This window comes from Pinus tabuliformis, chromosome 7, assembly GCF_031772625.1.
Source record: "Pinus tabuliformis cultivar Carrire ecotype Pingquan chromosome 7, CPIR1, whole genome shotgun sequence".
NCBI lineage: Eukaryota > Viridiplantae > Streptophyta > Pinopsida > Pinales > Pinaceae > Pinus > Pinus tabuliformis.
The window spans coordinates 857,792,869-857,937,047 of NC_142293.1; the positions used below are offsets into that span (position 1 = coordinate 857,792,869).

The 144,179-nt window shown below is 38.5% G+C and overlaps 1 protein-coding gene and 1 pseudogene across 1 annotated transcript; both read left to right on the forward strand.

Moving 5' to 3' along the window:
- The first annotated feature begins 22,004 nt into the window (after positions 1 to 22,004).
- Positions 22,005 to 92,436, forward strand: LOC149250309 (uncharacterized). The gene is made up of 6 exons (XM_089459024.1): positions 22,005 to 22,236; positions 22,655 to 22,847; positions 48,771 to 48,853; positions 88,333 to 88,488; positions 90,150 to 91,630; positions 91,816 to 92,436. The coding sequence occupies exons 2-6, from the start codon at positions 22,712 to 22,714 to the stop codon at positions 92,294 to 92,296; spliced, it is 2,337 nt and encodes a 778-aa protein (XP_089315150.1). The 5' UTR covers positions 22,005 to 22,236; positions 22,655 to 22,711; the 3' UTR covers positions 92,297 to 92,436.
- A 1,777-nt stretch (positions 92,437 to 94,213) lies between these two features.
- Positions 94,214 to 95,039, forward strand: LOC149250310 (uncharacterized; annotated as a pseudogene).
- The last annotated feature ends 49,140 nt before the right edge of the window (positions 95,040 to 144,179 follow it).

Genomic DNA, 144,179 nt, shown 5'->3' on the forward strand with positions numbered 1-144,179 from the left:
ATATCACATCGACCATCAACAACAAGTTCTCCAATTTTTAAAGGATAATGCCACTTTGGTGCAGAATCAAATGAAACAACAGGCAGATCAACATCGCAGTGAAAGAAGTTTTGATGTAGGTGATTGGGTATTTTTACGGCTACATCTCAAGCAAGCTATTTATGAGAAGGAAATGTTGGCAATACTACATGCACTTAAGAAATGGCGACCTTACCTAATGGGAAGACACTTCAAGGTAAAAATGGATCATGATAGTCTTAAATATTTTTTAGAACAAATATTATCTTTAGAAGAACATAAAAAATGGGTCACAAATATGTTGGGTTATGACTTTGAAATCATCTACAAAAAAGGGAAGAAAAATGTTGTTGCAGATGCACTCTCAAGAAAGGATGAGGATGTAGAAGCATTGTTTTGTGCTATTTCTATTATCCAACCAGATTGGATAAAAGAAGCAAGGGATGAAAGGAAGGAGGACGAAGAAGTGTGGCCACTCATTCAAAAGTTGCAGAAGATCCCAGTTCAAACAATATTACCAAAACTTGACAATGAAGGAAAAATCATATTGGAACCTAGAGCAGTCATAGAAACAAGAACTCGACAGCTACGAAATCAATCAATTTCAGAGTATCTCATCAAGTGGAAGAACTTACCCGTTGAAGATTCCACATGGGAGGACAAGAATTTTATACAGAAGCATCAAGAACTACTCAAGCGTTGAGGACAATACTTTTTGAAGGAGAGGGGCATGTTAGGTCCCTATACTACTACTGTAACCCCTTATTGTTATTAGTACAACCCCCTTATTATATTGTTGTGCCCATGTAGTCCCCATATTGTTATTATTGTGCCCTTACATTATTATTGTTATGTCGGCTCTAATTATATTATGACCCCTTAGACTCCTATATATAGAAAGGAGGTCTTGTCATTTGTATCATCCAAGAATTATTCATTTGTGTAATGTAAAGGAGGTTGCCCCCTCGAAGAGGCTGAATTCTAAGGTGTTTATCTTTCTTTTCTATCTTTTTTTGAGCTGGTTTCATAACAATTACTACAACTGCAATTTAAGCTGCCTGTTGTTGTGTGTCGGCCACCAGAACCAGGAATTTCTCTTCGAGGTCGGCCTGATTTACCTCTTGAGCATTCAGATCCACATGTTCACTTGAGCTTACCCTCATGAGGGCTTATTGAACCAAGCCCCCTTTTATCCTTTTTTCTTTTTAAACTACGTGACAATTGGAGTGCAACGAAATCCCCTCTTGAAAATCTTCCATGCACTCCTCTAAGATGTCCTAGGCACTGGTCTACAATCAACCTCGAGGTTGTCTCTAGGAATCTTTCTATGTCTCCTGAAGCACTCGTGCTACAGGTGTCGTTAAAAGCGACAACAGAACACAAAGGTGTCCCAGGTAGCATAACAATTCATCTTAGAGGTGGAAATCTAAAACTTGCTTGCCATCCACTAACATATGGTATGTGGTGGTGAACTCTGGATCATTTTTGTATAGTTGTGGCCATTCATAGGTCTCGTGGCCACAAGAGTTGAGAACAATAGCCATTGTTTAGTTAGGGGCCGACTGAGGGAACCTGCAACATGATTGGTGTTGCTCTTTTTGTATTTAATGTTCAAGGGGAATTGTTGCAGATATGTAGACCACTTTTGATGGCGATCGTTGTGCAACTTCCTTTGTGTCTGTATAAACTGAAGAGGTTGGTGATTTGTATGGATGATTGTCTCCTTCCCCATAATGTAATGTTTCCATTGTCAACAAGCCTGCACGATAGAATAGATCTCTTTATCATAGGTGGGGTACTTCTAAATTGTATCAGAAAGTGTCTCACAATGATAGGCCATCAGATTCCCGTGTTAGGTTTGGACTGCACCAATAGCATAGTCGGAGGCTGTTGTCTTGATTTCAAATGGTTTTTGCATGTCTGGTAATGTGAGTACACGTGCAGAGTAGAGGCAGCGCTTCAGCTCAATGAACACCTTCTGTTGGGAATCATACCAAGAAAACTTTACTTCTACTCTGCCTTTGGTAATTTGACTCAAAGGTCAAGTGATATGGGAGAATCCCAACACTAACCTTCGATAAAAATTTGGCAAGGCCAAAAAAAATGTGAAGCTCTATTAGAGTGGTCGGGGTTGGCCAATCCCGAATGACTTGGATCTTCGGTGGATCCACATGCACGCGTTTCTCATCTATGATGTAACTCAAATATTGGACCTGGCTCATGCCAAAGGTGCATTTCTCCAAGTTGTCACACAATTTGTGTTGCCGCAGGGTTTGAAGGACCTACCGAATGCGTTGCAAGTGCTCTTCCCAACTCTATTGAAGATGAGGATGTTTTCCAGATAAACAACCATGAATGAGGTTGTGAAGGACTGCAATGTGTTATCCATCAACCTCATAAAAGTAGTATGGGAATTCGTCAACCCGGAAGGCATGACCAACCATTCAAAAAGGCCTTCCTTGGATTTGAAGGCGACCTTCCATACATTTGCAGGCTCTATTGGAACCTGGTGATAGCCAGACTTTAAATCGATCTTGATGAAATACTTGACCCCTTTGAGTTGGTCTAAAAGATCATCAGTCCATGGGGTTGGATACTTTTTCCTCACAATGATTTTGTTTAGTGCCTGATAATCAATGCAGAGCCTCCAGGTCCCATCCTTCTTCTGTACAAGCACAATTAGGCTCCCACAAGGTGAGGAACTCAGTTGGATGTGCCCTTTTTACAGCGACTCATGGATCTTATGCTTGATCTCTTCATTTTCTAGAATGGAGTGGTGGTATATCGTCACATTGGGTAGAGGTGCTCCAGGAGTCAAATCGATCAAATGTTTGACCTAATAGTGTAAGGGTACTCTTATGGGTGAGGAGAATATGTCCCTGTATTCTTCCACGGCCTTATCCACCTTCTTCTGCTTCGTGGAGGAACCCTTCCCAGGGGCCATGCATGTGGCCACGATCTTCGCCTTACTTTGAGATCGAATAAGAAAGAAAACAAATTTCCAGGTCTAGGAGATGATCTTATTACTGCTTAGCAGATATCAAAGAGATGGTAGTAGGCGTGGCTACCTTTGATATCCTGTATAACTTATTGCCCAAAGTAATAATAACAGTGTGAGGCCTAGACTCATACATAACATGACGCTTCCACAAATATGGTGGGCCTAATAATACATCACAAACTTCAAGAGGAGTGACATCAAACAACACCTCACTCGTGAAGGGTTTGATGTTGTAGGGAAGGGGGCGTTGTTGGTTGATGCATAGATATCGTTCTTGGTGGAGCCACCCAATGCTACGTGCGTGGTGTGGTTGGTAGGCCTAATCGTTTAACGACTTCTGTTAATATGTGGTTCTTTTAGCTCATATAGTTGTCAATTAACTACAAAGGCGACCCCTTCACCCACATATATGAGTGGAAGAGATGCTCCCCTTCATGTGGGTCTTCAAGCTCAACCTTTTGGACCTTGGTGGTGGAAACGGTGGCATTGGGCTCTGCATCAATAATCTACTTCCGTTTGTCATTCCCCTTGTTGGGATCTGATAACCAGTCAAAACATGCATCTTACTCTGAAGCCTTCATCTCGACCACTAGTGACTGCTTGGCATGACACTCACTTATGTTGTGAGTGGGGCTCTTGGGGAACTCACATCACTTCCTTGTCTTCTTTGTCTTCATGGTTTTGTTCTTTCCTTGCGGCTTCGATGGGTTGTCTTGGGTCACCCCGCCTTGACTTTGTCCTTTGTTCTGTGGTTTGGGGGTGCCTTTTCCTTGCTTCCGATTGGAAAATCCAAAGTCTTTTTTTTTTTAGTTTAATTTTTTGTTCAATGTTGGTAGCATATTGGTATGTTGCACCAAGCAAGGAGATGTCCAGGAACTCGTTTTCTTCCTTAATGTATTTGTGTAGACAATCGTGGTACTTGAGCACCAAATGTCGCTCAAAGTCTTTGATATCCAACTTTGTGTGTAGAGTATGAAAAATATTTTTGAACTTGTGTACATCTTGGTCCCTTTGCTATCATAATGTTGTCCATTGTATGTATTTGTCCTCATAGCTCCCCACTGGGTAATATTGCTCCTTGACAACATTTTGGAAAGAGTTCTAAGTGGGTGTGACTATGAACAACAAGGGTTCCTTGACTCTTTTCTCATAGTAAGTTTCCCACCAGTCCTTGACATGGGGAGCAGCCTTAAGTAGTACAAAAGTAATCTTCTCCCTATGGGAGAAACTATGGATTGAAAAATAACTCTCTAGTAGATTCAACCATCTATCTACAACATTTGCATCTATTTGACCTTTGAATATAGGGATATCGAAGTTCACTTGTACCTTGAAGGGGGCAGGGCCTCCAAAGTGACCGTTGGATGAAGATGCATTGACGGTGGGCGTCCGTCGAAGGATCTAGGGAAATTTGTTCATCATCTCATTCCTTTGCCACTCGAGGGCTTCTTCAAGCAACAGTTTGATAATATCACATGCTCCCTCATCTTTCTTTTCTTCTACCATGGGAGGTTGTCAACGTTGGTGGGGACGATATTGCAAGGGTTCAATGAGTTCATGTCCCAACTCCTTATACTCGAAGTTGTGCTACAATTAAGGAAATTGAAAGAAACAATGGCGGGGGTCCAAGTGGAATAGGTGGGTGGCCACCAATATCCACTTGGATCAAAATCATTGTTGCTTAAGTGTGCACACCCCCTAGAACTTCTACATTTGAATACCTTTTGAATGATGTATGAATCACATCAATTAGAGTTTGAATCAAAAGTTATGCCTCTCAAAAGTTAGCCTATTATGTTAGACCACCATAATTTGAGACGATGCCATGTCAACCCCTCTTACCCATGAAAAATGGGATAGCCATGTGGGCACTATGAAGAAGACTCTAGAAGGGTTGAGTTGTAAATCATATTGAGGATTGAATGGGTCAAATTAAACCCCTACTTACTATCAAGTTGTGTTATAACTAGGCCACTAAGAGGAAAGGGGGTTCAATTATATTCTTTTGCATTTTTTGTTCCATAATAGAGAAGAATAGTTAAGAGTGGATAGAGAGAGGGCATAACAAAAAGGGTTTGTGTTTTCTAGTAGCCCATGGTCATAGGTCTCACTCCTTTGTATTTGTACCATTTACATTCAAAGAAATATAGAGTGAAGAAACCTCACCTTTCAACTAGGTTTCCTCCTAAAAGGATTTCTCATGTCATATCATGGTGTTATTTTGGTTTTATGAGTGATTTTTTCTATTTCTCTATTTTTCATATTTTATATATTGCATGCATAAGTTGGAAAATAATAACTTAATAAATCCAAAAATCTAAGGAAAAGTAACCCTCATAGTATATGTTTTAGATTTCACTGCATCTTTATCAAATATGTTGCAACGATCTATCTAGTAGAATATCCATGATAGTATATAGATCAAGTTTACTTCTTATTTTTCTCCACTTCATTTTAAGACTAGCAATTTCAATTTACCAAGTATCCATAAAAGCATTAATATGTCCAACATTTAAAAATATGGAGTAGACTATCAATGATCACATAGTAGTAGGATGAAGAAGACTATTATTAAGTAAAACATAATGGTCCTCTCCTCATATAAAGGTGTAAGACTCGATCACAACAAATGCTTTCACAATAAAAAGTTTTCATCCTTTGAAAAGGGGTTGTCATCTTGGGAAGATTTGGATCACACCATGAGGAATGGATATCCAGAACTTTTATATGGGAAACATGAACCCTTTATTGGTCTTGAATAGGTGACATACAACTTACCATGGCATCACTCTACCATTAATTATAAACTCCACCCATCATTATGTAACATCCCTGGTGAAAATTCCATGTAATAAAATTTAATAAAGGAAAAAATAATAACCATGGTTGATGGGACACTTATTCCAAGCTTAATGTTGGGCAATACATCCTAGTGTGGGTGCTAATTGGTTTATTATGGCTAAGGAAATTGGCAAAGGCAATGGCTAAGGCTTTGGAAAGGAAAAATGATATTTTTATCACATTTATTTATGAAAATAATGGAAATTAGGAGAAAATAAAGGTGAAAGGTCATGGGTTGCATGTGAGGAGGAAAATAATGGAAAATGAAGAAAATATAGGCCTAATTGATAAAAAGGATTATGAGGATCAGTTGGTACCTTTTGTCAGTTCAGTTTTGGAGCTCTCTCATTATTCTCTCTCTCTCTCTCTCACTCTTGGACACTTAGAGTTTTCTTAGATCACTTTGGCATTGGATCAAGAAAGGCAAAGGAGGTAAGAGGAAGGAAGGAGAAAGCAATGAAGAGTAGGATCAAGCAACTATAGCAGGATTCTTTGTAGGTGTTGATTTTCATGTGTGTTTTCCTTGCTAGATTTGGCATGCATGGTATTGCATGTGGTTCTTTGTTGTTATGGCATGGGTTTTTCTAGGTGTGACAGTGTTTTCAGCCTAACCTTGTCATTTCTGGATAGCCATGGTGTGATGGGGTTCTCATGTTTTAGTTGAGTTGGATTTCCGGATGGATACGACGCTGAGTGAGGTGGGTCTCTAAATAAGAGAACATGTGGCCTAGTAACCCCTGAACCAAACTGTGGGTTGTGGTAAAGCCAACTTTTGTGTTGCCTTGGTGGGCCTAGGAATCCTCGGCCGGTGAATGGCGGGATATATAGTAAAACCTAGAGGTGGGAGCTCTCCATCAAGCCCAGTAATCTTGAGATGGGATATACGGTAAAGCATGGAGAGTGGGTCTCAGTTTAGGGCCAAGTGATCCGGTGTGGATTGCGGTAAATCCTGAGAGACTAGGAGACATGAAAATTCCTCACAGTGTAGGTGGAGAAATCTAGTGGCATCCATACTTTTTTTGGCATAGTGATTTGGTGGAGATCATGGTAAAGACTATTATTACATGTTTATTGTTTGGCCTAGTGATACGAGATGGATTACGGTAAAGCCTGGTTTCTATTGATGAGGGTGAGGTGGTTTAGCCTTGGGATGCCCTGGTTGGTTCTTTTGGTTTGATTCCCACATTCATGCTTGGAATATGGTATGGGGGTGAATGGATGAAGAGAGAATTGGGTCATTCATTCTATGGTCGGGTGGAACGTGGTAGTCCCGTCCCGGGTTGGATTTTGCATCCATTAATAAGAGGTTCTTTCCTTGACATCTTATGTGTAAATGTATTGGTTTATATGTGTATTCTATGGTTGATTTATGGTTGGTTTTTTGTTGTTGTTATTATGCTGGTTATAAGCATGTATTATGACAATGATGATGTATGGCTCTCTACATGTTTTGATTCGTAAATGAATGAACAATGTATCTATGACCTAATAGATGGTAATGAAACTAATGATATAATGGAGCAATGCTTCTTAGCGATTCTCAGACAAGTATGAGACCTCTATGCTCAAATATGTTGTTTAGACCTGTAGATTACATATTTGTGACATGTTTGACAAAATGCTTGTCATGGCTAGTAGGGGTCCAATATAGACCTTGTCATTGTTTTTGCAAATGCATCATTTTTATGTTGTGTAAATTCATTTCCAAAAGTGTCATTGAGTTCTAGGCGGTGACTTGGGCTCTGGGCCTGAAAAAGAGGCACAAATCCCAGAGTCGCAGGCACAGGTCCGAGGATAAAAGTCCCAAATGCATGCATACCCATACTGTGGGAGCGTATTGAGCCTCTTAGATGCATGCTTATCCATATCAAGGGAGCGTCTGGGGGTTTAATGGTCTAAAATTTCAGTTTCTTTGAGGGGTTGGTTACTTGAGTGGTTGGGTTGGCTCTTGGAAGTTTTGTTGTTGATGTGGAAGGTCTGTGTGATGTGTTTCTGTCGATTCCACTTCCTTAAGGTCACCTAGGAGGTTGAATCCCATTATAGTGGCCTCTCGTCACATATTTACCCCGGTTGGCCAGTTACTTGGGTAGATGTGGGATGAGGGTGTTACAGAGTGGTATCAAATCATGGTTCACCCCTCAAACTAGATGGGCGGTGTGTGTTGGTCATGCATTCATGTTGGTTGCACATGTGTTAATCATCCTTGTGGTCTATATGATTGTTGCATATGCATGGTGTCAGTCATGGTTGTAGTGATGTCACCATGTGAAAGATGATGTTGTTGTTGTGAAGTGTGTCGTCATGAGTGTATGATTGGTTACATGTTGTTTATGCTTGCGTATTGTCAGTGTACATTGGTATGGTTATTGTTGTCATGCATGAGTATATGGTATGTGTAGTTGATATGGTCATGCATTGATGACTAGACTCTAGATAGAATGATGGTTATATTGTTATGTGCTTATGTATTATATGTATATATGTTGTTACGATTATGTTATACATCTATTACTCTGATTGGTTGATCTTGCAGATGAGATATCCTCCCCGAATTTTTCTAAGGTAAGTTGGTTTATTGTGATTTGGTTTAGATGACATAGTATGCTTTGCAGGAAAGAGATCACAAATGACTAACAAGATGGTAGACTAGGAAGATTCTCCCTATGAATCAGATGAGTAACGTGGTGTTGGGAACTCTTTTGACTTAGCAGACACATTGAGAAGCTTGAAGGAAGAAATAAGGAGTTGTAAGGTGGACAATGACAAAATCATGCCGACACAACAGAAATAAGCAGATGTTAATGCAACACTCCTTCAGAGTTTGTCCGAATCGTAGCGGTAGGGGCCATTTCAGATCAACCATGGACAGGAGGACAAAACTAATGGCACATAAGGCAGTAGGTCTCATGGTGATCATAGGTCGAATAGAGATGACACAATGAGAGATGGCAGGTTGTTGGATACTCTAGATAGGAGAGGTGATGGACACAGGTACTACTCTAATTTTGGTTCTGATAGGTATTATGATCATCATCGTTATCATCCTTACATGAGGAATGCTTGGATACTTTCGAGATGAGTTTAAGAAAGAAAAGCCACCTACTTTTGATGGAGACTTGAAGAAGTCGAAAGATGCAAAGGCTTGGATGCTTGGGATGAAGAAGTTCTTTGAGTTTCATAATTACACATATAATATGAAGGCCAAAGTAGCTATCTTTAGCCTGAGAGATAAAGCAAATATATGGTGAGAAGATGTGAAGTGAGTCAGAGACATCAGGACAAAGGACTTGGGTTGGCATGAGTTCAAGAGGATTTTCAGGAAGAAGTACTTGTTAGAAAGGTACTACAACAGTAAGGCCAAAAAATTCTATGAACCAACGATGGGATAGATGACAGATGAGGAGTATATGACCAAGTTCCTGGAGCTATTAAGGTATGTACCATATCTTAAATATGAGAAGGTTAAATTTCAGTGATTTGTCAGTGGTTTTCCATTAGCATTTAGAGATTAGATTGAGTATGACGAGCCTCGATCACTTGAGGAAGTTATTGGGAAATTGAAGCATTGCTATGAGCAGTCAAAGCGTAAGAATGAATCTCAACAAGGAGAGAAAGGGGAAGATAAAGTTAAATGGCATCTGAAAAGAACAAGGCCTCAGAACATAGAAGAGAAAGAAAATGTACAACAAAATAAGTTAAATGCAACTAGACAGGGACATGGGGCACAACAACAACATAGAGGTGATGGTACTGGACAGTTGGAGTGTTGGACATGCGACAAGGAACACCTTAAGAGATATTTTCCACATAATCAAGGTGGTAGGCCTTATATCTATAGTGCATAGGAGGCGCATACTGTTGGGGATGTTGGTCATAGCATTCCTCATATCTATGCAGCACTAGATAACAGTCAGGCAGACCATCAAGCATCTATCATTGAGATGGACGGTAAACTTTGTGATCAAGTTGTTTCTATTTTTATTGACCCTGGATCTAATTATAGTTATGTTAGTCCTAAATTGGTGGATAAGTGTGGTTTGAATAAAGAAGTGCATGTAGAATCTTGGTTAGTGTAGTTGGCTACAGGTACAAAGAAGTGAGTTCACCATTGGGTAAGAGCTTGTGTATTTGAGTTGAATGGTATGCCTACCGCAACACATTTGAATGTATTACCTTTGGGATCATGTAGTATGTTGTTGGGCATGGATTGGTTGTACCTTCATAGGACCAAGGTGGATTGTTATGACAAAACTATTGAGTGCTTGGATGATAACTGGGAACCAAGAGTCTTACAGGGAAAGAAGAAAGTCACATCAGTTAGGATGGTGAGTACTGTGTAGGCAAAGCGCAATCGCAGAAAAGGGTGTGTGTTATTTGCAGTGCATATTTCTAGCGACAAAGGTAAGGAAGTTGAGGATGCAGATGTTTTGAGCAGGTACCCAGTTCTACAATAGTTTCAGGATGTGTTTCCCGCAAAGATTTCAGAGTTTCCACCTCACAGGGAAGTATAATTTTCTATTAAGTTAGTGCCAGGGGCAACTCCAACATCAAAAGCACCATACAGGATGAACACACCTGAGTTGGTAGAGTTAAAGTTGCATTTAAAGGAAATGTTTGACAAGGGATACATTAGGCCAAGTGTATCACCTTAGGGCACACCAGTATTGTTTGTGAAGAAGAAGGATGGCACTCTCAAATTATGCATTGACTACAGGTAGTTGAACAAAGTGACCATTAAGAACAGGTATCTGTTGCCAAGGATTGATGACTTTTTTGATCAATTGAAGGGAAAAACAATGTTCTCAAAGATTGATTTGAGATCTGGATATCATCATGTACATACTAAAGAGGAGGACATTTACAATAAAGCTTTTCGAACCAGGAATGGGAATTACGAGTTTTTTGTAGTTCCATTCGGTTTGACTAATGCCCCAACTACATTTATGTGTTTGATGAATAGTGTCTTGAATCCCTATTTGGATAAGTTTGTTATTGTGTTCATTGATGACATATTGGTATATTATAAAAATGAGGAAAAGCATACCGAGCATCTAGAAATAGTGTTGAGGTTGTTGAGAGAGCATTAGTTGTATGCTAAGCTCAACAAGTGCAGTTTCTTTCAGACTGAGGTACATTACTTGGGACATGTTGTCTCCAAGGAGGGCATAACAGTGGATCTAGAAAAGGTAAGAGCTATCATGGAGTGGGCAGCTCCTAGAAATGTAGATGAGGTGAGATCCTTCATGGGGTTAGTAGGTTACTACAGGAGGTTCACCAAGAAATTCTCACATATTTCTTATCATATTACATCATTGCAGAGGAAAGGTAAGAAGTTTGAATGGCCAAAGGAGTGTGAGGCCAGTTTTGAGCAACTTAGGCAGTTGTTGAAACAAGCTATAGTGTTAAAGATCACAGATCTGGACAAATAATTTGTAGTATGTATAGATGCTTGCAAGAGAGGACTTTGTGGAGTCGTTATGCATGATGGTCAGGTGGTATGCTATGAGTCACGGAAACTAAACGAGAACGAGCAAAACTATCTGACGCATGATCTTGAGTTAGCAGTGATCATACATGCATTGAAGATGTGGAGGCACTATCTTCTTGGAAGGAGGTTTGTATTGATGAGTGATCACAGTGGATTGAGGTATCTATTTGACCAACCCAATCTAAGCACCATGCAAGCTAGATGGTTGGCTACGATTAGTTAGTTTGAATTTGAGATCAGATACATCAAAGGAAGGGAGAACAGGGTCACAGATTCTCTTAGCACGCGGATACATGTAAATCATATAACAATTATGAGTTCCTATGGGACAGATCTACAAGATAGGATCTTGCAGGTAGGTCAACAGGATGTCAGGTATATGAATATTGTGCATAGGTTGCAGCAGGGTGCATGTACAGGTACAGGTAGTGGTACAGGTATAGGTGTAGGTGCACAAGATGTGGACTATTGTCTTACAATAGATGGATTGGTCAAGTTTAGGAACAAGATATATGTGCCAGACATCAGTGAGCTCAAGAAGGTGATCTTGAGGGAGTTTCATACGAAACCATATTTAGGTCACCCAGGCTATCAGAAGACATTGACCGCAATGAAGAAGTTTTATTATTGGTTGAATCTGAAGAAGGATGTAGCAGAGTTTGTGGCTAGATGTTTGGATTGTCAATAGGTAAAGGTAGAGTGTAGGCATCTAGGTGGACTGTTACAGCCGATTGTGATTCCATAATGGAAATGGGAGGTTATTTCCATGGACTTTATCACAGTTTTGTCGAGGACAGTGAGACAACATGATTCCATCATGGTTGTTGTGGACAGGTTGACAAAAGTTGCACACTTCATTCCAGTGAAGTCTACATTCTCAGCTAGCGATGTAGCACAAGTATTCATTAGAGATGTGGTCATATTGCATGGATTTCCAAATAAGACTGTGTCAAACAAGGATGCAAAGTTCACTTCCAAGTTTTTGAAGGAGTTGTTTGAAGGTTTAGGCACAAAGTTGGCCTTCAATACAACGTATCATCCGTATAAAGATGGACAGACTGAGATGGTCAATAGGATATTGGAGGACATGTTGAGTATGTATGTGATGCATCAACAATGAAAATGGGAACGATATCTTCCATTGGTAGAGTTCGCTTACAACAATGGGTATCAAGAATCTTTGAAGATGAGTTCGTTTGAGGCATTATATGGGTGGAGTTGCAATACTCCCATTAGTTGGAGTGATCCAGTTAACAGGGTGTTGATTGGACCGAACATGTTGGCAAAAATGGAACAGGAAATGCAGGTAATGAATAAGAATGTGAAAACAACATAGGATAGGAAGAAGAGCTATGCAGATCGAAATAGGCTGTTCAGAGATTTATAGGTTGGGGAACAAGTGTACTTGTGCATCAAACCGAAGAAGAGCTCCTTACAGATTGGATCATGTGCCAAGATGGCACCACAGTTTTGTGGACCTTCCAAGATTATTGAGAGGATTGGGCCAGTAGCCTATCAACTTGTACTGCCTTTGACAGTTTTAGTCCATGATGTTTTCCATGTGTTATTACTTAAGAAATATGTTAAAGATGTTGATGATGTGATTGATTGGTCTATATTACAGGTGGAGCCAGATGGAGAATTCTAGTCAGAACCTCGGTTTATATTGCAGAGAAAGGTTCTCATGCTCTGAAACCGAGAAATCGAGTAGGTTAAAGTGCAGTGGAAGCACTTTGGGCCTGGTGAAGCTACATGGGAGATGGCAGATCAAATGCGGGCTATGTATCCTTCCTTATCCACTGGTTGAGCGGATGTTTTGGTATATGTTTTTGGTACATGTTTTGGTGATGTTTGGTATAGGTACATATATATGTGGATGTAAATATTGCCATAAGCTAAGTTATAAAGCTCCAATAAGTGGTATGGGTGTCATGTCATTATAGTTGTCATGTTGGTTTTCTTTTTAGCAGGGTGATCATTGTAAATATTGCATCGAGCTATGTTATAAATATCCATGGGAAATATGTTTGATTTTCAACGGTTTTGCTAAGGTATAGGTGTGGTTGAACATCGAGGACGCTGTCCCCCAAGGGGGAGTGTTTTATAACAACCCTGGCAAAAATTCTATGTGATAAAAGTTAATAAAGGCTAAAATAATAACCATGTTTGGTGGGACACTTATTCCAAGTTGAATGTTGGGCAAGGCATCCTAGTCTGGGTGTTCATTAGTTTATTATGGCTAGGGAAATTGGCAAAGGCAATGGCTAAGGCTTTGGAAAGGCAAAATGACATTTTTGGCACATTTATCTATGAAAATAACGAAAATTAGGAGAAAAGGAAGGTGAAAGGTCATAGGTTGCATGTGAGGAGGAAAATGAAGGAAAATAATGGAAAATGAAGAAAATAGAGGCCTAATTGATAAAAAGTCTTATGAGGATTAGTTGGTACCTTTTGTCAGTTTAGTTTTGGAGCTCTCTCATTATTCTCTCTCTCTCTCTCTCTCACATACTCTTGGGCACTTAGAGTTTTCTTGGAGCACTTTGGCATTGGATCAATAAGGAAAAGGAGGCAAGAGTAAGGAAGGATCAAGCAAGGAAGAGTAGGATCAAGAAGCTACAACAAGATTCTTTGTAGGTATCGATTTGCATGTGTTTTCCTTGCTAGATTTGGCATGCATGGTATTGCATGTGGTTCTTTGTTGTTATGGCATGGGTTTTTCCAGGTGTGACAATGTTTTCAGCCTAGCCTTGCCATTTCTGGATAACCATGGTGTGATGGGGTTCTTATGTTTTGGTTGAGCCAGATTGCCTAATGGATTCGACGCTGAGTGAGGTGGATCTCCGAATAATAAAACACATGGCCTAGTAACATCTGAACCGAATTGTGGGTTGTGGTAAAGGAAATTTTTGTGTTGCCTCAGTGGGCCTAGGAATCCTTGACCGATGAATGGCGAGATATACAGTAAATCCTAGAGGTGGGTGCTTTCCATCAGGCTTAGTAATCCTGGTATGGGATATGTGGTAAAGCCTGGAGAATGGGTCTCGATTTATGGCCTAGTGATCCAGTGTGGATTGCATGAAAGCCTGGAGAGTGGGTCTCGATTTATGGCCTAGTGATTTAGTGTGGATTGCGGTAAAGTCTAAGAGACTAGGAGACAGGAAAATTCCTCACGGTGTAGGTGGAGAAATCCGGTGGCATCCATGATTGTTTTGGCCTAGTGATCTGGTGGAGATCATGGTAAAGCCTGTTATTACATGTTTATTATTTTTCCTAGTGATCCGGGATGGATTACGGTAAAGCCTGGTTTATATTGATGAGGGTGAGCTGGTTTAGCCTCAGGATTCCCTCGTTGGTTCTTTTGGTTTGAGTCCCACATTCATGCTTGGAATATGGCACGGGGTGAATGGATGAAAAGAGAATTGGATCAACTATTCTATGGTCGGGTGGAACGTGGTAGTCCCATCCCAGGTTGACTTTTGCATCCATTAATAAGAGGTTCTTTCCTTGACATCTTATGTGTAAATGTATTGGTTTATATTTGTATTCTATGGTTGATGTATCCTTGGTATTTCTGTTGTTATTATGTTGGTTATAAGCATGTATTATGACAATGATGATGTATGGCTCTCCTCATGTTTTGATTTGTAAATGAATGAACAATGTATCTATGACCTAATAGATGATAATGCAACTAATGATATAAGGGAACAATGCTTCTTAGCGATTCTTAGATAAGTATGAGACCCTTATGCTCATATATGTTGTTTAGACCTATATATTACATATTTGTGACATGTTTGACAAAATGTCTGTCATGGCTAATAGGGGTCCAATCTAGACCTTGTCATTGTTTTTGCAAATGCATCATTGTTATGTTGTGTAAATTCATTTCCGAAAGTGTCATTGAGTTCTAAGCAGTGACCTGGGCTCTGGGCCTGAAAAAGTGGCACAAATACCAGAGTCACATGCACATGTATGAGGAGAAAATTCCCCAAACGCATGCATTCCCATGTTGTGGGAGCTTTTAGAGTCTCCTGGATGCATACTTGTCTATATCAAGGGAGCGTCTGGGGGTTTAATGGTCTAAACTTCAGTTGGTTTGAGGGGCTAGTTACTTGAGTGGTTGGGTTGGCTCCTAGGAGGTTTTTTGTTGATATGGAAGGTCTGTGTGATGTGTTTCCATCGATTCCACTTCCTTAAGGTCACTTAGGAGGTTGAATCCCATTAGAGTGGCCTCTCATTGCATATTTACCCCGGTTGGCCGGTTACTTAGGTAAATGTGGGATAAGGGTGTTACACATTATTGATGAGTGAGTTTACTATAACGCATGAATGAAATATTGGATGAATGATACATATATCTTTACAGACATTGATATGGAAAAATAATATATATTAGTGAGTGAATCTACTACATTATATGAACAACAAATTGGTTATACATGATCCACATAGCTTCAAAAATATCAAGTTGTATTTGTAGCTCATAGGTTTATATCATGGGAGAGAACTAATAGGTTTACATCATGCAGTGCTAGAGATGAATATACCACAAACTCTAGGCTTGATATGATTTGAATGGGAATAAGTTAAATCTGGAACTTCCTAGGAACATGAGCTCATACTAGATTTGACTTGATTTACACCCTACCATGGCATTAGTCTACCATTGAGTCGAAAGCTGCCCCCCAATTATTCTTGATGAGTGAATTTAATATGATATATAGACAATAATTTGAATGCACATGATGCATACATGGCTTATTACACCAATACACATGTATATTTTGGAATAGGGCTTCCAAAATTTTAATTTAATTATCAATAGTTAGTAGGTGGATGGTAAGGATTTAACCTCCACGAAATATTCTAGAAAATTCTTAGTACTAAACACAAAGCAAAGGTTGAGATTTTTCTCCAAAGTAGTTATGCCTCTTTTGCCTTTTTAACTAGATTGGTTAATTAAAAAAATGTCATATGAACAAATATCATAGGAAGCGAGTTATGATTTTTTGGCATGTGGTATTGATAAGCCATGGTATTGACACATTGTATTGTAGTAACACCTATTTACAGATTAAGAATCTCCATGGTAAAGTGGGGGTAAATCTCCATGGATAATAGTTTTATTTCACACTTTTTCAAATGCATATATGTTTAATTTATAATAATAATAATAATAATAATTTAAAATAAAGTTATAATCTAATTCATTTTTACGATTTTTAATTTTAATTTAATTTTATTAAAATTATAGCAACTTGAGATGTATTATGAAAATCTTATTATGGATTGATGCATATCCCTCGTTTAACAACAATTTAATTTATAGGGTTGCGCTAGAAGATATTGCTATGGAAAAATACCATGTATTAATGAATGAGTCTATTGTGGTATCTGGACAACATATTAGATGCACGTGATCTATATAACTTTGTAGATATCAAGTTGAGAACATATGTTTATAATTGGTCAGTTTTCACGGGACAATCAGTTAATTGTATCATAAACTTTGGGTAGTCAATCTAATATGAGGTGGATAGGGATATGTTATGTTATGCATAAAACCAATTTTGAATATATGTGATCCTTTCCATCTCTTTTATGGCTTTCTCATTAGACTAGGCTTGTGGGATTAATATGAGAGGGCAGGGATGGCTATACTAGAAGTAAACTCTACGCCATATTTATATGGAAAAAAATGGATACAAGTTATAATTAAAGCTGATTTTGAATAAACTTTGACCACAAAGAAGCTATAAATAATGCAATTATGAATCTCATGAAGAGTTTGATCATATCTTAAGATGAACATTGGTGACATACTTCACACATGCAAGTTGGCTAAAGAGTGATGTTTCTATCGTGGTGGATGAGAAATTAATGCATAAAAGAGGCCTTTGGGAGGGGAACAACCACTATAAATGACTGCTAATATTCCATAGGTTGAAGAACAAAAGGTGGAATCCACCTAAGGAGGGGATCACATTTCATTAATTAGTTAGTGATGTAATGGATGACTAAGGTGATGATCAATTATTGGTACCAATGGAATTAAGCATTCATTATAGTAATGAAAACATGTAGACAAATCTACTTGAAACTCTACTCATAATCCCCCTAACATTAATCGTCTTACAAACAACTCTATATTTAAGAAGTGTAATTATAAATACACAAAAAAGAATGATTAAGCATAACATTTTTTCAAAAAACACTTCATTGGTGATTGTTTCATCCTCATTATGCAATGCTCGATCGTTTAACTCTTTCTTTGTTCGGATCATAATCGAACTGGACTTCCCGAGTTTACCCAATCTATTATTCTTTCAATACGAGCCTTTTTCCATTATTATTCATGTTACTAATGAACAATTATTCAATTTATTCCCTATCTATTCTAATTTTAAAGAATAGATTGGAATAGATAGAATGAGAACATATTTACGATTGTAAGGAAATCCATTTTATGGTATTGTGCACCAGAAAAAAATTTCGTCCATGGAATCATTTGCGTAAGGCTGTTTTGGGTACAGAGGGCCATAGGTTCAAATCCTGTCACCTTGATGCGAAACTTAGTCAACCCTAATCATGCGAAACTTAGTCAACCCAAATACGAACATCACTCGGCCGTTATCACCTCATCTTACTATTCACAAGCCGCAGTTTACTCCGACGTTTCCAATTTACCATAGAATCCCCGGGGCTTTCCTAGCCACTATGGTTTCGTTCACTCCCCCTTTTTGCCTAGAAATATGTTTTTTCAGCCTCACTTATGAGAATTCCTACCAACTTGCCTCAGGTTTCTCCGTCAATTTCCCGAAGTTAACTCTAAGCTTAGTCAATCTCACTTCATTAGCGCCGCGCTATCATATGGGTAACGGAGTTCGTCATTCATGGTGGGATTTGGAGTTTCCCCAATCCTCTCCAATATTCCGGATTTCCGATCCCCCTAACATTAATCGTCTTACAAACAACTCTATATTTAAGAAGTGTAATTATAAATACACAAAAAAGAATGATTAAGCATAACATTTTTTCAAAAAACACTTCATTAGTTAATGAATGCATTGTACAATCACCATTGAATATATATCTATGTTCTAATATTAATATTATGAAAAACCTAAAAAATTATAAATACTATAACATATAGAAAAAACACCATTGAATATATATCTATGTTCTAATATTAATATCATGAAAAACCTAAAAAATTATAAATACTATAACATATAGAAAAAAGAAAAACAACTTTATAATAAATAAATATTAAACTCTAACAAAAATAAAATAAAATATTTCATTATATTATTTATATTAAAAATTATGCTTTCATTTGCATTACTCCAAAATAACTTTAAAATTTGCATTACTCCAGAGATAACTTTAAAATATTAAAAATGTGTCTCTTTAAAATACATTTTCCCAATAATCTTCAATTCATTAAGGGTTCACTCCATATATTCTCTTAGCATTATAAAGGCTTATGGATTAGCTCTATCATGAGAATTCATAATTTATTAGTTATATTATGCTAATTTATAATTATTTTATTGTTCATTATTATTTTTATATATATTTATTTTTAATTATATATATATATATATATATTTATTTTTATTAAATAAAATATTCAATTTTAAAAAATAAAAAAATAAAATAATTAATCAACCTAATTTTTTTATGTTATTGAATAATTATTATATCCATTATAATGTTAAACATAAACATATATGTTATAGTATACACGTTCAATCCACCCACCATTATGTTATACACGCACTTTAGATGATAAGTAAACCAAAGCAATGCATTACTAGCTCGTATTAGGGATCATTTATACTAAAAGTTCAAATCCCTATCTCTCAATTTGGTTATTATGGATTTTAAAAATACATATCTTTGAATTTTCAAAATTGGTTCATTATGGATTTTAAAAATATATATCTTTTGAAGTTTACTGAAAATAATATTAGGTAATAATATTTCACAAACATTGTCATTTCCTTTACTCTCCCTTTTTACATGACATAGGAGTCTTGGTTCTTAAGGACATAGCTATAGTTTGAATGACATAGGAGTCTTGGTTCTTAAGGACATAGCTATAGTTTGAGGCTCAAATATGTTCACAACCACATGGAAGGAGGTTGGGAAGCTAGGAATATCGTGTCAACTAGCCACGGAATGGAATGACTATATTATAAAGTTGAAAATAGTAGGTATATATTTGTCGTCTCAAGAGGACAGATTGACAATGCAAAAGAGTGTAAAACTTTTGGACTCCATTAGTCTTAATCTATTTACATATTCATTACATTATTATTATGCTCTATATACATATTAATCACATTATCGTTATGCTCTTTAACCCAGATGGTGTAATCATCATCACATTTATAAGATATAATTTATGTCTACATTATTGAAGCCTTTAGCCATTGTTTTTTTTTTTTCCGAAGGTGGCAAAACCTATCAAACTCAGGTGTCAACCCAACAGTGAGGACAGCCATCTCTGGCTGCTATCCGCGAATGTCGGTTTGACTCATCACTGTTATCAAGGAAAACCACGCCACCTGAAATAACCCGCTGGTGGTCCGTAAGGGAGCAGGCTTTCACTCCTGCCAGATGCCTCTAGCCTTTAGCCATTGTTACAATGATGATGGAGATGCACATAATTTTATTTATTTATTTTTAATATGAGATATCTGAATTTTTTTTCATATGCATGTATATATTATTTGAAAAAAATCTAAATATTTTGTCTAAAAATTGTTTATATAAAATTTGTTTAAATATTTTTTTAGGGTGTAGTTTAATTTAGAGAAGAAATGCCTTTTTTTTTTACGGTTATTTTTGTGGTTAATTTTAATCAAAATGCGACAATTTTTTTTTTTTTTTTTTTTTAAGTTTAAATTGTTTAATTTGCATAATTCCAGTGCTCCATGGGTTTTCAAAGGTGCTGAATTCCTTTATTCATTCAAAAATGTATTTTAATCAATCTTGAAATTGTATTATCGAATTTTGGTGAATTCTGGCAAAATTCGTCTATAAGTTAGACTAAGCCTTTTTTTAGTATAGACAACAATGTAGAGTGATGTAGTGCAACAAGATCTATGACCCTTCTCAAGTTAAAATTTTATGTTTAATTTGAATGCTTTCTACATGCTAAGACTAATATGGAGTCAACTATTCAATTTATGGATTTTATGTGTTTAATAATGGTATTCTTATTAATTTTGCGTGTATATATGTATTTAACTAATAGATAAAATGACTTGTTTTTTGGGCATTTTTTTAAAGTCAATTTTACTCAAAAATATGGTAAATATTTTAAAGAATAATGAGTTTAAATGCTTTAATTTGCAAAATTCAAGTGTCTTGAAGTTTTTTCATCCATTTAAATATTTAAAAATACATTTTAAATATTAAAATTTTTTTTTTTTTTTTTTTTTCATTTATATCTATATCATTATTCAAAACTCATTACTTCAATTTTATTTTAAAATTTAAGATATAATCTTTTAAACTAATAGAAAAACCTTGATTAAAATAAAATAAAAGTTATTAATTCGTTTATAAAACGGAAAAATTTAAAAATATTAGAAAAGGGAAAAAATATAAATTTAAATAAAAAATTTAGCTTATTAAATTATTACTTTTATCTAAATTTACATCAACATTTAATATCTTCCATAAATACTCATTTCTTTCTTGTTATTTTCAATGATGTTTAAATAATACTTATTTTCTCTCAATAGAATTATAAAATTATATTAACTATCAATTATAAAAATATATATATTAAATCCTGACTTAATAATTGAAAAAAGTATTATCAAACAAAGTCCACCAAAAATATATTATTAAACAAAGTGCTTTAAAGCTTAACTTAATAAGTTGGAATGAGACATCACCCACCAAAGTACACCAAAGCCCTTATATGTGCAAGGAAAAATGTTTAACTTTTCAAAGATATCTTTCCTTTAATATAAAGAACTTGACACATTTCCAACTAATCAAAGTAATTTAAATAAATATTAATAAAATAATTTCTCCTTTACATCTATTAATTAAATTATTAATAAAATAATTTCTCCTCTGCATATATCAATCTAAAAAACCCAAAAGCTGAATGTGAAAATTCGAAGAGCCATATATATAATTATATCAACGTACACACTCATAACACCCTTTCTTCTTCGGCGACTCCTATTTTCCCCACAGTTTTTTAATTAATGCCCTTTGACATGGGGCGCGAAAGGGAAATATAACGCGAGATTGTTTTTTTTTCTTCTCCAATTTTTTTTTCGCGTTATATTTCCCTATCGCGCTCTCATGTCAGAGGGCATTAATTAAAAAATTGTGGCGGAAATAGGAATCGCCCTCTCCTTCCATTCTACCAATGCAAGTGGGGTATTGCTATTTTCCACTTCATCGTTGTGGGTTATTCCAATTTGTAATTTTACTATTAAAAAAATAAAAAACTAACTTGTTTAAAAAGATACGCATATGACTTTCTTTATAATAAAAAAAAAAATCCAAGAATGATCAAGTTCCTTATAAAATGGCATTAAGTTTAAAAATGTCGATAGCAACCCGTGAGCAAAGCAGGGCACACAATAGCCACCTAGAGATTAAAGGTGTGGGGCAGGGAAACTTTATTTAACTTTTTTCGGTTATGTTTGAAGCACAAGAGACCTCAAACCTTTGGTTAAAGATCTCTAACCCAGCGCTTTGAGCAAAGGCGATACAGAGATTCTGAATGCCGCGTTATCATGGTCGCAATCCTCAGCTGTTTCGTGACCAGAAGCAGCAGCAGGCCTCCCATCCATGTCAATATGCCTTCCAGCACAACGAGAAGAGCGATTTTCCAAAAATTTTAACAGTTACATTTCTTCAATCCGTATAATTTAATGTTAGAAAGAGTGTTATTTCAGGCTTGTCTGGAATTCATTACATAGCCTAAACTGATGTCGGAAATTCAAAGAAATAGGCGTTTAAAGGATCAAAGGACGTCAGAATCGGATTAGAAAGAGTTCTAATCGAGTTTATTATCGGCATTGCACGCAGAAAACATTTCTTTGTTTAAAGACAGAAGGCAATTGCTCGTCCGGCCTTAATTTCAGCGTCAATTACAAGTTTTGGCGTTAAATTGGGCCTGGCATAGCTGTTAATTGCACTTGTTCTTTTAAGCTTTAATTTCCGTAAAATGAAGCTGTTTGCAGTTGGTACGACACGTATTTAAAGAGAATTTGCGGTGAAATACCACACTTTACCGTGCCAGAGCTTTGTATGTTGAACAGGACACCGAAATACTATTTAGTGAGCATCGGGCGGGAATCTAGGCGTCCGTTGACGTCATGAGGCGTTCGAGAGGCGGGAAGCCGGCGTATGAGGGAATTGATAGGTGCGTCAGGGCCAGGATTGCTTCTGTTTTCCGAGTGTTGCTTGTTTTTCTGCTTTTGGCGACGCCCGGTGCCTGTGAACGAAGAAAAGGTAAAGCGGATTATGTTTTTTAAAATTAAGTTTCTTTTGATTGAATCCTTGATGCAATCGTGTGATAATTTTGGCGAGGAATTTCAGATTTGTTCGTAATATCTTACTTCAAGAATAACGATGCGACTCTCAGTTAGGTGATGGCTCTTACTTTTGCGAAATGGAATTTAATCATGCATATTAGGATTCATAACATCAACTCCTCCATTAAATTCAGTCATCAGGGTTTAAGCCCGAGGCTGACAGTTTCAAGTTTCAACTAACGGAGATTCAAATCAGGGTTTTTAAGTCATATGAAATGAAGATTGTTTGTGTGTTCCGGTGGATTGCTATCTACTTATTGTCTACGGAGACTTGAAATTTAATCACCTGGGATGCTTGGACCATTAAAGAGATTAGGAAATAAGCTCCATGCCAAGTTCGTTAGTTTATTTTGGCTCCAGTTCCCCTGTTCTGGTACAGAGTGTGTAGGTGTTAATGGCAAAAGCATGCTTTTCAAGACTTTGCTGGTGATACGAAGAAACATCTTCCAATGCCTCATGTACTTTTTACGGGTGTGAGCCTGCATTCGTTTTCATTCCATGGGGAACAATTAATATAGTGGATTTCAGGGTAAACATACCAGAAATAAAAGAAAAATGATGATATCAAAAGTAGGGTAACAAATAATTAATTCAAGCAAAAGAGACATGAAGGATAAAAATTTCATATAGAATGTTGTGAATGATCATCTGTAACTCGTTTCCCACCTATGCATTGCAATTTCCTACTACTGCTTTGCTGTATCTCGTGGAGAACCAATTATGGAATGAAGGTGCGACTACTCTGCCTGATCTGATTTTTTTAAGGGCGAACTTGTCAATTTCAATGCTTGATTATTTGCTATTTGGAAGAATTGGGGCCTGCGGTCAATGTTGACCATGCCGCCCACGATATGCCTGTCTAATACGCTGGGGCGAAAAGGCAGATTCAAAAAGCATATATTTTCGCCTGGTCCTGTATATTGATACCACGGTGGATCTTTGTTATGCTAGCCCCTCTTTTGACATAGGTTAATTCAAATGATGGCAATTTCCTATCCTTTATCGTCAACTGTGCACCTTTTTCTGCGGCCATTGCAACATTCCTTGGTTCCAAGCATGTCCAATTTCCTAACTCTTTATGTAGTTGATTGCTGCTCATGTTATCTAGTGCCTTTATTTAAGGTTATTTACTATGAATTCTCGAGTATCCATGGAAAAATGATCTTAAAGCAACCCCATTTCCATCAGTGAAAGGAATGTGCATCTTTCAAGTGTATTGGAGAAACAAAAGTTGAACTAGTAAAGTCCATTCGTTTATGCTACTTTGTCAACATAACTAATGATAAATCAATGCACTTTATGTTGAAAAATGTAACTAGGTTTGGTCTTCATAATTGTATTTGAGTCATAATAAAATGTACTTATGAAAAAGAATGAAAATAAATTTTATTATTATTATTATGACTTATTAAAGCATGGGTTTCATGCTTGGGTCATCATGTTTTAGGTCAAAGTCCCCATTGAGGACTTCTAGGATTTATTCTAAGTCAATAGAGTCATTGTACATTTAAAGAGACCCTTCTTGGGCTTTTGAATCATGTAAAAAGAATTATTTTTGAGTCAAAAATGAATTATGTCACCTCCACACCAAGTCGGCCTCAAGAAAGGTAATTCGACCTCACCAGAAGCCTATATATTGAAGCAGTTCGATTCATTTGGAGGACAATCACTCACACAAGTTCGATCTCCTAGAAGAAGCTGTGAAAAAGTGCAAAGTTGCAGTGGAAGAAGGAGAATTGAAGGATCAAAGGTTTTGGGTTATCTCTCTCTCTCAAACGTGTGATTTTCTGGGCTACAACATCAAGGTCGAAGTTCTGTTACGACATCAAGAAGTTTTGTTACGGCATCAAGGTTGAAGTATGACATCAAGGTCAAAGTGCTGCTCCAAGGTAGAAGTGTTGCTTCAAGGTCGAAGAGCTAAGTGCTTCAAGGTCGAAGTTGTTGCATTAAGATCAAAGTTGCTAGGTCGAAGATACTACTGCATCGAAGTGTTGCTGTTGCTATTGTTGCATCTAGGTTGAAGACAGTACTGGAAAGTGATCATCTGCTGAAAAAGGAAAGGGTTGACTTGGTGTGGAGGAAGTCTGTGTCTATGTCAAGAGTCTTGGATTATCTCAGGAAAACTATTGAAGGAAGAGTTGTTGACTGGGTTTTCCCCAAGATTGGGGTTTTGCCTTGGCTATCTACCTACATCTGGTGTCCTTGATCTTCATGCTATTGTTTTGGTAATTGCTTGATGAACTAAGATAAAAGAAGAACATAAGAAAGTTAATAAGAACACAAGAATCTCACAAGTAATTATCAAGTATAAGAAAATCTTTCTGCCTTTCCAATTTTCTAACATGGTAGTAGAGCTAAGGTGAAGAAGAAAGAAAAAGACAGGTTGAAGATCTATTCAAAGAAGACTAGTGTTAATTTTAGGTATGTTCTATGCTAGAGCAATTTATTTCAATTTTCTCAGTTAGCACAATACCTTTTCCAGATTAGCAATCACATCAGCATTAAAGTAAACTGCAGATAGAACATAAACATAAATCGTAGAAGACAAGCCAAGACAAGAGGACACAAGATGTGGCGCTAGCTAGGGACAAACACCAATGTGGGGAAACCCTTGATCAATTCTTCTTTTATGTTCTTCAAAGTTCAGCAGAGAAAGTGAGAGAGATAGTACAGTTATAATAGAAGTCAACACTTTGAATATCGCATGAGATCAGTTGAAGACACATTGCTTCAACTGATTCTCTAAGGTGACTCCTTCACCTATCATAGTGCTACATCTCGTCCATTTGCCGCACCTTACCGTGTAGTACCATCATGCATCATCATGCTGCTCATGATCTCATCACTATGCTGCCCATACATCATGCTGTCTATGATCTACATTATGCTACCCATACATCATGCTGCTCATACATCATGCTGTACTCCAAGTCACTGCTGCATGTCACCGAGATCCATATACCAGATCTCTAATCCTCTTTTCCATCGCTGCTGAGATCCTCCTCATTTCAGCACCATTGAAGCCATCATTACGGAGATCTTCACTGTTGCTTCATATCAACGTGATCCACTCACTGTGATCTCTATGCTTACATTCATGCACTAAGACAATCATTACATTATGTTAATGAGCTCTTCATTGAAGTCATCATTATGTGGACTGTTGCAATATACCTTTGTCATCACTGTATATTTGTTGAGACAATGATTCTCATTACTGCTTTATTATGTAACCCTTACTGTTATGCTGCTGAGTCTACATCATTCCTTTATCATTTGTACCAAACAATATGATAAATCCTGTAGAGCAGATCTGCTCCAATACTCACACGAAAGAATGTGAGATACCTCCTTCAGATCATAGGTATGCTGAGACTCTTCTTCATTGCGATGACGTTATTCATTGCTCTTGGCATGTGACTGCACCGAAACCCTAGGTGCAGTCAAACCCTACTGTGGCTCCTCTCTATGTGACTGTGGCTTCTTATCTCCATTGCAACGTATTCCATATCTGCGTATATGTTATGTAGAGTTGCTGCGTATGACAACGTATATAGAATCGCTGTGTATGACAGTGTATATGTGTATATAGAATTGCTGTGTATGACAACGTATATGTTATGCGTACATCGTGTATAGAGTTCTGCATATTATATGTCATCATGACTGCGATTTAAATGCTGTGTATATGCATGACAACGTATAGAGGCATGCCAACGTATGGAGGTTGTGCTATAGTCTTCATTATATGTATGACAGCGTATGTGCCATTGCTTCGTATATGCAAGAGTCTCCATTGCTGTGCGTGTATATGCATGAGTCTTCATTATATGTATGACAATGTATGTGCCATTGCTTCGTATATGCAAGAGTCTCCATTGTTGTGCATGTATATGCATGAGTCTCCATTGCTGTGCGTATATAGTGTCTTCATGAACGTGTAGCATCTAGGGCATTAGCTAGGGCATCATCTGCAGCTATTATACACTTAGCCCAACGTATCTTCATTAGTGTCTCTCCTTCACCAAAAACCCAAGACGTGGAGAGGAGGAGATCACGTGAAGAATGTGTGTAAAATGACTTCAAGTCTTCTCTTATTTATACTAAAACGTAGATGATGAATGGACATGACTATTGGGCTTTAGAGCCTACATAAGATGTTGGCCGACTTGACAATTAGTCTTATAATACAAATAAATTCATAACTCCATAAATACTTATTGCAATCGGATGATCTTTAGATCAATCCTACACCTCTCGATGAGAGGGGTGCAATAAAAATATCAGCTGCCATAAATAAGATGACCTACATGGAGTTTGGCCCTAGTTTCCAATTTAACAACTAGGGAATAAAAGAAGGAACATGGATCAAGCAAACTTTGCCAAAGAAGTTTCACCAAAGAAGAACAAGATGGAAGGATCCGAAGTCAAAGACCTATTTGTTAGGGACTCTATCCTTTACGTATCCTGCAAGTTTGGACTAAGAAGGAGCCCTCGCCACTTTCCAAAGATAAGTATCTTACTCCTTGTATTATCTTTTATATTTGGTTTCTCTTATATAAGTTTGTTTATATTAAATACTAATCACATTTCTATTCATATTTTCCTTGTTTAGGAAAGGCTTACTGAATACTCAAGGATTATGAAAGAAGGCCTCACAAGACAAAACATTGGGATTACAAGGTTTGTTAAGAAACAAAGGTATGCCTTAGACCATAAGCTTTGTTCTCTTCATGATAAAGGAATATTCATTATTTTTGGTAATCTGTTATACATTACTAACATTGTTGTGTCTCGCACTCTTGAATCATAAAGATTCTTGATTGGGTGATTCATCATTAGATAAATCTACCCTCCTCACATCTTTGATTATTCTTGTGGAACCCTAAAGAGGTTCTCTATAAAACCCTAACTTAAGGGTATGACCATGATAATGTGTGAAACCCTAGCCTACTTAGGGTTATTGATGAAGTCTAAAGAAAATGTTTGATGCTTTGATGATGTCATTTTTGGGGTTTTGGTATAGTTATGAAAACCCTAACTTGTTAGGGTTGAAAGGTGATATCTGAAATCCCAAACCTTTGAAGTTTTGGTAATTTAGGGTTTGCTATGTTATGTATTGAAACCCTAGATCTTTAGGGTTTATGAGCAAGACCCTTATGACCTAGGAATGAATCCCTAGGTATATGTTTGTTCGTTTAATCAAGTTTTTTATGTCTGACTTTAATGTGTTTGTGTCATTGGGTTTGCCTGACATATGTTATTATGATATGCTTATGCATGATGATGAAATCCTAGATATGCATATGTGCTGACCTAATTATTGATAGTCATAAGTCTTAGGGTTTGGAACTAAGCCCTAGTCGAAGTTTGATATTCTAGGATGATATTGTTTGTGAATTCTAGGGTTTTGTAGCTAAACCTTAGTAGAAGTTAAATTCTCTAGTATATGATTTGACAAATCTGGGATTTATGAAAGGTTGATAAAAACTTGAAATTGTATTGTGATCAGTTTGATTGTTGAGAATTAGTAAATGAAAATCTAGGGTTTACATCAAACCCTAGTAGAAGCTAGTCATGTTGTTGATTGAGCTGTGATTGGTTTTGATTGTTGAATCTCATGTATGAAATCTAGGGTTTGTATGAAATCCTAGTAGGAAGTCTAACATATGAATTCTAAAAGTTGTTAGATGCATTGTTATACTGGTCTCTAGGGTTTGCTATATGTTATAAAAGAGTTTGTCATATCTCTGAAAGAAATATTGAAGCCCTAGATATAATGAGATTGATATCTTGAGTTGTTGATGTGATTTAGGGTTTGTAACAAAACCTGGGCAAGAAGTTGAAGTATAGAAGTAAAGTCTCCTGCTGGTTATGTTTATAAAGTCTAATGCTATATGTTATAAAAGGGTTTGTTGTATCTGTGAAAGAAATATTGAAGCCCTAGATATAATGAGATTGATATCTTGAGTTGTTGATGTGATTTAGGGTTTGTAACAAAACCTGGGCAAGAAGTTGAAGTATAGAAGTAAAGTCTCTTGCTGATTATGTTTATAAAGTCTAATGCTTCCATTATTGTATGATTTTGATGAGGTTAACTTCATGCTTCTATAGATTTGGTTGTACTTGCTATCTAAGTTGTGCAGGTACATAATCTTCAAGATGGTGAAGATGTTCATAAGTAAAGTTGATATGATAAGCATGATGAAGAAAGTTATATGGATGATGATGGTCATGATAACTTTGGTGAGAAGGATGGAAGCCTTGAAAGATTCTCCGATGTCGTAGAAAAGAAATTGATCTCCCTAGGTTAAGAGGGAGCTTGGGTATACTCCTTGTATAGGAATGATTAGGTCCTCCCTGGTTAAAAGGGAGTGATGGATATGGTTCTTTACTTCATGTGTCATGCACTAGAATAGGACTAACAACTATAAGTCTTAGTGAAGGCCATGAGTGAGAGAAGGACACATCACTCTTGTCTTCATGGAAACAAGTCCCTAGTTAAGAGGGAGGGCATATTATAGTCATGATGGACACCTTGAAAGAAGAAAATTGGAGAATGCATTTTGAGGAGCTGCTGAGATAAGAAAAGTAGGATTTGTTTGTAGAATATGTTGCTGCATAAGTAGGAAAGGAAGATGTATGATTAAGGAATCTTCTGTCAAGATTCATTTGGAAGTCCTACTATGATAAATTGAGAAGCAACATCAATTGTTTGGAAGACCCTGGAGGTTTGTGTTTACTTATGTACATTTGAAAGATTGTTACTGATTGGGGTTGTGTTTGTATAGGTAAATCTCTTGAAAGTTTTGATAGCATGTTTTACATGCTTGTTGTTATCGATCATTTTGATTGGGAGAGATTTGTTATTACTGATCTATTTGATCAGGATGGATTTGTGTTAATTTTAGATAACATTGGTATGTTCTATGCTTTAGCACAATTTACTTCAATGTTCCTTTAGCAACTCAATGACAATTTCCAATTATATCCAGTAGCAATCACATTAACTTAAGCATATTGAAAGTAAATGCAGATAGAACATAAAAACATGTGCAGAAGACAAGCCAAGACAAGAGTACACAAGATGTGGAGGATGCCAGGGAAAAACCCCAATGTGGGGAAACCCTTCGATCAAATCTTCTTATTATTCTTCAATAGTTCAGCGCAGAGAGAGAGTACAAATATCATATTAACTTGCCCAAAACAGTCTTGTCAAATTAGCAGTCAACATCAGTCAACTGCAGCCCTAACCAGAAAGTCAATGGTGGTCAAAGCAACTCCAAAATGTCCTCCAAGCAGCTTGGTCAACAACAAAATAATTCAGCCTTCCAAGAGGGTCAAATTCAGCCCAAAACAGTTCGGTCAACCTAGTCAAATGCTACTGTAATTTATGTAGTCAAAAGTTGAAGTCAAACCAGTCAAACTGTTCCAATCACCTCGAAAACCGTGGCAATCAATGTGGCCTTCAAAAATCAGAATTTGCCACAAGAATGAAGTCAAAGTCACCCAAGTCAACACTGTCTTGTTTCCTGAAATTTTTGGCCTCCAAAACAGTGCTAAAATTTGTCCTCCTTTCACACGTGTGAAGTAGAGAAGCCTCCAAGCTGTACGAACCAATCAAGAGAGGAGAGAGAGAGGTATGTGATGAGATGAGTGATGTCCAAACAAGAGAGATGTCACTCCTATTTATACACTTTGTTGAGGGTGAGGAGACACATCCACTGGGCTTCATGAACCTACATTTGATTGAGGCCGACCTTGGCAATTTGTGCATGAGAGAATAAATTCAAAATTCCATTTTTGCTTGTCAGAATGAGATAATTTTTATATCAAAACTGGACCTCTCGAAAAGAGGGATCCAATGCAATAATCAGCTCCATCACATGAGCTGTCCTAAGATGGAATTTGGCCCTAGTTTCCAATTTTAACACTCCTTCTCAACTAGGGAGAATTCCCCCTGCCAATCCATCTGTCATCATCATGCCATCCTCTCATCCTGTACCATCCCTGTCATCATTGCCATGCTCTGCTCTGTTGAACCATGAAGTAATAATGAAGAAGAAGTGATTGAGAGTGATTCATAAGATCATACCACTCTCCACTAACAAAGGTCAGTCCTTGATCCCAGATTAAGTTGTTGAACACCATGCATCCTAGTCATAGGGCGTACGGCAGTATACGATGAGTCCATCGGTAGTGCTATGGTCCCTAACCATCTTTTCACAACTCATTGGCCAGATGAGAGGTACTTCCCATGAGTCCCAGACTCTATGGGTAGGATGTGTGCCAGGGCATCAACAGGACAAGGTGAACCACTCGTCTTGCTCATATGCCATAGGAGAAGTTGAACTTGCATATGTAAGGGGAAGGTGAACTGCTCACCCTACATGCATGTGTTCGGATAAGTGAAGGTGAACCACTCACCCTACACACATGTCAACCATAATGGAGTATCGTAGGGGAAGGTGAACCACTCACCCTCTGTCTAGCGCACCACTAGGGGAAGGTGACCCTAAAGCCCCTAGGAGCTCCCAGAGCTTAGTGTCTAACTCATACAGGACCCTCATAGGAGGGTTGTTCCACGACTCCAAGTCTCTCTCAAAAGTTTAAGAATTTGACCTTCCCTAAAGGCTTCGTGAGAATGTCTGCGAACTACTCATTCGTCTTGATGTGTTGGAGCCTTACTGCTCCCCGTTGTACCATGTCCCAGATAAAGTGGTACTTGATATCAATGTGCTTGGAGCGGTCTTGGAACATGGGATTCTCTGATAGGTGAATCCCACTCTGGTTGTCACAAAAGATCACAGTGGTATCCAACATGTGCTCAAATAGCTCATTGAAGAGATTCCTCAACCAAACTGCTTCACAACAAGCCATACTTGTAGCAATGTATTCGGCCTTGACGGTGCTTAGTGCAACCGATTTCTGCTTCCTTCTCATCGAAGATATTGAAGCAAACCTCAAAGAGAAGCAACACCCAAACGTGCTCTTACAATCTACCACATTGCCAACCCAGTGAGCATCTGAATATCCATTTAGCCTCAAGTTCTCGACAGTGTATCTCAGTCCATAGTGGATTGTGCCCTGGAGATATCTCAAGAGATTCTTAACAACAATCCAATGAATGTGATGAGGCTCGACCATAAACTGACTCAACGTGTTCACAACGAAGCATATGTCAGGACGGGAGTTGACCAAAAACACCTGGGTCCCCACAAGTTGACGATACTCGGAAGGGTTTGCTAATCCGGGTCCAACAACACTTCCACATAGCTTCTTAAAGTTGAGTTCCATCGGAGTAGTCACGGACTTGCAATCCACCATCCCACATCTCTCAAGTAGCTTCACAATGTATTGTCCTTGAGAAAGGAAAATCTCACTTGGCTTTTGCAAGATCTCCAGCCCTAGGAAATAATGCATCAGCCCTAGGTCCTTCATCTCGAACTCAGAAACCAACTCCCTCCTGCATTGACGAATGAGAGGGTCATCACCTATTAGAAAGAGATCATCCACATAAAGGACCAGAATGAGAGGCTTGTCCTTTTCAACCTTGAGAGGCTTGACCATTTTTGGGAGGTGACATTTCTAAATGTACCCATTTCAGAAACTCCGAAATGTTTTGGCGTTTCATGTAACTTAGTGTCCTAACCATCTTTTGCATTTTATAGTATATATTTTTTTTGTTTCTTGCTTATGGCCATGATATGATTTTAACTTTCCTTTTAGCCGCATCAACCTCCGAGACAACATTTCCAAGCTTGACCCAGATATGTGGACAAGGGGTGTGGGTGTGCCAGTGCCTTGTGGACCCAATAGTCACGTGGACTCAGAGAAGGAATATGATGAAATAGGGCTTGTAATGTGTGGAGGGCGATGAAAAATGTGGACCAGGAAATTGGGACTACGCTACCAAAATCGGGGTTTCCCAAGTAGTGCACTTCCTAAATCCATAAGCCAATAGCGGAGATCCCACAAGACTAGGATTGAGGATTAACCCCCCATTAAAGGTGAGGGAACAAAACTACGGTCAAAGTCCTTCCTTCTTCCAAGTCACCCAATAGTCCATGCCTAAGATGCCCAAGGAAAAACATGCATAATCACTTGATTGCACAATGAAAAACATACCTTTTGGGTTGGATTGCCCACCTTCATACATACGCTCTTGACAGATGGGCGAGGGAACATATGATTGATGCAGGGAGTGGAGATCAAATGGCACATTGTATTGGCTATACTAGTGGCTACTGGCTGTCGACTGAAGAGAGATCTAGGTGAAAGTTTCTCCTATCGGGTCACCCACTGTTGGTGGGTAACAAGGCCGATTAGAAAGGTACACTAGCGAACACAAAGAGTAAGAGGGGTGGGCTAGAGAAGGTATATAAGACCACAAAAGAAGAAAGGCTGTAGGGATAGAATTTAGACATAGGAGAATCCAGAGGAGAGATTGGAGATAAAATACAAGCAAAAAAGGAAATGAGACTATGGAGGGGATTCAAACTGGAGATGAAGTCGACAGGGCTGACACCCACCAAAGACTGCTGATGCCTGGAGTATCTCGTCGCAATTTTTCTCAGAGGATCTACTTCAAGATTAATAACATGCATGACAATTTGGATTGGAGGGAAATGACAACTTTTCCTTAGTGCGCCATGGAGCCAGATGCGCTGCGCCGTTGAGTCTTCATTTAGGAAAATAGGAATTTCGAATTAAAAGATGGCAAGAGGGGGGGGCAGAGTGAGGGGACTAGGCTTGGCCGAAGCTCACAAAAGTGGTTGGTCAGTGCCCATAGGACGATTTGCAAGGGCGCCTAGAGCATATGATGACCAAAACTCAAGCCAACCAAGAATGAGCAAGGGATTGAGTAAAAGATTTGGGAGGGTGGTGGTGGCCAACAAGGAATAACAATTAAAATCCACGCGATCCAGGCCAACGATGGCTTGGCGGTTCGAGTTGCAATCAATGTAGATGGCACAAATCATCATAATCCCAAGGCCAATAAAGCTCTTATATGAGGCTCCTCAATGCGACGACATATGAAACATGGTCGCAAGCCTGTCACCCCATCTGAGATTCAAATTTTTAAATATTAAAAAAATTATGTATAGCTATTAACACTTATAGTTACAGTCTAAATATTTTAATAAATTTATTTTTATAGTTATATCATTTAGTAATTCTTAATATATGTTATATATTATAATGGGATATATACATTTATAGAAAATGTATTTGATGTATATACTAATATATATCTTAATTTTGAACGATGCATCTAGTTGTTTGTAGTCCCTCTCAATTGATTCTTGGAACTCTTACCTTTGTGATGGATTACTGGCAAGATATGCCTGTTGCTATAAATACTGCATCCCCTCTTGAAGGTCATATGTAGGTTGCTCATTGTTTTTGATGATGGGGAGCATCCTGACCCCTCTATCGAGCACTGTAGGGATCTTCTCTAGTGTTTCGACAATTCGCCCCAAAAGAAGACACATTTCTTGTGATAGGTTATGGAAAGATAGTATTATCATTCAACTTTGAACAACTTGTATTAGAAGTTGATGAAGACCTTGGTTAAGAGATTTGGTTCAAACTCCAGATGAAAAGGCTTTAACTGTTGAACAACAAAAATTAACATTTGACATGTAACACGGGACAAATGTGAAAAACCATGAAAAACATGTAATCTGGTGCTATTGTCCATGTAATTCGAGTTGACCTTGGGAGAATCCGTAACCTTGCTTGCATATTAGAATATCTCGTAACCCTATTTGCTTACTTCCTGGTTTTTTCGGTTGTGGTCCACAGATGCGCTTCCGATAGGGCATAAAAATCCTCAGGTCATGCAGGTTTCATGTCCCGTTTGGTTTTTGAACTCACGCGATCCACTGAAGCTTGTGCCAAATCTATATAGAGTTCATGCCTCGATTAGAAAATCAAGCATTAAATCCTGTAATTCGAGGGTACTGTAATTTACTCGAACCTTAGACGAATTTGACTTTTCTTTTGAGGTTTGTGGAACTTCGAACTTCCAGGTTCAAGTTCAACAAACCCTATCACATTGCATAAGTAACCCAAACACATAGCATGATAATTATCATGTACTTCATCTTGTTTCATTACCAATCACATCACCGCTTGGAATTTAAATTAACCCACAAAACAATGAAAACAATGACTATATCACATGCAACTTCATCATCCTTTCATAAGAATGAAATTTTAGCATACATGTGGGAGGATGTTGTAGTGAAAATATTGTTACTTAATGGCATTTTGAGTAAACGTAAAAAATTCAAAGGTATATGTTTTTAAAATCCATAGTGACCAAATTAAGAGACAGGGATTTTAACTTTTGGTATAAATGATCCATAATACAAGCTAGTAATGCATTGCTTTGGTTTACTCAATCATCTCTCTAATATAAAAGTATTTGTGTATAACATAATGGTTGGTGGATTGAAGTTGTATCCTATAACATATATTGATTGTTCAACATTATAATGTATATAACAATTATTCAGTAACATAAAAAACAATTTGATAAATTATTTTATTCATTTTATTTAAAACACTTTTTTTTTTGCCTTTCTTCAATATCGTCATCTCTTTTGCAGATGTTGTAGAATTAGAGTTTCATGGAAATTTTCATCTTATTATATTGAAATTTTTATGGCTCTAAAATCTCCTTTGCAAAATTATGACCAAGTATCCATCAAGGAAACTTAGCCGATTATTCCTTGATCTTAAGTCTCCAATAGATTGAAAATAGTAAATCACTCTAATCAAGTTTTCTGCCATTGACCTTGCTCTTTGACTCCATATTCCCTAGATTGATAAAAGAACTAGTCTCTTTCATGTGTCAATCTTTTACAAAAATTAAAACCCATTTTTTTTAAACTTTTGAAGGGTAAGTTAGGGTTAGGTTACAACAAAATATGCATTAAATAACATAAAATATCATATATATCATATTCCTAGGGCTAGGCTTTATTAAATTAAAAAAGAAAAATATCATTTTATATGCAATTTTCAGCCACCTTTTTATGGCTGATGTCTAGAGTTTTGTAGCTTTTTTATGCATTTTTGGCCATTGGAAAATTACTTCAAACAATTTGTTTGTTTACTCATTCAATAGCCTTGCTTATTTATTCTTTATCATTAATTATAGGCTGTTTTGTTATTGTTGTTATGAATTTTGCATGTTGTAAATTACGCTTATTAAAATTAGGTTACAACAAAATATGCATTAAATAACATAAAATATCATATATATCATATTCCTAGTGCTAGGCTTTATTAAATTGAAAAAGAAAAATATCATTTTATATCGAATTTTCGGCCACCTTTTTATGGCTGATGTCTAGAGTTTTGTAGTTTTTTTATGCATTTTTGGCCATTGGAAAATTACTTCAAACTTTTTGTTTGTTTACTCATTCAATAGCCTTGCTTATTTATTGTTTATCATTAATTATAGGCTGTTTTGTTATTGTTGTTATGAATTTTGCATGTTGTAAATTACGCTTATTAAAAACTCTAATTTGTAACAACAATAATTAATTTCAGGATAACATGTGTTTGGGATCTATTTGAGCCTCTCCAAGACTATTTAGTCTCTCTAGATTTAGCCATAGGTCCTTTGAACTTGTCACCTCATCTCACCTAGAGCCATATGTAATTGAATATTACCCTTGGGTGTTTATTTTGCGGAGTCCTTGGGGGATATTTAGCTTGGGAATTCTTGGGTTACCTAATTTGTGAGATTTTCTAGGGAAGCCTCCCTTGGGGGGATAATATCCATCCATAGAACAATAGGGGAACAACTACTACACTGACAATGGTGTCTGATCACATTGTTGCCCTTAACCTAAAGTGTTTAGTGAGGCTTTGCACTAAGGTGCTAGATTTTGCAGTAACAAGCTGCATAATAAATAGGCCAATAATGTAGCACTTTAGCCTTAGCTTTGGGTTTGATTAATCAACAATAAAACATCCTGAACAACTTTGGCATGTTCACACATGTAAAAAGTGAATTATTGAAATATGCCAAATTAGGGCTAAGTCAATAAAAAAATTATATGAAAAGGGACGAAAATGTATCATGTGCCCTCTAGGAGTGGGTCAATGATGGAAAATGGGCATGATATGAAATTTATCTAGGTAAAATGGAAAGGGGATAGCACAATGGATGTTACTTAGGGCAAATGATGAATAGATAATGAAAGGGGAATAACAACTAATAAAACCACAAGGGAATGCATCACCAAGCTAGAGGAAACCACAACTAGGAAAAAGACTTGAACCCAACATGAAACGAACAATAGAAAGTAATGATCGTTAGATAATGAGCACATGTTAAGGAGATAGGAGATTTTTCCATCAATATTGAATAATGGAGTAGCACCTTCAACAAGATGAATACACATAATATGTCGCTGAATTAAGCTCCACCAATGATACAAATTGTCCAATAAATTTTATAAGATGAAGTGAGCAATAGAGCACGAAAATGAAACTATTAAGTCATCTTGTAACAATGTCATTTTCCCCCTTGGTTGGCTAAGGGTAAGATAAACAATGAGGGTAGTGCAAAATAATATGTGCATTAGCAAAATTCTCTAAGATTTGAAATTGGTACATGGAAGGTTGATGGGTGTCATCCTACAAGTATAATGAATTGGTCCTTAGACACCCTGTACAATCTATGGTTTAAAATGCCTATTATGCTCTCGGTGCTCTTGTGGGTTTTTCTTTTCTTAAGGTATCATTCCTTTGTCCTAAAATATCGTTATAGTTTTGAGCATTTCATGCAAATGAGAGATGGCATTCTTGTTAGAGCCATGTATACTCATTAGCTCCAGATCCATAGCCTCATGACTCCTTAGGCCAACTTAAAGTTTGTTCACATCAACTTTGGGTTGAGACAATGTTGAAGAATCTAGGGCAGTTAGAGTTAGAGTGATTCTTCTTAGCATGATAACTATTTGTGAGGTGTTTCAACTTATTCTTCTTGTTCAATCTTCACTTGTTATTATTAGAGTGTGTCTTCTTTAGTTCATCAAATAGCTACCAAAAACAAAGAGACAAGAACACAAGATGTTGGCATTCTGCTAGGGCCAAAACCTCTCCCTCTTGGAGAGGAAAACCCACACTAAATTCTTCTTATAGAGATTCCAATTGACGAATACCAAGACCTTGACCCTTGACCTATTAGGCCACTCTAAGACCAAGACACCAATCCTCTCCTTCGTTACTGCTGAGATCATCATCATCACTGCTGCTTCACCTTCTCTGAGATATTCATTACAATAACGAGATCATTACTGTTGCCTCTTTGTTAGATCTTCACTGTAGTTTTACTGAGATTATTTCTGCATTCTCATCTGTAATTATGTCTTCATCAAACTGAGACCGAGTTCATGACTTCATCCAAATTGTATGTCATGCCAAATCGTGTTACTGTAGGATCTATTCATCGCAATTGGTGAGATCATTGAGATCCTTTTTGCCACCCTTAATCCGAGACTGTAACTGTGATTATATGATATGCCGAGGGTACACTGCAAGATCACTTAGTGACTGCGTTTAGTTTGTCGAGAGAGCACTGTGAGATCATTTAGATTCATGATTGCGTTTAGTACATTGAGAGAGCACTGCGACATCACTTAGATCATCCGTTGTGTTTTTTTCCTGCTCAGAGATCCTTATTGTATTACCCATCGAAGAACTGAGATCTAGAGATTGTACATATGTTGAGGGTGTATTGCTCCATCCACGATTACAGTGACTGTGTTTTATATCACTGTGTTGAAGACTGTGATCATGAGGAGGTCGAGACTGTGATTGCGTTGAGACTGTGATCACAGGAATGCCGAGGCAGTGTATTCTCCTCCTTCACCGAGACAGAGTATCCACCGAGATACTATACTTCGCTGTGCTCACCGAGACTTATAGAGGAGTTCTGTCCTCTTCCGCAGTTGCAGACACTTATCCAAAATTCCTTGTCTCTGTGGTGACTCCAGCTGCGTATTTATAGGTGTTTATCCATGTATGCAAGCCAACATGAACCAGTGAACTGTTGTGACTTCATTTTTGAGCCGACTTGACATCTATATATGCTTTGAGGCCAACATGACTGTCTTTCACATTGTTTAGCTGGCAGACTTCTTCTTGAGCTTGTCTTGGAGGGCTACTTGACATTTCTATGGACTTGTATACATTACACATATGCTCAAGAAGAGCTCTTTACACATGTCTTTGACTCTTTGACTTTCCTAGACCTATTTATTTATTTAATTTTTTACACCCTTAATATTTATTTATATATTCCTTTTTTTTTCATTTATTGATTTAGTTATTTTTTTAACGCCTTCTCTTTTATTTTTATTCCCTTGTTAAAATTAAATAATTGATTAATTAATTACTTAATAAAATAAATTGATTATTATTTTTTAATGAACACCGTCTCTTTTATTTTTATTCCCTCATTAATATATTTTTTTAAAAATAATTTTTACTCTTTATATTTATTTATTTATTCCTTTTATTCATTTATTGATTTAGTTATTTTTATTTTATTATTTAGTTATTATTTTTAATCCTTATTTTTCCAATTCATTACCAAATAAACAATTATTCAATAAAATAAAATAATGCATAAATAAATTAGTTAATCAAGTAAATAAATAATTATACAAATTAGAATTCCCTACCCTAGTCAAATATAGCCGTTTGGTTATTAAAAATAAATAAATTATAATAATAGATAAAAAATTGTTTAAATATATTAATTTCCCTCCTTGGTCAAATTTAATCGTTTTCCTCTAGCCGTTAGGATGACCTATCTTCCTATTTAACCTTCCTCTGAGATCTGTCTCTTCATCTTGTCTTGAAGATGAACCACACTGGCTAGTTCGAAACGCGTCAACCAAATATTGGCAATGTGATTTTTTCCGAAAATCTTCATTAATAATAAGTTATGGATCACAAAAGCTTGAATTCGAAACTCATTCTTATCATTTATAAAAATAATATTTCTTTTTCTTGACAAGTACAAAGATCAAAATTACATTTGTAAATACTGAACCTAGTTACACTTTCTTCAACAGAGAGATCATCACATTATGAAGTCAAAGATGTGTCATGCTTGTCATCTGCTAGACATCAAGTTGGTGGAGCACCTTATCTTCTATTGCCTTAGATATAATGAGATAGGAGGAGCTTCCACTATCTTTACAAAGTTAGGAGAATCCCTTACTATTTTTCTTTTGATTCTTCTAGGAAAGGTGTCTAGCAATCTTCTTAAGGGAAGTACAAAATTTTAGAGGACAGATTCTATGGGTCTACCCAAGAAAAAACTTATTAAGTTGATCCCTTCATTTTTTCTCCTAGTCTTTGGTGGAAGATGACCTTTAAGTGCTGTGTAGAGTCCCATGTGACATCCACTTCTAGATCAATGAAACATCATGTTTCTTTGAGGTCTACAATTAGAAGAACAATTGCCACTAGAGCCTTGAGGAGGCTTCACTCATGATAGTTTAACTATTTGCTCTCCCATCATCTTGACTTCCTAGAGTCTCATCACCAATTTCTCCTCAATGACCTTTAGTGTTAGGAGAATTGTGATAGATGTTTGTAATATCCCTAAGGAAAATTAACAATAAATATGCAAAGCAAACATAGACAAAAACACCATAAAACAGTGACAAAAATCAGATCACAAATTGACACCAAAACTGCGCTACTGAGCTCTTTTTATCAATGAAAATGGGTGTACAATAAGGTGCTGGAATGAGTGCACTCGGGGTTGCTCAAGGCAAGCTAGCAAAGCCCAAATGACAAATAAGACACCCTTCCTTTGATTTGCTGCTATGCTGCTCAAGCTCTGCGTTGAAGATGCCTAGAAATATGTTGCTGGCTGAATGAATCTGCTGCTAGGGCTTTCTCCCATGCTTAGAAAATTTTGGGAAATTAATCCCAACCTCTCCACCAAATACCCAGAATAACCCACGAAGGAATTGGCCTTTGCTTGACTTCGAAAATTTGGCTTTATTTCCCCTCTATGGCTCAACTGTTGGTAATTCGACCCACTGTTGCAAATGACCTCCAAAATGGCTGCAATACTCCTCAAAATGTCCCCCAGGCCTTCACTCAAAGTTTCAGCCAAATTCCCAACTCACTCCATCTCCCGGAGTGCTCCCACAAAACACTGCGCAATCCTTGTGCTGTTGTAGCTGCCCCTCTCCCAAAAGTTCGATCCTCTTGATGGTAGTGCAAAAATGGCAAGGTGAAACTCCCTCCTTGGGCTGGCACTCGAAGTCCACCAAAGCAAGGGCTGAGATCTCTGCTCAGAGACACTCGTGTGCTAAACAACACTTGCAGACTTGGCTTCAGCTCAAGCGTGCTCTTGTCTTAGACAATTTTGTAAATGATAGATGAATGAGCCAAATGAGTGTCTCTTCCTCCTTTTGTCAAGATGCCTCCAAAAATGCCCATGTGGGCCCACATCAAACTCCTCACACCAATTCTGCTCCAATGAGAGCGTACTTCCCATGTGGGCCGAAATTCTCTTGTGGTGGCCCCCACGCTCCACCAAAGCCACAATTTTTCCTCTAGCTCTAATGTTTGAGTGCCTCTTAAGCCAAAAGTCAAATGTGGGTCCTCTAAGCCCACTTTTCCTAAGTGCATCCGTGCAATAAACCAAAAATGAGCAAAAAATGATATTTACTTAGCAAAATACTAAGTGGGAATATCACAATGTTCAATTTCTAGCCATGATCGTCCATCCTAGAGTCCTCATCACATGTTTATATCAGAAATAGAGTATCAGGCAATGCATTGGTCCATTGAAGATTGATGACCTTATTGGGGAGTCCTTTTCATCTTCCTTTCATTTTGCTTCTGCTTCTAGACTTGATGTATTTTGACACCAATATATTTTTGTTCATCAGGGGTTTTGTACTTTTAAAAATTTTTTATCGCTATTATCTATCTCTTTAGCTCGTTTGCTTGTTGTCGAGATTTGTAGCTTGGGAGGTACTCCAAACCTAGGGTACAGGGTTGTGGAGGAATTGGCACCACAAAAGTCATTTGTGGGCTAAGTACCCAAGAGGTGGGTTTTGCACCCAAGCTTGTGGGTGTGAAACCATGCATGGTTTTGATGATTTGACACTTGGAGATTATGGGGCACCCTTAATGGAGCAAGGGGCTGCCAAGAACACCAAGGGAGCATGTGCCAAATGGGAGAAAAAGGTTTTTTTTGTTTATATATATGGGCAAAGTGGCGCAAAGAATAAATTCGGCTTGATCTTAAGGAGGCCCAAGAGAGGGCTAGACGTTGGCACTCATGATCATATAATTATAAGTGATGTGAGGCCTCATTTGGCATCCAATCATCCAAGAGCAACTAATCATAAGGGGAGGAACACATCTAATCTGGCCGCAGACAATTGGAGCACCAACCGAAGTTGAGGAAGGGAAGTATTTGAGTCTTTCTTGTGACAGGTTGGAGGCCGAGTTTGGTAGGAGCAGGCCAAGCTTAAAGGTGGAAGATTCTGTGCACAAGTATAGGTGGAATTCTTTGTTTGATAGGGCCGAAAATTTCTGTGTAGGTGCAGGTGGACAACTCACTGTTTAAGAGGGTCGAGAGGGCCTAAAAGGAGTCTTTCCTAGGCCGCATTCTCACAAGGCACCAACGCAGGGATAGGTGATCTAAAGAGGAGGATAACCGCAGGTTTGGAAGGGTTGTTTGGCAAGAAAAGTGCAGTTATGAAGTTGTCACAAATTGCTCTAACCAGAGGGCTGAAATTCTAGAAGTAGGTACATAGGCCTAGCTACTTTGAAGACAAAAAGGTTGACATCCAAAGGTATGTGATTGTTCTTCCATGGTTGATGTTGTTTTCTAGGTGATGGTGTCCAATTTGGACAGAGTTTGGAGGACATCTTGTGTACTGTTTGGAGGGTAGTTAGAAGGTGTGTTGTGTGCCCTAAGTGCAGACCTATAAAGGAGCATAAGTCTGCTAGGAGAGGCAGATTGGTTAGCGTAATGGTTGATCCCTTGAAGGAAGAAGTGGCAGCCAAAGACAGCTAGTGAACAAGCCCTAGTCTATTGTTGAAGAAGGACATTCTACAGTGAAAGTGGGCAGCCTTCGTGCCCTTGACTTGTCTTCATATAGCAGCAGAGGAAGGCAGAAGTGGGCAGCCAAGGAGCTGTTCACAAACGGAGTTGTGAACAACTACAAGAAGACCCTATGTGCTGATGACTTGATGGACTAAGGAGCAGCTAGAGGGCAAAAGTATTTGCAGCTGTGTTCGGTGACCTAAAGGACTTGTGATCATTGATAGAGGCAGATTGGTGGAGCTGCAGATTGGAAGCAAAAGGACCAACTACTGTGTTCAGGGTACACGGATCGAAAGGAGCCGAGGTCATCTATATTAGCGAGTAAGTCAGTTCTATCTTGTTCAACGTAGATTGGTTGTCAATGACTGACACCAAACCCTAGTTGTATTTATTGTATTAGTGATTGTATGAAGGCCATGATCCCTAGTATGGAAGCCCTAGACAGTTGTATTAAAGATTGATTAATATAACGATGTTGGGTTGAAAATTATAAAAAGTTGTCTATTGTGCACTAGTTGATTTACTGCTGTGTTTATTCCACTGTGCAAAGTAGTCTTGTTGTGGCATTTGAGTTTCTTGTCAGAGATTATAAGACCCTAACTTAGAATTTTGAGTGCTGTGGAAATTCAACATGGTATCAAAGCTACTTTGAAGGGCCATTGAATTAGAAGCTGTCTTTCTTGTGACAGGTTGGAGACCGAGTTTGGTAGGAGTAGGCTGAGCTTAAAGGAGGCAGATTCTGTGCACAAGTATAGGTGGAATTCTCTGTTTCACAGGGCCAAAAATTTCTGTGTAGGTGCAGATAGACGCCTCACTGTTTAGGAGGGCCGAGAGGGCCTAAAAGGAGTCTTTCCTAGGCTGCATTCTCACAAGGCACCAGCGTAGGGATATGTGACCTAAAGAGGAGGATAACCACAGGTCTGGAAGGGTTGTTTGGCAAGAAAAGTGTAGTTCTGAAGCTATCTCAGAATACCCTAACCAGAGGGCTGAAATTCTGGAAGTAGGTGTACAGGCCTAACTACTTTGAGGATAGAAAATTTGACGTCCAAATGTATGTGATTGTCCTTCCATGGTTGATGTTGTTTGCTAGGTGATAGTGTCCAGTTTGGAGGACACCTTGTGTACTGTTTGGAGGGAAGTTAGAAGGTGTGTTGGGTACCCTAAGTGCAGATCTATAAAGGAGCATAAGTCTGCTAGGAGAGGCAGATTGGTAGGCCTAGTGGTTGATCCCTTGAAGGAAGAAGTGACAGCCAAAGAGGGCTACTGAACAAGCCCTAGTCTATGTTGAAGGACATTCTACAGTGAAAGTGGGAAGCGTTCTTACCCTTGATTTGTCTTCATATAGCAGTAGAGGAAGGTAGAAGTGGGCAGCCAAGGAGCTATTCACAAACAAAGTTGTGAACAGCTACAAGAAGACTGTTTGTGAACAGCTACATGAAGACCCTATGTGCTGGTGACTTAATGGACTAAGGAACAACTAGAGGGCAAAAGTATTTGGAGCTGTGTTCAGTGACCTAAAGAACTTGTGATCATTGATAGAGGCAGATTGGTGGAGTTGCAGACTGGAAGCAGAAGGACCAGCGGTTGTGTTCAGGGTATGTGGACAGAAAAGAGTTGAGCCCGACTATATTAGCGAGTAAGTCGGTTGTAACTTGTTCAGGGTACATTGGTTGTCAAAGGACTGACACCAAACCCTAGTTGTATTTATTATATTGCTGATTGTATGAGGGCCATGATCCCTGGTATGGAAGCCCTAGACAATTGTATTAAAGATTGATTAATATAATGAAGTTGGGTTGAAAATTGTAAAAAGTTGTCGACTTTGCACACTAGTTGATTTACTGTTGTATTTATTTTGCTGTGCAAAGTAGTCTTGTTGCATTTGAGTGGGTTGTGTCAGAGATTGTAAGACCCTAACCTAGATTCTTGAGTGTCGTGTGTGAAAAATTTGGAAGACCCAAATTTCTACTGCAACAACTGATTAAGTATCTTCTATTTGTTAAATTACTGAACAAATTATTTACTGCATCCTACAACAAATACCGAAACTAATACACTGCAGCCTTCACCAATTAAATTAAATGCGGAAACAAGAAATTGAGCAAGAAAGAAATACACAACACATGACATTGTTATTTTTGGACAAATGTCCCTGGAAAAACCCAATGTGGGAAAACCGGTGCAACAACTGAGGGTTTTAATTATTATGCAGTAGTAAATCTGAGTACAATTCGTTGGATGCCCAACTGGCTATCCGATACAGAGAGAAACTGGCAAAAAGGTTAGTGAGAGAAATCTCACACTGTTCTGGGAGATTCGATTCTGATCAGGGGCTTGCTGACTGGCCCCACGCTGCCTCTGCGCAGCTTTTGCGTCAACCCTACGCAGAACTGCATCACTGTCGTTGGGCTCTTAAGTAAATCCCTCTGCTGACTAGAAATTTGATCTCCAGGCCTTCCAGTCTCACACCCCGACTTCCTGCACTGAATCTCGTCTCTCCTAGTTGAAATTTGAACTCCCTTTGAAGCTTTGTGCTGTCTTTGCGCTGCCTCGCTGAATTGCTCTTTGCCTTGTCTGCCTTGCACTCCCCAGACCTGGAAACCTTCCTCCTGTCTACTATCCCTACCCCTCACTGTAAGAAATCACCTTGATCGATTCTCTAGCAACTACTGCGCTGCCTTCTCTGAGAAATTCGATCTCTTGATCTCTCTTTGATGTGTTTTCCAAATGCCCATCGAGTTCCTTCTTATAATCCTCTAGTTGAATAATCAACGACCCAAATTAGATTCTAATCAATGGCTTAGATCATTTGGACTCGATCGTCATCTTCTTCTAGAAGTTTCACCCTCAGTTTGATTAATACCCTTTAATTATTTTAATTTCCTAAGTTTAGACTTAGGCATCCATTAAAAATAATTAATTATTTTAATAAAACTGTCTCCGGGTGGAATTTTCCAAAACGAATTCTGGGTATTTTGGAATACATGTGTCCTAGCCTCCCTGCAAATTTTGAGGCTTAGAGCACATCCGATGCCTACTAGAAATCAATAGAAATTCAACACGTGTGTTTGGAGTTATATTTGCAGGCCAACTATGTATTTACAACAAGTTCCATTGACCTACCATTTTTACCAAAAACACCTTGTGGAAAATACCGAGGGATGCTTTCACATAGTTGTCAATAGCATCCCTAGCAAACCTACTAGTGTAGAGTTTAGACTAGTGTGCCACACCCAAAGGTATTCAAACTCGACACCTGCTGGCACAAAATTAGCCAAATGTCCATCAACATTGGTGACAATTGGTTAATCTATTCTTTGGGGTCTTGTTGACCTACTATTGTGGCCATTCATTGGATAGTAATAAAATTGTCTTATCGTCTCTTATCTGCTATTAACCTTTTGCACTTTATTCTTTATTTCCTTCTGTTCAATTTGCTATCATTTTCTGTTGTGTACTGTGCCTCTAATTTCTTTTATACTTGGCTAGTTGGTAAGATTAAGTTTTAGTTTAGGTGCGAATTATGTTAGGGTTTTTCTTATTCATTATTATTGAGGTTAAAAATCCTAGAGGAACCTGGCTTCAAGCATTGTGCTGGGTATGTGTCGCCAATATTTGTTGAATCCATATTTAAACCCAACACATGTCCCACCTTCTGTGGCCCAGGGTATTCCCCCTAATTGGAGTATTTGACAACTTTGGTTTGAGAACTAGTATATGGTAAAACCTTTTGTATTTTGTCAAGAATTCTTGGATATGCATAGTTTATATGGAAATGCTGTAAACACAGAATGAATTGGTTGTTTTTCATATGAAGTATGTCATTCACATGCAATTGTTATCATCCTTCAACTTTCCTTAGATGCACATTATCATGAATTGCATCAGACCAATGTTCCATGGGGATGCATCCCCTAGGGTTGGGTGCACGCACCTCTCGCACCTGGGATGGGAGGATGTCTAGGGAAATGTTTCCCCATGTCCCCCTTTTTGGGAGACACTACTCCCCAAAAAGGGAATTGCATCAGATCAATGTTCCATGGGGATGTGTCCCCTAGGGTTGGGTGCACTCACCCCTTTCACTCCATGCACCTGGGATAGCGGGATGCCTGGGGAAATGTTTCCCCATGTCCCCCTTTTTGGGAGATGCTTCGAATTGCATTAGATCAGTGTTCCATGGCGTCCCTTAGGGTTGGGTGCACGCACCCCTCACACCTACACACCTGGGATAGGGGGACATCTGGGGAAATGTTTCCCCACATCCCCCTTTTTGGGAGATGCTACTCCCCAAAAAGGGTGCTTCTGGGTGTCCCCCTCAGAAAGGGTAGGCGCCCCCCCTTAATTTTGTTTGAAAACAAAAAATTATGAGGAAGCTTAATATTGAACCATAGGCCCCTATACTAATGCTATGTAATTAATGGTAATATTAAATTCTTAAAGTAAAAGTTTCATCCTTTTACTTAAATTTTTAATATTACCATGAAATGACTCAGGATGTTTGAGAGTGGTTCCAACCTCATCACACTTCATATGGAGAAAATAGATATTCATATCCCATTCAAAATTCAGCAGACTTAACAGTTTTTAGGATTTCATGATTGGGGGGATTCCAATGTTTCCATTGGATTCTATCAAGTATGAGGGTCTGGAACTAGCATTTAACAAACCCAAAATCAACCCTTTTGAAGGGGGACATGTCCCCCTCAATTTTGTCTAATAACCCTTGAAATTAAGAAAAAAATTAAATAAAAACAAAATTAAAAAAACCTAAAATTAAAACTAAAAAGAAAAATTCAAAACAAATATCAAAACCTAAACTAATTTGCAATCCCTAACTCACTCATTCGACTTGGCTTACCACACAGTGCTATATGACTTACTAGTTAACTGTTGTCTCTCCTCCCCCGCGATTCTTCTTCAATGCACATTGTCCATTTTTAATTTTTAGTTTTAACTTTTGAGTCTTCATTCTAGATATCGATGACCTTAGATGGGTTCTTTGACTCGTCACTCTTTACTATTTTTGAGTTTTAGTTATATCAATTTACCATTCTAGTCTTCAGACTTTAGCATCTACTATAGTCTATTTTGCTTAGTTCTAATTAGATTCTAGAATGATGAATTTAAATTTTAAGTCAATTTAGAATCTAGAATGATGAATGATGAATTTAATTTTTAAATCAATGTAGATTCTAGAATGATAAATATGGATCAATGTATTTGAATCTCGTGGTATATGGATGAATGATACACACATCAGTATGAATGATGAATATGGGTCATTGTATTTCATTATTTAATTCAATTATGTATGGGTCAATGTATTTATATTTTCATTATTGACTATATATATATATATATATATATATATATATATAAGTTATATACCTTGACGCCCCCCCATCCCCCCTAAATTTCCTTAAAATTTGAGGGTACTCCTACACGTCCCCCCTGTGCATCTCTCCGCACCCGCATCCCCCAGTCCCGGAGTCTTGGTGAAACATTGCATCGGACTTCTGCATAATTGTGCTATTTGGCTAATGTGCTGTACGAAGAAACATCAAATCATACATACCAGTGGAGTAACTAGTGGTGAAAATGGATGTATTGCTTTTAAAATCATAATTCAAAAGTTTGATTGACAGAGGCCAATTTTTTGTTGTTGAAATAATTGCTTAAGATCCCAACTTTAAGCCCTTTCTTTTTGTTTGTTCTTGCCAGGTTTGAGAAAGCACCTGGATAGGTTTTTTTGCTCTGTAGATCAAGATGGTGATGGAGAAATTGAACAACACGAAGCAACAAAGGTGAAATAAGTTTGTTTATTCTGTCTCATTAGGGCATTTGTGTTTCCTTTTATGTTTTTTTCTTTCATGTCTTAAGTTTCTTCGACAATGAACATTTGAGGCAGCTTTGCCTAGAAACTAAAATGATATAATCTTCCAATGAAAAAGGTGAACGATGATTTTGACTTAGGTTTTGTCATCTTATAGCTAGTAAGCCATTATTGGGTATATATATCTCTGTTTGGTTCATTTTACTGTGTCAGCACACATCTAGAAATCTCTATGCTCTATTCAAAGATATAACATATTGGGAAACATGCCGCTGGTTAGTTTTATTCAATTTGTTGGGGAATTATATCTGAATTTTATTGCAAAGTTTGGGGATGGTGTATATTACCTGAATTTAACTATGCATTTGGATGGAGGGAAGCTCATCTGCTGGCCACTTTAGCAATTGGTAGCCCATTGGGAACTTAGCTGGACTTGAACCTTAGCCGAATTAGAACTGGAGACCTGATGGCAAACTTCACCTCAAAGTAGTCTGTTTGAATGCATTGAGAGATAATCTACTGGGCTATCAATTGTCTTAATTATGAAGATATGGTCAGTGGTTTCGTCACTGCTTCATTTGTTGTGATAAATGAGCAAGGTCTACAATTGAGACAAATGAAGGGCAACCCAAAAGGAGAACCATTTCCACACAGGCTCCTGTTGTTGATTGGTTTAGCATTCTTGTACGGGTCCTCACAAGGTGCTAGGTGGTACCACACAGGACAAGTGCTGGGAACCTTGACAGAAGTGCCTACTCTTGAAGTCCAACTCCTACAAAAGGCTGTGGGAGGCTGCCCTACATACACAAGTATCTCCACCAAAAAATTAGTAGACCAGTGCCTTGTATAGGTACCTTGGTGAAAGTAGGAGTTGATTTTTTTTAATTTTACTGATTTGTAAATGGAATTAAATGCAGAAATAATGTAGAACAACAAATAGAATATCACTCTAACCTCAGAAAGTAACTCTTGAAATAGTACAAAGTGGTACTCTTACCAATTGGGGAATGATTTTTCTTGATTCACCTCTTGGTAGTTTGCTTAAAATGGATGATTAGGTCGTTGTTCTGCTCTTTTCAGACATGCAAAGTAGAAAAAACGCAGAAAAAAAACAAGAAAAATGCCCTTTTGGGGCCACCCATAAGTGTGTAAACCCACTAAATTAATGGATTTGTGGGCGGAAGTTCTCAGGAAGCAAGTTAGTAACTATTGACAAAAATTGCATAGCACTAAAGATTTGCAAAGATCTCAGAGTTTTAGGTAATCTGGAAACTACTTGTAGTGATTTGGGGACGAAACCCCCGTGGTCAAAACCTAAAAAATTATTCCAGCAGTCAAATAAATTTTTAATGGCTGGAAATTGTATACTTTTATTCCAGGAACTAATGATAATGTTATAGTATTAGATCTGGAATTAAACAAATGGTTTTAGGTAATAGATACTTGGTTTCTCCCTTTGTTTAAGGATTTTGATGGATTTGCCATAAGTATTTTGTTATATTAAATTGTGGATCTGCAAAATGCTTATAATACTCTTGTGAAAATTGAAATATAAAAAATAATTTTACAGAAAATCAGAGGGTAAACTATCTTGGGTTGATAAAAAAATCTAATATCAAGACACCTAAGATATACTAGCTAGCGAAGTAAAATTTTGAGTAGAAGCTGGGAATTTATTATATTTTTTGTATTTTTATTTTTGTAAACGAAAAAAGAAAGAGGTTTTCTATTTTTTCGAAGAATGGTTGCTGCAATGAAGCTTATTTTGGCCTTGCTTACATTTAAAATATTGGATTGTGATCACAACTCCCTCTAAATTGGCTATGCACCCTGGATTAGAAAATGGGACTGGAATGTAGCAACTATCACACCCAATTATAGTCTAGAACAATTGTATAGGCTCCCAAATCCTACAGGAAAGATTCTCTCCTTCAGAATGTTTCCAACTGTTGGGCTAAATATGGCACCAAGTAGGATCTAAACCTTGTTGAAGGAACACTTAATAAGGGCTTGTCTAACACTTGGATTTGATTACCTATTAGTGCCAACAAAGGGACAGATGAGGTACCCCGATCTCTCCTTCCACATGACTGTTGTCCTTCAATTGACCAACCCAGTCGCCTTGTAGTAATTTGGTGTACCTGTATCTATTCTATGAAGAACTTTTGCCATATAAAACTAAGAAGAGAAAGCATAAGATAAGATAATTTAATAACTGTTCAATAAATGACAACAAAAGTAGGTCCATGGGACAACTGAGCACAATGATGTCAATACAGAGCAAGATTACTAAAATATCTCCTATATAAAGTATAAGAAGCAAAGTAGAAACATGAAGTCTATTAGTGAAAACATGAGAAACCCATAGGATCCAAGTGCAGGCAACCTCAATAGGAGGGAGATGTGTAAAGGGAAAGAATCTAGGGATTGGTTCATGATCCACTAGATCTACCTCTTTTGAGATCTAAAGGCCAAATGAAGAAAACTCAAGATAGGATGATGTCTCAAAGAAGAGCTAGGGGAAACTTTGGACCCTCTATTGTGCTGTTTCCTGGCTGCTATAACTCATTGCTGATGTCTAGGTGATTTGATTTGCTTGCTAGTAAAGGATCTAGTCTATTGGCATCTCTGAGGTCTCGGGGGAGGGGGAATGTCCATCTGGTCTGTACTGTTTTGGAGTTAGTAGCAATGTTGTCATCATCCCATTTCTTAGTGCCTCTAGCTGTTGCGAGTATTGTAAAGAAGGAGGTAATCTGTTGAATAGGATCCAACCTAGGAGGTAGATGGAGAGTGTGGGTATGAAGTTTGAGGGCCTCTTGTATGTAAAGGGATAAACATCTTTGATTTGAGTATTGGAAGAAATTGGAAAGGGTCTGGATCCCCCTGATTAGGCGATAAAATCTCCTATGGATCTCATTATAAATGGGGCAATGGAAGATGAAGTGCTCCTTCTACTCAATTTGTCAAAGATGACATAGCTAGCAGATTTTGTCTAAACGGTGTATTTGGTGGTTTGTTTTAATTTGCAGTCGATGAGATCTAACTTTGAATTGTCCAAAGGGAATTTGAAGGGCATGCATCTAATGGTGAACTGTGTAATGGGGATGAACAATGAGTCCGCCCATCATCACCATGAAGTCCTCAACATAGAAGGCCATCGTCATATGTAACCCACACTCAGGGTTTGTCCAAGTGACATGTACTTGTTGATTTTCTAATAGCAAGATAGACTAGAACAATTTTCTTCTTGATAACTACTTCCAATGATACAATTTTAACTTCTTTAGAGCATTCAAATCATCAAGAAAATTTCAACCATTAAGATCAATAGAGCAGTAGAGATCACAATGAGACAATGAAACAAATGACACCAAAATTACATGGGGAAAACTCCACTCCAAGGGGAAAAACCCAACAACCTTTCCTTATGAGAAATTGTTTTTTTCATACAGTTTGTACATCTAATTTTCTAGTGAAAATGTCAACCTTTGACCACAATAAATGCCAAGTCAAAATCAATTAAAAGAAAGAAAAGTCAATGATTTGGTCATTGGTCAAAGTTTGGTCAAGGGGCTAAATTTTGACGTGTAACTGTTGGCCAAAGGGTCAAAATTCGGTCCTACAACTCTACAGAGAAAGTTTACTCAAACCACAAAGTTTGACTTGTGGTCAAACCTCAGTCAATGCCCCAGAAACAACTTGAAACTTTGGTCGACATAAATTCAAAGATGCTAGGAATATTCAACCTTTAATTTCAGTCGACATCTTGGTCAAATAGCAGGAGAAAAGTCCAAGCCAAATCTGGTCAATGCAGAGAACAAAAAGTCAACTCGCTGGTCAAGATAGTCTTCTTCTTCGCACGTGTGAGTAGATCTTCTCCTGTAGAACAGGTCCGAATTGTTGTGGATGGATTCCCAAGTGGTGTGAATCGAATGCCAATATATAGTAGTCCAAATAGGTGGGTTTTGACCTTGGGTCAAACTGCTTCAGGAGGTGGGGTTGACTTGGAAAGCTAGAAAATTTATTTCTCCTTTGATTTTGATGATGAAAACACCGACCACAACTACAATTTCTCAATAGTACTTATTACCTGTTAGATATCCTCATGAACGATTGTATTCATCTCTTGTTTGGTTGTTAAAAATATCTAACTGGAGGAAGGCGGTCCAAAATAATACAAACTGAAGTAAGGAGATTTGAGACGTCGATTAACAATAGGCTAAGTATGGATATCTTTCACACCACTACGCTGTATCAACAAAGCTCTAAATACAGTGTAGAAGTGAGACAAAATTGAACACTGTCTCAGGTCGGAAGGGGTGAGCACCAAACTCTATAAGGATGATGGGCTGAGGAATTGTTTGTTTGCATCAAATGAAGCGACAAAGGAGGATGGTTTGTACTTTCTCTATTGTGGAGCAATCAGACTCTAGTAAACCAGGACCTTAAACCTTAGATCCATAAAGAATTGGGGCAGACAAGAGTGTCCACGAGCGACATCTAGGAAGAATGTCCTGAAAGTGATGCTGAAAACATTGTCCCTCTAGAAGAGCTAAGGACCCATAGCCCTTGTTGATTTGGGTTGAAGTGCATGCCACAAACTAAAGGAGAACTTGTGAATAATACCCCTAGATAAGTTCATGTGTAGGTGATCTCAATCTCCTCACCTTTGAAAAAGAAGTGGTGATGAATAATCAATCCACACAAAGGTTTGCACTTGGAATAACTTCTATCGAATGGCACATGCTGTGATAGTTCAACGACAACCAATTTGGGATGAGGGTCTAACCTTTTATAAATTTCCTTGTAATTGCTAGTTGGAATCCCTCCTAAAATAATAACAGTTGATTTGTACCCACATGTTGAAGAATAAGTCACGTACATGAGAATATGTTTCTTTTACACGAGAAAATAGTCACCCACTAGAGTGTTGATTTGCTTGACTTAAACAATTATTTGACGCGAAGACTCGAATGTTGGTCGAATATGCTTGCATGAAGAATAGTGGCCCAACAACCTACCCAAGATGCACCAACAACTATATATTGAAAGAGATTCGACTCACATGTGTGAGTGTTTGACCCCACATGTGGCTAAGAGTGCTCATGAGTCTCTTAATGAGGCAATGCTTTAATCGGAGAGTAGAACGTTGGCCTCAATTTGTTATTGAGACATGAATAAATGGTCAGTACACTCCAACAACTTATTTTTGTTGAAATTCTGATGTTCTATGCTGTAACAATCACTTATTACAAAACTTCTTTATGCTGCAATATTAGATAAGCAATTGTAGATAGAACATAAATCAAATGCACAATAGAAGACAACCAAGAATACAATGAGACAGAGAATTTAGGTCCAATGACCAGGGCAAAACCCACAAGGGGAAAACCCAACCAAATTCTTCTTCTATTAGAAATCAATTGTTCAACAAAGATACAAAGTACAATGAGAGATCAAGAGAATGAGTAAGTTCACCCAAATCTGAACAAGCTGTAGCATGAAGATCACTGGTAGCAACAATAGATGCACACACTGAATCAACCTTCCCTTCAACTGAATCAACATTGAAACAATGAAGCACTGAATTAACCTTGGCTCACCAAGTTTTTCTCTTACTCTCTAAGTCTCTCTCACAATCTTTTTCAACTCTCTCCAACTCTTTCTCAAGTTCGAATTCTTCTTTCACAATGCACAAGTAGTGAGGGGAGAAAGAATGACACACACACACATACACATATATAGGAGGAACAACAAATTCATGCCATAAAGGAGGAGTAACTCGCATGCCAAGAGGAGTGGAACTCATACCCATTTAGGAGATGTAATTCATGCCATTAAAGAGGTATGCATGCCTTTGTAACTTATGCTTTTAAGAGAGAATGTAACATGTGCATTAAAGAGTGCGTAAGAGGAATCTTTTATGACGAGCTTTTATTGAGTGTAAGAGCATTAATGAAAGTGTAAGAGGAATATGCCATGCCAATAATGAGAGTGTAAGAGAACATTATTGAGAGCCATTATTGAGTAACTTGAATTTCCTTTCTAATAATAATATAATAGTATCATAAGAATAACTACACTAATATTGATGATTAAGTCGAAATTGAACTATTAGGATTGATTGATGATCAAAAGGGATTTTCCATCAACAATAATTGATTACCAATTGATGCAGGGTTATTTACTCTTTTTGGAAAGCCATAGTTGAGACTTTCTATTCAGAAATTCATCTTTGAGCTGCCAAATTTTCAACACTCCCTCTCAGTTAGGGAGGAATTTCTTTCTACAACAAAAGATCTCTGCTTTCTTTGCTCATCTTTGATCATCTCTGCTCTGTATCATCTGGAACAATGATGTCGCACTCTAATGAAGAAGAATCATCATACGGGAGCTCCGGCTACCACCCTATATCCATGGACAATAGGGGAGATTAATCTTGTTGAAGAATCTAGGGCACATGTAGTTAATGAGATTCTTCTTGACTTGTTAACTATTTGTGAGGCATTTTAATTTTCTTATTAGCACAATCTTCTCTTTGATATTATTAGAGTGTGTGTTTCTTATTTCATCAAATAGTTACCAAAGAACAAAGAGACAAGAACACAAGATGTTGGCATTCTATCAGGGCCAAAACCTCTTCCTCTTGGAGAGGAAAACCTGCACATAATTCTTCTTATAGAGATTCCAATTGACGAACACCAAGACCATGAACCTTGACCCACTAGGCCACTCCAAAACCAAGACACCTATCCTCTTCTTTACTATTGAGATCAACATCATCATTACTGCTTTATCAAGATCATCATCATGATTCCACAGGGATTCTTACAATTGCACCATTGCTCGCTTCATCACTGCGTCACCAAGGTCTTTCTACTGCTGCATTATCAAAGTTATCATGGAGATCATTATTGTTGTAACACTGTGATCATGGAGATCATTATTGCTGTAACACTGTGATCATCTCTGCACTTTCACGAGATAACAACAAGGTTTATGTATGTATATTGAGAGTATTCCTGTAGGACCACCGAGATCCTTATCATTGCTGTTATACCGAGTAGTGTGTGATCTTCCTCAAGACTGTGTGACTACATTCTTGTATGACTGTGTTTCAGTATTGAAACTGTGATTATAAGGAGGCCGAGACACTTATTACTTGCACCGAGATACAATACTTCATCACCGAGATCTTGTACCTCATCACCGAGATCCTGTGCCTTATGCACCCATCCGAAGTTGCAAACTACCCTGAGATTCTGTCTTCCTGCACCCATCTGAAGTTGCAGACTAGTCTGAGATTCTGTCTTCTTGCACCCATCCGAAGTTGCAGACTAGTTTGAGATTCAGTGTTCCTGCACCCATTCGAAGTTGTAGAGTAGTCTGAGATTCACGAGATCTGTACTTAACGTACCATCCGAAATTGCAGAGTAATCTGAAGTTTTGTACTTCTGTGGTTGACCGAGATTCTGCACCATCCGAAGTTTCAGAGGTTTACAAAATTGTCTTTTCTGTGGTGACCCTAGCGGGGTATATATAGTGGTTAGCGCTCCATATTAAGCCGACATGAACCAGCAAAGAGGTGTGACTTTATATGTGAGCCGACATGACTTCTTTTTAGCTATTTATTTCATTTTTGCAGGTTGACATGTCTGTTTTGCTTGCTGCCTTCTTCAAGAGGATTGTGCTTGTCTTGGAGGGTTGTTCTAGACATTAGGTTGACTCATATACATTACATATATGCTCAAGAAGATCTCTTTACACGTCTTTGACTCTTTGACTTTCCTAGACCTATGGAATGAGCAAGAAACTCATTCTTATAATTTACAAAAATAATATTTCTTTTTCTTGACAAGTACAAAGATCAAAATTACATTTGTAAATATTGAACCTAGTTACACTTTCTTCAACACTCCCTATTAACTAGGGAGGTATTTATAATGGTACTTGGTCATTCTCAATCTGAAGAATTTCTCATAAGAAGAATCAGATTGGTAACCCTTCTGTATAATATCATAGTAACCAACATTGTCATAGTGCAAGGTCTTGACTAACTCCATCTCTCCATGAGAGCTACAATGCTGGCGAGACCAATGATTATAGACACCTTCATCATTGTCTCTCAAGGTACATACGCCCCCGGGTGTTCACTGAGTATGAACTTCTAGGACTATTCTTATCTTGGGTTCCCAACCCTCAAAGCATATTGGTCCTCTTGCCTACTCTTATCTTGGATGCCCTACACATCCTCAAAGAGCATCAGATGCCATATGATTACCCAATCCTCCCATTCTTTCTTCCCATATGAAGACAAGAATGTTGTGTCTATCATGTGTCTTCATTTCCATTCATGGCCTTCACCTAGACTTACGATTGTTAGTCCTGGTCTAGTGCATGACACATGAAATAGAAAAACACAACTGTCACTCCTTTTTAATCAGGGGTGATCTAATCCAAGCTCCCTCTTGATCAGGGACTTGTCAGAGCTCCTTCTTAACAAGGGACTCTTCTTTTCATTAGCAACTTCTTCTTTGTGGGTCCTTCAGCTACTTGATCAACTTCTTTCCTTGATGTCATAGAGTTCAGTTGAGCTTCTTCCTTGTAGGGCATCAACCATCGATCACTTTCCTTCTTGGTTCATCATGTCATTCCTTTCTTCATGGAAAGTGGCCTTCTTGATACATATCTGGAACCTTCGTCATGTAGCTACTTCTTTCCCATCATGCTTCTTTCAGGAATTTCCATCCACCACATGAATGCCAATTGTACTTGTACTTACAATTCTTGTTCTGGTAGCCTTGCATGCACTCATCCATATACTATTCAAGAAATCAAAACATAACATTAAATTAAATCGCACCTTACTAGATGGCTCTTCATCATGACATCTTCCTGTAGGTACCAAGATCCTACTTTCATGTTGACATATCTCCCAAAGATATCAATTGTCAAGGGTCTTCATCTTTTCCATTAGAGTCTTCATATCTTTCGAGATTTCCTAGTCAAGTCTTCTTGGTCTTTTGGAATATGATCACCTTTATCAGGGTTGCATATCTCACGATCTCGTCCTTCCTCACACATTCCATTCCTAAGAGCTTTCAATCAAAGATTCTTTATTGTAGTCAACCACCTCATACTTTATATGAGTACATATTATGTTGATTTCATCTGGTGTGACTTATGCCTTCCTACATCCTTTTAAGGGAGGAGATCCTTTTTCTATTGATCGTGCTTCTCAAAATAGAAGTAATGATCCATGTTACCTGCAACCATATGACATGTCATTATAATATTAAACACAAGCATACATACCTTATTTTGCCTTCAGGTCATCGAGGCTTCTTCCAGCAGCTTCCTTGATTGAAGAAATCTTCAATCCCTTGATTTGCTTCATGTCATCACACCATTATCTCATGGAGTCCATAAGTTGGAATTCTTGTTGAAACACTTGCTTCCTCTCTAGATTAGTGAACCCTTCGATGAGGATTCCATCAGAGAATTTTGAGGATCTTGTATATCCCCAACTGGCAAATGTTTCCTTTTTGACTTAATGTATGATGAGCCTTGTCCCAAATGACTCCTTCCTTTTCTTCAATCTCCATTGAGGTTCCCAAGAGCTATATTATTCATGTTTGTCTGCCATGGGTTTTGTTCTTCATGATTCCCATGGTGATGTCACGAGTTCTTGTTTCTAATGCTTCCATGATGCCATGATGCATCTTATTATCTTGGTCATATCTATAACACAAGATTTAGGAGCTTATGATAGGATCCTTTTGTGAGGGATAACATCTTACTCATAGGAGAGATTTGTTACTCCCTCTTTCCTTGGTCCCTTTCTTCAGCTTCCTCCATCTTTCCAGTGATATGAGCTTCTTTCTATAAACTTTCCATAGCATTGAATCTTAGTTATACTTATTCGGTCTGCTTGAGGACCAAACTTGTCTTTCCTTTCTGCACATGTTTGAGTTCTTTTAACCTTCAATATTTTTGCCATCAACTTGCCTTTCTCTATCTAGCATAGAGACCACAAATTGTTGAATGAGGTAACCTTCTTGTTCATGGACAATTGTTACCTTGCTTATCAGTTAGAACGATGATGATTATCTTCCTTCCTAGATCTTGTAGATGGGATCTTATGAAGATATCCTACATCTTTTGATACCTTTACTTTCATGAAGATTAGATTTCATGTGACCTTCTTTATTGCACCTTCAGAGAATGAGTTTATCATCTACATCACTTTGATGTCTCCAATATTGCTATGTGAGGGGATCTTTCATAAGCATCCCTTTCCATAAATTTAGAGGAGACCTATTGATATGTTTAATGACTTCAGCTTCTTAGAGGACTATGACTATCCTCCTTCTTCATGCAAGGAATCTTGATGACCCATCCAACCTATAGATGTCCTTGCAATCATGAAATCATTTATCCAAACTTAATTATAGAATGAAAAGATACTTACTTGTCATGTGAAGATGAAATCTTTACCTAGATCATGTTGATGAAGAAGATGTATGAGGGCTTCTTCTTGGACGATCTTCTTTTAAGTGAGAAAGCCTTTCAATAGACAAGGTTGCTCTCTTTTGATGAGGATGATTTGCTGCTTCCTCAGATGGTCTTCTTCTAGGGCACGAAGATGATCCTTTGAAGATGTCCATGCCTTATTGCCTTCAATTTGCCTTCTTTTGTAGTTTAGATCAAGAATGCTTCTAGGACTTCGACTTTCTTCGAGATGATGTAATCTTCGTTTTTGAGGTCTTTGAGCTTCCTTACTTTGTAGACAATTTGATGAGGGTCTTGGTGGTCTTTTGATGATGACTGTGAACATAAAGGCTCTTGCTATTGTAGACTGTCTCCTTGATTGCATAGGCAAAAACCCTTGCTGATGTAGACTACTGTTGTAGACTGATCCTACAATTTTCTTAGAGCCCTACAACTTGCTTTGATGCCCTTCTTGAAAACTGATCCTTGTATGTTTGTCATGTCCCTTCCCAAACACATTTGTAACAGGGTGCTGCTACACAATTTTGCACATTTTTTGCTAAGGAAGAGGACCCACCAATTTCGACTTAGGGACTTGGGAGGCAATTAGACTTAATTTGGTTGCTAGTGGAATGTGGGGGCTACCCACATGGGAATTCGAATTGGCCCATTCGAATAGCTCGGAGGGAAAGTCGAATAGGTGGATGGAGGGGCCCACATGAGGTAAGGGAGGCCTAAGGAGTTATAAGGAGGGAGCAACTCTCATTTTGGATTCATTCTTACATCTTGCAAACAAAACTACTTGACTGTTCGCTTTGCTATTTCGCAGAGTCAATCGATTGTTTAGACATGAATCTCTCAAGTGGGAGATTTAACCTCTAATTTGGGGGACCATCTGTGCCCGCTCTAGAGAGTTAGTTCCACGAGTTTTTCAGGGGTTCCGGGGTTGTGAGACAACATCATCATCCAACGCAAAGCAGGGAGTGCATATTTTTGGGCAGTCAAAGAATACGCAAGAGGAGTTAGAGCCATTAGTGATTAGGTGTTTGTCGGGAGAGTTAGAGGGTTGAGAGAGAAACAACAGAGTAGCATTCTTGTTGAGTTTACAGCCAACAGAGCTAGCATTCCAGCAGTTCGAATTGCTGGGCTTGGGGACAGCGCAAAGGCCACTTCCAGCAGTTTCGTGGAGCTTGGGAGTAGGAGCTGTAGGCCGGAAGCCCATTCGGGAAGTCAGGGATTTGATAGCAGGGGTCAACCCAGCACTTTGGGACCATTTCCGGGAGGATTGACAGGCAGTTTCTAGCAGGCCGAGTTTTGCAGTTGCAGCTGAAGTTGGGCTCCAAGGGGGTCGAATTTCAGAAGTCTAAACCAGCCAAAATCCTTCGTGGGTTTTTTTGGGTTTAGGCCAAGGAGTCCGGGGTTAAAAGCACATAATTTTCTGGGTAGTAGAAGTGCACCTTCCAGCCATTCAAACTTCAGTAGAAAGGCATTTTCTGGGGCAGCGCAGTGCAGATTGGTGCAACAGTTGGGCAGCCTTCAATTCAACCATTTTCCCACCTGGGTTTGGTCATGCTTGTCCATTGAGACAAGCCCAGGTGCACCATCTTGTTATCTATTGTATTTAGCCTTCAGAAAATTAATAAAATGGCTCAACAGTTCCATATTTGCAGCTTTTCTGTGGATGCTTAATGTGTATTTCGTTTTTATAAATTGCTGCATAGATTATTTGCTTGTTATCACTTGTATTCCTATTTAGGATCATTATAGTGGTATCAAAGCCTAGTTCTTGGCTCAACTGTGGGGATTGTCTCCTATGAGAGAAGGGGACCAACAAAACATCACCTACCGAAGGCAGAGGTACCTGAGCAGAAAAAGAGAGTTGGAGATTACTCCAGACACAGAGGATAGAGGGAAAGCAGTGGTAGAGGAGGAGGACATGGTGGAACCCAAGAGCAGGGAAGAGATGACTTTCGATAGCTTCATGAGGGCCTTGAATGACTTGGCCAAGGGCCAGAAAGACATGTTGGAAGAAATCAAGTCGCACTAGAGGGTTTTTGTTTGGGAAAACTTCTGGGGCCTCTCAGACATTCGATCATCCCTCACCAGCAGCGCAACACCCATCAGCCAGTGTGCCAACTCGTGCTACACTGCCTTCTTTTGTGCCAGTGGCACAAATCGAACCTGCAAGAGGGGAAGACCCCCCTCAAATGGGAGACTATTTCAGAGAGTGGCAGTCTATGGATGAAGACTTTAAGGAAGCCCTCTCCTTCAGAGATTACTGCAAGCTCAAGCAGAGTGAGAAGAACAAGGGTCATGGAGGATAGGGGACCCAGAACTACGAGCTGTGGAGGACCATAGGGAGGATGTATTTCCCTACTTTCGATGGCGCAACCAAGTGCCCAGCCAGGGCTTGTGTTGAGAAGATGGACACATACTTCCAACTCAACCGGATGACAGAGCAGGAAGCCATCAAGATAGCCATGCTACACATGGAGGGGGAAGCCCATGATTGGCGGTTTCATGGCTTGAACACCCTAGGGCATGCCCACGTGGCTTCTTATGAGGACTTCACCAGGAGGGTGGTAGAGTGTTTTGACCAGAGAGATCCAGAGGCCCATTTCAGAGAGTTGACCCAACTGCGCCAAACAGGCAACCCAGAGCAGTACATCTCTGAGTTTCTGCGGGTATCAGTGATGGTCCTGGATCTGTCAGAGGCTAGGAGGGTGTACACCTTCATTGAGGGCTTACTTGAGCCCCTGTGTGGACTAGTGAATTCATGCAGACCCTCCATGCTGTAGGAAGCAGTCTTGTGCACTAGAGATCTACAGGGGGTCATCCCCAAGATTAGAGCTCCTTTTCCTGCATGAACCCCCTTTCCACAAAAGGAGCATGAGACTAGACCTCCAGCTTAGAGGACCACATAGGGGAGGGGGCAATTAGATGATGAGACACGAAAGGACCTCAGGAGGAGGAAGCTGTGCTTCACATGCAAGGAGCCCTGGGCACCAGGGCATCGGTGCACTGTCGGTAGAGCACACTATATTGAGGTGTTTTTTTTACAGTGACCAGGAGGACGAGGTGGAGCAGGATTGTGGTGGGGCAAAGGGTGAGAGTTCGTTTGATAGAGGTCCACCACCACCACCTCCACAGGGAGGGGCATCCCTTGCTCCAACTGGGGGAGTCCTTGCTTCCTTGTGCGGGATTCCCAAATTTTTGACACTAAGGATTAGATGCACTGTACAGGGGCAGAGGGTGTCAGTTCTAGTTGACAGTGGGGCTACCCACAATTTCATCGATGCCCATTTGGTTCAGAGGAGGGGCCTCACCACCACTGAGTTCGAGGGCTTTTTAGTCCTAGTACCAGGTGACTGTACCATACAATGCACTAGATATGTGTCTTCCTTGATAGTAGTTATGTGGAACTACTCGATGACAAACCATTTCTTTATGGTTGATGTGCCAGACAACAACGTGGTGATGGTGTCCAATGGCTGTATTCCCTTGGGTGAGTGACGACAGATTGGAGGAAATCGGAGATGGAGTTCATTGGGCTAGATGGCAAACTGGTAGTTTTGAGAGGCATGCAGTCTTATCCACCTTAGACAGTTTCGGCCCACAGGATGGAGGTAGGCCTGTGACATGGGGACATTTTATGGGCAGTTGAGCTGAGGATATCAGGGGCTGGGGGACAAGCTCAACCACCACTAGCAGACATACATGCTTTTTTGGACAGATACGCAATGGTGTTTGGGGACATTCCACCAGGGCAGCCACCAGACAAGGGATATGAGCACACTATTGAGTTAGAGCCGGGTGTGCAGGCAGTGATCACCACCCCTTATAGGCATCCCAAGGCCTATAAGGATGAAATATAGAAGGCCATCCAGGAGCTGCCAGCATTGGGCTATATCAGGCCAAGTTCCAGTCCTTTCGCTTCTTCAGTGGTACTGGTGAAGAAGAAGGATGGAACCCTTCGGATGTGCATTGACTACCGGGCCCTCAACCGAAAGACACTGAAGAATCGGTACCCCATTCCCTGCATAGATGAGCTGATGGATGAGCTTAGAGGAGCCAAGTACTTCTCTAAGATCGATCTGCGTTCAGGGTACCGCCAGATCAGGGTGAGGGAACATGATATCCCTGAGACAACTTTTCGGTGCCATTTGGGCTGACCAATGCTTCGGCCACCTTCCAGTCATGAACTAGTCTTTCAGGGACAATTGAAGAGGTTTGTGCTAGTTTTCTTTGATGACATTCTGATTTACAACCGGACATGGAGGAGCACCTCCAATACTTGGAGGATGTACTACGCATTCTGGAAGAGCAATAGTTTTATGCCAAGCTCTCCAATTGCGAGCTTGGGTTGACATAAATGCTCTACCTAGGGCATATCATTGGTGCCGATGGGGTGAAGGTCCATGAGGAGAAGATTCGGGCCATTCGGGATTGTCCAGTACCTCGAGATGTCACTGCGTTGATGGGCTTCTTGGGCATTTGCCCCTAGTACAGGAAGTTTGTGAAGGGGTTCTCACAGTAGGCAGCACCATTGACCGACTTGACCAAGAGAGGGGCTTTCGCATGGACTGATGGGGCACAGGTTGCCTCCGACTGCCTCAAGGAGGTGATGAGAAGTTGCACGGTCTTTGCACTTCCGGATTTTTCCCAGCCATTCACTGTGGAGTGTGATGCATTCGGGGTAGGAGTTGGAGCAGTTTTGTCACAGGAGGGGCATCCCATTGCTTTCGAGAGTCGGAAGCTCTTACCACATGAGCTGTCATATTCCATATATGACAAAGAGATGCTAGCCATCATGCATGCATTGGCCAAATTCCGTCAGTACTTGGTGGGCAACAGGTTTCGAGTGAAGACTGATCACAACAGTCTTTGACACTTCATGAAGCAGTAGGGCCTCAATGACAGGCAGCAGAGATGGGTCAGCAAGGTGTAGGCCTATGACTTCGATATAGAGTATGTGTGGGGAAAGCACAATGTGGTGGCTGATGCTCTATCTTGAAGACCAATTGGGTTATCCCTCATGAGCATCTGCCATGATTGGAAGGCTCAGTTGTTGGTGAAGTACTCCAAGGACAAGAGGGCATGCGACGTATTGGAGGGTACCCATCGAGATGAGCATTACCGAGTGATGGATGAGGTCATTTATTACAAGGGGTGCATTTTCTTAGTGCCCAACTTGCAGTTGAGGGAGAGGGTGCTCCAGGCAGCACATGATTCACCATTATCTGGGCACCAGGGGTTCCGGAAAACTTATATGGTAGTCAGGGAGAGATTCACGTGGAAGGGCCTCAAGGGGGACGTGCTGCAGCACGTACGAGAGTGTGAGGCCTATCAGAGGAACAAGGGGGAACTGATCCACCCCACAAGATTGCTACAGCCACTTCCCATCCTTGAGGGGAATGGGAAAGTATTTCTATGGATTTCGTCACTGGGCTTCGCACAGTGCAGGGGAAGGATTGCATCTACGTAGTGGTCGACAGGTTGACCAAATTTGCTCACTTTTTTCACCATCCCCACCAGATACATGACTGCACAAGTTGCATAACTGTTCTTTCAGGAGATTTTCAGATTGCATCGGCTCCCCAAGAACATTATGAGTGACAGGGACAACAACTTCATGGGAGGCTTTTGGCAGGAGCTTTTCAGATTGGTCGAGACCAAGCTCACTCCTAGCACCAGCTACCATCCTCAGACAGATGGCAAAACCAAGAGGTTTAATTAGTGGTTGGAGGGGTGCTTGAGGAACTACATGACCGGTCAGCAGAAGGCCTAGATTCGGTGGTTGCATTTGGGCGAATATTGCTGCAACACCACACACCACATGTCCATTGGTATGACTCCTTTTCGTGCTTTATATGGATATGATGCATTATCTTTTGCTGACATTGTTTTTGGAGACAACCGAGCCCCAAAGGCCAAAGATTGGGTCCAAGAGAGCCAAGACATCCTCAAGGCTCTCAAGGATAACTTGGTCACAACCCAAAATGAGCAGAAGGTATACGCAGATCGACATAGGATGGAGAGGCATTTCGAGGAGGGGGACTTGGTGTACCTCCGGCTACAACCTTACAGGCAATCCACGTTGAAGCAAAAGGGGGCCGAGAAGCTACAACCACGCTTCTATGGGCCCTACCGGGTGGTTAGACGAGTTGGGGAGGTGGCCTATGAGTTAGAGCTGTCTCAGGGGAGCATGATCCACAATGTTTTTCATGTCTTATGCCTTAAAAAGGTGTTGGGACAACATGTGACAACAACAACTAATCTACCCCCATTGGATGTTTGAGGGCCACTTGGTTTTGGAACTTGAGGCCATTTTGGAGAGCAGGGAAAGGAAACTGAGGAGTAGGACCATCAGGGAGTTCATGGTGCGTTGGAAGAACTTGCCGAATGAGGATGCCACCTGGGAGGGTGAGCACATATTAGAGCACGCAGCTTTGAGGTTGCTTGAGGGCAAGCAACATTTGAGAGGGGAGGACTGTCATGTCCCTTCTCAAACACATTTGTAACAGGGTGTTGCTACACAATTTTGCACATTTTTGGCTAAGGAAGAGGACCCACCAATTTTGACTTAGGGACTTAGGAGGCAATTCGACTTAATTTGGTTGGTTGCTAGTGGAATGTGGGGGCCACCCACATGGGAATTCGAATTGGCCCATTCGAATAGCTTGGAGGGAAAGTCAAATAAATAGATGGAGGGGCCCACATGAGGCAAGGGAGGCCCAAGGAGTTATAAGGAGGGAGAAACTCTCATTTTGGATTCATTCTTACATCTTGCAAACAAAACTACTTGACTGTTCGCTCTGCTGTTTAGCTGAGTCAACCAACTGTTTAGCCACGAATCTCTCGAGCGGGAGATTCAACCTCTACTTCAGGGGACCATCCATGCTTGCCCTAGGGAGTCAGTTCCACAAGTTTTTCAGGAGTTCCAGGGTTGTGAGACAACACCATCATCTAGCGCAGAGCAGGGAGTGCGTATTTCTGGGCAGCCAGAGAATACGCAGGAGGAGTTAGAGCCATCAGTGATCAGGTGTTTGCTGAGAGAGTTAGAGGGCCGAGAGAGCAACAACAGAGTAGCATTCTTGCTGAGTTTACATCCAACAAAGCCAACATTCCAGTAGTTCAAATTGTTGGGCTTGGGGACAGTGCAAAGGCCACTTCCAACAGTTTCGTGGAGCTTGGGAGCAGGAGCTGTAGGCCGGAAGCCCATTCGGGAAGTCAGGGATTTGATAGCAGGGTCAACCCAACACTTTGGGACCATTTCCGGGAGGATTGACAGGCAGTTTCCAGCAGGCTGAGTTTTGCAGTTGCAGCTGAAGTTGGGATCCAAGGGGGTCGAATTTTAGAAGTCTAAACCAGCCAAAATCCTTCGTGGGTTTAGGCCAAGGAGTCCGGGGTTAAAAGAACATAATTTTCTGGGCAGTAGAAGTGCATCTTCCAGCCGTTCGAACATCAATAGAAAGGCAGTTTTCTGGGGCAGCGCAGTGCAGATTGTTGCAGCATTTGGGCAGCCTTCAGCTCAGCCATTTTCCCACCTGGGTTTGGTCATGCCTGTCCATTGAGACAAGCCCAGGTGCACCAACTTGTTATCTATTGTATTTAGCCTTCAGAAAATTAATAAAATGGCACATCAGTTCCATATTTGCTGCTTTTCTAGGGATGCTTAATGTGTATTTCGTTTTTATAAATTGCTGCACAAATTATTTTCTTGTTATCACTTATATTCCTATTTAGGATCATTATAATGTCTCTTTTTGATGCCCTTCCTTTGACTTCAACGCCTTAGCTCTGATACCATGTTGAAGAATCTAGGGCACATGTAGTTAATGAGATTCTTCTTGACTTGATAACTATTTGTGAGGCATTTTAATTTTCTAATTAGCACAATCTTCTCTTTGATATTATTAGAGTGTGTGTTTCTTATTTCATGAAATAGCTACCAAAGAACAAAGAGACAAGAACACAAGATGTTGGCATTCTACCAGGGCCAAAACCTCTCCCTCTTGGAGAGGAAAACCCGCACATAATTCTTCTTATATAGATTCCAATTGATGAACACCAAGACCATGAACCTTGACCCACTAGGCCACTCCAAGACCAAGACACCAATCCTCTTCTTTACTGTTGAGATCAACATCATCATTACTGCTTTATCGAGATCATCATCATGATTCCACAGGGATCCTTACAATTGCACCATTGCTTGCTTCATCACTGTGTCACTGAGGTCTTTCTACTGCTGCATTATCAAAGTTATCATGGATATCATTATTGCTGTAACATTGTGATCATGGAGATCATTATTGCTGTAACACTGTGATCATCTCTGCACTTTCATGAGATAACAATAAGGTTTATGTATGTATATTGAGAGTATTCCCGTAGGACCACCGAGATCCTTATCAGTGCTGTTAGACCGAGTAGTGTGTGATCTTCCTCAAGACTGTGTGACTGCATTCTTGTATGACTGTGTTTTAGTATTGAAACTGTGATCATAAGGAGGTTGAGACACTTATTACTTGCACCGAGATACAATACTTCATCATCGAGATCCTGTACCTCATCACCGAGATCCTTTGCCTTATGCACCCATCCAAAGTTGCAGACTAGTCTCAGATTCTGTCTTCCTGCACCCATCTGAAGTTGCAGACTAGTCTAAGATTCTGTCTTCCCGTACCCATCCAAAGTTGCAGACTAGTTTGAGATTCATGAGATTTATACTTACTGTACCATCCGAAACTGCAGAGTAATCCGAAGTTTTATACCGCTGTGGTTGACTGAGATTCTAGCACCATCCGAAGTTTCAAAGGTATACGAAATTGCCTTTTCTGTGGTGACCCCAGCGGGGTATATATAGTGGTTAGCCCTCCATATTAAGCCGACATGAACCAAAGAAGAGGTGTGTCTTTATATGTGATCCAACATGACTTCTTTTAGCTATTTAATTCATTTTTGCAGGCCAACATGACTGTTTTTCTTGCTGCCTTCTTCAAGAGGATTGTGCTTGTCTTGGAGGGTTGTTCTAAACACTAGGTTGATTCATATACATTACATATATGCTCAAGAAGAGCTCTTTACACATGTCTTTGACTCTTTGACTTTCCTAGACCTATGGAATGAACAAGAAACTCATTCTTATAATTTACAAAAATAATATTTCTTTTTCTTGACAAGTACAAAGATCAAAATTACATTTGTAAATCCCGAACCTAGTTACACTTTCTTCAACAAATCTATCACCCTATAGTCACTTGGGGAGATTGCCACTTGCCAACATATGACAAAGATCTTACACAACCAAGTCTCTTCTCTGCTTGGGGGGATAACCCACTTCACAAGGATCTCGTACAACCAAGTCACATCTCTGCTTGGGGGGGTCATTCGCTTGACAAGGATCTCACACAACCAAGTCACATCTCTGCTTGGGGGGATAACCCACTTGTCAAGGATCTCGCACAACCAAGTCTCATCTTTGCTTGGGGGGATAACCCACTTGTCAAGGATCTCACACAACCAAGTCACATCTCTGCTTGGGGGTAAATCCACTTGACAAGGATCTCACACAACCAAGTCTCATCTTTGCTTAGGGGGATCCCCTCGTCAACACATGACAATGATCTTGCACAACCAAGTCTCATCTCTGCTTGGGGGGATCTACTTCTCAACATATGACAAGGATATCCCACAACCAAGGCTCATCATCCATGATCACCCTCTCTAGGAAGGGTCACATTTGTCAGTCTACGCTGCTCTTTGAAAACCAAGAACTTTCCTTTCAACAAAGGCTATGTCAACTATCTGATCATCAATCACAATGTGATGGAGAGCCTCACTGCTCCTTTTTGCACCATATCCCGGACATAGTGATATTTGATCTCAATGTGCTTGGACTTGTCATGGAACACGAGATTTTATGCAATTTGAATCCCACTCTTATTGTCACAACATAGTGTTGAAATATATAACTAGGTTTGGTCTTCATAATGACATATGTAATCATGATTTCATGTAATATATGTAAAGGAGAAAATTAAAACTATTTTGTAATGCTTGAGGCATGGGTTTTAATGCTCAAGGAATTTTATTTTGTTGGTAAAGCTCCCATTGAGAGCTTCTAGGGCTTGTCATGTGGTCTACAAGTCAAATGAATCCTTGTCATGTATAAGAGACCCTTCTTGGGCATGTTACATATTACATGTTGATTTTTGGTAGCATCATATGTGCTCTAGCCTTGAAATTTGGTGGAGAGGCTAAGGCACATGAGATCTCCAAGACCCAGAAATTGTTTGGGGAAATTCCACCTGGATGAGGAGTTATTAAAATAATTAATATTTTTAATGGGTTCCTAAGTCTAAAGTTTAAACTTAAGAAAATAAAAATATTAATGGGTATTAATAAAGATAAGGGTGAGAAGCTTCTAAGAGATGAGGATCAAGTCTGTTTTAATCTTATCCGTTGATTAGAGACTTAATCTCGACCGTTGATTCATCAACAGGAAAAGTATAAGAGAAGACTTGAGGATCATTTGGAGATACACCAGCAGATACTCAATATCTCAAGGAAAATCGGTTCTCAAGAGAAGGAGATCGATTTCAGAGGGAGAGTTGTAGGGTGGAGGAAGAGGAGGGTATCAACAGCAGTTAGTGACTGAGGAGGAGGTGATGTAGGGATATTGAGAGACAATGTAGAGGGAGACGTAGTCCAAGGGAGACGTAGCCCCCATGCAGAGGGACGCAGAGCCACTCAGAGCCACGCTCAGCCACGCAGAGTGACGTAGAGGTGACACAAAAGTGGGAGAAGGGTCTCCAAAGTGTCAGAAAGTTTCCAGGGGAAAGTCTCAGGTGTTTTCTTTCAGGTTCTCTGTAAAATCATTCCTTGTAAAAGTGATTGTTGCTGAAGATTAATAAAACCCTCATCTGCTGCACCGATTTTCCCACATTGGGTTTTTTCGAGGACAATTGTCCAAAAACAACTGTGTTGATGTGATTGGTTCTTGTGTATGTATTTTCTTTGTGTAATTATGTGATAACTGCAGTAGAATTTATTTTAATATTTGCTGAAGGGATTTCGTAAATAATTTACTGTGAAGAATAAGTAGGTGAAATAAATCAGTTGCTGTAATAGAATTTCAGGTTAGAAATTTTCACATTACAAAAGAAATTATATGAGTCTATAGATTGTCAAGGAAACCCCTCCACGACCAAGTATACGAGCTACAAGTCAAGTCCGCCTATATGCATCATCAAGTCGGCCTGCCAGTGAAGTTGGCCTATTTTGGAGCCCAACAACGCTTATATAAAGGAGGACTCAACCTCTCTCAAGAAGTGTCACTCAAGTACTACAGAAGTTTGAGCAAGAGACAAGAAGGAGCCTCATACCCTAGCAAAGAAAGGAGAAACATAAGAAGGAAGAAAACATATGTGTTTAGGTCTGTTTTGGGTCATCTCTCTCACACGTGCAAACTGTAACTAGGGCACACTTTCAACTGCAAATGGACGAAATTATAGTCAGATCAAGGAGTATCAAGGGTCAAAGAAGTTTGGGAATACAAGTCGAGTCATTAGAGAAGGAACTGCTGCTCAAGCGAAGGAGAAGAGGAGTTGTCTTCACCATGATTCTGTGTCACATGCAAACTATGGTTACTGCAAAAAAGAGCCGAAAATCCCAGTCAAGGTGTAGGTTCAAGTTTTTGATGAAAAGACAGATTTTAAGGAAAGAGACTTGGATTGATTTTGCTAGGAGTCAAGAAGAATTGTGACTTGGTCTTGGAGGGGTCATTTGGTCAAGGGTCTAGGTCTCGGAATTCGTCAATTGAAGATTCTATAAGAAAAATAATTTATGTGGGTTTTCCTCTAAGTTTGGAGAGGTTCTGGCCTTGGCTGATCACCTATATCTTGTGTCCTTTGTCTTATTGTTCTTTATGGTGCGATAACTGTTTGATGAAGAAAAACTCTAATAAGAAGCAAATGAAAGAAGGAACTAAGTAATAAAGGTAAAAAACATATCACAAGCTGTTATCATTATAGGAGAAATCACCTACAGTGGCTACCCCAGATTTCTCAACATGGTATCAGAGCTAAGGTAACAAAACAAGGAAAGGAAAGGAAACTTAGTAAAGGACACTCAAGGATTGAAGCACTGAAAGAAGAGCTACTCAAGAGCCGAGTTCAAGAACATCTCCAAGCAGAGTTGATCAAATTATAGGCTCTATTCCTCTATTAAGTCCATTATAAAGGCAACGAAGAAGTCTAAACTTCAAAGACCTTTTTAAAAGATGAATTAACTACAAGATGGAACAAAATACTTGGCTATATTCCATAGAGGCATGCATACATATAGGGCATCATTTCACCTATAACAAGACCGAGTAATAGTCAGATCAAGGAGCTATAAAAGGGATAAGAGAAGCGTTGATGATCAAGCCAAAATCTTGAAGGGAGATCTGTCGACCAAGCAAAGAAGAATAGAGTCATTCCTTACCCTAAGTCACATGACACGAGGACACCAGACATAGAGGACATGTAAATATGAGTATTCGACACGAGACACAACGACCCCGGCAACAGAACACGAGGGACACATATATATATATATATATATATATATATATATATATATATATATACTGAAATATAGTTCTTGATCCATATTAAATTGCAACTTATCTAATCAAATTAAAATATAATTACTTCATTTTAAAAAAATAAATAGAATCAAAATGTGATATGCTTGGTCTTGAATGTTCAATGTTCATTGTTCATGTACAAGCACATAAGAAACTACTAACTATAAATTTAGAACTTAGATATTAAAACCGTAAAATGCAGATTTTCCATTAAGTCATCAAAATCAAAATGTATTAATGTTTACATAGATACTGACTTCCGAGTCCAATGCCACTAGAAAATACAAAAGAGTAGATACAAAATAAGTAGGAATATCATAGCTTGTCACTGTCATCAGTGGTACTGGTCATGACTCACTAGCCACTAGCCAGTGAGCCATGAGTCCACGACTCATCACTCTATCAATAGTCCATGTCCTCCTCCATGTCATAATCATCATCACTGCATCTGACTCTACTCCATCCTCCTCCTCTATGCCCAATCCAAGATCTGCTACGACATTTGTTGGTGTGGAGGATGACCCCTCAAGATACTCTGACTCATCATCAAAAGTCACTGGCTCTAGCACTGGGTCATTGAGATCCTTGTTGGCTAATGCCAACTCAACACTGACTCATCATCAAAAGTCACTGGCTCTAGCACTGGGTCATTGAGATCCATGTTGGCTAATGCCAACTCAACACTGTCGTCCAAGCCCATATCATCAGGAAACACATCCCACATCTTTGTCTTTCCATTCAACCACTCCTGCCTTTGCCTGTAAATAAGACAATGGTTGGTGTGCACATACACCATTGTCTCTGTCCTGGATTGCTCAAGCTTGCTCTTTTTCAAACTATATAGATTCCCGTAAGTGCTCCAATTCCGCTCACAACAAGAAGATGATGTAACTTGAGAGAGGATCCTCAAGGCTAATTGTTGTATAATAGGGCACATTGCCCCATGAGTTGCCCACCAAGGATAGGCATCTTTGACCCTTCTGTCTTCGAGTACATCATACCCCCCAAATCTCCTAGTGCTAGTGGAGAACTCTACAAGGCCTTCTTCCACCTCAAGAAAAGATGCTCTATCCTGAAATATCCTTCTGAATGCTATCTTCCTCCCCTGTGAAATCTCTCCATCCATGTGAGGAGGGTATCTGTGTGAGGTCCCACCACGGAGCCACTTTTGACTGTAGTACTTGGGATTCAAAGAGTGAGCTAAGCAATGCAAAGGTGTGCAATTCTTATCCCACCTAGAGATAAGAATATCCTAAATGGTGGACCATAATTCTCTGCTAATGCCTTATATCCAGGGCACTCTTTATCCATAACAATAGTCTACACAAACTCAATCATGGAATCTCAACCCTCATAAACCTCTCCTAAGATGGGCTGGTCCGTGTCTACAAACCGCAAGAAAGAAATGATAGGGTTCATGATCTTTATGGTAAGATTCACCCTCTCCCACCAATCATCATCTAACACTATGTCCTTTACCTATTTTGAAGCAGTTTGATCCGTCTTTCTCCAAAAAGACCAAAGATCTGAAATAACCATGGCCCCAAGAGCAGCCTTCACCTCCTTCAACCTCTTAATCATGATGAATGAGGAAGCAAACCGATTATCCGCAATCTTCAACAATGATAGATGTGTGTACTCTTTATATATTATGAAGGCATTGGTATGGTTTTGTACAAAATTTCGGATATGGCGTGCATCCTCAATAAGATTGCCAATCCATGTCACATTTGAAGCAATAGATTTAAGCGCTAAATTCAAAGAATGAACAATGCATGGTGTCCAAAATACTTTTGGATATTTAGTTTCCAGAATCAAGCCAACAACTTTGCAAACAGGTGCATTATTTGTGATGATTTGCACACAACTTTCAACACCTACATCTTCAATAACTTTAATAAACAACTCACCCATATATTGTGCATCCTTGTATTGTCCGAGAGTATGAACTGCTTTCAAGAAGACTGATCCATTTTGGGAATATACCATGAAATTGATGAGAGGACGGCGTGCTGTATCTGTCCATCCATCAAAAACAACACTGCCACTAGATGAGATCCATGATGATTTAATAGGTTGTAGAATTTTATCCACCTCCTTCCTTGCCTTAACCAACAATGTGGTTCTAAGCTTCTTTGAACTTGGAGGAACATATCCAATTGGAGTCATATCAACTTGAGCTTGACACATCTCAATAAACAAAGGAGACCGTGAAACATTAAAAGAAATGAACTTGAGTTAGAAAAAGAATGCTATTGTAAGATCAACCTCACGTCACTTCTTATGTTGAAAAATCTTGTCCATTGGACCTCCACAAGTTTGGGCTGCCTTCTTTTTTGTTGGCTGAATTTCAGCCCCTCTCCCAATTCTACTACTACTATTATTCCTCAAGAATGGAATAGGATCTTCATTTTTTCTAATTTTCCTGCTTGCTGCCACCACATTCCCAAAGCCAGCTGCATCCTCCCTTTACAAATCCATTCTTTCTTTAGCACTAATCTTTTTGCATGTTCCAATTCCACTAGGAAGGCCCAACAAATGGCCCTTAACTCGAAAGTAAGTGCTCTTAAATTCACCCTTGTATAAATTACAAGACCAAAGCACATTCCCTCCCGCACCAACCTTTGGCCCCTGTTTCTTGTTTACATACTTCCGTTGAGGGTATTTTTTTAGTTGTGCTTGTTGTCTTGCTACAACAACATCATATGTGGGCTGAGAAGCACCTAAAGCTTCACTTGAAGCACTTGGGGCACTATGACCAACAAAAGGTGAAAAACTTGGAGGGGGGGAGGGGGGAAGACCACGAAAAGCACCACCCTTGTCTTTCCTTTGACCTCTGCCAGCTGCCTTGGATGATTGAGCCATTAATCTTCTTGCTGTTATAAAGTCCACACTCCACGGGTGTAATAAAAATGACTTGCAAGTGCAAGTTGCCAGTTGCAACAGTCGCCAAATCCTTCACCTACAAAAAAAACGATTAAACAATTAAGAATACTCGATGGTGAAAACATTTGCCAAAACTTGTGAGCTACAAATTATACTTTACAGAACTCTGTTGTGAGCTACATTCTCATGATTGCTGACTGGGGAAAGGAAATTTCATATATGCAAGATTATTTTTCATTTTTGCAGCTAGGATTGATTTTAAGATTCAACATAGAACTTCAGGTGTTTTCATATATTAATTCTTTTTGATCACATGCATTGTTTGAATTATGATTACAAAGGACTATACTGAGTTTTTAATAGTTTTTGTGAAGTCTTTAGCAACTCCATATTTTTTGTTGGGTATAATGTATCTGGCAGACGACGCTCTGACTGAAGCAGCTTTTTGACATCCCATTTTGAGTTTCAGGGCAGCCTATTTGCTGCCGACTGAAAGGCTGCTTCTTTGCACAACTGGCCATCAGCTGGTCTCTGTGGATGGATAAATGTCCATATATGTATCCTGGACCTTGTTATGTTACCCTGGAATAGTTTCTATTAAAATTTGTGAAGCGGAAAAACTTATGATACGCAGAATATATATGAATAAATACTTTATTAAAATGATGAAATACCGATGATGAATGTTTACAATGGGTTGCCTGGCTTATATACCGCCATGGACACCCTTTGGGAAAGGGCATGATCTTATGATCGTGCCCTTTCGTCTAACTAAACCTAAATTAAACAATAAACCTAAAATTAACTAATTTTTTACATAACATTGCCTTCCTCTCGAAAGAATGCTTTGTCCTCAAAGCATGCGCAACGACGGATGTTGTTGACAAAATGCTTCATTCTCCCAAGAAGCGTCTTCTTCGGTAAGTCCTTCCACTTGATTATATATTCCAAGATGATCAAGGTCCCACACTTTAAAAGGTCTTGGATTAATCTCTCAATTTCCGTTTTTTGGTGATGTGAATATCGATATGGCTTGATGTTGACGGGGTCTGATCTTGCCTTGACTTCTATTGTATGCTCAATTTCCCTATTAGGCGGCATCTTCATAGGTAGGCCTTGAAATACTTTTTCATGCTTCCGAATCAGATCTTGTATCTCTGGTGACTCTTCTCGACTCAACTTCATCATCTGAGATGATGATACAACTTGATTTTCTGGTGCTTGGAATCCGTGTAGCTTGTACTTCTGACCTCCCCATTTGAATTTTATAAATTGTACTTGATGGTTGGCGGCATAAGTGCCTAAAGTTCGTAGCCATTGGATACCTAGGACTACATCTACTCCTCCTAACGGTACCGTGAAGAATGGAGACTCTAGATTAAAGTCTTGAATCTGCAAATTGACCTTATGGCATTTCCCTACCTTTTCAATCTTCTTACCATTAGCTACCATCACTTTCATGTTTGGTAAGGGAAATGAAAAGATATTGAGTCTCTTTGCCACGGTTGCATCTAAAAAATTGTGTGTGCTTCCAGAGTCGACGAGAACCACTACGTTGTTCTTCTTTATGTGTCCTTTTAACTTTAAAGTCTGAGGTTGTGATATACCTGTCATAGCTGATAATGACACTTGTGGAATACTTCCATCATCTAGTTCTGGTGAGAATTCTGGGGCGTCTTCTATGTCTTCTATGTCATAATCTTCATTGTTTGAATCATTGGTTGCTTCACAATTATATAGGTTCTTTGGTTCTTTTCCTTTAACACATCTATGTTTGGGGTCCCACTTCTCACCACAACGTTTACATTTACCCTCTTTTATCCTTTGCATTTCCACATTAGATTTTTCATCTTCACGACGATGTGGTGGAACATATCTTGTATTATTTGAGTCCACATACTGGGGTATCCTTCGTCTTGCATAAGCTTTTTCCGCTTTTGACCAAAATATTGGTTCGGATTTCTTTTCGGCTGTTTTTGCTTTTCGTCTTGCTACTTCTATAGATGTAATGTCATGCATCTCAAGTTCTGCTTGTAAATGGGTTTTGAGTCCCGAGATGTATGACTGAATTAGACGAGATTCTGATAACCCAGGTACTCGTGTTACTAAGGTCTCCCATTCTTGAGTGTATTCATCAACACTTCCTTTTTGTCGTAACTTGATGAGTTTTGAAAAGAACTCTTCTTCTCTTACACCTTGGAATCTTTTGAAGAATGCATCTTTAAATTTTCTCCAGCTAATGACGTGTGTTGTCTTTTTCCACCACATATACCAGTTATATGCTTCTCCTTCCATTTTCATGGATGCATGCCTGAGCTTTTCGTCATCGTCATTGATGTCATATATCTCAAAGTATTCTTCTGCTTTATTTATCCATGCAACATTGTTTTTTTCGTTTCCATCGAATTTAGGCATCTCAACCTTTGCCCTCTTTTGGTATGTGGCTAATGGTTGAGCAAAAAAAGGGTGTTGATTAGTAAGGGTATCCCAAAGTTGCTTGTTTGTAAAGGCTGTGTTACTTGCTTCTTGGTGGGGTGTCGCTGATTTTCTTGGGGATTCAACCTTTTCATGAGAATCTGTTGACTTTGTTGAATCTGATGAGAGGTGTTCTTGATTCTCTTCACTTTCTTTTAATAGCTCTTCGGGTGTACAATTCGACCTTTTACACAGAAGTCTCAGCATTGTTAAGGCATCTCTGATGTTTACTTCTGTTTGGACATGTTGACTTTCCATCTTTATCTCTATTCGATTTGTCGTATCTTGAAGATTTTTGATTTTGTCCGCTTGCTCCCCAAGCTTGATCTCGAATTCATTTAGTCTTTTATTGACCTCATCGTGGTTGCTATTTATCTTATGCTCTGCATCCAACAATTTTTTTTGGAAATCCGCCATTGTCATTGTCGACATTGAGCGGGTTTGCGGGGGCGTGTATTTATTTGCCAGCTAAAATATTTTTCCTCCCTCTTTTTTTTTTCTATTAGCTAAAATAAATTTTATACATATAAATTTTAATTAATTAAAATAAATTTAATTAATTAAATTAACATATATATATATATAACTTTTAATTAATTAAAATAAATTTAATTAATTAAATTAACTTTATATATATATATATAATTTTTAATTAATTAAAATTAATTAATTAAATTATATGTATTATATATAATATATAATATAACTATATATATATATATATATATTATATGTCACTTTATATATATTATATATGTTATATAATATATAACTATTTAATATACTTTAGTTATATATATTATAACTGTATAATGAAAATATCGAATTTATTTTCTGAAGGAAATATCGAATTTAGAATGTTCAATTGGAATGAAAAGGTGCGTCCGAGAGTCAATGGCCACGATGTTTGATGGCAGACGTGGCAGAAGGTTAAGGGATGAGTCGGACAGCGGACAGCGGATGTTGTGGGCTTGTGGACAGGGCGGATGGGAGGGTTGCGGCGTGGAACGATGATGGACTGGCGTGGAACTGTGATGCGGTGTGGAAGGTCGGGACGCGAGCGGTGACTTAACCCAAACTGCAGCAGAAGGTTCAACTAAGCGATGGTCAACCTGCGATTTGGACGACGCGTGATTGGTGGAGAAATAGAACACGACCGAGTAGGCAGGCTGTTGGACTGTCTGGAAGGTGGAGTCAGTAGATAGGTTGCGGTGGGCGATGAATAGGTAACCAAGATGCGGTGGAAATAGAGATGAACGGAAGTTGTGACAGGGAGGAGGCAGTTGGGGACGTTGACAAGTGGACTAGTGCTTGCGGACAATCGGAGGTCGTATGCAGCAAGAAGCCAGCAATCAAACTCGCTCCGATACCAGATGAAGCGGAAAAACTTATGATACGCAGAATATATATGAATAAATACTTTATTAAAATGATGAAATACCGATGTTGAATGTTTACAATGGGTTGCCTGGCTTATATACCGCCATGGGCACCCTTTGGGAAAGGGCATGATCTTATGATCGTGCCCTTTCGTCTAACTAAACCTAAATTAAACAATAAACCTAAAATTAACTAATTTTTTACATAACAATTTGGCACCAAAGTTATAATATTCACTTTGATGGAACCAACAAGAAGGGAAAATAGTAAACAGCTAGAATATTACAGCAACCATCCAACTGAAGAACATAGCTTGCAAAGTCTCAAGGAGCAGCATGCTCAGAAGTACATCCTGTCCAAATTTCAAAATAATCTTTACAGCAATATATATTGGAAAACCTGCAAGTCTGTGTGACACACTGGCTCAAAAGAATAAAACAGTGAATTTGTCATCTGCTGTTCAGTAATCCGAACTCATATTTTTGAATGTTGTCTCAGCTCTTCACTCAGTCATGACACTCTTTTCAAGGTTTCAAGGGTGGCCATAACAAAAAAAATATTCAGATGATATGCTAGATGCTGCAATGGTTAATTATAGGCTAATACTAGTTGCTGGATGCTCGAGTCTAGAAATATGATTTCATGGTTGATGATTTGGGTGAAAGACCTGCAATTCTGGGATATGAAAGTGATAAGCTGGTTAACTGTGCATGCTTGATATGTACTATTTTAATACGATGAACATCGGTATTGGGAATTAGTGTCTTTGTCTGAATGTTGCACACCTTAGTATGGATGCAGGTCCATTCAGGTATTCTAGGTTCAAGCATAGTTCGGTTTAGGTGCAAAAACTCATGCAATTACACTGGTTTGCGCCTACAAGTGACTCGTAATGAATATAGCAAAAACAAACCAGGATACATCGGACTCACAAGTAAAAAAACCTGAAAAAATAAAATATCAGTGTACAAAGGTTCAATTTTGCCTATACAATTGTATAATAGATCAGGACACAATGACCATAAAATACAAGAGTTTCAAAGTCATATAGTAATTGTGGTTAACTGGAGTTAAGACACATGTCAATGTACCAGATCTGTTCGCTAGCGATATAGACTCTGTATCAACAAGCATAGGAACAAGATCTTTGACATGGTATAGTACTTACGCGTGTAGGATCTTTTTTACATGGAATCCATGCAAGCAATTGCTTAGACAAACCATCCATGAAAGAAAGTGGAAGTGGGGATCTAACCAAATAAAAGACAGTGTTCGTGAAATTGGAGGCTAACACTGTTCTATATTGTATGTGGCGATAACATCTGTACAGCTGCTGGTTAAGAACGGTCATCGAACAACGACCAATTTTGACTTTTGGCCCTGTCAGAGCCTGTATACTATCGGAGTGTGTAAGAAGCAAGCTATATTGGTTTTGTTAAACTTTTCATTAGTTGAGTACAAAAATAAATAAAACAAAGAAAAACTTCACCACTTGAAACAAAAAACGCTGGCGGTTGTACACAACTTGGACGCTATGTACAACAGACCCACAAAAATTCATTGGAAAAGCAACGTATATTCTGAATCTGGCTTACATGGTAGCACTGCTGCACCACGCAAACGGCAATGCCCAACCTTTCCACCGAGCAAACGTAGCGACTCGACGGAGATTCTATAGTGACGGCAGTGGAGGAAAAGAACTAAAAACCCGGAAAAAGTAATCGCGTGGGATTTATAGCTCTTTTTTCGTGGGACACGTGTCCAAATCGGGAAATACTTTAGGTCAATGTTTTTTACACCTATAAAATGCGTTTTTCATTCACAGGACACGATGAAAACCAGTGAATATGTTTTACGTTTTAGATGACACTTTAAAAACTGTTTTCGGCATGTTTTAGGACGTTTTTCGTGTCCGGAACGTGAAATACGAGACATGAGACCTTGGGGGATGTGTCATGTGACTTAGTCCTTACCATATTCCTGTCACACATGCAGCAGCAGAAAGGGCCGAAAATATCAGTCAAATTGCTGGAGGGAAGGTCAAGGTTGCAGGCAGAAATCTTGAAGTCTACCAGCAAAAGCCTTTGAAAGAAAAATTCATTGCAAAGAAAAGCAAAAGTCTAGATTATTTGCACCACTCCATGAAGTCAAACCTACAGTAACAATTGCAGATCTGAGAATTTGAAATCTCTCTATCTTTGTGATAACGTAGACCTCATCTTCAAGATGCGTCCTTGTGACATCATTACTCTACTCTACTTATAAATTCAAATCCTGTGGTGACTGAGTTCCTGTGGCACAAAAGATGTAGTCACCAACCTCATATATATTCTCTGAAATTTGAAAGGACTAAGGAAGTAGACATGAAGCAGTCCAAGATTTCTGGAACTGTACTATCACTAGAGACATTGTTACACTTGTAGATATCAGTTTTGCGTGAAGACCTGTGAAGCTGTAAAAACATTGATCCAAGGTCAGTAAACAAGAGCTCTGTGGCAATCATATACTTGAATGAAGGAACAAATGAGTATAGTGAAGAATATCTCACACCAATGAAGATGGCTTCCAAAATTGCAAGTCATCACAACAAAGGTAAGTAACCATAAGGTATGTATGGTATATTTTATGTTTTAGGGTTGGAAATATGATTCTAGGGTTTGTTAGAAATCCAGGGAAGGGATAAATCCTAGCATAACAGAAAGAGGGAATGGATTCTGATCTAAGGTTTGAACTTTAGAAGCCCTAGGATGACCTCTTGATTGCATGAATACCCTAAAAATCTTGGCATCATGTTTTAGTATCATATTCTTTGCTTGGGGTACTTGTTAATTAATATTGCAGGTACAAGGAGTAAAGATGGATGGGCTGATCCTTTTAAGAAGCATGATGAAAGGAGGGAACTATACCAACGCTTAGATTCTTAGACACTATTCATGATGTAATGATAGAACTATGGATAGCAAGGATAAGTAGAAGATGGAAGATCTCTGCCATGTAGGATGCATCATATTAAGGATGACATTATAATAACATAGATTGAAATAAGAGCTCATGTCATCAATACAAAGAAGTTGGAAAGATAGACGAAGTAAAAGTCTACATGCTTGTAGCAGTTATCATAGGAGAAAGTAGCTCTTGCAAACCTCATAGGAATCATAAGTAACACTTATGGATAAAAAAAGTCATCTAGTAGAGCTCATCATACATCATTCAAAAGGGAGCATTTGCAGGATGAGGATGAACAAGATCCTCTGTTGGAATCTTCATTGGAAGATTCACCTACTGGAAAAAGCAAGGGTCTCACCGAGAATTCCACCTTGTATGGGATTCATGGGATGATGGTATGATGATAAAGAAATGAAGCAGGTCATGATGATTGAAGAAATTTCAATCAAGGAAGCTGCCAAAGGAAGTCTGGATGACCAAAAAGAAGAAATGAGGTATGTATGCATGTATTTGATAAAGGAAAAATTGAGTCATGTCATATAGTTGCAGATAACAGGAATTCCTTGAGCAACTTATCAAACCATTGTGTAAATTATCTAACATTTTCATTGTCAATTTTCTGAGCTTCCTGAAATTTATCTAGGAGTTGTATGCCTTCCTTGACCATGGCCCATCTTGTTCCAAGTAGATTTCCTCCTTAAGAGAGCCATGCAAGAAAGCAGCCTTATCGTCCATTTGATGTAGGCTCCATCCTTGAGGTGTAGTGTGTAATGGCCCATCTCGAATTAAAAGGAACATAGGGATATTAGCATGCACACGAGGCATGCATATGATAGCTACATATGCATGCATCGCCTACACTACACTAGTATACATATTGGTTAATATTGAAAAAACTCCCATATTTAGGGTAACGAACTAACTATTGAAGTGAATACATAACTCACAAGAATATAGTAGGGTACTTGATATATGTAACACCACCATAATATATATAAATATATAATTCAACTATATAAATGCAATGTATTGAACTCACCACAAAGGAATTATGTACCCTACTACATACAAAGGAACTATGTACAAAGGAATTATGTACAAAAGAATTATGATATATATATTATTCTAACAAAAGAAACTACGTATTCTATAAAATCAAAAGAAAGTAATATATATTATAAAGAGAAGTATATATATATTAAATTGTGAATTAAAAAAAAAAAAAACATAATACTATGAAAATAATTTGATATAAACAAAAAGGGGAAACATAATATGATAAAGGAGATACACTATAAATAAAAGGCATTGTCACCAAGTTGAGAGGAGAGAAGGCGGTGACCGTCTCTGCAACTTTTGAAGTTATCGAATTAAAGGCAGTGGAGAAATTTGGAAGCGGTGGAGTAACCTCTCCAGCATAAAAGGAGGAAAGGCACTGTAGAAAAGGGGGGGAAGAAAATTTTATACAGAGGGAGATAGAGGAGGAACTTATAAGAGAAAGACACAGAGAATAATTGAGCAGTTGTTCTTGAAGCTTTTGGGCATGGGGGCCTAATTACTTCGAATTCGAAGTATTTTGGAGCTGGGTACCGAGATTGTACCCAGTTTGGTTGGGAGGTTTTGGTCTTTTGGTAGCCAGAGCAAATTGGGAAAACATCAAACTAGAATTTCTTCGAAGTAACTTCTAGGTATTCTTCTGAATTTTTATTTTCAAATTCATTGTCTGGTTAATGATAAATTTAGGGCAGTATTATGAATTCTGGTTAAATTGTTAAAGCAGGTTCATATTTTGGTCAAAGTAAATGTTTGAGTAAATTATCTAGGGCCTTACACAATGAGAGCGATAATGGATCTGATAGTGGTATATCAGGCAACCAGTGCAAATATCTCGTCATAGCCCACTCCTTCCTTTTGAGAGAAGCCTTGAGCAACGAAGCTGGTCTTATATTTGTCAACGCTCCCATCAACTCCATGTTAAATTTTGTAAAGCCATTTAGAGGTGAACACAGACTTGTCCTTGGGTTTAGGCACCACGTCCCAGACATCATTCTTCATGATAGATTCATATTCCTCATTCATCGCATCCTTCCAGACTTGGTGCTTTACGACTTCTTCGACCAAACATCGCTCAGTTTGAACAATAATACTCATAGTAGCTAAATACACTCGATACCTATTTGGATTCTTACTTTCACGAAATGTCCCTCTTTGTGGGACTCAGAGTTCACAATTGACAATTTTAAATGATATTAAAGATCTAAAAACAGTTGGTGAAACCCTAATTTGGGAATTTAACAGGGAATAATTAATACAATTTTCAGAATATACTACTCTGCAATATATGTACAAAATTCACCAATTTTACTATTGAGTACCGACCTGGGGTTCTGTGGTTGAAGATGTCTCTGCTCTGTTGTGGTTCTCGCTCCCGCTCCCGTTACCAAAACAACCAAAACCTCCCTGCCAAACTGAGCACAACTTCAGTACCCAACTCCAAAGTACTTCAAATTCGAGGTACTTTGGCCGCCTGCCCAAAATTTCAAGAACAACTGAGCTTAGACTTCCTTCTATCAGTGACATGGATTTTCCTCCTTTCTGTAATTTCCCTTCTCTGTAATTCCCCCTTCCTGTCATGGCCTTCTTCACTCCCTTGTATCTTTTATTCCACCGTCTTCCAACCTTCTTGTTGTCCGCCTCCTTCCTCCACCGCTTCCTATTTCTCTTCGTTGTCATCCTCCTACTACCTTCTCGACCCTTCTTTCTTTTGGATGGAGGCGGTTCTTAATTTAAAAGAATCATTTGAAATAGTTTATTTACTTTTTAGATCTTATTAGTATTTTATTAAATTTTAGTTTCTAAAGTTGTTTTATTCATATATTAAATAAATTACTTTATTTAACATTTAATTAAATTCTTTTATTTACTTTAATTAATTATAAATTAATTAAATTTTAATTTATATATATATATATATATATATTATTGATTTAAAAGATTAGTCATATATATAGTTCTATCAGGGTGGTACACATATCAATGCCCCACTTGGTATATTTATTATATTTTGGTGAGTTTAGGAATTTATTTCGATAATCGTTTCATCCACCTAAACTTAAACTTTTTCACTATTAGCTACTAAGTATAGTAGTGCAATACACGCGGTTCATGCATATGTAGCTATCATATGGATGTCCCGTATGTATGCTAATATTCACATTTTGTTTATAATTGTAGGCGAGTTGTTACACTCTTGGAGCAGTGTGTTTTTTAGCATTTTCAAGAGTATCTTTGAGCCACAAAGGTCTTTTCCTTGAGGTAGAGGGACCAATGGGAGGTGGATCAATGGTATCCATCGGGCCTTCAACATTGGACATCGGTTCATTTGTAGGAGGTTCATCCTGTTTTTTTGCAACATCATCATTGTCCTCCCTAGGGATAGAGAGACCTCTACATTTCCCAAGGGCAGTGTCTTCATCAAAGGTGACATCATGGCTTACTTCCGCATCTCTTTGACCAGGCACATAGATTCTATATGCCTTTGAATTTTCATTGTAGCCCACAAAAATACCTTTCTTCCCAAATGCTTCCAACTTGTTTCTTTTCTCTTAAGGCACATGAAAATACATGGGACAACCAAAAATTCTAAAATGAGAAACATTAGGTTTCTTACCAGTGAAGACCTCCTCGGGAGTCTTGAAATCCAAAGCTTGATGTGGGCTTCTATTTTGAACATACATGGCCCTGTTGGAAACTTCTCCCCATAAGAACTTCGGTAGGCCTTAATCATGGAGCATGGCATGGGTGGCTTCCATGATTGTTCGTTGCTTCCTTTCAGCAACACCATTTTGCTCAGGAGTGTATGGAATAGTTGTATCCCTCTTAATGCCAACCTCTCTGCAAAAGTCATTGAATTCATTTGATTCATATTCGGTTCCATTGTCGGTCCTCAATACAAATCAACTTTGGATGTTCAAACTTCAAAGATTATGCTCTATTTCAATAGCTAGGATTTTAATCTTATCCAAAGACTTAGGCTTCTTGTCTTTTAGAGCTTATGACAAATGTTTAGAGAATGCTTGTATGTATTTGTCAAGGATAGTTTGTTCAATAGGATTATACAGGTTAGGGAATTCCTTGAGCAACTTATCAAATCATTGTGTAAATTCTCTAACATTTTCATTGTCGATTTTCTTAACTTCCAGAAATTTATCTAGGAGTTGCATGCCTTCCTTGACCATGGCCCATCTTTTGTTGAAGGCTTGGTGTAATAGGTCCGAGTTTTTAAGGCTACCTTGGGGTAAATCTAGGTACTAATCCCTGGCACTTCCTTCTAAGGTCAAGGCAAACAACATCATAACCACATCCTCCTCTTGGATCAACCTTGCACCCACAAACCAATAGAACTCATGTATGTGTTTTTCAGCTGCAACTACATCAGTGCCATTGAATTTGTGCAAACAATCTTCATATTTCTTAGGGAAGTGGTGAGGAGCATCAAGGAAGCCTCTCATATTCAATGGCTTGAATGTAGCAACGAGCTCTGGTGTTGGAGGTAGATGTATTAGCGAAGAGACTTCTAACCATAGGAATATTTGAACTAATTGAGATGTGAAAGTATCAATAGTTTTGTTGTGGGTAGTTTTCACCTCAACAATCCTCATCCTGCTCTTTAGTGGAATTTTACCACATGAGAGGCTTCCCAGTTTTCACCTAAAGGATATTCTAAGTTAAATGGCTCAAGGTGAAATGAATCAAAGGCTAAGTAAGGTTCTTTTTTAATGGACAAGGGCACAATTCTTTGTGTGGGAGTAGCATGCCATATACAAAGCCCTTAAAGAGGGACTTATGACCTAGGGCTTCAAGATATAGATCAACAAAGGAATACATTGGCATACAAGCACCAAGAAAAGGTTTGCAAATGATGTAATCAACTAAAAGGAGAGGGCAAACCTTCAAATTAAGCTCCAAGTTGAAGCCCCTGCCAAAGTTAGGATTTTTCTAGGGCAAAAGTTGCTTAGGGAAGATAACGTCAACCCTATTAGGGCAAATACAACCATTAAAATGATGGATTTTGAGTGCAAAGGATCAATCAAGTCGAATTCAAGCTAAAAATGCCTCAATGTCTATCTAATATGTGGCCTAATTGAACTTGGGCGTATGCCCTAGTCCTAGCGGCTTGCCTTAAAGGGATTAGAAAAATAAAGAGGAAGGAAAGAATACATTTTTCATGATTTTTGATGACCACAAGGATTCTTAGTGCATTTCTCTACTTGGGTGATGGAGTCTTCATGGCTAAATCTGAGATGAACCAACTTTATGCTTCGAGTAAGGGGAAAACCTAGTTTTCACTTGATAAACCATAGCTATCTTTTCATGGGGAAGAAATTGTGGAGGCACGAGCTACCCTTTTCCTCACCCTACTTTTCCCACCCCTCTGGTGCGCTTTTTACTTCTTTTTGATAATGCTTTTTATATGGTGCATAGCTCAAGGATCAAAGCTTGCTCTTTATGATATAACATTTGTTTTACCCCTTAAGATGAGTCAACTTCTTGCTCATCAGGGTTGGGACATGCAATCCTGATGATAGGATGGAGCATCAAGTGCTCAGGGAGCGAGTGATGGCTAATTGTGGGGGGGGGGGTGTAGAGCTCATGCTAGGCTTTTTCCCACGTGCTAATTTCATCTCAGCCATCTTTTGCATTCTAAACTTTTGTTTTTCTTTCGTTGTGGCTATCTTATGGTTTTCCCTTCTTTTAGCTACATCAACCTCCAAGGAAAAGTTTTCCAGCCCTACTTAAGGATGTGGATGTGTAAGTGCCAAATCCCAATGAACCAATGACAGTTAACCTGAAAAATTGAGGTGGCATTGAGGGATGATGAAAGATGTTATGTATGGAATGATAACGAACACACTACTACATTCCAAGTTTCTCCAAGTAATGCCCCTCCTATAACCCAAAGGCCTTAGAGGAGGTCCCATTGGACTAGGGCTAAAGACTAACCCTAGCGAAACAAAAAGCATCTGTAAACACTCATGAAAATGGCCTGATTTGGACCATGAACTGATATGATGAGCTTTTTCTTTGTGGTAAACTGCATTGGTCAATGCTATCTGTTCTTACCAAAGAACAAGGGCCAGCTTATGGTGACACTCATTATTTATATTATTTATGCTACTTTACTTGAATGTTGTTATTACTTGCATATTGTTTTAAGATTGCTTTTGTGAATGCTGTTGTTCCGTGCATATTGTTTTAAGGTTGTTTATACAAATAATATTATTACTTGGATATTGTTTTAAGATTGCCTACGTGAATGTTGTTCCTTGCATATTGTTTTAAGGTTGCTTATGCAAATGCTCTTAGTATTTGCATATTGTTTTAAGGTTGTGTATGCTTTTAGGCATAACAGGTCAGTGTATTTTTCTAAGATCTGATTTGAACATTTAGCATTCCATGTGTAAATCTAGAATGATTTGGTAAAACAGAAATGACCAATAAGAATGACCTTGGATCTTCTGCATTCTGTTACTTTGTGAAAGCTTTGTAGTCCTAATTCACTTTGTTTTGTGAGCATTGGAAGTGTTTGGAAATAAATAAGAAAAGGTTCTGATATATATTTGTTGGCTGTGCAGTTCTTATCTTCGTTTGGTGCCAAGTTAGATTCCACAGAAGAGTCAAAATATGACAGTAGTGGAGGCAATGATGCTTTTCATGATTTTGTAGCACCTCATAACTTTAAGGGTGACTTCAGCTATGGGGGAGCCACGATATCTGTGGAAGAGATGCTGGTATGTTTAATTTCCCAAGAATTCCCACTCACAAAATCATCTAGATTGATGCCCATTATAACGCTCAGCTAAATACGTGATATTGTGACTCGTAAAGATTTTTGGATGAGATGATGTTTTGCGTTCCTTCCTCCTTACTACTTATCCACATATATTTTGAATGTTGTCTCCATTTTGATTTTACTCTTGTTGCCGTCATCAGTAGATGTTATTGTTTCCAATGAATTAGATTTCTTCAAACTTTTTTTCTTTAAGATGAGGTTCCACATTTAGTCATTTTGTTTTAATTAATGTTGAAACTATTTAACAAAAGCATATTTGAGAAGATAATGATATCAAGGCATGCATTCATCAGAGGCTAGAGCACATTAAGTCCTTGCATCCTGACATGCATTTGTTGGAGGCTGGAGCACATTAATCCTTGCATCCTAAAGATCCAACCACTTTTTTAAGCAGGAATACATGATCACATTAGTTTGCACTCTTCCCCTTTCAACTTGCATTTCACATGGCATTTTTAGATTTTTTTTTTGTAAGCTTGGTAGGACTACATCTTCATCATATTCAACTTCTCACCCCGATCTGGGGGATAGCACAAAATTTGAACCCAAGACTTCTGGTTCGGTGAGACTTCATTTCCACGGCCATTGCCAATTGAGCTACCCCAAGCAGACAGCATTTTTAAATTTTCATTTAATTGGTGAAGATCAATTTCTTTGGCCTGAAAAAGTATGAGAATCTACTGTATGACCATTAGTTAGATTTGAGCTAAATGATTACCATTTAGCTAATTGACATTTTTTATACATGTGACTCTCAACTAAAGACAAGCTATATGACAATCAACTAGTCAAATCTGTGTTACATTTAGTTGTCTCACCCTCAGAGACAAGGTGCTGATGAGAAGAAGGCAATGTATCTCAATGTATCAAGCTTCAAGGTTGCCTGCTTGCAAATATATTTGTTTGGCATCCAACAGTTGAAGAGGTGATTTATGTTCTTTATGTCAGTGTGTATTGGGCTTTCAGCGCAGGTTTCTTACTACTAGATCAAGTTGGCAATGATAAATTGGACCTCTGTCTTCTGATGATACATGCAAATGTGCTAAGATGTTCTTACACATTAATTGCCATTTTTAATTAACATCAACTAGCTGTGTTATTTTAAAACAAGCTTCTGATGTTTTTGATATTATAAGACAGTTTCTATCACATAGGGAAAAACCAGTACTTGTTTCCATGAGACATAATATGGCCAAGAACTGTATTCTGTAATTATAGAAATGGATGGAACCATTTTCTGTTAACAGGTTCTTTTATATTGAAGAACACAATCTGCAAGTAATGCAGCATTTTTCTTTTTTAACAAAGAATAATCATAATCACTTCTTCCACATGAATATTTTTGAATGAAAGAATAATTCTACCCTGTTTATATTTGGTGATAAATATTTCTCTTGATTTAGGGTGATTCTATTCCTTTAATTTGCAGTACAGATTCAGTGTGGCATAATTTGTTTAACTGAAAATGAAAAAATGCACTTATTTGTAACAAGTATTATAATTTATTAGTTGAGCCTGTGGAAAATGTGCTTTCTACAAAGACAAATTACGCCATTAATTTGGTTTTTAGCTTTTCTTAGTACATTTTGTGACTTGCAGGACCACTTGCAAAATATGCTAACAGCTGACCGCGTGGTGGATTGGATCATACATGGGCTACAGCTTCCTCAATATGCACATGCTTTCAGAGAAAATGCAGTAAATGGCCTGGATTTTCCTGCACTTGTTGAGGATCACAGCCAAACACTGTTATATGATTTACAGGTCCAAAGCCGCCTTCATCGTAAGAAGATTACATATGCTATAGTGAGACAAATGTTTGGTTATGGTGCTGTTCCAGGCTCTCCAGAAAATGCAATGTGTGTATCTTCAAGTTGTGGCATGATTCAGTTGCACTGGGACCCCCCATCATTTGTCGGATATCCTCCACTCCATAAGTATCTAATACACAAACGCATTGATAATTCATCTTCTTGGATGTCAATAGGTGACTCGAAAGAAAATTCCTTTCTAGATAAGGATGGGAGTCATCAAGGAAAATTTTCGGGTTATAGAATTCAAGCATGGGGGGACCATGGTCCATCGGACTGGGTACAAATCCACAGTTGTCACCATTCTGATATACGTGCTTCAAATGACCATTGTGCTATGACGTTTATCGCTGGAAGAGCGCAACCAACTGAAGATTTCATTGCAGCTAGTAAACTTTCCAATACAGATTTACATGGAATAAAAGTTAGTCAAAGGTCTGCAGGTTGGGGATGGATGTACTTGGCCAATTGTCTCTTACTCATTTTAGGTATCATCTCAAGACATAGTCTTTTCTTCAGAATTATTCTGGCTTCCTGGACCCTGTTCAGAGCTATGGTTTTAGGTCCAATACATACAAGACTTATGGAAGCTCAGGGTAGCCAGTATATTCTTTGGAGAATGGCAGGCTGGACCTTTTCAACATTTTTTTATTTCTGTCTCTTCATGCAATCAAAAATATGGGATCTTTCATGGCAAGTAAATGGTAGGACATTTTCATCAAATCCATGTTCGCCATCCAGGAGGGAACTTGTAGCAGAGATCAAAAGCTATAATTATACTGATGAACATTCAGGGACAGCTCAGAGTGCTGAAGATTTAGTGATAAGGGCTCTTTATAATGAAGATTCCTTTTCGTCCAAGGTCTCATCAGAAACACAGGGAAGTGCCTTGAATTTAAAGATGATGCAATGTACTACAGCACCCTGGGAAAGCAGAAACCAAAATATTGATGGTTCCATGAATTCTTTTCTTCTGGATACTCGATTAACAGATGTTGGAGATACTGGAATTGCTGCAGAGACAGATGCAGATTTGAGAAGTAAACGTGTTATGCAAGGGAAATGCATGAAAAAGATTGCATCATCTGGAACAATAGATGATAGAGAACATTTAAACTCGTATAGCTTGAGCACAAAAAGTAAAAGACGTAGCTCTTCTGCTCCAAATGGAAGGGTTATTAAGTCCACTGAAATTTCAGCTGACACTATGGACATGGCTGATCACAGGAAGACTGAGTTCTCCAAAATGCATGGCAGAAATAGGTACAGGTATGTAATTATTGTATCTCAATGACTGTTCAGAGGTAAAGTTGAGTTTTTCTGCTTATTTGAATAGAATTCTGTATGCTACATCCATTGTATAACAAAGCAATTATTTGGCTTAAACAGGCAACCATATTCAAGTTATATTAGCAAAAAGAAATCTATTAAATATCTGGCTCTATTATCTGCAGGTGTAATTATGAGGGATGCAAGGCTAGATTTGATCGTTGGCATTATATATCAGATTGGCAAATGAAGTTTCAGAAACATTACTGTCGTGATTGTCAGAATGTTTTTTGTGTTAAGCATACACGGATTTCTCCTCATGGTCCTCTTGGACGGTGTGGTCTAGAGACCAACTGTCTTTGTCAAGCTTGCTTCCAGTGCTTGCCTTTAGAGGTACAGAAAAAACTTGAACAGATTAATAAACTTCGTGTGGGACCTTATGCATCTGGTGATTCTTTGTCACATGCGAAGAAAAGGAAACATCCAATTTTGAAAAATGCATTAAGTCACTCAAAGAATAAATTTTTTAACCTGTCTAGCAAGAACAGCATGCATGAATCTCAGAATGAACACCATTGGGGTCACAACATTGCAAAAGATCCATATCCCCCAAAATTAGACCTGGCATGTTCCAGTGACTCAACCAGTTGTTCTCTATCAGATTAAAGCTAATCTTCTTCTGCGTCAAGATTCAAGTAGTTGCTCTAACAAAGCTGCCTCTATGTAATTCGAAGATGGCCAGAAATCTTCCACAAGGACATCCCTGGTCAGTGGTCTATGTAAATTCATATTATATTTCTTTGTTATATTGTGTGCATATTCAATTTGGCTGAAATTGTGATATTCATATTATAATCCTTGTGCTGGAAAGTGGTCTCCTTTTCTTTGATTTAAACCTTTTCTTTTATATGAACTTTGCATCAAAATATTATTTTATTTCATAGAAGGGGGATTTAAATTTTTTTATAACAAATGGAAATTACAAGAATATACCATGTATAATTAATAGCTTTACTCCCTCCTTCAACTCAGATCAGGAGAGGCAACATGTCTAACTGATCCCCACAATTAGTTCCTAGCTACATGCATGTCTTTAACGAAAACGTTTTGTTCCATAGAAAATGCTTCCTCTAATTATAAATAAAACCACAAGTGCAGATGAGCAGCTCTTTCCAAAAAAATTAGGTTGCAAGAGTAACTATCACAAGCACTAGCCCTTAAGGCTTTAATAGTCCCTATATAAACAAAGCTATGCTTTGAGTTCCCACTTAACATTTTACTGCTGCAGTGGCTTCTTGACCTCAGAAATCACTAGAGCCAGAGTAGACCTTTATCATCTTTTGTGAGGCCAACTAAGCTGAAACTCTTGATGTTCTCTTACTATCTGACTAGCCTTGTGTCTACACTAACCACCACTCCAAAGGGGCTGCTTTGAAGGAACTGAAGGCACTGGAGATGGAGAAGGAAATTCTCGACTTAGGGTTCATGGGGCTCCATCCCAATAGTCGTCAGAGGTGAGCAACATCCAACTCAACTTTCTGGATTTGAACTGTGATTTGGAAAAAAAGATCAACATACAAAACCACCTTGTCAGAGCAAGAATACATATATCTGTAAGGGATTTATTAAAAACTATATACATATTTTTCCTGATTTATAAATGAGATTCCAGTTCTAACAAGTTTCCATGCAGTTTAGAACTTGTTAGAGAAAGGCTGTTTATTCTCCGTAAGGGCATCCTTCTTGGAAATGGGATTTTGGGAAAAGATAGCCAAAAAAGGTCCAACCCAGTGTCATTCAGACTTAGCAAAGGGGTAGAACCAAAACAAAAGTTTCAGACACTGTATAATATAAAGGATGGCATTTGGGACCAGGGACACTCGTATGGACAAGGCACTGCCCAACAAGGAGGCCTCCTGAGATGAGGGGGTGAAAAAGTATTTCTTGGGTTCTAAATGTGATTTCCCAATAGTCCTTATTACTAAACATACAAAGTAAATTGGCTTGGACTTGAGTCCCAAGATTATTTGTTCAATCGAGCATCTAAAAATGGCCTCCTTGCTAACCAATGATAGCCATCCACTTGTTATACTAAAGGAAGGCCTAGATATGTTCCACTGCTGATCTTTCCACCAATTTCCAGGTCTGAATTCCAAACTTAAATAGAAAAGAGCCAGAGCTTGGCTCTTGTCTCTGAACATTATCAAGTGCTAGCCTATCTGCATTATTCAGTTTGATCTTTTCCTTCATTTTGGGTGATTGGGTTCCTCTCTGGTTCCAACATTAAAAATATCCAATATGATCTTAATCTTTCCATTGAAAAGCGTCAAGGATGAAAGTGAAGGGATTTTGACTAATGACCTGCTATCCTTGAATAGGATTGGTGACCACCAAACTGAACATGCATGCTCATTAAATGAGATTACAAAACTGAAAATTTTTACCCTTATATTTCAAGAGAATCCCTTTATAGCCTCCCATGCTCATCATATACTCTAGGGCATAGAAGTTCATTTGATTTTAACTTTGGTCGGCAGAAGGATACGATCCTCAATGTCGAGGCCTAACCAAATTTTTCGCTAAATGGGTACTGTTACCCTTCCTTCCAACAGGGGTACATATAGAATTTTTTTTCAACAGGGCTGAATATGATCGTATTATTGATGCAAAAGATATAATTTTCTGTGCCATTAGCTGCGCCTGTGGGTGGAGATCCTGACAGATTTGATGAGACTTATCATGGTTTATAGTACATACATCAGCATTCAGTACTTGATAAGTGCAGATACAGTGAGGGGATGTTTACAGAGCTTTATGTGCAACATTGGATTTCATTATTGAAAGTGGAAAAGGCAAACTTTATAAAACACCTTTTCCCCACAAGCAAGTGCATCACACAAATTACTCAAAGTCATCAATTGTTGCCATCATTACAGTAAGGTGGATTTTGAGTTACAATTAGGGTTGCTATGCAGTGTTCCTTGATGGATCCTGTCATAGGGAAAGGTAATGGTTAAAAAATCTGATGTGCCAATCCATTCCACTGACATTCATTTTCTTCATACTGAATCAATTGTAGTTGGAGAAAACTGCAGTTCAGATGACGGGTTTTCAGACAACACAGGTTGCAGAGGGAGATGTTTGTCGAGGCATGCTATTTCCAATCTATATTTCTTTGGTTCGACTTTTAACATGTCCTTGTCTATTAGCTGGCTCATTCTCTATCGAATTTCAGCTTCAAGTCATTGTAATTTTTGCGTCTGAACTGTCAAAGCTTTATTCACAACCAGAGTGGACCACATCAAAGCCATGGATGTCTTTTTCCAAGCTATATGAAATGTTCAGTGGATTTAGTTGCATGCTTCCAAATATTGCTGAAATTTACTTTGAAGTGAGGTCAAGGTGTTAGTGTCATTCTAGTTAGCGAGTATTGCTGATGAATTTAAAGCAATGAAGACTAACTGAAAATCACTCAAGCAAATAGCTGTTGTATTATTACTGCCATACTCAGTGGTTCCAGAGAAAGAATTCTCTGGATATCATGAGTTTGACAACTAGAGACTTGGGCCCCAACCAAACTCCGCCGTGGCACATTCAAGCTAGCACGAGGGTTCCAGTATGTTCAAAGCACCTCCAAGGTGGGCTGTTGCCTCTGCCAAGCCGCTGAGACTAAAAAAATCATAACAGGTTTTCACCTTTCCGTGGCGGTATTAGATTGAGAAGTGGATCTCCAAGCGATGGGCACTTGATTTAAAGGGATATTTGGGGCTTTATTATATTTTCATTGTACCGGAGCTTTGACCACTTATTAGTTTTCAGCTTCTAGAAAGTTATACTAGATCAATTTCTTTTGGCTAGATGTAAGGAAGTCTCCAAATACTAAAATTATAATATAAAGGAATGTCTTCACCTTTAGAGGAAGGGTTTTCTCATTTGTATTTCATGGTTGGATAGTGGGAGTATTTCTCTCTCTAGGATTTAATGAAAATATTTCTGGGTGTTAATTGGGGTTTTGGGTTTATAGTGTTGCACAACAACAACAGGTCTATCCTTGATGATCAAAGAGGCAACAAAGGTTTTTTTGAGAAGCGATATGATAGCTGAACCTTTTGCAAGTTCTCATTACATGATGATATGGGTATTTGAAGTTATTCAAGTTTCTGATGAAGTCATGATACTCAAAAGATCTTACAAATAACATGATTGCATAGAGCTCGTCGATATCTTCCAACAATATATTTTGCTCAGAAAATCTCCTTTCAGATGAGAAGTTATGGCCAATTAAAAATCAAAATTAGATCGTGTCAAATTGCAAGGGTAAACTATAGGGACAAACCCAAAAATGTAATTTGTTAAACAATGGGCAATTTTAGGGTGGATCCACCATTGAACCAGCAAATCAATGGCCATGAGTGCGTGGATTTGTGCACTAGTTAATGCCATTAAAGGGCATGTTAGTTTCAGTTCAATCAATAGTGCTCCTATCAAGTTAATAATGAGATGGGGACAAAGTTGCATGAGGTTTAACTGTCACTATTGGACCTATCAAATAGCCACACATGGTGGAATTTTGTTAAGCTATAATGCGGACCTATCAACGATTGACACGTGGCCCATCAACACAGTCAACATACGCTGATGTCATCACACTGACGTGGCGCTTCCAGTCGCTAGCATGTGGTAGGCAGAAATGGCATTTTCAGATGTCCAGTATGTGCAAATTTGGATGATACGTGGCTCACTTGGCGTGTGCCACGTGGCAATTGTGATGTCATGATGATGTCAACAAATGGACAATCGTGGCCCTAATGACCAGGTCATATTGTTTGGTCACATGAATGGGCAAAGGAGCTAAGTCGATGTGGAACTAAGTTATTGGTTGAGCAATAAGGGCATATGGTTGGCCCGACGTTTGAATTGTGGTGTTAACTCCAAGCCACATGTATATAAATACATGTGACCAAGGCTACAGTGGAATGCAACGAAGAGCAAAAGCATTGTGGCGAGAGTTGAAATGATTTGTGTTGACATATCTCTAGTCGTAGTTTTGAGTCCGCGGAGGACAAATTCTGTATAGGTGACATATCTCTAGTTGCACTTTCGAGTCCGCGAAAGACAAGTTTTGTATATGATATATGGTTTACCGTGACATATCTCTGGTTGTAGTTTTGAGTCTGCAGAGGACGAGTTTTATACGATGTATGTTTCACGGTTATATTGATGTATGTTTTGGTTGGTCGCTTAGCGCTCAATCATGATTCTGCGGAGGGTTGTTGTGCTGTTAAGTTTGTTGCGCTCACAGAGGGTAAATTTTGATAAAGGGAAAAATTCTGGTAACAAAAGGGGCACAAACTCATGGCTTTGCAACTCATGATTGATAGCTCGATTCGTTAGTGCGTTGGATTGGAAGTTGGAGTTTCCAGGATCGAGTCTCGTCGATAACGTTATATATGTGGTATGTATTTTATATAGATGTATGACCCCGCACTTTGCATATGATATGAAGTCTGACACATAACCCCACACTTTGCATATGGTATAAAATTTGATATATGTTGTATGACGCCGCAGTGGTATAATGTTTGATATATGGCCCCACATTGGTATAAAATATGATATATGTTGTATGATGTGTGGGGCACGACCACTTCATATATGATTCATATGTTGGTGTTAATATATGATATGATTCAATACACACGGAGTATGTGGTATAATTAAAAAAGGCCCTAGAAGGACTAAACCCTTTTGACAAGTTTGACATATGAACAAACCAAAGAAGGAAAAGTGTTCATTGAATTTTTTTATTTTTTTTGGTTTCATATCATCGTAACATTATGACATTATTGAAGAGAAAACTTTTACTTGGTTGTTTGGAAGCGTACATAAGTTGATTTAAGGTTAAGAAGAAGTAGGTTTCTTAGAATTCCAAGTAGATCAATTTGTGACAACATTGATACAAATGGGCAATATTAGTGTTTGTAGTGACAATGATTGTGGTAACCAATGTGAGTGTGGTAGTAATAGTGTTTGCAAGTTGCAGTGACAAAGATGGTGGTAGTGATTGTATGTGTAGACTGAGATGATGATACCTGTTGCAAATTAGGACAATACTTATGATTCAATGATATATGTTGATATTGGATCCAGTTTGAAAATGTGATGAAACAAAGGTCCACAAGGAAGTTGAAAGAGGATGTTGGTGTTGAGAAATCTAGGGTATTAATAGTTAAAAGATTTCTTTGCTTGATAATTGATTGTGATACGCTTTTACTTCTTAGCTTATAGTCTTTTCTTCGTTATGTTATTATTGTGTTCTTTTCATCAAGACAATTACCAATATGCACAATAAAAGGCAAGTGCCACAGTATGTAGGCTTGTCAGCTAGGGCCAAAACTTCTCACCTCTTGAGATGAAAACCCGATCAAAATTCTTCTTCTGGATCTTCAATTGATGAGTACCAAGACCATGACAAAGACCCTTGACCCTAGTATCCTCCCAAGAACCATGTTACTAACCTTGATGCTCTGCCTCTTCCCTTCCTCGAATTTCTTCTTGATCTTGAACAACTCTCCTTGGATTCCTCTAGAGAAGCTTAGTCTCTATCCTTCACACTGCTTCTTCTCGACTTCCCTTAGAGAATCTCGATCTCTAGTCTCTAGCTCGGTCACCCAGAACAAGTACCTTAGAAGAATCCTTCCTTCGCTATCTCTAGAGGAAACTTCTCCTTCCCTGACCCCAGAAGAAAGAGGTGAGTCGTCATATTTCGTCATATTCAACTGCCTTTGAAGCCTTACAAAAGGTGAAAGAACTCTATGACGCACATTCTGCACTTGAAGTTGTTCAACTCATGATTAAACTCTTCACTCTTGAACTGCAAAATAATGATCCTCTTGCTCTTGCATCTAAAGTAAAGTCTATAATGCATGATATCAAATCTACTAAGGTTGAATTGGATATTCCTCTTATCACTTTTCTCAAGGCACTTTATCCTACTTACTCCAATTATCTTGAGTCATTGCAAGAAAATGGAAATCTCAAAGATATAACCTTTGACTCTCTTGTGAAAAAGTTTGCTGAAAGAGAGAAAGCCTTTGGAAAGAAGACAACCCCAGAATCTTCTGAAGAGACTGTGTGCCTTGCTCATAAAGAAAAGCACCCTGCTCAAGATTCTACAAGAGGAAGAGGAAGATATTTCAGAGGCAGGGGGGGCAGACATTCTCAAGGAGAAAAGGCAGATTTACACTGTATTCGCTGCAAAAGAAATGGATCACATGATACTTCTACATGCAAGCTACCATGGGACAAAATTGAGCAGAAAAGAAACCAACAGAAAGGTAAAACTGATGATACAGACAAAGGTAAAGCACCTGAATCCGCTCACTATGTTGAGGCACAATGTAACATTGGAGTAAATGAAGATTTGTTTAATGCTTCACTTGCTTCATGGAAAAATGGTTGGTTGCTTGATTCAGGAGCAACCTGCCACATGTCTCATAGAAAAGATTTTTTTGAATATTTCACTGACAATGTTGATGGAGCAGTATACTTTGCAGATCAATCAAAAATCAAGCCATCAGGGCTTGGCACAATCAGGCTTAAACTGCTTGGTCTTCCAGACTTTCTTCTGGATCATGTTCTATATCTCCCACAGCTCAAGAGAAACTTGCTGTCCTTGGTCCACATCCGCCAGCAATGTCACTCCATTCATATGTTTGATGGCAAGCTTGAGGTAAGAAAAGCATCTGACCACTCACTTGTCATGAGGGGAATAGAAGAAGAAAGGCTTCTCAAACTGCAAGGAACATCTGCTCATGCACAACATTTCTCATACAATTCTCATCATGAAGAAGGTACACTTCCATCAAGTTTATTATGGCATGCTAGATTTGGACATTTGAACTATGATAGTCTCCGCTTATTGAAGAAAAATGGTGTTGCTGGTTTGCCTACAATTCCTAGAAAACTTAAGCAATGTGATGCTTGCATTCTAGGAAAGCATAGCAAACAGTGTTTTCATGATTCACATTCAAGAGCACATAGGAAACTTGAACTCATTCATTCAGATTTATGTGGTCCAATGCCTGTTTCTTCTGCAAATGGAAATAAATATATCATGACGTTTATTGATGACTACACCAGAATGTGATGCTTTTCAAACATTTAAGAATTTTCATAAATGGATTGAAAATGATGCACAATCTCATATTGGGTCTATTCGCACCGATAATGGAAAAGAATATACATCAAATGAATTTGAAAACTATCTTCGCCAACATGGGATCAAACATCAAACAACTGTGCCTTATAATCCCCAACAGAATGGTGTAGCTGAAAGAATGAATAGAACAATCTTGAATATGGTACGATCCATGGTTTTCTTCAAAAATGTAAAGATAATGTTTTGGGCTGATGTTGTTATATGTGCTGCATATATAAAGAATAGATGTCCATCTAATGCTATAAGAAACAAGACTCCTTATGAATTGTGGTATGAACATGTTCCTTCGGTAAAACATCTCAGGGTCTTTGGTTCCACCTGTTATGCTTTGATTCCAAAGGTACATAGAAACAAACTTGGTGCTAGAAGTCGTAAGTGTATCTTCCTGGGGTATTCAAACACCTCCAAAGCATACCGCCTCTATGATGAAGTCAATAAAAGTTTGTTGTATCTAGAGATGTAATTTTTCTTGAATCATCCAAATCTGACAATGTTGTTAAGCGGCAACTTGATCGCTTGGATAGATTCACAAAAACAAAATCATTTGAAGAATTTGATAATCAGATTCCACATCTTGAAGGGGGGATTCCTATTCTAGATCAACATGTGGAATCTTCTTTTGAAGAACACTCTCCCCCGCATGAAACTCCAACAACGGATGATGCTTTAAGTGATGTATTGATAGAATTGGGAGACTCAATCTTGATTTAGTCCCAACTCAATCAACAGAGCAACCTGGACCATCTTAGAAAGGTCCCCCAAAGTGGCTGACGAAGACACTTGAAAGTGTTCATCCTGATGAAATTGGAAAAATAGGAACCAGAAATTCAAACCAGCAAATTGAAGGTGATGTAGATGACTCTAATTCACCTGTTGATATGGATGTTTCTTATGATTGTGAATTGAACTTGTCTACATATTTTGAACCAACTTCCTTTAAAGAAGCTGCTTCTCATGATGAATGGAAAGAAGCGATGCAAAAGGAGTATGATGTCCTCATAAAGAACGACACTTGGAAGCTGATTGATTCTCCATTTGGAACCAAACCAATTGGCTGCAAGTGGGTCTACAAGAACAAGTACAAAGCTGATGGCTCACTTGACAAGCACAAAGCTAGGCTTGTGGCAAAAGGTTTTGCATAGAAGGAAGGGGTCGATTATGAGGAAACTTTTGCCCCCACAACAAAATGGGCCACCATCCGGACACTCTTTGCACTAGCAGCTCAGAACGGTTGGAAAGCCCATCAAATGGATGTAAAAACTGCCTTCTTAAATGGAGATATAAAAGAGAATGTTTTTATGTCCCAGCCTGAAGGATTTGCTGTGAAAGGACATGAACATAAAGTATGCAAACTTGTGAAGTCCTTGTATGGCCTCAAACAAGCACCGCGAGCCTGGTATGAAAAACTAACTGAGCATCTTCTGAAACTCAATTTCAATCATTTTGATCTTGATGATGCAACTTTATCTGTCAAGAAAGTTGGCAAAACAGTGGTATATCTTGTGGTATATGTAGATGATCTTTTAATGACAGGGAACAATGAAAGCTACATTGCATCCATAAAGAAGGAATTGGGGAAAAGTTTTGAAATGATTGATTTGGGCTATGTTCATTACTATCTTGGCATTGAAGTAACCCAACATCCAAAGTCCATATTTCTTTCTCAAAAGAAATACATTGGAGATTTGTTGAACAGGTTTGGCATGACAGAGTGCAATCCTCTTACTACTCCAATGGAACAAAACTTAAAGCTCACATCTATTGAAGGAAAGGAATTTGAGGATGCAACAAAGTATAGACAGCTTGTAGGAAGTCTCAACTACCTAACTACTACCAGACCAGACATTTCATTTGCTGTTGGAATCCTCTCCAGGTTTATGCAAAAGCCTTGTGAGGGACATTGGTCTGCTGCAAAAAGAGTTCTAAAGTACTTGAAGGGAACTCAAGACTTTGGAATCAAGTACACACAGGTGGATGACTTCAGTTTGATCGGATACTCTGATTCAGACTTCGATGGAGACAAAGAAACTGGGGTATCTACTTCAGGATATGCTATGAGTCTTGGATCAGGAGCTGTCTCCTAGAGATCACGCAAACAATCCATTCCAGCAGATTCCACAACAGAAGCAGAATACGTGGCAACAACTGAAGCAACAAAAGAAATTGTGTGGCTCAGGAAAATTCTTGAAGATTTGCAGGTAAAACAAGCACAATCAACTCCACTCATGATTGACAACACCTCTGCAATAAAGTTGGCCAAGAACCCAAAGTTCCATGATTGAACAAAGCACATCAATACTAAATATCATCTGATCCGACATCATGTTGAGGCCAAAACAATCCATCTCCGTCATTGTTCCACAAATGAGCAAATTGCAGACATCTTCACCAAAGCGATTGGAAGAGAAAAGCTTGAAAGATTCAGAACGATGCTTGGACTCACCAACATCCCTTCAGATTAAGGGGGGGAATGTTGACACCTAATCCTCACGATTGGGTGAATTTATGTAAATAATTAAATTAAGAATGTGAACAGTCATCAGGAGATGAACTGAGCAGTCACACCCTTTTGTATATAACAATAACATACTTGATGGAATAAAATGAATCAGTTTTTCTGCCTAATGGAGTTACTGCTTGGCCCGACAGTAATCAATAGAAGTTATTCCAGACATTCTTTCTGCTTCTCATGTCAAGAGCTCTTAATTCTAATGCTTCTACCGTGATGCTATAATTTGATGCATCCTATCTTATTTACATTGCTTCCTATCTATAAATTACAAGTGGAAAGTACCTTCTAGTGAAGAAGATCATCGTAGTCATAGTAGAGATCTTTTGCTTCTTCCTTCTTAAGCTTCTTTGTCTTAGGTTCTTTCACTTCCTCAGTAATATGGGCTTCTTCCCTATCCCTTTTGTCCTTATTACGTTTAGGACAATCTCTTCTATAGTGCCCAAGTTCCTGACATCCATAGCATCTTACCTTAGCCATGTTCTTCCTTTTCTTTTGAAGACCAAACTTTCCAAATTTCCCTTTTCTTCTTGCCATAACAGCATATGCTTGATTCTGCTCATTTGGTTCAACATCAACCTTTGCCTTCAGTATGGTTTCTTCGATCTTACAGAGACCATAGATCTTGAAATAAAGTAGTCTCTTTCTTCCCATATAAACTTGAAGTGAAATTACTGCATTCTTCCGATAGTGCATTTAGTACCACTGTGGTCATCTCTCTATCAGACATGACTTCTCCTAACTCTTGTAGTTGATCTCGAATTTCTGATATCCTCATGAAGTATGAGGCTATTCCATCTTCCTTGGACATCTTTAGTTTGTAGAGTTCTTGCCTTAACGAGATTACTTCTCCTGCAATACTTACAGAAAACAACTCTACCAATTTGTCATATATGGCTTTTGCAATCTCCAACTTTGATACATATGGGATTAGAGAGTCTTTTATAGATTCTATAAGAATCCTCTAGGCTCTCATTTCTCCCTTCATGAATCTAGCATGTGCTTGAGTATCTTCCTTTGGAGGCTGGGTTATCGATCCCTTGATGTGATCCATGACCTCATTCTCAATAAGATTTAGGTCTGTGCTTTTCTTCCATGCAAGGAAATTTGTAGCCCCAACCAATTTATTGCTTTCCTTGCAAAAATACATTTTTCTATTATCAGATATAGTCATAGGCTTACTTGATAAATCAATGCTTGCTTCCTCCTTTATCTTGATGTTGATAGAGGATTTGCTTCTTGAGAGATTGATGAGAGAGCTTGATTCATGATCCTTCTTGAATGTTTTAGTCTTCCTTCTTTCTTGAAAATGGTTTTAAGACTCTCGCTGGTGTAGATTTATTCAATCTAGGGTTTTGAAGATCTTGACCTTGATAGCCCTTGAATCTGCTACGATCCTTCTTGATTGAATGCCCCTTCTTGACTTTAGCGCCTAAGCTCTGATACCATGTTGAGAAATCTAGGATATGAATAGTTAAAATATTTCTTTGCTTGATAATTGCTTGTGATATACTTTTACTTCTTAGCTTATAGTCTTTTCTTCATTATGTTATTATTGTGTTCTTTTCATCAAGGCAATTACCAATATGCACCATAAAAAACAAGTGACACAGTATGTAGGCTTGTCAGCCAGGGCCAAAACTACTCACCTCTTGAGAGGAAAACCTGATCAAAATTCTTCTTCTATATCTTCAATTGGTGAGTACCAAGACCATGACAAAGACCTTTGACTCTAGTATTCTCCCAAGAACCTTGTCACTAACCTTGATGCTTTGCCTCTTCCCTTCCTCTCATTTCTTCTTGATCTTGAACAACTCTCCTTGGATTCCTCTAGAGAAGCTTAGTCTCTACCTTCACGCTGCTTCTTCTCGGCTTCCCTTAAAGAATCTTGATCTCTAGTCTCTAGCTCGGTCACCCAGAACAAGTACCCTAGAAGAATCATTCCTTCGCTATCTCTAGAGGAAACTTCTCCTTCCCTGACCCCAGAAGAAACTCTCCTTCGTTAACCCAGAAGAATCTCTCCTTCGCTGACCTAGAAGAACTCTCCTTCGTTATGCCCAAAAGAATCATTCCTTGTTATCCCTTCTTCGCACTTCTGCTTGGAGCCTCTTCTTCGCACTTTTACTTGACTTCTTTTTTTTACTTCTGCTTGATCGAATGCTTGTTGAGTTGGTCGCCTCTAAGTGAGGCTGAGTGTGGCTATATATACACCTCAACACATGTCCTTTAGGCCTACATGATCACTAGTGGTTAGGCCGAATTCTTCTAGCAAGTTCTTCCATCGTTGTAGGTCGACTTGAAGAGGATAAGTGACAAGGTCGTGGAGGATACTTTACATAGACAAGTTTGACCTTTTAGAAAGTGTGACATGACTTCATTACATGACAATGGCTCTAATATTTTATGACTAGATGATAAATAATTGCTAAAGACTCTCAATGGGAGTCTTGACTCAAAAATAAAATCTCTTGCTCATGAAACCCATGAAACAAGCAATACAATAATTATATTTTTTTTCTTTACATCTCATTACATAAAATCATAATTACATGTCATTATGAAGACCGAACCTAGTTACACTTTTTAACAGTCGGTGCCTCCATTGGGGTTGGAGCCTCAATCAAGTTGGAGCTTAAAGTAGGTTGGAGCCTAGAGTAGGTTGAAGCCTACCCATTCTTGAGATTGGAGCCTATTCATTCTTGAGGTTGGAGCCTATAGTTAGCAGTTGCTTGCATCTTTTTAGGTTGGTGCCTCAATGAGGTTGTAGCCTGTCGCAAGTGGCAACTTGCATATTTTGGGGGTAGTTTCCTCCCGTAGGTTGGGGCTTACAAATTGTAGTAAAGAATTGAAGACAAAGCAAAAAAAGAATTGGTGGTTTTCTCTTATTTTGGTTTCCACCTAAAAATTTTTGTGCCTCCTTGTGATGTGATGTTTTCTTGTGTAGTTTCGAGTTGCGTTGTTTATGTGATGATGAATTGTGATAACCGATGATATAATGTTTATGGTCATTGCCTAATGTATGTATGATTAATTAAGATTATAAAATTATAAGTTGACTTCACAATGATTCACCCCCCCTCTCAATGTGACCTTTGGGCCAACAAATGGTATCAGAGTAGGTTCCTTCAGGAACAATTAACTATTGGGAGGTCAAAGATCAAGAAGAAATGGCCACTACCAAAGTAGTGGGATAGTCCTCTATGTTTGATGGAACCAATTATGCATTTTGGAAGATAAGGATGGAGACATATCTCATCTCTTTCGGAGCAGAAGTTTGAGAAATTGTGAACAAGGAATATAAAGTCCCTAATGCTATTCTAATAGATGCAACAGAGAAGGCATTTTACACATATAATGCACAAGGTAAGCTTGCTATCTTAACTGGTTTGGCAGAGTCTAAGTTAGTGAAAGTAACATAGCGCAAGTCAGCTCATGAGGTATGGAATAAGCTTCAAACTTATTATGAAGGGGATAAGAAAGTTAAAGAAGTCTAATTGCAAGCTCTTAGGGGACAATTTGAAAGTTTGAAGATGGAAGATGATGAGGACATTGCTTCATATTTCCTTCATGTAGACAACATATCTAACTCCATTGTAGGCCTTGGTGAAGATGTCTTTGATAGTTATGTTGTTCAAAAAGTTTTGAAATCACTCCCATCAAGATTCAATCCTAAAGTTTCATCCATTAAGGAACTAATAGAAGTTGACAAGATGACAATAGATTAACCTCATGGAACTATTTCCGCATATGAGTTAAGAATCAAGGAATGTAGAAATTCCTTGTAGATTCAAATTACAGATTGTAATATGCTAAAACAATTGAATTGAATCTACTCTACTCAACAGCGGAAACAATAAACGATTGATGAAGTCATGAAGCATACAAGAGAAAGAATTCAATCACACATAACACAATGATTTTCTGGGGAAAGCCACAACGAAAACCCCTTGCTATCTGTATATTGCATTAATCAGAAAATATGAGAAGATTACAATGCTTTGCTCAAGCCCGAGCAACCTCTGCACTATCTCTATTTATCTCACTGCTTCCCGGACAAGTTCAAGCCAATACTTAGCCAATTCTGCTACCTGCCAAGCACCTATTTCATTGCACATTTTCCTTGGGAATTAGCCCATATTTAATTGGGAAATTCCACAATTATGAATTGCGCAATCCTCATAGGCATTCCTCTGATTGCATGCACCACCTGCACAATTCAGAGGATTATAGAACTGAGAGTACACTGTCCCTGAATTCCAATCTCAATTGAGTCTTTCTCTGATCTGACATGAATGAATTAATTATGAGTGAATCTTCAGTTTACTGGTTGATCACTGCTGGTTATAGCCCACTACTGCAGGTTACACCCCACTACTAGATCTCCCACCAATTTCTCCACCAGTTGGAACTAATTTAACCGACTTTAACTCAGTTAGACTGAATTAAATAATTACAACTAAAAATAAATTCAACCAGGGCTCCTTAAAAATATGGGACACTCTACATGACTCTAGTTAGATCCTCAACTCGAATTCACTGAGCCAACTAAGTCAAATTAACTTAGTTAGCTATTATAAGTTGTCATGAGATGTGGAATTACAATTTAATTCAAAAAAAAATTAAATTAGGATTTTCTTGTTGCATTTTCAATGCTACCTCTCAACAAGAAAGGGATTATTTGCTACCTTTTCAACGCTACCTCTCAATCTCAACAAGAAAGGGATTATCTGCTACCCCGATTCTGCCTTTGTGAAATTCGAATTTGCATCTTGACAATGCCTTTATCACTCCTCTGTAGGAATGTACTCCAACAACATGATTCTCCTCTGCACACAATCTCGTAGATGGTGATACAGGATGTTGATATGCTTGGACCGATTATGAAAAACTAGATTCTCAGAGAGTTTGATACAACTTTGATTGTGATAGTAAATCACTGTAGGATCCATCTGCTAACCAAATAACCCAACAAGAATCTTCTTCATCCATATAGCCTCACAAGCTGCTTGATTAAAAACCATGTACTTTGCTTCTGTCGAACTGAGTGCAACTGATCTCTGCTACCTGCTGTACCCTGAAACTACTGCTGACCTAATACTGAAGATTCCCTCTGATGTGGTATTCTTGTCGGATGGACTCCCTGCCCAATCTGCATCTATGAAGCCTTGAAGCTTCACTCTCTCTGTTCGTCTGTACCAAAGACCAAATTGAGTAGTGCCTTTGAGGTATCTCAACACATGTTTAGCTGCCTTCCAATAAAGTTTGGTTGGCTTAACCATGGCTTGACTAAGCTGGTTAACTACAAAACACATGTCCGGTCGTGTGTTCACCAAATACATAAGTGAACCCACAAGCTGTCTATAAATAGTAGCCTCCACTACTTCACCTGAAGTAGCATTTTCCTTCCTCCAATTACCTGCTAGAGGAGTCTCCATGGGTTTGTTGCTTTCCATGTGGAACTTCTTTAGTATCTCGTTGGCATACTTGCCTTGAGAGACAAATAATTCTTCATCTCCTTGCCATACTTCCATACCAAGAAAGTAATGCATGAGCCCTAAGTCCTTCATCTCGAATTCTCTTGCAAGATCCTCTTTGCAAGATTTTATCAGCTTCTCATCACCTGTTAGAATCAAATCATCGACATATTATATTGTAATCAACAATTTACCTTCAATTACAATATAGTAAAGGTTTGCATCTGCTTCACATTTGGTGAAGCCCAACCCAGTGAAATAATTTGGTGTACCAAGCACAGGGTGCTTGTTTTAGTCCATACAATGTTTGCTTGAGTTTGCACACATGCGACTTTGTTGAAGGTCTCAAATGCTTACGACTGCTCAATATACACCTCTTCCTCAATCATATCGTTGAGGAATGCTGTCTTCACATCCATCTGATGCATTTTCCATTTCATCTGCTCTGACAATGCTAGAATAGATCTGATTGAAGAGTACCTTGCTATTGGAGCAAAGGTCTCATCGTAATCAATTCCTTCCACCTGAGAGAATCCTCTGGCCACAAATTTGGCCTTATGTTTCTCCACACTCCCATCTGCTGCTTGCTTTACCTTGTAAAGCCATATGGAACTCACCACTGACTTGTTTGCTGGTCTTGGGACCACTTCCCAAACATTATTTCTGATAATAGAGTCATACTCCTCAACCATGGCATCAATCCACACTGTTTGCTGCACTACTTTCTTGAACGAGGATGGCTCAACCTCTACACTCTCGCTCATCAGAGCCATGTAGCCAATGTACCGATTTGGTGACCTCCTCTGTCTGCACTGTGATGTGGGTGCTCCCACATTCTCTCTAGCATCATGCATCAATTTGTCAGCCTCTCTGGTGTGCTTTCTTCCATCTCTGGAAGTCTCTTCATGAGTGGGTGTTGGGCATGGGATCCCTCGCAACAGGTTTTGGGGCTTAAAGCCCGCATTTTGGTCAATTGTATTGTAAGACTCCGTGAAGTACGGGCACGGAGCGCGAAAGTCCAGGATGAGTCATAGGGTTGTCCGCTCTAACAATTGTGGAATAATGTAAAGTTGTCGGCCTACCCATGGTCCGTGGACCATGGGATTGTATAAATAGAGCGAGGCTCTAAGTGTAAAGATAGTAATTTTAGTGGATAATAGATAGAACAACGAAGGCACAGTAAGAGAATAAAGGAAGATTTGAAGTGTACTGGGTCATAGTAGTAGGAAGAGGTTCTGCAGCTGAGTGTGTAGAGGCCTAGTAGAGTTTGTAGCTGAGTGTGCGGACCCTTGCAACTGAGTGCGCAAGGCGGAGTTGGGTTTGTAAGTGGAATACTAATAAAGATAAGTTTGATTCGGAATATTGTGTATCTATGCTTCTGTTTATCTTTATGCATTTATATTGTTTATGATTACGCGCACTTACCAGAATGTTGAATGAAGTAATAAAGTAAAGTTAAAGCACTAATATAATAGCGCAGTAAGAATAGCGATCAGGGTAGTACTTTCTTCGTGCCCTTATAGAGGTGCGCGGAGGTAGTGGCACAGGTAGCGAAGGATAGACTGCTACGCGGAGTAGCGCAAGCGCACAGGGTCGGATCACGACCCTCCAAAAACTTCATTAAGACATCTCGAAGGTGCGGAAACCTGGTTCCAACACCCTTCCATACTACTTCGGGTGAGACTTTAGTCCACGCTTCGCGCACTGTTGCCGAAAGGGCCAGTAGTACTGGGATTTGCTTGGCTAAATCACTTTCGAACCTAGGTCAGGCCCCACTAAGCCAACAAATGGTTCCATTGCTGTGACCGGGATATGCATAAGGGATGTCTTATGTCGTGCCATTGGAACCCAACAAAGAAAGAAATTGAAGAGTGGTTGGACAAGAAGATTCACGAGTTCGCGACACAGGAAAACAATAAGTATTTGAGAAAAAGTGGTTGGATCGCTACGTGTATACGGAAATCCACAACATTTTCTTTACGTCCTTTCCTTCTGAACTTTATGAGTGGATTGCGAGGTTAGCCGACAACCAGGGAAGGTGTAGGCTCGACCAACTAGTAGTGTGGACTCCAGAATTAGTGTGCAGACTGGAAGCCTCAGAAGATAAGATAGCACGAGTTGTGGACCACTGGCTCGACCGAATAATAGGAGGATTTATCACTAAGTTCGCGGTAGACACGACCGTCAGTTACAGTGAGGTAGAGCGACGGTTTCTCAAAGGACCGCGAGGTAAGTATATTAAATCTTTGAATACCTGGATTAAGATGCTGTTATGTGAAAAGCGGGTTATGCGAATAAATTAATGTTTGGGACTACGCGGAGCGGAAGAATCTACAGAAGCGGAAGTAGTGAAGAATTAGAAAATAGTCCCTTAATTTCACCCTCACGGGAGAGCGAGGATGAGCTCGTGAAAGTTTCTCCGAGAAGCATGGTCAGTTTGATAAGGCAACAGATTCCACGGTTACCACCCACACCGCCACCCACTTCACCTCCTTCACCTCCATCTCCACCCACTCCACCTCCACCACCTCCACGGTTTAGTATGGTGAGCGCGATCAAACTACCAGTATTCAGAGGAGTAGGGAATGAGGATCCAGACCAATTCTGGTTCGTGGTAAGAGTAGTATGGGAAGCACAAGGTGTCACAGACGACAACATTAAGAGGGCTACATTGGTGAGCGCGCTGCAGGATCGCGCATTAACGTGGTACATCAAGCACTCTAATGACCACCCAAACGCAGGGATAACAGAGATCCATAATGCGTTGAACATAGAATTTAGTAGGCCAAAATCAGAGATGTAATCAATCATCAGGTTTAAAGAGATCGCGATGCTTTTGGGCGAGACCCCCTAGGATCTGGACCAAAGGCTGAAGAGTACGATCCGTGAGGCCAATATGACGGTAATGGATGCGCATCATCGTGCATGGTTTGTAGTATCTCTGACACCACACTTGAGGACAACATTATCACAGCATAAACTCTCTACACAGGCCAAAGCGTTGGAGATGGCGATGAGATTACATGAGACTCCGATACAGGACCTTGGGTTGGGAGTTCAAAAACTATGCGCAACTACAAAATCTGTGTTTGGAAATGCAAAGCTTGACACAGGATAGGGCATCGCGGCCAGAGGCGTGCGAGGAAGTATGGTGCATAAAATGCAATGGCCAGGGTCATGACAAGGATCACTGTCCAGTGTTCGCGAACTACTTGACAGGAGGAGGGCCAATGCCGTTGAGACCGGAGGTGCAGGCAGGGCCGAGCGCGACACCCGCTTTATGGTGCGCGATTTTTCAGATAGGAGGGAAACACACGACGAACAATTGTCATTTATTGCAGAAATATACACAAACACCCCGCAATTGTTTTGTAATTTCAGCAGGTCGGTAGGCCACGATGAGCACACTTGCCGCAGTTACGAGCTAATGATGGATCAGACCCCAACCTATAGAATGCAGACCGAAACGCGAGCCCTCGACCTAGATGCGGGGATGGCGTGCATTGGATTTCAGGGGCGAGGTTGAGGACAAGGAGGAATGGGACCAGGAAGGAGCCGCAGACAGTTAATTTGTTACAATTGTGGAGGACCAGGGCACTATACCTGCGACTGTACCAACCCGACGAGGATATCCTGTACGTATTGTGCTCAGTTTGATTATGAAACAATAGAATGTCCTACGTTGATCACAAAGATGCGCGAAAAAGGGGTATTCCAGCCTCCCTCGACTCAGAATATACAAATGATGAGGTCTGAACTGTGCGAAGAGGACCCGAATGTAAGCATGATGCTTAGAAGCGGTGCGACCATAGGAGAGAATAATGGAAAGCAGCCAGAGGAAAGTACGTGGGTTCGCAAGGCTCATGCAAAGGAACTCGAGTTTGATTTAGAACGCGCAAAGGAGACATTCATGGAAGCTATGAAGAGCTTCGTAGAGGCCTCCACTTCAGGTAGTAAGGATCAACCAGAGCCAGGAATGGATCCTTCAATGCTTACTACCTTTTTGGAGACATGCATGAAACTGCTGCGCGACAATAAGGCGGTTAAAGGACTACAGGAACTGATCACCAGGTGCGCAGGGTCAGGGGAACCGTGCGTCATCCGGAAATTGGGGAAGCATGCATTGCGCACTGGAAGAGAAATGAGGTTGACTGCACAGATTGGGGAATATGAAATGGATCAGGTAATCCTAGATCTGGGTTCGGACGCGAATGTATTACCGAAGCAAACATGGGAATGTATGGGCAGGCCCGCATTACAGTGGTCCCCTATTCAATTACGAATGGCGAACCAACAGAAGATTTTTCCCATGGGAAGGTTGCAAGGGGTAATAGTTGATATTGAAGGTGCGAGCACACAGACAGATTTTGAAGTGATAGAGATTGTCGATGACAACAATCCATATCCCGCGTTGTTAGGAATAGACTGGGCCACCGATATGAACGGAGTCATCAATATGAAGAAGCGCAAAATGATCTTCGAGAAAAAGTTGCTACGCGTAGTAGTCCCATTGGACCCAGCCAAAGGAGCGCGCTACACTGAACCAGTGTGCGACGATGATCTTGATTGTATTTACAAGATAACTGTGCGAGACCAAGATTGGGTGAATCCGACTACAGATGGGAGGATCTCGTGGGAGCGCGAAAGCTCCTGCACTTTGGATTCAGACGAAGAAGTAGAGCGCTGGCAGAATCGGTTGCACGAAGTAACAACGCTGAATTGCAACATGATGATTAGATCACTGCGTTGCGTGACAACAGAGGCACGAGAGCTACCGACATATGATGGATTGACAACGGTGGATGAATTCTTGAGCAAATTTGAAAGCGCAGTACCGGAACAGCAGCGGTTCGATGCGTTGAAATGGGCACTGCGCGCAACACCCACACGATGGTGGGGTACACATCAAGGAAATTTCGAGGACTGGCGCGGATGCAGAAGGATGATGCGCCTACGGTTTGGGAAGCTGCAGCTGCGGCTAGAAGACAAATACGATGGACGAGATGACCCGCGTACGCACCTCGCAAAATGGACCAAGGTCTATGGGGAAGAACCACAGCCCGAATGGGTACACTTATTCTACCATACCTTGGATGTCATACCCATGAACTGGTATACTGAGATAGAACTCCAACATGGTACGGGCGAATGGGATGTCTTGCGCAAGGGATTTTTGTTAACATTCACATTTGAAGACCGGTGGTCAGATACTATTGACGATGAGCTGTAAGCAGTAAAAGTTGCCATCTTCAAAATACCACAAGAGCCATTGGAAATGCTGCAACAAGTATGGGCAATCCAGTTAAGCAACGCTCTAGAATTTTATAATGTGTAGGCGGAGGAGGAGGATGATGACCCTTGAAATATTGATATCCAAGAAACCGAAGGCTGTCGTGAGGTTCGACGACCATCAATTGAGGATCCCGACATCACTGCCTCGCTAAAAACAAAGAAAGTAAACATTGGCACAGAAGCGGAGCCAAAGTATGCGACGCTTGGGGACTATTGGGATGATGCTATGGTAGATAAGGTTGCTGAGTTACTCCGCGAATACCAAGACTTGTTCCCGACCAAAATCACGGACTTAAAAGGGATCATTGGCGACTTAGGGATGATGAAGATCACTCTGAAACCAGACGCGAAGCCAGTTAAGCAGCGACCTTATTGCTTGAACCCAAAGTATAAAGAAAAGGTCCGCGACGAACTAGATAAAATGCTCGCAGCCAGAATTATCGAACCAGTGGAAGAATCCGATTGGGTGAGTCCTATGGTAGTGCAGGAGAAAAAACAGAAAGGCGAAATAAGAATATGCGTGGACCTTAGGAAGCTCAACGACACCTGTGTTCACGATCCATTCCTAGCACCATTCACAGATGAAGTATTAGAGAATGTTGGCGGTCAGGAAGTTTACTCTTTTACGGATGGCTTCTCAGGGTACCATCAGATTAAGATCGCGTTGGAATATAGGAGCAAAAAAACCTTCGCAACAGAATGGGGTTGCTTTCAGTACACCGTTATGCCCTTTGGATTGAAGAACGCGCCAGTGATATTCTTGCGCATAGCGGTGGCGGCGTTCAAAGAATACATCCACAAGTTCTTGGAGTTTTATCTGGACGATCGGACTGTCTTTGGATTAGTTAAGCACCATGTAGCGAGTTTACGGTTGATGCTGAATACTTGCCGCTAACACCAGATTGCGTTGAACCTTAAAAAGTGCACCTTCCTCGTTCCCTTTGGCAACCTACTAGGCCATGTGGTATGCAAACAAGGCCTGATGGTGGACCTTGTGAAGATTGTTGTTATTTTAAATCTGGAAGCACCGCATAGTGTCAAACAATTACGCGCTACGTTGGGGCACACTGGCTACTATAGGAAGTCTATTAAGAGTTATGCCCAAATAACCGCGCTGATGGAAAAGCTATTGAAAAAAGATGTGACATACTGCTAGAATGATGACTGCATGAAGAGTTTGGATGTCCTAAAGGGGAAGCTGGCCTCCGTGACAATTTGGTCTTCCCAAAATGGGATGTGGAATTTCATGTACATGTTGATGCGTCGTGTATCGCGTTGGGAGCTGTACTGACACAGGAGGGCGCGGAGGGTGTGGATCACCTGATCGCGTTTGCGAGTCGAAGATTGTCCAAAGAAAAAAAGAACTACTGTACTACCGAACACGAGGGGTTGGCAATGGTGTACGCGCTCCAGAAATACTGACACTATTTACTTGGAGGACATTTTAAGATGTATACCGACCATTCCACGTTGAAAAACTTGGTGAACAAGCCTGTGTTGGGGGGGCACATATGCAGATGGCTTTTACTATTTCAAGAGTATGATTTTGAGGTCATAGTCAAGTCGGGACGCTTAAACACAGGACCAGAAAGACTTTTCATGAATTGAGACCGGCGAGGAACCAACAAATTTGGAGGAGTGACTATCGGATGCACAACTCTTTGCAGTACACGTTGCGGACGGACACTTCGAAGATATAATCCATTTTCTAACAACAGGGACTGCGCCAAAGGAGTACTCAATCCAACAGAAAAAGGAATTGGTGGTGCGCACGACAGACTTTTCTGTCATCGCGGGGCACTAAAAGATATTGCGAAGATACATACTTGAATTTGAGCGGGGTCAGATTCTCGCGGAAGCACATGGGGGTGCTGCAGGAGGACACTATGCAGGATGCGAGATTGCACAAAAAATTCTTCGCGCAGGGTTATGGTCGCCGACCCTGCACCAGGATTCGAAAGTACATTGTAAGGCCTGCGATATATGTCAAAGGACAGACAAACCATCACGAAGGGATGAGATGCCGTTAAATCCCCAAATGCGCCTACGGTTTGGGAAGCTGCAGCTGCGGCTAGAAGACAAATACGATGGACGAGATGACCCGCGTACGCAGCTCGCGAAATGGACCAAGGTCTACGGGGAAGAACCACAACCCGAATAGGTACACTTATTCTATCATACCTTGGATGTCATACACATGAACTAGTATAATGAGATAGAACTCCAACATGGTACAGACGAATGGGATGTCTTGCGCAAGGGATTTTTGTTAACATTCACATTTTAAGACCGGTGGCCAGATCCTATTGACGATGAGCTGTAAGCAGTAAAAGTTGCCATCTTCAAAATACCACAAGAGCCATTGGAAATGCTGCAACAAGTATGGGCAACCCAGTTAAGCAACGCTCTAGAATTTTATAATGTGTAGGCGGAGGAGGATGATGATGACCCTTGAAATATTGATATCCAAGAAACTGAAGGCTGTCGTGAGATTCGACGACCATCAATTGAGGATCCCGACATCACTGCCTTGACACAGAAGCGGAGCCAAAGTATGCGACGCTTGGGGACCACTGGGATGATGCTACGGTAGATAAGGTTGCTGAGTTACTCCGCGAATACCAAGACTTGTTCCCGACCAAAATCACGGACTTAAAAGGGATCATTGGCGACTTAGGGATGATGAAGATCACTCTGAAACCAGATGCGAAGCCAGTTAAGCAGCGACCTTATTGCTTGAACCCAAAGTATAAAGAAAAGGTCCGCGACGAACTAGATAAAATGCTCGCAGCCAGAATTATCGAACCAGTGGAAGAATCCGATTGGGTGAGTCCTATGGTAGTGCAGGAGAAAAAACAGAAAGGCGAAATAAGAATATGCGTGGACCTTAGGAAGCTCAACGACACCTGTGTTTACGATCTATTCCTAGCACCATTCACAGATGAAGTATTAGAGAATGTTGGCGGTCAGGAAGTTTACTCTTTTACGGATGGCTTCTCAGGGTACCATCAGATTAAGATCGCGTTGGAAGATAGGAGCAAAAAAACCTTCGCAACAGAATGGGGTTGCTTTCAGTACACCGTTATGCCCTTTGGACTGAAGAACGCGCCAGTGATATTCTTGCGCATAGTGGTGGCGGCGTTCAAAGAATACATCCACAAGTTCTTGGAGGTTTATCTGGACGATTGGACTGTCTTTGGATTAGTTAAGCACCATGTAGCGAGCTTACGGTTGATGCTGGATACTTGCCGCTGACACCAGATTGCGTTGAACCTTAAAAAGTGCACCTTCCTCGTTCCCTTTGGCAACCTACTAGGCCATGTGGTATGCAAACAAGGCCTGATGGTGGACCCTGTGAAGATTGTTGTTATTTTAAATCTGGAAGCACCGCATAGTGTCAAACAATTACGCGCTACGTTGGGGCACACTGGCTACTATAGGAAGTCTATTAAGAGTTATGCCCAAATAACCGCGCTGTTGGAAAAGCTATTGAAAAAAGATGTGACATACTGCTGGAATGATGATTGCATGAAGAGTTTGGATGTCCTAAAGGGGAAGCTGGCCTCCGTGACAATTTGGTCTTCCCAAAATGGGATGTGGAATTTCATGTACATGTTGATGCGTCGTGTATCGCGTTGGGAGCTGTACTGACACAAGAGGGCGCGGAGGGTGTGGATCACCTGATCGCGTTTGCGAGTCGAAGATTGTCCAAAGAAAAAAAGAACTACTCTACTACCGAACACGAGGGGTTGGCAATGGTGTATGCGCTCCAGAAATACTGACACTATTTACTTGGAGGACATTTTAAGATGTATACCGACCATTCCGCGTTGAAATACTTGGTGAACAAGCCTGTGTTGGGGGGGGCGCATATGCAGATGGCTTTTACTATTTCAAGAGTATGATTTTGAGATCATAGTCAAGTCGGGATGCTTAAACACAGGACCAAAAAGACTTTTCATGAATTGAGACCGGCGAGGAACCAACAAATTTGGAGGAGTGACTACCAGATGCACAACTCTTTGCAGTACACGTTGCGGACGGACACTTCGAAGATATAATCCATTTTCTAACAATAGGGACTGCGCCAAAGGAGTACTCAATCCAACAGAAAAAGGAATTGGTGGTGCGCACGACAGACTTTTCTGTCATCGCGGGGCACTGAAAGATATTGCGAAGATACATACTTGAATTTGAGCGGGGTCAGATCCTCGCGGAAGCACATGGGGGTGCTGCAGGAGGACACTATGCAGGACGCGTGATTGCACAAAAAATTCTTCGTGCAGGGTTATGGTGGCCGACCCTGCACCAGGATTCGAAAGTACATTGTAAGGCCTGCGATATATGTCAAAGGACAGGAAAACCATCACGAAGGGATGAGATGCCGTTAAATCCCCAAATGACACTGCAACCATTTGAGAAATGGGCAATCGACTTTGTAGGCCCAATCAAACCTCAGGGAAAGATGGGTGCGTGCTACATCATCACTGTGACAGAGTACCTGACATGATGGGCGGAAGCACAATCGGTCAAGGACTGCACGACTGCCACGACTGCAAAGTTTTTGTTTGAAAACGTGTTGACACGATTTGGCTGCTCGAAAATCTTAATGAGTGATCGCAGAACACATTTCTTGAATGAAACCATCAGCGCGCTCATAGAAGAGTTCCAGGTTTATCACCAAAAAAGTACACCATACCACCCACAGGCTAATGGAACAGTGGAAGTATTCAATAAAATACTAGAGACTGCGTTGACCAAAATATGTAATGCGCAACGAAACCACTGGGACCTGCGCGTACCTGCTGTGTTATGGACGTACAGGACAACATGCAAGAAATTGACGGAACAAACACCATTCGGTTGGTCTATGGCACAGAAGCAGTCATGCCGATGGAATACATCGTACCTAGTCTATGAATAATAGTGCTCACAGGCATGACGGACCGTGAAGCTTTGGAAGAAAGGCTCGCGTAATTAGAAGAACTCGAGGAAGAACGATTTTTGGCTGGATTTCACCAGCAAGTACAAAAGCAGCGTGAGAAATTCGGGCACAACTGCCATATCAAGTTGTGCACCTTCAAGGTAAACGATTTAGTGCTGCTGTATGACAGCAAGTTCAAAAAATTTCCCGGAAAATTCAGAATGCATTGGTTGGGACCATATGTGGTAAAAGAGGTCACAGACGGAGGTGCGGTCTAGCTAGTCAAACTAAATGGAGAACCCTTCCCAGGAAAAGTAAACGGCAGTCGCCTGAAGCCCTACACGGGTGGGGCAGCTATCTGACTAACCGACCGGAGCACAATCTTCACGACTCGAGAAGCCGAACACGGGTGCGGGACTATAAACACAAGCACTAGAAGTCAGTACCACGGAAAAAAATCGAGTCAGATGCAAATGATTCAGAAGCAGAAATGGCGTAGATCCAACAGCCAGTAGAGCAGTGCATTGCGGATCTTCGTGCAGCACAGGCATAGTTGGAGGGGTTCCGTGCCAAGATCGCCGCACCAACAAAGTGACTCGGGACTAGTCACGATGATTGTGTTGGGGGCTTGTTGGGCATGGGATCCCCCGTGACAAGTTTTGGGGCTTAAAGCTCGCGTTTTGGTCAATTGTATTGTAAGACTCCGCAAGTACGGGCGCGGAGCGCGAAAGTCTAGGATGAGTCATAGGGTTGTACATCCTAAGAATTGTATAGTAATGTAAAGTTGTGTCGGCCTACCCATGGTCCACGGACCATGGGATTGTATAAATAGAGCGAGGCTCTAAGTGTAAAGATAGTAATTTTAGCGGATAATAGATAGAATAGTGAAGGCATGGTAAGAGAATAGGGGAAGAGTTGAAGTGTACTGGGTCATAGTAGTAGGAAGAGGCTCTGCGACTGAGTGCGCAGAGGCCTAGTAGAGTCTGTAGCTGAGTGCGCAAACCCCTGCAGCTGAGTGCGCGGACCCTTGCAGCTCAGTGCGCAGCGCAGAGTCAGGTCTGTAAGTGGAATACTAATAAAGATAAGTTTGATTCAGAATATTGTGCATCTATGCTTCTGTTTATCTTTATGCATTTACACTGTTGATGATTACGCGCACTTATCAGAATGTTGAATGAAGTAATAAAGTAAAGTTAAAGCACTAATATAATAGCGCAATAAGAATAGAGATCAGGGTAGTACTTTCTTCATGCCCTTGCAGAGGTGCGCGGAGGTAGTGGCACAGGTAGCGAAGGATAGATTGCTGCGCGGAGTAGCGCAAGCGCGCAGGGTCGGACCGTGACCCTCCAGAAACTTTATCAAGACATCCCTAGGGTGCAGAAACTGGTTCCAACACCCTCCCATACTACTTTAGGTGAGACCTCAGTCCGCGCTCCGCGGACTGTTGCCGAAAGGGCCAGTAGTACCGAGATTTGCTTGGCTAAATCACTTCCGAACCCGGGTCAGGCCCCACTAAGCCAATAGTGGGTGCTTCCACTCTCTGCATGTGGCTGCTCCACATCATCTTGAGGTTCCTCTTTTGGAGCTAAAAGTTCCTCATATGCATGTAACTGAATCTCCCTCTCAAGGGAACATCTCATGGCCTTCTCTTCATCAAACTTCACATCTCTACGAATCATTGTCATCCTATTGGATGGCAGGTACACCTGATAGTTGTGAGGTGTATCAGTGTACCCAACAAATATGCCCAACTCAACTGTTGCCTCTAGCTTTTTCAATGCATCCTTGGTAACATGATAGTAGACTGATGAACCAAAGATCTTGAAGTGTGCCACATCTGGTTTCTTACCTGAAAAAACTTCTTCCGGTGTAGTCATCCCGAGAATTCAATGAGGGTTTCTGTTATGCAAATAAATAGTTGTGTTGCATGCTTCAGCCCACGAGTTCAACGGTAGGCCTTGATCATGTAACATCGCATGTGCCGCTCACACAATACTTTGTTTTTCCTTTCAACCAACCCATTATGTTGTGGATTATGGGGTGTTATTAACTCTCGTCGAATGCCTTTTGATGCACAAAAATTCTTGAACTCATTCGACACATTCTCCACTGTTATCGCTTCTGAGAGCTTTAACTTTCCTGCTAGTATCTTTCTCGACAAGTGCTTTAAACTCACAAAATTTAGCAAACTTCTTATCTTTCTTTTGCATGAAGAAAATCTAGCACTTATGAGAAAAAACATCAACAAATATTACATAATAATTGTGCTTGGCCGTGGATGCTGAGAACGGTCCACACCCATCTGAGTGAACTCTATCAAAGGATCGCTTGTGCTCGCCTGTTTTTATCATGAAAGGAATCTTTGGTGTACTTCCCCAATGTACACCCTTTTCATGTGTCTCTCTGCTCTAGTGTACCTTTGGGAAGTCCTGTAGAAATATGCTGCATGATCTTCAAAGCTTTGTGGTGCAAGTGACCCAATCTTCTATGCCACAACTCACTGATGTCTTGACTATGCACCTTATCTGCTTTTGTGCTCAAAGCAGTGCAATCTTCTACATCCAATTTGTAGAGGTTCTTCACCAGAACCCCAATCCGCTTCCCCTGTCTTGAGGCTATGTGACAAAGGAGAACCTTTCCCTTGCTAAATATGACATCGTAGCCATGGTCCTCCAACATGGCAATTGCAGCCAAATTATTCTTCAAACCCGGAACATACATGACATCTTTTAATGTGAGAGGAGAAGCATACTCCCTCTGAAAGGTAACGATACCGATGTCGGTTGTGCTAAACCTCCCATCATCTCCCATCTCGATGTGCATTTGGAGGTCCTTCTCTTCCAAGTCATTGAAGAACTCTTTGTTGCCGGTCATATGGAATGAGGCTCCAATATCCAGGTACCACACACTACCCATCACCGATGTCACCATGCAAGCGATGAGGGTGAAATCCAGTTTGAATTGTGAAGCAAGTGCTTCACCTACCGCTCGTCTTGAGGGTTTCTTACCGGCCTTCTTGTGCGGAAACTGTGGCATAGTGTCCCAACTCGTGACATTGAAATCATTTAATCTTCGACATGCCCTACCTCTTGTCACCCTGACTAGAATCTGATTTGGAATGGGATGACTTCCCCTTCCCTTTCTTTCCCTTTCCAGCTAAGACACAATTCTCCTCAGCATCATGCTTGGATGAGTATCCATCTCTGGTGTTCCGCTGAATCTCTTCTTGTACCAAGTCAGACCACAATCCCTCCCACTTTGGTAGTGCCTCCCTCCCATTAATTGAGTCCTGGTAATTGTGCCAGCTCTTGGGAAGGCCTAGAAGTGCTAGGCTCACCAGATCGTCTTCAGCAACTATAACACCGACACTTCCAAGCTCATCTCGACATTGGGTGAACTTGGTCAAGTACTTCGGTATTGTGTCACCCTTCTCCATCTTGATCTTTTTGAGCTTGTCCTTCAGTGCCAGCTTCCTGTGGTCATTGCTATTTTGAAACAGGTCTGTCAAGGCCTTCCACATTGCAAATGGAGTTTCCTTACTGTGGAGGTTCGAGATAATATGACCTTGAACTCCTTCTAGGATAATCCTTCTCGCTTTTGCCACACACTTTCTCCACTCTGCCAGATCCCGAGCATCAGTTGGCTTAAGAATATCTTTGTCTATGAATTCCTTAAGCCCGTTGTCTTCCAACATTGGCTTCATCCTGTCCTTCAAAGCAATATAGCTGGAACTAACCTCAAGGGCATATTTGAATCTCAATCCATAGAACGACATCCTCTGGCTCTGAAGTATGACACTGCAAATTCAATTTCCCCTGCAAAAGACAAACTCATATTCTCCTTTTCTATAGTGATTTTAGCTATGATACCATGTAGAATTTCCTTGTAGATTCAAATTATAGATTGTAATATGCTAAAACAATTGAATTGAATCTCCTCTACTCATCAGCTGAAACAATAAACGATTGATGAAACCGCAAAGCATGCAAGAGAAATAATTCAATAACACATAACACAATGATTTTCTAGGGAAAGCCACAGCCAAAAGCCCTTACTATATGTATATTTCATTAATAAAAAAATATGAGAAGATTACAATGCTTTGCTCAAGCCCGAGCAACTTCTACACTATCTCTATCTATCTCACTTCTTTCTAGACAAGCTCAAGTCAATACTTAGCCAATTCTGCTCTCTGCCAAGCTCCTATTTCTTTGTGCAGTTTCCTTGGGAATTAGCCCATATTGAATTTGGGAAATTCCATAATTATGAATTGCGCAATCCTCGTGGGCTTTCCTTTGATTGCATGCACCCCCTATACAATTCAGATGATTATACAACTGATAGTACACTGCCCCTGAACTCCGATCTCAATTGGGTCTTTCTCTGATCTGACATGCATGAGTTAATTATGAGTGAATCTTTGGTTTTTTGGTTGATCATTGTTGGTTACACCCTACTACTGCAGGTTACACCCCACTACTGGATCTCCCACTAATTTCTTTATTAGTTGGAACTAGTTTAACTGAATTTAACTTAGACTAAATTAAATAATTACAACTCAAATAAAACTCAACCAGGGCTCCTAAAAAGTAGGAGACACTCTACATGACTCTAGTTAGACCTTCCACTAGAATTAACTGAGCCAACTAAGTCAAATTGACTTAGTTAACTATTAAAAGTTGTCACGAGATGTGGAATTACAAATTAATTCATAGTTTAATTCAAGGACAAAATTAAATTAGGATTTTCTTGTTGCATTTTCAACAAGGAAGACAACTCAAGAGTCAAGGAAGCAACTTTTAGAGGAGAAAAAGAAGAGAAAAAGCAAAAGAATAAAGAAGACTCAAATTCTGATGAAGAAGAAGCCAAGTTTGTTTGAAATCTCAAGAGAGGAACCAACAAGTTTAAAGGTAGGCTTCCTTTAAAATGTTTTGAATGTGGGAGAATTGGGCGTTATGCATCTAAATGCCCTTATGCTAAGATAAATGAAAGTGATGATGGATCAAAATTCAAATCTAAGTGTCAAAAGAAGAAACAAACATGAAAGGAAAAAAACTTTTACTCAAAAGGAGCAAAGTGATAGTGAAAGCAATGCAAGCATGACTGATGAAGAAATGAATGAAATACTATTCATTGTTGAGGTTGAAGAACTGAAGCAAAAGTGTATCTTGAAGGAGAAATTAAAAGTGCATTAAGGAAACCATGATTCTCAGGATAAGAGAAAGTTAGTTGATGCAATAGCTTCAAGACAAAAGTCTAAATGAAGACAATGTTGTTGCTGTTAAAGTTGAACTAGAGTAAAAAGGGCAAAGGAATTTATGTCAAAACAACTAAATGATAAGGAACAAATATGTGAAAGGTTGAAAGAAGATGTGGTACTCTTGAGAGAAGAATTGGAACAACTAAATTCAAAGTTCAACAATGGGATTGAATCCCCAGATCATATTTTTAGCATGTGGAAGTCTTCGCTTAATAAAATAGGTGTTGGCTATCAAGAATGTGAGGCATCCAAAAACAATGATCCCCCAAGCTCATCAAATGAAAGACATCCAAGAAGATTGATAAGACTTTTATAGCCTCAAGTTATAGCTCACTTGAAGACCGACAAGCAGTACATTAGACCAAACATGTTCACTTTAATGATGCTCAAGGCAATTTGAGAAAGGTGCATAATGCAAGGAATCAGAATGAAGAGAAAGGATCCACAAGTAGGAATAGTATAAGACAAACTATGAATATGGATCATCACAAAGCATCCACACGCAACATTGGAACAAGTGTTGGAAATCAACAAATAAGTATGGTTCATGCAAGTGTTGAACAAGAAGGAAACATAGCTCCTCCAAGAAGAAACTTTAGAAGATCAAGATCTCCTTCCATATCTAGGTATCAAAATAAGTTCTTTGGTTATTGTTTCTCATGCACAAAATTTAGACACAAAGTGCAGGATCGCTGGACCAATGATGTGGTCAGGTATAGAGGATATGATTAGGTTCCTAGATGGAGACATGTGAACCAAATTAAGAGAATTCCTCTGCCATATTCGCAAGTGTTAAAGCTCGATGTTGAATGACAAGTATGTCACATTGAAGGCCACATAGATTGATATCGCAGACTTAACTCTAGATGGTACAATAGTTGTTTTTTTTATTATCAGTGCCAACAAATGGACAAGAGGTCAAGGAGGACCTCGATTAGGTCTGATTCCTCATAACTAATCCCTTGAAGAAAGCTTCTTCAAGATCATTACTTTTCAAATAAAAGCTTGAAGAAGCAATTACTGTATGAAGGAATTATGTGGACTATATTTTTATGGTGATATCTCAAATGTAAAATGAATGCAGACATATAATAGGTTCCTATAGATAAAGAAAAAAACACGATCTCAAGGGGAGTATAGGTAGAAGAATATAGGTAGCATGGTCTTAGGGGGAGAACATGAACAAGCACTAGCGAGCAATGGACACGTGGTCTTGAAAATATGCTATATGTTAGGAAGCAGGGTTCAGTTAGGTCCACAAGATCATTTAACAAGTACTCATACATGATTATCAACTTGGTATCTTTCTATAGATATCTGTAGCATTTTTCCATTGATGTGAAAGGGGGAGAGACTGCAGACATTGATGTAACAGGGAGAGATTGTAGCACATTTATGTAACAAGAAGAGATCGCAAACATAACATTTGAGTAGGGAAATATTGTAGCACATTTATGTAACAAGAAGAGATCGCAAACATTACATTTGAGTAGGGAAATATTGTAGCACTTCACTTGTACAAGAGGATCTCTTGATTGGATTTGACATCCAATGACCATAAATGTCTAGGGCTATTGCCATCAATGACAAAGGTAGAGATTGTTGCACATATTGTTCATTGATGAAAACAAGATATCATTGATGTCAAAGCGGTGTATGGGACAAAGATAACATGACCACCTTTGATGATTAAAGAAGTATCAAAGTTTTTTCTTAGAAGCAATATGACATTTGGACCTTTTGCAAAGTCTTATTACATGATGATATGAGTACTTGAAATTATTCAAGTTTTTGATGAAGTGTTGATACTCAAAATATCCTACAAATAACATGTTTGTGTAGAGCTCATCGATACTTTAACATAGTTATCGATCAAACGAGAAAATGACCTGGTACCCATTTTTTTGAGGTAGAAAAAAATCGCTCGATTTTGAAAAATGGTGATTCAGAATACACATTTTTTTTGGAGCATATTTTCGCCACTTAAATTTTTTTATGTATCAAGTATGAACATGTTTTTTAAATGTTAGTGATTTTCATGCTAATTTTGAAAAGTGTTGTTGCAGCATCAACACATTTTTTTAGAGGGCTTATTTTTGACACTTTAATTTTTTTTTTTTTATGTATCAAGTGTGATGTGAACATTTTTTTTGTTAGTGATTTTCATCTTGATTTTGAAAAATGTGGATGAGCATCAACTTTTCTTGTTTAGAGGGCTTGGTTTTTACCCTTTAAATTTTCTAATGAATTAAGTGTGGATATTTTTTTAAATGTTAGTGATTTTCATATTAGTGATAAAACATAAAAATAAAAATAAAAAAACATGACAAAAAAAATCCTATAAAAATGTAAAAAAGAAACAAAAATTAACTCGTAAAAATAAAAAAAAATTGAATAAAAAATTAACAGAAAAAAATAAATAAAAAATGAATTTTTTTTTTTTTTTAGAAAAACAAATTTAACAAAAAATATCTAAAAACATTTTTTTTTTAAAGTCAAAAAACAAATAAAAAAATAAAAACCTCGTTACAAAAAGTTTAATTTAATTAAAATAATTTTTTTTTTTTAAATTAAAAAAAAACCAATTAAAATAAAAAATTAAAAAACATCTAAATTAAATAATTAAAATAAAATATTAAAAAATATTCAAATTAAATAATTTAAATAAACAAAATAAAAAATAAAATAAATAAAATTTTAAGAATACTTTTTTAAAATTAAAATTATAAAAATAAAGAAATAACCTAAAATAAAATTAAAAAAATTAACCAAATAAAAAATATAAAAAATAAAAACAAAATTAAAAAAATAAAAAATAAAAAAATTCAAAACGTTAAAAAAAAAAACTACAAAACATATTTTCTTTTGGTTTAAATTAAAAAAAAAACAATAATGCAAAACATATTTAAAAAAAAAAATAAAAAAAAAATTAAAATTTAAAAATTTAAAATAAAAAATAATAATAATAAAAAAAACATTGAATATATATATATATATATTAAAAAAAATAAATACAATTACAAAAAAACATTAAGAAAAACAATTAAAAAATAAAAAAATAAATTATATGAATTTAAAAACAAAATTAAAAAAACCATTAAAAAATAAAAACAAAATAAAAAAATAAAAAAATAAAATTATGATGATGATGGTTAACGTCCATCGAGACCAAACTTTGGTCTATCAGAGGTTAAAAAACGAATTATTTAGTTTGATTTAAGATTTTATTCCTATGCTCAAAAAGCTTGGAGAAAAGTCTCCCGAGTTCATTATAATTTTGACATCGTAAAAGGCTAGGAAGGTCAGTATTGCAACAAAGATTATGAAAATGAGATCTAATGCGGTTGTATGCGGGGCACTCTAAGAGGAAATGATTTTCATGCTCGATGTTCATATTCTCACATAGATGGCAGAGCCTTTCCATCCACGGTGTTTTAGGAACTACCCAACGACCCGTTTCACTATGGAGTTCATGAGAGTTCGTTCTAATCTTGGCTATATTAATTTTTTTCTTTGAGCTAGTTAAAACAGAGAGAATATTTTTCATCTTCTAGGGTGGGGTTGATGACCTCCTTATAATATCTTAATTTTCTTTTAGCTCCTAAATCTTTCTCACACCACATTTTTTCTTTGAAATTAGAAGTAACAATATTTTTAATGTTATTAATGTTTTGCAATGCAACATTCTCGTCGATCTCCCAATGGTTTAACTAGGCCTTGATGTCTTTATACCAACCTCGTTTGAGCCTTAGTGGTTTTGGCTGGAACTTAAAGTTAGCTTAGGAAGTGTATGGTCTCCTATGTTATTGAGTTTGTGCTTGTACAACAGAAGCTTAGTCATGGCTAGGTTCTTGATCGGGGAAAGACCCACTTCTATAAGGAGAATATGATAGGGTGTATTGCTTTTAATTTTGTGGTTATACATTATAAAACGCTTTTGGATTTGCTCAATCTTTCTCCAGGATTCTCTAGAGATGCTGCAACCCCAAACCTCACATCCATATAAGATAACAGGAGTGACTAAAGTTTCAAAGAGTAACTTCTTTCTATCCTACATTACGAGGTTAACTTCTTTCTATCCTACATTACGAGATTTTCTGTTTTACAATTATTTTCAAGACCAAAATAGGCTTTCCACCCCCCATTAATCCTTTTCTCAATTCAATAGTCCCAATTGAGCTTGTGATGAATATCAATTCCTAGGCACTTGTAAGAAGACACTTCCTCCAAGTTACTATTGTCATACATAAATTTAGTGTAAGTGTCATTCTTGGATTTGATAATCATAACTTTTGTTTTGTCAGTGTTAACAGTCATACCCATGGTAGAGCATAAATCCTTAAGAAGTCTAAGTTGCTTATCAAGATCATATGGGCACCTTGCGAGAAGAACAATATCATCAGCATAGAGAAGAAGGATGATAACTATCATAGCTAAAATCGTGCCAACACAACTTGCTTCCTCTAAACAACCTTTTAGCTTGTCGATGTAAATGCCAAATGAAGTAGGGGAGAGGGGGCAACCTTGTTTAACTTCGATATTACACTTAATATCTTTCGATCACCCGTCATTTCTCTTTAACTTGGCAATTACATTCTCGTATAACCTTATAACGACAACTCTCAACTCGAAAGGAACTTTTAGCTCTTCTAATCTATTCCATAGGTTGTTTCTAGGAGCCGTATTGAAAGCCCTTCTAAAGTCCACAAAGCAACAAAAGGGATTGGATTTATCATTGCGACATTCCTCCACAATGATCTTAAGCATAATGAGGTGGTCCGTTGTTGAGTGCTTCCTTCTAAAACCCGCTTGGACTTTAGCCCACTTACCTTCACTTTCAAGCGATATGCTCAACTTCTTGTCCAAAATAATACCATATAACTTGGCTAAGAGAGGGCTAACCATAATTACCCAATAATTAGAGGGGTTATTTCTATCCCCACTTTTAAAAATAGGGATAATGAGGCTCTGAGTCTATGGTTTAGGGAACCATTGACCGCTTGACTGAAAATCTTGTGGATGTGGGGGATGAAGACAAGACCTCCAATTTTTATAATTGTTGCCTGGTAACCTTCAATGTCCTTAGCTTTCCCATTTGCCAGGCGTTTAACCCCAAAATCAATGTCTTCTAATGAGAAGACTTCTTTCGTTGTAAGCAGGGTTTCAAATTTATCCATGAGATTTGGAGATTCATAAAGCTTTTTAAGATAGGAATTCCAGTTGTGTAAAGCAATTTTATTATTATCTTCAGTTTTCCTAGTTAGAATCTACCTTCAGAGTTTCTTAGGAGCTACCTTAGAGAGGTGTAAAAAGTTTCTCTTGTCTTTTATGAATATACTGCTTTTTTTTCCTTTTAGTTAAGGCTTTGTATATTTTTATCTTGCCAATTTTAAGAGATCTATCAACAACTTCCTTAATTGCTTTCCTCGCACTTTCACAATCTTTGTCATATCATGGGTTGGTTTTGCTATTTCTTTTATTACTTGAAACTTCAATTGAGAACTTGTTAATAGAATATGAGTGGGTTGTAGTAAAATTATGATATAGGTCTTCTATGTTGTCTATACTAGATAAAAGAAGCAAATTAGTTTTTACTTCATTTAGAAAGAGATCGTTTTTATTTCTATCAAATATTAAGTTCTTTTGGCTATAAGGATTATCTTCTATGGGATCTCTATGCATGACAAAATTGAGAGTTATAAGTAAATGCCTATGATCAGAGTCAGGCTTGTGGTCGTTTAAGATGTCAAAATTTATTATTTCGCTGTATAAAGGGAGATCGGAAATAACATAATCTACCACGCTGCTATGAAGCCCATGGATGCAGGTCATCTGGCTAGAGTTGGGCCGCTTTTTTAGACCGTTGCAAATTGTGAGATCCTGAGCACTACAGAGCTTTACTAGCTCCGACACAAACAAATTCTCCCTGTGGTCTTTAGAGCTCCTTTTGTACCAGCTAGTTACAGTAAGGTCTTCGTCTAACCAAAGAGGATTAGGGTTGGAATGATCGCTTAGAAGAATAGTTTGGTTGCTTGAAGTTCGAGCATTAAAGTCACCCATTAAAAGGATATTACCTTCATTTCTTAGGCTAGAAATACCATTCTCTAGACCATTGTAAGGACTATTTTTATCTAGATTCTTTTTCTTATAGAAGTTAGAATTGATGGGGGAAAAATAACAGATTGCTATGTAGGTCTTTTTATCATTAATGCCAGTAATCTCTATTCAACTATATTGGTTGTAAGGGTCGTTTTTATAAATCCTAGCAATGGGGGGAGATGTTCTTCTTAATGTAACAAGCTATACCCCCAATCCCTCTACGGGAGGATCGCTTGTTCGAGGTAGACCATAGTGCAAAGCCATCTATGTTAGGGACCTTAGATTCTTTGTGCTCCCAAGTTTCAACAAGCAATATAATATCAACATCATTCGAGATCCAACTTAGCTTGGGGGCTTTGTTCCATGGAAAGCCTCGACAATTCCAAGAAAGAATTTAGAGCATGTTGAATTGCTATTTATTACTATCTTTTTGGTTTTTATCTCGAATAATGGCTTTTCTATTTCTGATTATTTCCCATTTTCCTTCCTAGCTTCTTTTACCTTTTGAACTTCCTTTCTTAATTCTGCTTGATCTTTAGGAATGAGATCTTCATTTATAAATATTCCCGTTCCTTTTAGACTTGAGGTTTTACTCAGTATGTCATACTTATGGTTAGTAGAGCTCACCTTTATTCAGATCAGCCTTCCTTTATTCTCAGTTAATTTCCCCAACGTTGTTGCTTCTGTGAGACACGTTGTTTCAATTTGTAATCTATTATGTAATTCTGTCTGGGTTATGGCTAAAGTATCCTCGTCTACCTCCTCTTTCAAACCGAAGATTATAAGGTTCAAGGCCCTCTTGTTATGCCCATGGTCTAATTCTATCAATTTTTTCATTTCATTTTTAATTGGTTTGGTATCTAATTTATCTGCCACACTATTTATGGTGAAGCGTTTATTAACTTTTTCTTCTAGTTCTTTAATCATGTCTTTCATTTTAGGACTCTCTAAAGTATCAACGTCTCCTCTCTGGGATGTTTAGTTTGTATCTTGGTTTTGTTTTTCTATAACCTGCAACCTAGTCTTCATTGCCTCCATTCTATTCTCCAATAGTTCTATTTTATTTTCTATTTGTTTGTGGATCTTGTCTTCAAGAGATGTGAAATTATTTTCCAGCATGGCTTCTAACTCTGTTTGTAACTTCACTTCTCTTTCTTCTTTACGTTTCTCTAAAGACTCTATATATTCATAAAGGCTTTGTAGAGTAACTGTGCTAGGTCTACCTTTGGTAATCTGTGGTGAATTATTTATACTTGAAAATATATGAGTAGATGTGTATTAGAAAAATATAAGGAATGTGTGCACTTGATATCAGCAAAGTGGACCGCAGACCGCACGTGCCCACTGCACCCCGTAGACCAGATTGGATATGGAAAGATGAATCGCTGAGATTGCAAAGATTGAAAAAGTATTTGGAAAAATCGCACGGTAGACTCGACACAAGATTTTTTATAAAAAAAATTTTCGAACTGCAGAGATGATTGAATTGTAGCCCCGAATCGATGGCACCGCAGACCCAAATCCTTGTTATTCTTCGCAAAGATCTCGATGTCACTGATCAAGGCCCACTAATCCAATTCACGAGATGGTGAAAGAGTGCCAGGTCTAGAGACGACAAGGAGATCACCGAGGATCTGTTTATATAGGGATAATCCAATCGTAGAGATTATAGAGCCCGTCTCGAAGACTAATATTATCAAAACCCCCTGATCCGATTCACGAGATAGAGAAAGAAATCCAGGTTTGGAGACGAAGACAGTAAAGCCCTAATCAAGACTCTGACCCTTGTATAACATTGCTAGCCATGAATTGAACAATATGCTCACAAATTTGATCCTAAAAAGTAAGAAAACAAAATTAAAAAAAATAAAAATTAAAAAAATAAAAAAACAAAATAAAACAAAAGAAAAAAGAAAAAATATTTAAATTTAAAAATGAAAAAAAGAAAATTATAAAAAAAATTAAATTAAAATTAAAAAAATTCAAATTTAAAAATTAAATAAAAAAATTAAAAAATATATAAAAAACAATTAAAAAAATATAAAAATAAAAAATAATAAAAAAAAAATAAAAATAAAAAATAAAAAATAAAAAATAAAAATAATAAAAAAGAATTAAAAATAAAAAAATACCCCTTAAAAATGAAAAAGAAATGAAAAAAAAAAAACATTAAGACAAATTAAAAAAATAAATTAAAATTAAAAAAGTTTAAATTAAAAAAAAAAAAAAAAAAAAAAAAAAAAAACATTAAAAAAATAAAAAAAAAAAAAAAAAAATAATAAAAAAGAATTAAAAATAAAAAAATACCTCCCTCCCCCCAACCCGACGCCCAGCGAACGACCTCCACACTGTTGGTTGGGGGCCAGATCTCCCTCGCCTCCCCCATCTCCTACCCTCCCGACCCCGCAGGCCGATTCCCGGAACCAGTGTGTGGCCTCCACGCTGCTCGTTAGGTGTTGGGAGGGGAGGGGGTGGCGAGGGGGAGGAGGTGAGTGAGGTTGGGGGGGAAGGCCAGGGGGTGGGGGTAGAGGTGAAGAGAGGGTCGGTGGATGAGGGCAGGGGGTCGGTGAGGGACGAGGGGTGGAGCGTGGGGCGAGGGCGCGACAGGAAAGGGGAGGGTAGGACGGGCGTGGGTGATAGGGGAGAAGGGGGTTAGTTTTTTATTTTTTGATTAATTTTGTTTTAATTCTTTTTATTTTTATTTATTTTTTTTTGAATTTTATGTTTTTTTTGCTTCTTTTTCTTGGTAATTATTTAACTTTTATTAAATGATGTTTTTATTTATTTTTTAATTCTTGATTAAAAAAAAAAAGGTTTTTGTTTGTTTGTTTGTTTATATATATATATATATATATATATTTATTTATTTAAAATTTTCATTTTTACAAGTTAATTCTGTTTTTTTTTTTTTTTTTAATAACATTTTTATGGTTTTTATGTTGTTGTTTTTGTTTTTAATGAAATTTAATTTATTTTTTGTCATGAATCATTCCTCTGTCACCCTTGGCCGATTGGGTCTGGGGGTGGCCCGGGGATTTTTTTTTTTTGAAGGTTTTATTTTTCTTTTAATGTTGTATTTTATTTTTGTAATTTTTAATTTGGTTTTTATTTTATTTTAATCTTTTTGTTTTTTGTGCTTTCTTTTCTCAGAGTTGGCTTGCTAGTGCCTAGGTGGGGTTGGCCGCGGTGGGAGGTAAGCGGAGGGGGGTGAGGGAAGTCGAGGGGAGGGGAAGGGAGAAGGGGGGGAGGGGAAGGGGTAGGGGGAGAGTCAAGGGGAGGAGGAGGGTAGAGGGCAGGGGGTTGGGAGGGGGTGCATGAGGGCAGGGTGAGGGGTGAGTTTTTTGTTTTTTAATTTTTTGATTATTTTTTTAATTATTTTTATTTTTTTCTTAATTCTTTTTTATCGTTTTTTTTAATTTTTATTCTCTTGAATATATATATATATATATATATATATATATATATATTATAATTTAAATATTTGTAATTTTAATTTTTTTATAATTTAAATTTTATAATATAATTTTTAATTTTAATTTTAAATATATATATTTTTAATTGTAATTGTTTTTGTTTTTATTTTTATTTTTTTTAATTATATATATATTTTAATTTTTTGTTTGTTTTATTTATTTTTATTTAATTTTTTCATTTTTACAAGTTAATTCTGATTTTATTTTATCTTATTTTTACATTTTTATGGTTTTTTTTGTATTTTGTTTTATATTTTTATTTTATTTTTATATTTTATGAAATTTAATTTATTTTTTTGTCATGAATCGTTCCCTTGCCACCCCAAGGGCCGGTTGGGCCTCAGGGTGGCCGGGGGATTTTTTTTTTTTTGGGTTTTTTTTTTTGCCGGAATCGCCCTGCCAGCCCCTAGGAGGGTTGGCCGTGGGCGCGTGCAGGGAGGCGGACTGCACACAATTGCCTCCTTTATATATATATATATATTAATTGTTTCTTATTAATTTTATTTTTTATTTTTAGTTTTCTTTGTTAAATTTTATTTTTTGATTTTTTAATTTTGTTTTTTTTTTTCAATTTAATTTTATATTTTAGTTATGTATTTAAAAAAAATAAAAATTGTTTTTTATTTTTATTTTTGTTAAATTATGTCTATTTTTGTTTTTATATATATATATATATATATATGATGAGGATGATGGTTAACGTCCAATGAGACCAAACATTGGTCTATCGGGCCTAAAGAAACAAACTATTTATTTTGATTTAAGATTTTATTCCTATGCTCAAAAAGCTTGGAGAGAAGCCTATTCTTTTTGTCTTTTTTTACAATTGATTTTTTTGTCATGTTTTAAAGCTTTTTTTATGCTTTATTTCTTGTTATTATTAAATTTTTTTTTTATGTTTTATTATTATTTTCATTTTTTTTTTTGTTTGTATATTTGAATTTTTGGTGTCTTTTGAATTATTATTGTGTTATTTTTACTGTTTTTAATTTTTTAATTTTTTTTTAATATTTTTTTCAATATTTAATTTTAATTTTAATTTTTTTTTTCATCGTTTTTTCTTTTTATCAATATTAAAATTTTTGTTTTCTTTTGTATTATTTTTTTTGTGTGTTTTATTTTTTTTCAATATTTGAATTTTTGTTTTCTTTTGTATTTTTCATTTTTATTTCTTTAAACATTTTTTTTTAAATTTTTTTCTACAAGGTTTGTGTCGATGCTCGTTTAGCAACCCGATCCCATTATGGGCAATTTGGTAGTTGATTTTAAATTTTTTGTTGTAATTACTAGAGTCTGCCCCCATAATGTATCAATTTCATGGTTGGTCTTTAAGTTTTCATTACAACGGGTCGAGTTCACATACACCGCGTGTCAATTTGATGGTTGATTTTTAAATTTTTGTTGCAATGTATCGAGTTACCTTAGGCTAAGATTTTAAAATCGCTATATATTTAGCATTTAAAGAATAAATTACTCTTGGGTGTTCATTTTTAAAGTTTTTTGTCATAAATTTTTTTCCGTAATGTCATGCTTGAAATATTTTGAAAACTTGAGATTTTTTTGTAATCATAATCTTTGGTTTTAATTAAATGGTTGAAAAATTGTCAAGATTTTAATGTTTTTCTAAGTCATGATATTTTATCTTTAGTGCTATGGTTGAAAACAATTACAATTAAGGGTTTTTTAGAGTCAAGATATCTTATCTTTAACAACATGGATGGAAATTGTTGGAATTATCAGGATTTGAGATATGATATTTTATCTTTAACATCATGTCCGATAATTGTTGGAATTTTACAGTTTTTTAAAGTTTGGATATTCTATCTTTAATTCCATTGCTAAAATATGTCAAAATTGGAACTCGATTTTGTTGTTGTTATTCTAGAATCAACACTTATTTTTTTAAGGGTGTTTTTTCATCCACTTTGCAAAAAAAAAAATGGTTTTACTTCCATATAAGAAATTGTTGAAAATTTACCCTAAAAGAAAAAAACATCGTTCTGGAATACACAATTTTCATTTTGGGCTGTTTTTTCATGTTTTTTGGGCTAGAGTGCCTGTTTTGAGGTAATAGTTCTCGTTTGATCGGTAACTATGTTCCTTTCCAATGATATATTCTACTCAGAAAAACTCCTCTTGGATGAGAAGTTACGGTTAATTGAAAATCGACATTAGATTAGGTCAAATTATAAGGGAAAACTATAGGGCCAAACCCAAAAATGTAATCTATTAAATAATGGGCAAGTTCACGACAGATCCACCATTGAACACGCAGATCAATGGCCACGAGTGCATGGAGTTGCGCACAAACGGCGTGCTAGTCTTGGTTCAATCAATGGTTCTCCCAACATGTTAATGGTTAGATGAGGACAAAGTTGCATGAGGTTTAACTGTCATTGTTGTACCTCTCAAATAACAACACATGGTAGAATTCTGTTAGACAATGACATAGACCTATCATTGTTTGACATGTGGCCCATCAACAAAGTCATCATAAGTTGATGTTAGCATGTTGGCGTGGCGCCACTAGGGGATGCCACCTGACATGCAAAAATGGCATTTTCAATCGTCCAATAGGTACGAATTTGGATGTGATGTGGTGTGCCATGTGGAAGGTGTTACATCATGATGACATCAACAAATGGACGGCCATGCCCCTAAGGACTAGGTCATATTTTTTGGTCACATGCATGGGCGAAGGAGCTAAGATGACGTGGAGCCAAGTTATTGGTTGAGTGATAAGGGCATATGGTTGGCCCAATGTTTGAATTGTGGCATTAACCCCAAGCCACATGTATAAATACATGAGACCGGGGCTAGTGTGGAATGCAATGAAGAGGAAAATAATTGTGACGAGAATTGAATTAATTTGTTTTAACATATCATTGGTCGTAGTTTCGAGTCCGTGGACGACAAATTTTGTATATGTTGTATGGTTTATGGTGACATTTATCTATTCGTAGTTTCAAGTCTACGGAAGACGAATTTTATATACAATGTATGGTTTACGGTGACATATCTCTGATCACAGTTTCAAGTCTGCAGAGGATGAGTTTAATATGATATATGGTTTGTAGTTACATTGATGTATGTTTTAGGTGTGGTCTTAACCTGCAAAGGACTTGTGGCACTATGAAAAACATTGTGGTCGCTTGGTGCTTGATCATGATTCTACAGAGGGTTTTTGTGCGGCTAAGTTGTTTTTCCCATGGAGGGTAAGTTTTGATAAAGGCAAAAATTATGGTAACAAAAGGGGTGAAAAGTCATGGCTCTCCAACCCAAGAGCGATAACCCGATTGGTTAGTGTGTTGGATTGGAAGTTGGAGGTTTCGAGATCAAGTCCCCTCGACAATGTTATATGTGGTATGTATTTTATATAGTTGTATGACCCTATGCTTTGCATGTGGTATGCTGCTTGACATATGACCCCACTCCTTGAATATGGTATAAAGTTTGATATATGTTGTATGACCCCATGCTGGTATATGATGCTTAAAATACGACCCCACGCCTTGCATATGGTATAAAGTTTGATATATGTTGTATGATCTTGTGTTGGTACAAAGTTTGATATATGAACTTGCTGATATATGTTGTATGATATATGGGGCACGACCACTTGGTATATGATTCATATGTTGGTGTTAATATATGATATGATTCAATACACAACATATGTGGTATAATAAAAAAAGGCCCTAGAAGGACTAAACCCTTTTGACAAGTTTAACATAAGAACAAACGAGGGAAGGAAAAGTGTTCATTGAATGTTTTTCATATCATTGTAGCAATGTGACATTATTGAAGGGAAAAATTTGTCTTGGTAATTTGGAGGCATAGGTAAGTCGATTTCAGATTCAGAAGAAGCGGGTTGCTCAAAATTTCGAGTAGATTAGTTTTGTGACAACATTAATATAGATTGACAATATCAGTGTTTTTAGTGACAATGAGTGTGACAGTGACATTGAGTGTGGGAATAACAATGTTTGCAGGTTACAATGAGAGAGATGGTGGTAGTAGTTGTATGTGCAGACTGAGATGATGATATTGGCTACAAATTAGGACATTACTTATGATCCAATGATATATTATGATGGTGGATCTAGTTTGAAATTGTGATGAAATAATGGTCCACAAGGAAGCTGAAGAATGAGGTTAATGCCCCCATTGAGGTTAGGGCCTAGAGAAGGTTGGAGCCTATAGTGAGCATTTGCTTGCATCCTTTGAAATTGGTGCCTCAATTAGGTTGTAACTTATCGTGTTGAAATTCTAATGTTCTATGTTGTAACAATCAATTAGTACAAAAATGATTTATACTGCAATATTAGATAAGAAATTGTAGATAGAACATAGATCAAATGTACAATAGAGACAACCAAGAACAAAATGTGACATAGAGAATTTAGGTCCAATGACCAGAGCAAAACCCACACGGGGAAAACCCAACCATATTCTTCTTCTATTATAAATCAATTGTTCAGCAAAGGTACAAAGTACAATGAGAGATCAAGAGAATGAGTAAGTTCAACCAAATTTGAACACGCTGTAACATGAAGATCACTAGTAGCAACATCAAATGCACACACTGAATCAACCTTCCCTTCAACTGAATCATTATTGAAATATTAAAGCACTAAATCAACCTTGGCTCACCAAGTTCTGCTCTTACTTTCCAAGTCTCTCTTTCACAATATTCTTCAGCTCTCTCTCAAGTTCAAATTCTTCTCTCTTTCACAATATTCTTCAGCTCTCTCTCAAGTTCAAGTTCTTCTATCTTTCACAATATTCTTCAGCTCTCTCTCAAGTTCAAATTCTTCTCTCTTTCACAATATTCTTCAACTCTCTCTCAAGTTCAAATTCTTCTTTCACAATGCACAAGTAGCGAGGGGAGAAAGAACGCGACACACATATAGAGGAGGAGAAACAAATTCATGCCATAAATGAGGAGTAACTCACATGACAAGAGGAGTATAACTCATGCCCATTTAGGAAATGTAACTCATGTCATTAAGGAGGTATGCATGCCTTTGTAACTTATGATTTTAAGAAGGATAATGTAACATATGCATTAAAGAGTACGTAAGAGGAATCTTTCATGACATGATTTAATGAGAGCGTAAAAGAGTGTAAGAGAATCTTTTATGATGTGCTTTAATGAGTGCAAGAGAGTGTAAGAGAATTAATGAGAGTGTAAGAGGAATATGCCATGCCAATAATGAGAGTGTAAGATAACATTATTGAGAGCCATGATTGAGTGACTTGAATTTCCTTTTAATAATAATAATGATAATAATGATTAAGTCGAAATTGAATTATTAGGATTGATTGATGATTAGAAGGGATTTTCCATCAACAATAATTGATTACCAATTGATGCAAGGTGATTTACTATTTTTGGAAAGTCAGATTTGAAACTTTCTAATTTTAGAAATTCTATTTTTAGACTTCTTTTTTTTTAGAAATTTTATTAGATATGATTTTTTGAGATTCAACTACGTTAAGTAAGTCATTCATGTATGACCATTTCCATGAGAGGTAGTCGTAACTGACTAATTTCTCATGATTTTTGAATAGTCCACTTAGCACTCATTGCATCAGGTGATGCTAACAGGGGTGAATAAATTTTATTTTTAGACTTTCTATTTTGATACTTTCTATTTTTAGAAATTCATCCGAGTTGCCAAATTTTCAACACTCCCTTTTAGCTAGGGAAGAATTTAAAAGATCTCTGCTTTACTTGCTCATCTCTGTTCATCTCTGCTCTGTATCATCTGGAACATTGATGTCTCACTCTAACGAAGAAGAATCATCGTAGGGGAGATTCACCCATCACCCTATATTCACTTGGGGGGATTGCCACTTGCCAACATATGACAAGGATCTCGTACAACCAAGTCTCATCTCTGCTTGGGGGGATCCACTTGTCAATTCATGACAAAGATCTCACACAACCAAGTCTCATCTCTGCTTGGGGGGATCCACTTCTCAACACATGACAAGGACATCCAAGGCTCATCACTACTTGGGGGGATCCACTTGTCAACACACGAGAATGATCTCACACATGCAAGGCTCATCACTGCTTGGGGGGATCCACTTGTCAACACATGACAATGATCTCGCACAACCAAGTCCCAAATGAGAAGGATCTCACACATCCAAGGCTCATCACTGCTTGGGGGGATCCACTTGTCAACACATGACAAGGATCTCACACAACCAAGTCTCATCTCTGTTTGGGGGGATCCACTTGTCAACACATGACAATAATTTCGCACATCAAAGGCTCATCACTGCTTTAGGGGATCCACTTGTCAACACATGACAAGGATATCACACATCCAAGGCTCATCACTACTTGGGGGGATCCACTTGTCAACACATGAAAAGGATCTCACACATCCAAGGCTCATCACTGCTTGGGGGGATCCACTTGTCAACACATGACAAGGATCCTGCACATCGAAGACTCATCGTTCATGACTAGCCTCTTTAAGAGGTGTCACATTCGTTAGTCCAAGCTGCTCTATGAAAACAAAGAACTTCCATTTCGACAAAGGCTTGATAAGTATGTCAACTATCTGATCATCAATCACAATATGATGGAGCCTCGCTACTTTTCTCTGCACCATATCCTGGATATAGTGATATTTGATTTCAATGTGCTTGGACTTGTCATGGAACATGAGATTTTCTGCAAGTTGAATTGCACTCTTATTGTCATAGTATATTACAATCATATCTAGCACATGCTCAAACAACTCTCCAAAGATCTTCCTCAACCATACTGCCTCACAACTAGCCATGCTAGCAACAATGTAAACTTCAACTGTTCTGAGGGCTACAAACTTTTGTTTCCTGCTCATCTAAGATATCATGGCAGATCCTAAACTAAAGCAACATCCAAATGTTCTCTTTTTAATAATAGAGTTACTAGCCCAATCATCATTAGAGCACCCATGTAGTCTTACATCTTCGATAGTATATCTCAATCCAAGATTGATGGTCACATGCAGGTATCTTAGCACATGCTTTGCAACAATCCAATGTGTATGTGATGGTTTAATCATATATTGGCTCAGAGTATTGTCCACAAAACATATGTCTGGTCTAGTGTTCCCTAAGAATATCATAGCCCCAATTAGTTGTCAGTACTCATAAGGATTTGTCCAAATCATGGGTTGCAATTTCATGACATAACTTCTTGAAATTCATTTCCATTGGAGAATTCATGGAATTGCATTATGTCATACCAAATCTTTCCAATAACTTGACAAGATATTTTCCTTAAGAAAGGAAAATCTCACCAAATTTATGCCATACTTCAAGACCTAGAAAGCAGTGCATCAAATGAATATCTTTCATTTCAAATTCAGAAGCTAACTCCCTCTTACACTGGAGGGTAAAAGGTTCTCCACCTGTTAAGAATAAGTCATCAATATATAATACCAAAATCAAAAGCATACCTTGGATCGTTTTGAAGTAGAGATTTGGATCAATATTACTTTTGGTAGAACCAAGCTTCATCAAGAAGTTATCAATGCGTGCATACCAAGCTCTTAGAGCCTGCTTCAAACCATAGAGGGATTTCTTCATTCTACACACGAGTTTTCCGGTCATGCTCAAAGCCTTGTGGTTGCTCCACAAGTAATTCTTCCTTGAGGAAGCCAAGCAAGAAAATAGTGTTCACATCCATTTGGTGAAGGGACCATCATTGGCTAGCAACTAGAGCCACAATATATCATATGGTTGTATAAGAGGAACATGTGAAAATATTTGATCATAGTCTATTCCCTCTTTCTGAGAGAACCCTCTTGCCAAAAAGCTAGCTTTATATTTTAAAACACTGCCATCAGCACCATGTTTAATTTTATACAACCATTTAGAAGGCACAACAGATTTACCTTGTGGTCTTGGAACCACTTCCCATACATCATTATGAATGGACTTATATTCTTTAGCCATTGCATCTTTCCACACTTGAGCCTTCACAACTTCTTCTAAAGTGCATAGTTCAATTTGAATAATGTTGCTCATGGCTACGACATATCCTTGGAATTGACATGGTTTCTTTCTTTCTCTGAAGGTTCCTCTAGGAGAAACATGTTTAAACATCTTGAAGGGTGTCGCGAAGCCATAAAGGTCTCCTTTCAGTAGGAGGATCACATGGAGGAGGATCCAAAGGATCCATGGGCTCCATGGGTTCATCAATAGGATCAATTTTAGGCTCAGGATTTTCTTGTATCTCAAATGCATCATCTTGACTATTAACATTAACAGGAGGAATAAAAGTGTCTCTTTCCTTTCCAAGAATTGCATCTTCATCAAATGTTACATCTATGCTAAAATTTATATTTCTTTGTCCAGGTACATATATTACGTAAGCTTTAGAATTTTCACAATAACCAACAAACATATTTTTCTTACCTGAAGCTTCCAACTTGTTCTTTCTTTTGGCACGTGGAAATAGACATGGTAGCCAAAGATCCTCAAGTGCTCAACCTCAGGTTTTTCACTAGAGAAAACTTCTTCCAGAGTCTTGTTGTTTAGGGAAAGGTGAGGAGATCTATTTTGAACATAGACAACAATGTTAGCAACTTCTCCCCATAGAAACATTGGTAGTTTTTGATCATGCAACATATCTTTAACTGCTTCCATGATAAAATACTCTATTCTTTCTCTCGACCACACCATTTTGTTCTTGGTTATACAATATTGTGGTCTATTTCCCGATTCTTGTTTCCTTGTAGAAGTCTTGAGCTCTTGTCCACTTCATGTCCACTCAAGTGATGGGGTGGCTCGACATATTCCTCAATCTTGATACAAAAGACTTGGTTCTTACATTCATTGAATGTACCTATTGATTCCAGAACAAGAGCAAGAGAAATAGTTAACAAATTAAATAAACATAATGAATGTATACCTGGTGATGAGGCATGTCTTTCTTTCTTTTCTATATGTGAGAGTGACTACTTCATTATCCTGCGCTAACTTCCTCTTGAAGTTTACTCTTCCTGCACTATTTGCATCCTGATGATCTTCAAGATCTTCTTTTCTTGATTGCATTATCATCAAGAAGTTAGCGGAATAATCATTCAAATACTCACGCGGGAAGAATAACCGATGGTCTAAAAACTAAATCTTAAACAAGAGTAGTGACATAAAAAAACAACATAAGACTTGAAAATACTTATTTTCATTCCTTATTTTTTTTTAACGAGGATTTGAAGGAAGTTGTTAGCTCCCTTTTATCCGGCCTCCATTAGTTACCTTTTTCCATCAATCATATGTCATTGGCAGAAGAAATGCATCTTCTTGAACACCACTTAACAACCTCCATTATGATCCACTCTAATCTCAGGCATCTCAAAAACCATCTTTCTCACATGAGGTAATGCTTTATAGTGAAGATGAGTGAACTTTTAGTGCCACAATTTACATTGATGATTACTTATCATGAATCCATGCATGTATAAGTCTTCTATTGATTTTATAAAGATCTTCAAATCTTGATCCCAGAGTGAAGATATATATATATATGTATAGACCTCATTGTCTGCAATGATATCCATATTTGATTACTACAAAAGAGGTTAGTTTAGAAAACTATCATTCCATCTTTTGCAAAAGTCATGATCCTTACCTGCAACCACTATTGTCAGTAAACTCTAATATCAAAATTACCAAAACCCATAAGATTATGTCCTTTCTCATATAATGTGAGAGAATCAAAATCAACCTATCATCAACATTCAATTTCTATCAATTATTCTTTCATAACCTTCTATGCATTATACTTTTTTTCAAGACAACATTTTCTTGCACATACATAAACAGAAGTAAAACTACTCTTTACTTTTGCATGCATCAACACGTACCAAAGCCACAACTATTAAACATATGCAACACTTTAATTACGATATGCAAAATCACTATCATATCTTATATTCCTTGAAATCAATAAAAATTTCAGCAGTAAAATTTCAGCGATAAAAATTTCAGCAATAAAATTTCAACAAAAAATGAGCAACAAGTAGAAGGAATAACAAGCGATAATTCAACAGAAAATAAGATGCAAATAGAGTGGACAACATTTGATATTTCGGCAGAAAATGATCTGCAAATAGAGTGGACAACACTTGATATTTCAACAAAAAATGGGTTGTAAATAGAGTGGACAACAAGAGATATTTGAGCAGAAAATGGGTTGCAAATAGAATGGACAACAAGAGATATTTGAACAGAAAATGGGTTGGAACAACACTTGTCTTCTTAAGCTTGTCTTAACCAAAGCTCTGACACCATGTTGAAATTATGATGTTTTATGCTATAACAATCACTTATTACAAAAATTATTTATACTGCAATATTAGATAAACATTTATAGATAAAACATAAATCAAATGCACAATAGAGACAACTAAGAACAAAATGAGACACAAATAATTTAGGTCTAATGACCAAAGAAAAATCCACAAGGGGAAAACTTAACCTGATTCTTTTTCTATTAGAAATCAATTGTTCAACAGAGGTACAAAGGACAATGAGAGATCAAGAGAATGCGTAAGTTCACCAAAAACTGAACAAGATGTAGCATGAAGATAACTGATTCAACAACACATGCACACACCGAATCAACCTTCTCTTCAACTGAATCATTATCGAAACACTGAAGCACTGAATCAACCTTGGCTCGCCAAGTTCTACTCTTAGTCTCCAAGTCTCTCTTTCACAATCTTCTTCAACTGTCTCTCAAGTTTGAATTCTTCTTTCAAAATGCTCAAGTAGTGAGGGGAGAAAGAATGAGGCACATATATATATATATAGGAGGAGCAACGAATTCATGCCATAAAGGAAACTCACATGCCAAGAGGAGTGTAACTCATTCCCATTTAGGAAATGTAACTCATGCCATTAAGGAGGTACGCATGCCTTTGTAACTTATGCTTTTAAGAAGGAGAGTGTAACATATGCATTTAAGAATGTGCAAGAGAAATCTTTCATGACATGCTTTAATGAGAGAATAAGAGAGTGTAAGAGAATATTTTATGACGTGCTTTAATGAGTGTAAGAGGAATATGCCATGCCAATAATAAGATTGTAAGAGAACAATATTGAGAGCATGATTGAGTGACATGAATTTCCTTTTAATAATAATATAATAGTATCATAAGAAAAATAATAATAAGATTAATGATATTATTGATGATTAAGTCGAAATTGAACTGTTAGGATTGATTGATGATCATATGGGATTTTACATCAAAAATACTTGCTTACCAATTGATGCAAGGTGA

Coding starts and splice junctions, on each gene's coding strand:
- LOC149250309 (XM_089459024.1), top strand. CDS start 22,712: ATGAGGCGTTCGAGAGGCGGGAAGCCGGCGTATGAGGGAATTGATAGG. Junction 88,489..90,149: donor TATCTGTGGAAGAGATGCTG/GTATGTTTAATT, acceptor TGTGACTTGCAG/GACCACTTGCAAAATATGCT. Junction 91,631..91,815: donor CATGGCAGAAATAGGTACAG/GTATGTAATTAT, acceptor TATTATCTGCAG/GTGTAATTATGAGGGATGCA.